Source organism: Pagrus major, chromosome 16, assembly GCF_040436345.1.
Source record: "Pagrus major chromosome 16, Pma_NU_1.0".
Taxonomy (NCBI): Eukaryota; Metazoa; Chordata; class Actinopteri; order Spariformes; family Sparidae; genus Pagrus; species Pagrus major.
The window spans coordinates 24,990,086-25,134,264 of record NC_133230.1 but is presented as its reverse complement, the minus strand read 5'-3'; the positions used below and the strand labels follow the sequence as shown (position 1 = coordinate 25,134,264).

The 144,179-nt window shown below is 40.9% G+C and overlaps 4 protein-coding genes and 5 non-coding genes across 10 annotated transcripts; 7 read left to right on the top strand and 2 right to left on the bottom strand.

Annotated features, from left to right (window-relative positions):
* The first annotated feature begins 8,727 nt into the window (after nucleotides 1–8,727).
* On the top strand, nucleotides 8,728–63,669 carry dlgap2a (discs, large (Drosophila) homolog-associated protein 2a). The gene is made up of 10 exons (XM_073483827.1): nucleotides 8,728–9,867; nucleotides 24,204–24,418; nucleotides 34,723–34,873; nucleotides 36,642–36,858; nucleotides 49,882–50,267; nucleotides 57,608–57,696; nucleotides 57,856–58,292; nucleotides 58,410–58,501; nucleotides 63,165–63,317; nucleotides 63,463–63,669. The coding sequence occupies exons 1-10, from the start codon at nucleotides 8,788–8,790 to the stop codon at nucleotides 63,667–63,669; spliced, it is 3,027 nt and encodes a 1,008-aa protein (XP_073339928.1). The 5' UTR covers nucleotides 8,728–8,787.
* An 8,102-nt stretch (nucleotides 63,670–71,771) lies between these two features.
* Nucleotides 71,772–76,125, top strand: cln8 (CLN8 transmembrane ER and ERGIC protein). 2 transcript variants are annotated; one of them, XM_073484452.1, is made up of 3 exons: nucleotides 71,772–71,856; nucleotides 72,303–72,912; nucleotides 73,323–76,125. In XM_073484452.1, the coding sequence occupies exons 2-3, from the start codon at nucleotides 72,373–72,375 to the stop codon at nucleotides 73,647–73,649; spliced, it is 867 nt and encodes a 288-aa protein (XP_073340553.1). In that variant the 5' UTR covers nucleotides 71,772–71,856; nucleotides 72,303–72,372; the 3' UTR covers nucleotides 73,650–76,125. The 2 variants fall into 2 exon arrangements, with proteins under 2 accessions (XP_073340553.1, XP_073340554.1); XM_073484453.1 differs by having other exon boundaries at nucleotides 71,819–71,856; nucleotides 72,300–72,912.
* Nucleotides 76,126–77,079: 954 nt separating this feature from the next.
* arhgef10 (Rho guanine nucleotide exchange factor (GEF) 10) lies at nucleotides 77,080–134,423 on the top strand. Its single transcript, XM_073484484.1, has 30 exons — nucleotides 77,080–77,167; nucleotides 85,710–85,820; nucleotides 90,627–91,028; nucleotides 94,057–94,401; nucleotides 95,448–95,484; nucleotides 95,757–95,845; nucleotides 96,165–96,221; nucleotides 96,685–96,872; nucleotides 97,981–98,097; nucleotides 99,665–99,776; nucleotides 99,968–100,080; nucleotides 100,194–100,271; nucleotides 100,352–100,531; nucleotides 101,952–102,068; nucleotides 102,469–102,561; nucleotides 103,364–103,534; nucleotides 104,628–104,773; nucleotides 105,415–105,599; nucleotides 110,947–111,062; nucleotides 113,370–113,497; nucleotides 114,913–115,013; nucleotides 115,274–115,395; nucleotides 117,152–117,238; nucleotides 118,193–118,419; nucleotides 119,072–119,229; nucleotides 123,539–123,681; nucleotides 125,862–126,036; nucleotides 132,377–132,499; nucleotides 132,964–133,482; nucleotides 133,571–134,423. The coding sequence occupies exons 2-29, from the start codon at nucleotides 85,784–85,786 to the stop codon at nucleotides 133,464–133,466; spliced, it is 4,350 nt and encodes a 1,449-aa protein (XP_073340585.1). The 5' UTR covers nucleotides 77,080–77,167; nucleotides 85,710–85,783; the 3' UTR covers nucleotides 133,467–133,482; nucleotides 133,571–134,423.
* Nucleotides 85,922–85,995, top strand: trnai-aau (transfer RNA isoleucine (anticodon AAU)). The gene has a single exon. It is a non-coding gene; the product is annotated as a tRNA-Ile (tRNA).
* On the bottom strand, nucleotides 87,880–87,952 carry trnaf-gaa (transfer RNA phenylalanine (anticodon GAA)). The gene has a single exon. It is a non-coding gene; the product is annotated as a tRNA-Phe (tRNA).
* trnaf-gaa (transfer RNA phenylalanine (anticodon GAA)) lies at nucleotides 89,010–89,082 on the bottom strand. The gene has a single exon. It is a non-coding gene; the product is annotated as a tRNA-Phe (tRNA).
* On the top strand, nucleotides 115,455–115,528 carry trnai-aau (transfer RNA isoleucine (anticodon AAU)). The gene has a single exon. It is a non-coding gene; the product is annotated as a tRNA-Ile (tRNA).
* trnai-aau (transfer RNA isoleucine (anticodon AAU)) lies at nucleotides 116,693–116,766 on the top strand. Its single transcript has one exon. It is a non-coding gene; the product is annotated as a tRNA-Ile (tRNA).
* A 1,910-nt stretch (nucleotides 134,424–136,333) lies between the features above and the next one.
* On the top strand, nucleotides 136,334–139,884 carry kbtbd11 (kelch repeat and BTB (POZ) domain containing 11). The gene is made up of 2 exons (XM_073483935.1): nucleotides 136,334–136,634; nucleotides 137,194–139,884. The coding sequence occupies exon 2, from the start codon at nucleotides 137,280–137,282 to the stop codon at nucleotides 139,188–139,190; it is 1,911 nt and encodes a 636-aa protein (XP_073340036.1). The 5' UTR covers nucleotides 136,334–136,634; nucleotides 137,194–137,279; the 3' UTR covers nucleotides 139,191–139,884.
* Nucleotides 139,885–144,179: the final 4,295 nt, after the last annotated feature.

Genomic DNA, 144,179 nt, shown 5'->3' with positions numbered 1-144,179 from the left:
GGATCATTTTACAGTCTCCTGTACCTGCTATCTCCCCAGACTCTCCCAAAACATACAGCCACACACAAGCTGTCTTCCCCTCATCATTACTGTTGTTTACAGAAGCTCGGTAGACAATAGCCACTTACCTCCGCCAGCTTCTCCTTGCTCTTATCCCTCCGTGCTCGCTGGCAAACCTCTGCCCTGCTGGGAGAAAGATAGCGGGGTGTAGGCTTTGATTGTTGGGGAGGGTGGAGAGAGGGGGGGCTTCTCTCGCTGCCATCGCTCACATTCAGACAGCACTCAGGTGTGTAAGCGTAACCACATGCAGCTTAGTGCAACCCGAGCTGATAGAGGCTACAGTGCACCAGGCGAGGCATGCAGTTAAACGTAAGCATGTGCATCACTGCTTGTTGGGGTTTTTGGTGATTTTGTGTGATTTTTAAGTGATTTCCTCCTGGGAATGTATCCATCTTCCACTCACCATGAACTAAGTTTGATTTTGATCACAGAACTGCAGATAATTATTATAAATTTGTGTATTTTCATTATTTTTTCATATTGGTTAGATTTAGTGGTTGCATTTGTATCCCTGTAAAAAGTACAGTATCTTTGAAGTTGAAAAAACACAAAGCCAACCATACAGAATTATTTGTTAGCCTCCATATCCAAGTGTATTAGAGCGGAGCCCAATTGGGCTATTTTTGAGCACCTATGGTAACATATAAGTGAAATATATAGTTTGCTACCTGAGAAATTTTAAATGGCACAGGTGGTGCCAAAATGTGCCAAAATTCTGCCTGAGTACTCTGTACTTAAAACCTCTTTTGTTCTGATTCAGTTAATGTTGAGATTTTTTACTATGGTTTGCTAAAGATTTGGAGCTGGAGTTGCAGCTGCATCATTCCTCAGTGATATTCATTCTAAAATTGTAATTTTTTAAAAAATCTTTCATTTATGCTGTATGCCAACTCAATTTACTCGGACCCAGTGAGATATATACTAATACTTACACATCTGATCAAATATTTAAAGTGTTCCCTTTATTATGATACCTTAATCATTCAAATAGACCTTGTAGTTGCAGAAATACACTCACGCATTTTTTTACAGGAAACACATAACTATGACAAAGCAAGTAGCGCTTGAAAATCTTTTTTGGAACAACTCTCTGATCCACCTATTGCAGAGGCCTGCCACTGCCACTTCAGTCACCTGCATACTTGTCATTTACATATGTTTCACTTTATGTTGTTCACGATTACTCCCAAAATGATCTTGTCGCACAGCTGAGCTCCTGATTTAGCATTTAAAAGCGACTGCAAGAAGTTGCCATCAATAAGGTTTGCAGAAGACATCCGTATTTCACATATAATTGCCTTAGTATGGACACACTAGAGCTGCAACTATTATTATTTTGATAATCGATTAATTATGTCAGTCATCTCTCAAGCACAAATGTCAAACATTTGCTGGTTCCAGTTTTTTCAATGTTACTGCTTTTCGTCGTTGAGTTTTGGACTGTTGACTGGACAAAAGAAGCAAATTCAAGACGTCACTTTGGGTTCTGGGGATTTGTGATTTTTTTGACATTCTGAAATGAATCAGGAGATTGATCTATAAGGGAAAGAATCTAAAAATCTGTGTTTTCTGCAGGTACTTTTCCCAGGAAATTGTTGTAGATTTTGGGCAGAAATCCCAGAAATCCCCAAGTATTTACTCCCTCTATTTAGTGTCTCATTTCCCCCTATGCAACCCTCGTGCATGTCATTGGACATGAACACACTTCTCGAAAAGCAGCAACTTGTCAGTGACTGACGTCTCTCCTTATGTAATGAGACGTTTAGTCAGATGTTTTCGAAGTAAAAGCAACATGAAGTACTGTCACAGTGACTGAGCAGATCCGGCTGTCAACTGTGATAAACAGTGATTGTTTTTATTGTGTAATATGTCATTCTATCAACACTGGTCACAAAGTTCCTGTTAGACTCCAAAGCAGTGTGTCACTTGGGATTTTATGAAAGCAAGTGTGTGGGTTCCTGTTTTGTTTTGTTTTTTCATTAATACATCGTTGTTATGGTATGGATTCAGTTCTCTTCTCTAAATCATGAATTCTCGTTTTGATTTATGGCCAGTTGTAAGTGCCAGTCCTCCACCATTGTGTACGTGTGTGAGCAACCATGCAAACATACATGTCCAATTGTAACACACGCAGTGCTGACTCAGAAGTAATGTAACAAACTCATTGTTTTTCATCTCATGTCTCAGCATTAAGCGTCAGAGCTGTGGACATGAAAGAAACCATTTTTGCTTTGTTTGTTTTTTTTAGGTGTCACACTCGGCCAGAGACAGATGGTCTATGAGGAAAAACCTCAGTGACAAGTAATTTTCTCCAAATTGCTACGGCAGTTTGAATCAGCTCCATACTCCACTTGTAATGTACAGTGTGTGTGAATCGTCCTGCGCTGTCACTTGGATGGACAAGTGAGCAGGATATCTGCCAAAGCCGTAAGCCGGAGCCTTATTTTTGATCGGAGCTGCTACGCTGGATATCATGAGGCTTGCAAAGCTGACAGATTTGCTACTTTGCCTCTTTGTCCATTGCCTCCTTCAGTAATCTAATAGCTCAGACCATTGCTGATTCGCCCTGAGGGCATAGGACACAATTCCCTCTCTTTGATTTTTTCAAGAAAGGCCAGAATTCTTGGAAGACTGCATTTAACCTTTGGGAGATGGATAATGGAGATGCTGCTGTATCGATTTGTTTTGCCCAGAAAATATGGGGTGTGACTTTCCTCTGGCCAATTGGAAGGGATGCTGCTGGAATAGCTTGACAGGGCCGTTTTTGGAAACACGTTCTAACCCAGTTTTGTTTCTGCTGCTACAGTGCCGCACAAAAGATGTCTTTACTGTCTTTGATGTTTGTTGCATATAGAATTTCACAAGTGTACAGATTATCGACAGGCAACAAAAAATACAATGTTAAAGGGACATATGCTCATTTTCAGGTTCAGAATTTTATTTTGGGTTAATGTTCAAAAAACACATCAGTTTTCTGCTGCAGCACTGAGTCCCCCTCTGTCTGAAACTCTGTCTCAGTTTTAGCTCCTGTCTCTTTAAGGCCCCTCTTCTGAAACCCAGTATGCTCTGATTGGTCAGCTCACACATGCCTGACTCAGCACCGCTAACAACAACACCAGAGCAACTGTGCTAAATTAATTCTTACGTGCCGAACTATGCATAAGTTGTGCACAAGCAGTGTGCTGTCACAAAGTCACAGAATTACTGAAGAGGTGTTTCAGGAGCAGTGTTTTCTGTGGGAGAGAGAAGCTCCCGTTGGTGCAGACTTTGGCCTTTTTAACTTTCGGGACATGCACAAGAACATATTAAAACACTGTAGGAAAAGAGGTCTCCTTCAAAAATACAATACTTTTAATGAATACTACTACTGCTTTAACTACTGCATATGTATAATTAATACACTGTGTGAAAGTGCTAGGGTAAAAAACTGTTAAAGGGTTATGACTGTGAACCAGTTTAAAAAAGCGTGTTGGATTTAGTAGTATCTAGCGGTGAGGCTGCAGATTGCAACTAACAGAACACTTGTCTCACCCTCCCCTACGGCAGCCGCAAAAAAATGTCCAAAACGCGAGCCAGTGTTTTGGCTTGTCCACCTGTTCCCTCTGTAGATATAAAAGGCTTATTTGGAGGAAAACGAAAACACAATGATTCTTAGTTTCTGGTGATTGCACGCTAATGAAAACATTATTATGAATATTATATTCCATTTGTACCCTTAAATCCTACACACTGGACCTTTAGCAGCAGACCAGTTGGATGGTGAAGCAACCAAAGTAAATTACTGAAACAGTTTGGGCTCTTTGATGCCAAACAACTTTGAGATGACACAAAACATTAAAGACTTTCATCAAGAGTCTCTCGTGTGTTGCCTCAAACACTAGGACTCGTCCTCGCAGTCGCCTTTATCTTAATCCTCTCTTAAATAGCGCTGCGGCTAGCCTCCATGCTAACCACTGCCAAGTCTGAAGGTCGCACGCCTTTGATCTCTCAGTCTGGTCCAGCGCTTTATTATCTTTTAACTTTGTTTTCAACTCCAGTTAGGGCTGAGCCAGTGGAAGAGTGGGAGCTGTCACTGATACTCAGTGCAGATATAATGCTATTTAAATGCTAATGTGTTAAGAGGAGCAAAACGACCTTTACTCACAAAACAGAAGCCCTTAATAAATGAGCCTCTTCCTCTGACTCTGCCTCTCTTCCCTCCAAACCTGGTGTCAGATACACGGTGTGTTTATCACCGTCGAGCTCAGAGGGCTTTGACAACATTATAGAGCTGGATATTGTTTAAGGTGTTTAGTCGGACATGATGGGATGATTACAGAATGTCCCAAGTGTTGAGTTTTTCTGCTTATCATGAAGGGACTTTTGTTGTGAAGTGGTCTGTGTCGACTGAATTGGGTTAGCCTCCACATAAAGAAGAATGCTGCACAGTATGAGGAAAATCTGCAGTGTGATAACATCAATCAATATTGCAATGACACTATGACTTTAAAGGGACATTATGTAACTTGTTTACCTTAAAATAACAGCTTCAAAATCATTTTGATGGTACAGCGTCTTGTAAAATGGTGAATGGTGTCTCTGTCTCAGCCACTCTGCCCCCCCATCACATGTTTCTGCACTGTGAGAGGGTAGCATCAATGCTGAAAATGAAAGAACAAGAAAGTAATGCAGATGTAGGCCTTTGTATTTCAACAAAGGAAAATAAGGGAAAAATGAAAATGTTCCTATTCTAAACAGACGTGGCTAATCGAGTATACATTTTTAGTTTACAAGGTGAATTTCAATGCACCATTTCATTTGAAGTAGGATTAGTATTTACTGCCTGGATGTAACTCCAGTTATGTGTGAGTGAATGTGTATATGTATAGATATATATATGTATTTGGCACTCAGACCCATTGGCGTGTGTAAAATGATTATTCTTGTGCATCACCTTTAAGGCAGTCTTCTGCAAAGTGTTTATTGCACATGTTCATATGGCAATGACGATTAATTTGCGATTTATCGGTCAGCACTTTAAAGAAGCATCACTGTCTTTTCTTTTCTAAAAAATATCCAATGTTCTTATTCTGTCCTCATCTGCATCATCGTTATTATCATCTCCCCATTAATGTTTTAAGGCATGATCGCCTGACAGTCAAAAAAAAATCCTGTCTTCCTGCTGTGTGCTGTGCTGAAATTTAATTGCCATCCAGTTTCTGAAATCACCCTCCATCCTAGCAGTCCATCTGAACAGTTGGCACCCTTGCCAGGAAGCTGATAATGTGATGGCAGGTGCTGGTATCAGTGTAAAAACAACAAGCCCTCTCCCTGTCAGAGATACTTGTCTCCCTGTTTGCAGAGCACTTGCCAGAAGGATGCACACTCACTGAGAGAGCAGCTTCCCCTCAATCCGCCTCGTGTTAATATTAAACAACCTTCAAAGTGTTTTGCAGGACTTTTTGAATCATATGTCTGCTTTTTTTTTTTTTTTATTCCTTTAGCAAAACTTTAAGTTCTGTATCAGCAGAGGACGAGGTGAAAAAGGCAAAAAGAGAGATGGAGGGTGGATGAGTCTGTCATCTGTCGTATAATCCCAGGAAATGCCATAACTCTGCCGGTAGATAATTTATTCAGTGCAGCTCGCTGAGATACCTCAAGGAATAGTCAGCCGTCAGAGAAAGGCCTTGGAGTAAAGACAGTGACATAACTTCAGACAGATATGTAGCATCACATCAATCAATAATGCACCGTCATCCTTCTGCTGAAAATACAAGCAGGCAGTGAACTGGAGTGACTCAGACCGAGCAACTTCACCAGATTTAGCTTGTTGATTTGTATTCTGTAGTAATATTTTCGATTATCTCTGTTACAAAAATCGTTCCTCCTGAGGGAAAGTGTCTCACCCTTTTTTTTTTCCTTGCATGCTTTGAGTAGCCTGGATTAATTTTACATCAGGCTGCCAACTAGACATCATCACGTAAGACTGGTAAACAAGGAGAATTTGTTTTCTCCTCGACAGATGGAGGACGACATTAACAGAACAGCGAGGCTGCACCTCTGGGCTCGAGATCTTAGACCTCATTAAAAATAAGTTTGAATGCAATAAATTTCATCCAGTGAAAGATGAAAAGGAAACATCCACCCATAGTCCACAATTCACTCACAGCAGAGTGAATCATTCTTATGATCTCGGAGAGGGTTCTCAGAGATATTGACAAAATAATCAAGAGGAAAATCCTCAATATATCCAGTGACAAACATCTTCTGGGGACAGTGACAGGACCCAGAGGAGTTTCAAAGAGGACACTGTGTGGTTTGTTACTTGTATACTAAAATGGAGCTGATACAGTTTTATTAGAATGTAAAAGCATCCCATAAATATTTTTGAGATAAAAATGACTTTAAAATTTAGAACTGAATAGTTGCTGGGTAGGTACAGAAAGGATTGAGAGATACAGTAGAGAGTGTGACACAATATTAATTTGATATTTTCAAATACGTGTGGTTGTATTCAGCGCTTGTGAGTAATGTAACCATGGCAATGTTAAATGATTTTTAATGTGATGAAGTAACTTGATTTATCAGGATCACACACAAAGATTTCTGTTGGATTATTTTATCCATTGATTTTTCTTTTTCTAGAAATGTAAAATATCATTACAAATATCAAAACTGTGAAGGATTGCATCCATAGCTCCTGGTTGCAGATAAATCTCTCGTGGACCATGAAAGACATGTTTTCCTTTCATTTATTTTGACCGAAGGCCGAAATCATTAACATTCCACACATCGTGGATTTACGTAAATTGAAATGGAGAGCCCTGGGAGTGACTGTTCACTGCAGGTCAGGTAAAAATGATTGACTTCACTTTCCTCTTTTCACGTGTATTTAAATATTTTTCATGGCACAATTCTTAAATGGGAACTCTGCCAATTTACATCATAGTGTGGGTTACAGTTAGAGTTAAGGTTCGGTGGGTTTACAGGTGTTGGTGAGTACTACTGCATATGTTTGTGGCTCCAGTGACATCACTTGTGACATCCCTTGAGGACTGTGGCATTGTGGGTAATATAGACGTATATAGAGTGCATAGAATAAAGAAGATTTCTGGGTCTACTGCATTGATTTTGATCCATCGTGTCCATAGTGTGCTATGAGACAATGATCGGAGAAAATATTTTATGACACAAAACAGAAAGAAGGAGTTGTTCAGTGCAAAGAGAATTTCTGGAAAAGACAGATGTTTGGTCCTCATTGGCAAAAATATAGACAAATGGCTTCCCTTATTGGTAATTTCAAAAGAAAAAGAAGAATGAATAAAGGATAAAGAAGAAGAATATGTATTACATACAATCATACCATGTACAAAGTAGTGACATGGTTCTCAGAATTTATTGGTTTGTTAACACATTGATGTACTTAAAAAGTGCTACTATTTGCCCCAAAAGTCTCCTCCTCTGTCTCCTACCACAGAAGCTCATAAAAACTCTCCTTCATTTTATGGGGAGACAGTGGGAGGGAAAGCGTATGTGTTATGGGGCATATCACTGGCAGGCAAGCGAGCTTAGACATCGTTGTTGTTTGTTTGTTTGTTTGTTTGTTTCCTACTTCACAGGACAGTGCACAGATAGGTTTGAAATATGACCTGGATGACATTTTTGACTACCATATGCAGCTTTTCATCGAGAGCCAAATGATGAGGAAAAACAGAGGGGAGGCAAAAAGGAATATCATTTTATGACAATAAAGATAATTGGAAATCCTTATGATTATTATGATTCTCCAGTTTTGCCTTTTTTGTTAAAGAGAATGAATTATTAGCTAGATAAAAACCCCATAAACCATAAAAAGCATTTATTTGATGGCCTTCAGATTGTTTTGTGGATCTATTCCATACTTTCATTGTTCCCGAAAGAAAGCCACATTAAGGTGGAGGATCAAGTTTATTATTTACGTGTCATTCATAACACATAGCAAGCTTATTGTCCCATGTGGAATTTTAACCTCCATCGTCTTGACATGATTCAAAGGGAAGACATGGTAATTACAGTGACCGCAGACGGTGGTGAGGCATAAAGATAAAGTAAACCTATCCTCCTCTGATTAAGTTAAATACATTGGAGTAGAGTGCTGGGACGTCTGCCCTTGGTGACCGATCACACAGAATTGGGTTTTAATCTAAGACTACATGGCCAACAGAAAGAAATGGAGGGAGGGTGCATTTGGTGATCGTCTCCCAAGGACGCCTATCTGGCCGTGCGCCTCACAGCACTCTCCTCTGGGCTTTGACGAATGATACCAGCACCACAGAGTGATAGGCTATTATTTCACTTTGCATCGGATAAATGGCAGTGCGGGCTCCTACCTGTCGCCTGCCTTTCTCCTTCTTTCATTCTCTCTTTTTTTCCTCGTCTCTCTTAGCAGCATGCCATCCCAGACCTGAATAGAAAGACTGATATTTTGTCTGGGCAATCTGTTGATTTCAGTTTCACATTTCAGATGTGCTACCTTTGAGTTTTTTGTGTCCTTTGTTGTTGGAGTGGATGTGGGAAGTGAGAAACCTGTTTGTGGCTGGCATGTCATTTGGTGCAAGGCTTTTTACCCCTCGTTACATCTGGAAACCATTTCTTGTTCAGATAAAACGTTTTTTGATATAACATTCTCTCTCTCTTTCAGACCAGCAGTATTCATGGTCGCCCTCGCAGTACTTCGATGAGGAAAGCTACTCCCCTCCACCCAGGAACATGAAGGGTCTCTCTGGCGGCCGCCCTGCCCAGCTCCAGCTCACCTCCCCCACCTCAGCCCACACCTGCGGCCTCGCTGAATGCGACCATTCCCTGGACCATCACCTCCACCATGGCAACTCACGGCCCCCCTCCTACCTCCTCAGCCCCACTGAGAGCTGCCCCCTTGAGAGTCACCATCGCTGTTCCCCGCGAAGCTCCATCCACTCCGAGTGCATGGTGATGCCGGTGTCCATGTCGGCCACCGACCACTCCATCTCTAGTAGCACTTTCCCCCGCATGCACTACGGAAGCGCTTCACGGGACAGCAGTGGCAACACTCCTGGCTGCAGGGAATCCCGAGACGATGGTGGCTCATCCTCGCATGGTGGCAGCGGCAAAATGAACCGAATCCCAGCAAATCTCCTGGACCAATTTGAGAAGCAGATGCCATTGCACCGTGATGGCTTCCACACGCTGCAATACCAACGCACCTCCACCACAACCACGACTACAGAGCAGCGCAATGAAAGCCCTGGGCGAATACGCCACTTAGTCCACTCTGTACAGAAGCTCTTCACAAAGTCGCACTCTTTAGAAGGTTCCTCCAAGATGAACGGTACCAAAAGCGACTCGCATCGGGACAGCTCACACCACCACCATCACCACCACCAAGGCCACCACAAACACAGCAAACGCAGCAAGAGCAAAGAACGGAAGTCTGATGGAAGCGGCAAGCAGCGCTCAGGAGGTTGGTGGAGTTCAGATGACAACCTGGATAGTGACAGCACGTACAGAACACCCAGCGTCATGTCACGGCATCCTGTGGACCACATCAGCCACTGCTACCCTGAGGCAATGCATGGCCACCTGGCTGGAGACCTGTCACTAAAGACCTCCAAGAGTAACAACGATGTAAAGTGCTCAGCCTGTGAGAGCATAAGCATGGCACCTGAGGGAAAATTCATGAAGAGGAGCTCCTGGTCAACGTTAACTGTCAGCCAAGCCAAGGAGGCCTACAGGAAGTCCTCACTCAACCTGGAGAAGCCCATGACGCCCACCGACCTCAAGCCCAACCTCAGGCCCTGTCACTATCTACAGGTGAGTTTGTCTTATATTGCTATATGTCTAGTCTGGCTCACTAGATGTAGACTGAAGGTATAAACCAGAAACTGGGTGACATTCTTCTCCCTTCTGCTATCTGCATAATAGCATTTTCAAAGTCCCCTTCTCTATGTGAAACAGCAACCTCTGGGCTAGCTGAAAATGTCGAGTCAGTCTCACCCTAGCCTGGTCGCTAATGGTATGAATGTAGACAAGCTAGCAGTTGTTACTTTTTCTTTAGTTTTCTCAAGTTACCCCGCGACTGTTTTGCAGGGGCACCGTCGCTGCGTCCTGGGCTCTGTGGCACCCAAGACGATTGTGATCCATTTAAAGAAATGCAGACGAGCCAGGGCATCCTTTCCCGTATAGCAGAATGATAATGGGTGTAACCAGGCCTTTCTCCAGCACTGGTATAGCGCTATTGAGTGACTTGTATGTGTCAATAAGGTTGTATCTCTTAAGCAGTGGTACCCATGGGTACACAATTTCTCTAGTCAAATACTATAGCGGCTAATGTCCCTGGTCATAAAAACCTGCATTTACATTACTTTCCCAGATAGCAAAATTGTTGCACCAGACACGTTTATCCGGCCCACATTGCATGGAATGATGGCACATGGGCAGCCAGCTCCTGTTTGCCAGATCTGAGTCACAAGCAGACCATACCATGGTGCCCAAGTGCCATCATTCCACGCAGTATGTGGGCCAGATGAGGGTTTCAGGTACACTTTTGCTCTCTGAGTTGGATTAATTTTGATTGTAGAAATTTGTAGACAAACAAGCTAATTTAGATCAGTTTAGTCAGAGCTCTTGATAGAAGGAATAACTGTTTGCAAGAATTAAGGCCAGACTCAGACTACAGGCCAATTTAATCCTAATTCCCCAGTTTGAGGAGAAATCTGGTCTGGGACCTCAGTCAGTACCACTGTTTGTTGCAGATAATCTGGTTATGTGAGGGGTTTATTGATCTTTAACCTCCTGAACACACGTTTCTAGATGTACTTGAAAGTCATATGTCTTCATTTGAATGTGAAAACATTAGAGAAAAAACAGGCAAATATTTGAGTTTTGGTGGGGTGAGATCAAAAAGAGGCAATTGCCCATCTAGAGGTCCTACAGTTCAAGAATATAGGTTGAAAGAAAGCTACATTGTGCCCATTTAAGTCTATGAATAGCATAAATAGATGACTTAGAAGGTTATATTAAAAAAGAAGATTGTGGTTTGGATGAAGCCACATGATAGTGACAAGCAATTGAAGTGATGATAAAACACACATTTTGTCGCTCAGTCACTACAATGGTGACGAAGAACTTGAGGTAACCTTTGCAGCACAAACAAAAAACATCAGTTCCAAAACTAAGGCCTGTATTGTACAACACAAAGCTCTCTATTTCTGTAGGCATCTGCGGTGAATAGACAAGGATGAAAAGTTGCTCATCTCAGCTGGATTTCTGATTGATCTAAAAGACAGTGTTTTGTTGGTCGGTGCCCTGGATATTACAATGTGAACATGTCCGATGGCTCAGCATGCGGCGGCAGCAAAAGGGACGGGCACAGCAGGACAAATCAATTGACTCCATAAATGATCTGTGCCAGAGGGGAAGAGATGGCAATATGAGAATAAAAGACCAGAGATGAATGTTGATTTTTTTGACTGTGTTGTTAGCTTCAATTTTACATAGCTTTCAGACCTGGAAAAGGTTAGCATTTAGCTCAGGCCTATGATCGGCTCAGCGGGACGCCCAAAAGCATCGCTGGGATCAATTCAGACTGAGTCAGCACTTTACACAGAAGTGTCTCATGAGTTTTATATGCATGCTGAAGGGTATATGGAAGAGAAAAATGAAAAGAAAGCATGCTTATAAATCCTAAATTGCAAAATCAGGGAAAAATAGATTCTGTAACGATGCTGCTCAATATACAACAATGTGATATCTGATAGCATCATGTAAGTACGGCCTGCGGGCGAAATAAAGTGAGCACTTCAGCACATTGGGAGAGAAGACTTAGAGACTCTGTGCTCTTAGTAGAGAGTGTGTTGCAGGATTAGGGACTGCTGTGAACGGAAAGCCAATACATTACTCAAATCAGCCAGCGGAGCCAAAGAAACCACTCAATCTAGGCTTACGTCAACAGAAAATGTTTCGGAGGACTAATTTTGACTAGCGTATTTTTAAATATAACTGATGATCAGTCTGAACTGGACAGACGGTGCACTCATCCACTCAAATGTTTCACAATCCCAGTAAGTGCAGTAATCTCTCAATGAGAGAGTCGCAGTGTTTAGTGTGCTCCACCACGACCCCTTCTTCTCTTCCGTTTGGTCATTCAGCTGAGGTAGTGTCCGAGTCGTGGCACCATAAACACTTCTAAAAATATCCTCCTCTCCTCCTTCCTGCCGCAGGGCTATATTTAGCCCGCCGTTATCAATCCAATCCGCGCGGGGTGACACATCTTCCCTCCCCGGGGGAGAATCAATGCCCTCTCCGAGAGCTGGAAGATGCTTTGAAGGAGAGAGCGGAGAGAAAGTTGAAGATGCATACCGCCGCGTTCTGTGCCTCTGTGGATGCATCGAGATACTCAAGGAAGCAGAGTAGAGGAAACAACAAAAGAGATGGCTGTGTTTGCTCCCCATGGCTAATGCTGTTGCTCCATCACCAGGAGCAGTCAGGCAAAGAGATGAAGCCAATAGTCAGGGATGATACTCACACCAAGGGGTCATGTTGAGGGGTTTTCACTTCCTGCTGCTGCTGAATTGGGATTACCCACAACTGTCTGCGCTGTTACAACATAAACTGTTTCCTGGGAGAGTGTGTGTGCTGTCTGTCCATGTATTAGTGAGAGCGTGTGACGGCGTGTGTTTTTTTTTCTGTTTATGGCACACCAGATGGTTTGAAGATGTGCTAGTCACCTTGTTTGCGTCCTTGGTCATTGACAGAAGGAATGAAAAACCTCTTAAGTGTTGTGCAAATATGAGACGGCAAAACGGAAAGATACGCAGGACTCGTCTTACTGACGTAATCAAATGCTAATCTGTTCCATGCAGCAGGTGTGTGTGAATCTTCAGAGTGGGTTAGCTCATGTGCATGTATGAGAGATCGATTAACCAGGCATCAGGTAAGACAGAGACAGATTACTATTGGCTGCTCTCTCTCTAAAATGACAGATGTTGGGGAATCAGACGTGGCATTAGCCATCGCTCTCTGTCTCTGGCTAAGTCATTTCACAAATTAGCCTCAATTAGCCCCCCCAAGCCACACACACACACACACACACACACAGTGTGTTTTCATGAGTTTGACTGTGAGTTTAATATTAATGAAAGGAGGTGATGGTGGCAAAACATCCGTCTCTGTTGGTGACAGGCTCACCTGGATGCATTTTGTGCACATACAGTAGGTGTTTGGGGCACCGTCTCTCTCTCTCTGACACACACTCTCCAAATTAAATATGTAAATACACCTGGACTGCAGTAACAGCTGTAACCTATGCCTCCTCCACCTTCCCTGCACCCAACTTCACAGCACAATAACTTTGTCTTACTGACAACTCTCAGCCCTGATTAAGGCAGAGGCTCCGGCAGACGCTACTCTATTCTCTCCCTGCATACAGTACTGGAGTACAAAGGGAGGATTAGTCTTTGATAGTTTTGCTGATAGGGCATTGCGGAGGGATTTAATAAGCCAATTAATTGCCATGTTGGCTTGCCAAAGGTGGAGCTTGAGACGCAGAAAGGCTGCTGATTAAATTACAAAAGGAGAGTGCAAAGCAGCAGAAACAAAACTGGCACTGTGACTGAAAGCTACAGTAACACCACCCACACACACACACACAGGGGTTCCCTAACTTTTTCGTAAAGGTGTTCCCAGATAACTATTAGGCCAAGAACCACTACTTAATAAGGTTTCATCCCAGGAATTCGGGGAGCAGACAGCAGTTTGTAGCTAAATGTTACTCATCACTGTTGCCTGAGGCGACAGCATGGCTTTGTGGTTAGCACCGTGTCGACAAGCATCTGCTCGTATTCCTGTTTTATTACCTCAAACCTCGAGTTTCCCTGGATTCTACAAGGAAGTTGTCAGTCTATAACCATTTAATTGGTCAATTGTTAAGCACATTTTCTCCCATATCCTTTTTGTGTGTGCTACTGCTTTCACAGGCCAAATCAATAATAATGGCCAGCGAAGGTAGCCGGTAAGGGTGCAATACCAACATTTGCTTCTTTAGTAGCATTTTCTTGACAATAATTCTTCACTGTATGAAAGTTTTAGAAGATCATGCCATTTGGTGCAGCCCAGAAAATACACTAGTGTCTCATGTGGGGCTTTTCCATACACATGTGTAGCTTAGGTTGGCTCAGTTTGACTCGGCACGTCAGCCCAACAAGGCAGGGATTTGCATTCCACTACAACAGGGCTACATGCTTGAAGGTTTGTCTTTAACTAATGAGGGTGCTTGTCTGAAATAGTGGTCAGGAGAGCGGCTGTAAATACTCTCAATATCATAGAAGAATAATTGCTAACAAACTTCCACTAATTAGGTGTTAAACACGTTTATTTTCCTAAATAATCTTCAGAATAAAATTATTTAGTCATTTAAAAACTTTATTATGAAGCAGCAATATTAGGAAATGTTGGGTTTTCACCAGCAGTAACTTAACATGACTCCCGAAACAGCTGAAAGTCAATATGATGAAACCGTAAAATACAGCAGATACCCAAAAGTACAAACAGAGACTCAAACCACAGAGATTCACGTGGAAGCTACAAAAGCTAACAAATCAGCGTGGCATGGTTTGACTCGGCATGGCCAAAAGTGCTTGTGAAAGAGCTCCAATGGTCTGAGTTTGGAGAACCTCCAGGCGTTAAAGAAAAGAGGGAACTTTGAGCATTATTATATTGACCTTGACTTGTTATTTCTTCTTTTTGATGTGCTTTCTTCCATATATGAGCAGTTTACCTCATTGTTAAATTTGAACAGCTCTCCTGTTGGCAAAGATCTCTCTGATATACCAATTGTATGAAATCTTCCCAGCACAGACAAAGCTGCAGCAGTTGGTGAAGAAAGTCAAAAATCTGGCAGGCTAAAAAGACAGATATTTGTTACCAGGAGCCCAGACAGAACCAAATGGAGAGTGAATATTGATGGCCAAAACCAGACAATAAATGCCAACTGTTCCATGTTTTCTGGATGTGAAAGTAGGCAATTATGTTCTAGTAAATCATTGGCTGTGTATCCATCAGCTTTTTAAAAATCCTTTCCTGCCTCCTAGTGGCCAAAAAAAGATGAGCGGAGAAATGCAGTTGGAGATCGGAGGTCTCGACATCGATGGCATTAAACCACGTCAAATTACTCATCGGTTAACACCACACATCTTGGGGCAGCAGATGATGTGGATTTCACTATAGGAATATTTCAAAATATTATAGTTAGCCCGACTGACCTTTTCCTCAGCCCTTTCCTCAGCTACTCCATGGGAGAATACAATAAGTACTGCCAGGCACATGCAGAAATCTGTTCCCATTGGATCTGCCCTGGGGTCTCCTTCCATCAGTTGTGGTTGTGATACTTCCAATGTAAGTCTAACCAAAGGTGTCTTTAATGTAGTAGGTACTTATTTTGTCTCTACAGTCTCAATACCCGATCCTCCTGGAGTCCTGAGCTTCTTATCATGTCCCAAACAGCCACTCCCTCTGTAGATATACAATGCTACTTTAAACATAATCATAAATATTGTATTCCATTTCTGCCAATAGATCTTCCTGAACCCCCATAAATTATACGCGCTGGACCTTAACACATGCATTTACAACACGTGTCTCCTTGTGTGTTAGTGAGTGAGCACTCTTTAACCTGTCCCCAGCCGATAAACATGGAGTGGAATAAAAATGTACAGGTGTGAGCACTTGGCCTGAAGTTGGCAACAAAAGGGGAGGCCGCCCACAGCATTCTATTGCGTAAAGTAGTTTATTGAACCACTTAGTTAACTGAAACATAATAATGAGGTGTGAAGGTGTAGGGCAGAAGTCAGACGTATTTGTAATGTGTGGATGGGTGGGTGGGTGAAAGTGTGGTGGAGTGAGTGAGTGAGTGAGTGAGGACATGAGAAAATCACATGCCCTCTTATGCTCTGTTTAGATTTTTCTGAAAATGTTTTTTCTGTTGTCTACTTGTTCGTTTGTTTTTTTCAGTCTTTTCTTGGCCTAACCCACCCCAGCTGAGGTGAATAGCTTGCAGTGTTGTGCTTGAATTGTTTATCCTGTCCTGTCCCTTTTTTGTAGTGTTTTGTTCAAACTTTTACTGGTCCAGTACACTACTGTTTAAAGGTCCAGTATTACGTTATCCTAAGAATTTTTTTGTTTTTGTTACCTTAAAAGTAGCCAGAGGGAGAGGGTCCTCTTCTATGGAGCGTTGCACCACAATGTTTCTACAGTGGCCCAGAACAGACAAGCCAAACTCTGACTCTAGAGACACTCTGGTATGTGAATTAGCTAATGTTACAATGCTAACCCAATGGTGAACATGGTAAATAATATACCTGCTAAATATCAACATGCTAGCATCGCCATGTGGAGCTATTGATATGCGCACTGAGCTCAAAGAACGACTTTCCTTCTGTAAGTACAGTATAGGCTCACAGAGCAGCTATGTAGGTAGACTCTTGCACACTGTGTACACCTGGTTTTAAAATGAGATCTGTATCTGGATACTGTATCAAGATAAGAAATGATCCGATCTTGCCTTTGCATTTACACCTGGTATTTTTAATGCATTCTCTTTATCCTCATTGAGAATGGATCTCTGTCCTCCAGAGCAAAACTTGCTTGAGTAATTTGAGGTGGTGGCAAACTAGACCCAGACTCCCTTTAAAAAAAGTGGAATTTTCTGAGTTTTCGCGTACGGGACAACTTTATAAACTTTGTACTTTTCTATGTATAAAATATTGTGTCAGTTGCAGTCTGTTGTAGGGTTGACGTGTAGACTACTCTTTGACTAGATAAATATACGCCTTATAATGAATGCAATGTGCACGGTTATTTCTCATTAATTTCCCACCCTTATTGCTCTCCTTTTTCACACAGTTTGTTGAATAATGCATCCTTTGGTGCTTTTGGAGGCTTGTCACTTTCAGCCTTCTCACTTGATCACACTCTCAATTTATGTAAGCTAAAAACAAATACCTGTATCATCGTTGTGTTTTGTACAGATGCCAGCATGCTGTATGGACTGCGTTTACACCTGCCTCAGATCTGAACACAATGCGAGCCGGACTATCTTTTGATGTGGTCGGCCATATCCGATCACATTCCAATCACAATTATCCAGATAACCTGTCGGGATGTACATCTCAAGTTAATGCCAGGTGCAAATGGGGTGTTAATCCTGTTATTAGTTGTTGGACACTGAGACTAGATATGTTGGATACTCGGATTCAGAGTTAGTCCCAGAAAAAGCATTAGCTTTTGCTGAGAGAAATACTATTAGAATAAAAAAAAACAAGATTATGTAAGTCGGACAGTGGCTCACATCATCAGATTCTTCACACCTTCCAGTGCATGACTGTTTCCTTTTCCTTTCATCGTCGTGTCTATTTACACTTCTGTACAAACATCTGATCGCATGAAGTGTCAGTAAATAAACAAGATGGAGACAAGATGAAAACACAATGCCTCGTGTGTGGGCGTTTAAGTGTGAATAGAGAAAGACGGGAGGAGAAGAGTCGGTGGTGGGCGTGCGGTGGGTGTTGAATCTGGTTGAGTAAGAAATTCATGTTCTCCCCTGCGAGGTGGGAAGAGGAGACAGGGAGGAAAAAAAGAAAAGAAAACAGCACCTGTTCCAACACACACAGCATACCCATGCAATCTTGTGGGAGGAAATGAGGGTCTGCAGGCTGGTGGGTGGGATTACCACTGATTGAACCTTAAAGAGCTCACTAACTCTCTCCCTTCCTCCCCCCCCTCTCTCTCAGCCGTCTCTCTGCACTACATCCTTTCTATCCTGTCTCTCTCTCTCTGTCTCACCGCCTAGCTCACTCCATTTCTTAACTTATTGGCAGCGACTTATATTTCTTAGTGAAAGAGGTCCTGCGTATAGATAGAGCTGCAGAGTTAATCAATGAAATGCACTGCTGCTCTGCAGGAGCGTTGGCTGAGGCCTGGCCAGCCTTACTACCCAACACACACACACATACTGTATATACTTCACACTCCCTGTAGGCTCCTTCAGTGTCAAAGATCAAAGCAGTGAAAGTAAAGGCAGGCACACACAGCTAATATGCCAATGTCTGCACAATCCTGCAATGAGATGCATGTGAGGCACGTCACTGATGTTATTTATTGGCAAAGTGCCGAAACAGCTCAGGCATACAGTGTGTGTGTAAGTGAGTGCCCACCTAGAAAAACCTTGGTCATATATAGAATGTAAAAATACCTTTTCCCTGAGTCATGTCTGAATCCAACCATTTAAGGCAAGACCAACTTCTGTCATTGTGAAAACTTTAAATATGAATCTTCACACTTGAGCTGTGAATTTTCACACTAACCTTGGCTCATAATCACAAAGGGTTTTGCCATAAAATGTGCTGCTGAACAGAACACTTTATTTAGGAACAACAGAATCATCAAAGCCTCCCTGAATGATTGCTCATGAAGTGGCGGAAAGTAACTGAGTACATTTACATTTACTTGGACAATTTTTCTTTATAATACCGCTCCACATTTCAATAGCGTACTTTCTGCTCCACTGCATTAGTCTGACAGCTTTGGTTATTATTTACTGTTAAGATAAAGATTTTACACTATGGATAATATAACAAACTTACAAAAATGTAGTTTTAAAGTCTAAACCAATGGTTTCCAAACTTTTTGGCCTCTGACATCTTACATATAGCAGTGTGTAGTGGGGGTCACACTTTAGATGTTTATTTGGTGGAGCCAAATGGTAATTTCCCTTTAAACTTCTAACTTGATTTAATTTCATTAAAGAGAAAACCCCTTCTAGCGTTTCCCCGTGGTATTACTGTTGGCGCAGCTGTCACAAAGACAGCATTAGCAACATGGCTACTGCTAACGGTCTGGGTACTGGCCACAATAATAAACAACCTTAAGAATCCCAATTTGACCTGGTGTTGAACCGTCCGGACTCCTGGTGATAAGTGGAAACACATATCTTCATGTGCATCAGACGGGAGCAAGTTAAAGCTCATCCGTTCACTCTTGTTTTACCTCGGTTTCTATCGTCCTTCCCCTTCACCTTCTTTGCCTCTTCCATCAGCGGGGTTCTTTTTTTTTTCAAGTGTAGATTTTCCACAGTCATTATAGTTGGTTCACTGTTATCAGGGAATAGCTACCATGGAAAACAATGCCTCCTTCTGTTTTGGTTGCGCAACAGTATTTGCGCTCCCTCTGTGCTGTAATTCGTCCTTCATTTTTCTGTGAAAAATCCAGCCGTGGCAGCATTTAAAGCAAGACTTATAGGGAACCAATCTATACTCAGTGGCTTCATTTTTCTACAGCCATTACATTGTGCATCAAAGATTCGAGAACAAATCCAAAAAATGAAAACAGATTTGTGCATCAGAACTTCTGTCCTCTCCTATAAATCATCTCAGCTATATCTGGTGTATCTTTATTTAAAAATGTATATAAAGTAGTTTGAACTAGCTCCACATCCAAAACCAATATGTTGCTGATATAATACTTGTATGTATATACTTTTACTTCAGTAGAACTTTTTATGCAGGACTTTTACTTGTAGTGGAATATTTTTACATTGCTTTGTCGATGCATTAACTTTAGTAAAGGGTCGGAATGCTTCTTCCACCACTGTGCACATGGCGTCGGGCTCGTTGAAGCATGCTCACCGGAATCCCACATCTTCCCTCTGTGAGATCTTTAGTTCAAGGTGCATGTCCATGTCGACAAGCGTCTGCGTTTCAGCTCCACTAAGCATGCTGGGAAGGTGCGTGTGTTTTCACAGCAGTCAATACAAGTGCGCTGCTGCCCAGCCTGTTTCTTTATCTTCACAGGGGAGACACCCTACAATCTATCCGGTTTATCAGCGAACCCAAATTAAACAAATCTCACCACAGCTTGCGCCTGTCCTCCGGCGTTCCGTTCATTAATTAGACGTCTAAAAATATCAAACCCCTCCAAGACTTAATTAACCCATCGACTCCATTTGGTAGCTGGTGCGTGCCTGTCTTTTGAGGGGAGATGAATGACTTTTATCAGTGTGTGTGTGTGTGTGTGTGAGTGTGTGTTCGTGTCCGTGCATGTTTTGGATGGAGGGTAAGCTTATGCATTCTTAAATCCAGCATGTCTGTGTCCTATTCTGCATGGGTTTGTTTTTGTGTGTGAGTACTGTTATGGAGGTGCATCTTTCTGTGCTTCTTTTTGTGTTAATCTGTCATTACCTTTTCTCATGATGTAACACCGCCGCTTCGCAGTGAAATTTCCTGCCGAGCTTTACAGACATAGAGGACACGCTGTAATCCCATCAATCATGCTAACGCCACAACACAGATGAAACGTAAGAGTCAGAGGCAGCTTTGACCCAGAATGCTCTGTGATTAACAAAGAGTGGGCTGTAATAAAGCCATAATTGTTCAATTATTCAAGACGTTTTGATGTGATGTGACACTTGTTAGAGCCGTAATCGCGGGTGGGCGTGCGTAGATGCCAGAGGTTAGTGGAATTAGTGTCACAGGGATGTCGTTTTTTTCAGGATGTAAAAGAACGGATACCTTCAGGGCTGTTGATGAATTTTATATCTCATAAAAGTGGCATGTCTGTATAGTTTGCAAATGCAAACATTTTCTGTTGGAAATTCTAGCTTTTCATGCTTTTCATATATCAGAATTGGAGGTTTTGTCAGGTTTATGCAGAAATGGACCCAAATGCAAGACAAACACATGGGCAGGTGAGCTTCAATGCTGATAACTAAAGTCCAAATTCCAAGTAACACAAGGGAAGGCAACAAAAACTGGCAACAAAAAGGCAGGCAAAGGAAAATGTAATACAAAAGCAAAGGGCAAACCAGAAAAACACAAGGATCAAATAAAGAACACAGGGAACACAGAAGACGCATGGACAAAAACAGATGATGCAACGTGTGAGCAAACAACACAGGCTTAAATACAACTAAACTAACAGGGGACCGAGGTGCAGGTGGAGAGACACTGGGAATAGGGCAGTGCTAACAAGGCTGATGTGAGACGTGTGGCGAGGGCATCAAACTGGGGAGAAGCACAGGGACACAGGAGGGAAACAGAACACTGGGTGAGAAGGAAGTAGAAAGTTAGAGAGGACATAAGTACAAAATAAAGCAGGACATAGCTCACCAAAAACCAAAACAATGACAGGTTTTATTTTCAGCAGTGCGTCGTTGGAAAGGATCATTTCTGTTTTTATTGCTTTCGGAACAATAATTGCATTTCAATTGTTATTTTCAAATGGATGACATTTGCATCACAAAATGATTAGAGTCATGCGTTTGACGCATTAGTGACATTTAGATGCAGCCTATCTCTTCCTGACATTTGCTACAGCCAGTCAGCTGCCACCCAGTTTATTGTGAACCTGTGAGCAGTGAGTTAGTCACTGGTTGGCAGAAGAAAGTTTGAAAAAAAGAAAAACAGAAGCGGTATTATCAGTATAATCACACATTTATGCTGTATTTCATCACTAAAGGTTGAGAGGCTATTGTAAAGCCCTTTCTGAGTGTAGTTCTGGTCCGGTGTTGCTGTAAAGTCAAAGAAATATGGACCCAAGTCTGATTTAACTTAATGAAATCTAGAGCCGGGGTGGATTGGCACCGCGCCGAGGCTGATCCGGCTGGCAGGATGTTAAAGTGACGGATGGATTCGGCATCAGAGAAGCCTTCAACTTCCACGCAGAATTTAATGATTACTGACAGTGTCATATTTTATGAGTGCAGATCATTGACCATGGAAATGCGTGTCCAGCTAAAGCTCCTGACCATCGCACACAGTCAGCAGAGTGCGACGAGATAAATCTACTAAGGAGAACAGAAAGCAGGGAAAGGGAGACAAGAGAGGTTTGTGCTTGTGGAGGGTCTCTGCATGTGTGCTGTTGTGTTGTGATATCTATGTTTGTTTGGAGGAGAGGGTGAGACCCTGACTCAACGGCGACTGTTGTTGTCACAATAATTGAACTCTGTTGTGCTGTTTAACTAAAGCGAGAAAACGAGGGAGCGTGTGAGTCAGACAGAGAAAATGAACGATTGGTATAGTGTGTAATGAGCTTGTGGAAAATCATCGTCAGTTCATAACATGAGTGGGTGAAGTTAGCCTGGCAGATTTTAATAAAGCACAGAAACCTATCAGGATCATTTAATTACATTTCTACATGTTGTTTAATGGCATGTACCATAATGGAAACCCATTTTCCTTCCACCACAATTCAGAAAATAATTTTGCGGTTCTCAAATTGTTGTGTTATTATCCCTATTATACCAGTAACTCTGCTCGAAATAGATTACAATAACACAATCGGCGTGTCTGAGCAAAGCACGACAGACGAATGTCAAAGTGCGTTAACCTGCCTGCAAGATGCTCCGTTTGCCTTCCTGCTCGCTCTACACGCTCAACATGCCACTTGCGGTATGAAATATTCCCTCCATATGTAGTACAGACAGGCAGCGAGTGCGACTACGAGACCCTTTTCTCACTCTGAATGGGATAATGGTGATGCTGACGTCTGGACGCTCAATTACCTGGTTTGACGAGTGGAAGACAATTTCTGCATGTAAAAACTGCCTGTTCTTGTTTTGATGGCAGGCTTCCACATGTGAAAGCTACGTCACCGTGAGCGAAGATGGCTCCCATTCTCTATTTTCAAGCTTTCTTTTGCCAGTAATTATGATAACAGGCCAGCCAAGATTATAGCAGCATTTCAGTCAAGGTTTTCAGCAGTTTGTAACCTGGCCAACCTACAGGAAAGCTGAAATACTAAGCAGCTGTGGAAGCTTTGTGAAGGTTTTAATGTGCGTTGACTCATTATGAAAATGGTCTTGTGTAACTCAATGGATGGAACTAACTGTGCATGAGGTAGGGGGTTTGATTCAAGTGCCTATCAAGTGGCACATTGCTTCATCACTGGGAAATGTTATAACAGTCCCTTTTTTATGGTTTTAATGCATCATTTAGATTTACGTGGTCCTCCAGAAGTTTAGATATATTGTAAGTATTTTTATAATATATTCAAGGACTCACGGTCTGTGTGCTCTTGCAATGCAGAGGCTGGAACATAATGCTATTTAGATATGTACCATTATGACCACAGTAATGTTGGTAGGAGGATAAAATCTTGCAATAAAATAAATCTATGACATTATTCAAAGAAACTTCCCTCTGAAATGCAGAGCTAATTTTCTGAAATTTTTTATATCAAAATGGATGAAAAAGCACAAGTGTCACTTGTCCTACACTTCCTCCTAGCTAATTGTTTCGGTGACAATCTGCACTTTTATTGTTTTTATGTGTTTGTTTTTTTAAAGTTGCCAGCTTTCCTTTATTGTTGGTTGAAAATGCAGTGAGCTGCTGACTTTTCAGTGTTTTCAAAGGACTTGTTCGAAAACAAAAATCTTACAGGAGTCTTAAACACACACTTGATGGCTATATACATGATATTGTGGTAAAACACCAAGGCTAAAAGTAACAGAAGCAAAGAGAACAAGATAACATTTGTCACATTTTCATATTCATGTTTTTACTTTTAATGTTCCAATAGAAAAGGCTTTCAGGATGAACACCTGGGCACACTGGGTAATGTTGGGGTTCCCAAAATGTAAACTTCCCCAAATCCGATAACAAAGCAGGACCAAATTGTAATGTTAGCATAAACTCTATTGGTTTTTTTTTTACCGCTCTCATGGCATAAAGCAGGCAGCTGTTTTTCATCAATAAATAAAAAAACACAATAAATAAATAATTAAATTAAATCAAAAATCAATAGTACAACACCTGCTTAGAAATAATCAGACAAAGTAAGCGACTAGCTGGTGAACATAGTGCAGCATTTAGGAGCTAAGGTAACAAATATTTCCCTCATGAGTTGGTGGAGCCTGCACAGCTAAATGGAGAGTGAAGATCGGGTTTTACATTCTTCAGGCAGCAAGCAACACAGCTCCAAATGAGTGCCAATGTTGCTTCCTGACTGCTGGATGCGTTAACAGGTAGCTGTTTGCTAACAAGTCATAACTTTATAATGCGATAACATGCCAATGTTGTGTTTACAGCTTCTTGTGCTGCCCCCAGGTGGCCACAAATTATATTATTTCTCTGACTGTTAATCCTCCCCATGTCACACAGGTGCCCCAGGATGACTGGGGGGGTTACCCCGGCGATGGAAAGGATGATGAGATCCCTTGTCGTCGGATGCGGAGCAGCAGCTACGTTAAAGCCATGGGGGATGAGGAGAGCGGAGAGTCGGACTCAAGCCCCAAGACATCGCCTCAGAAGATGGTGCGGCCTGATGCCCTGGTCAAGGCCATCATCAGACCCAGGGAGCTGCTGGACTCACAGAGGTATAGCAAATGCAAATTTAAGATTTCAATAGTTCATAGTGTTTGGGTCTTTTTTTCTCTTTTTCTTTTGTTTCATTTTATTCTCTTTTTGTTTTTTTAACTTTTATATCCCTGTACACCTTAACAATTCAAGTGTCATTGTGTGTCTTGAAATCTTAGAGAAAACATATGTTGTATATTTTTTTGATGATATCATCTGTCAGTCTTTGTTCCTTAATAATCTCAGTCAACGTTTGTGCAGTCTATGTATTGATGTAAGCCCACTGATCTTAGTGTGCTCCAGTTGGGATTCCCCTGGTACCCACTGAGATGTTTTATATTATCACTGTGAGAGCCAAAGATCTACGTACATATATTGGCATTAAGTAAATTAATCTCCCAGTGTGTTGTGATATAACTCTGTTGGCTTCTCATGTAGTAGAAAATGTACAGAAATATCACGTATTCAAAGAATAACAACGACAAGATTTGGTGGGATGGACTTAATTCAATGCACATTTTCTTATTATTTTCTAGACGTGTGTCTTTCTGTGTTCCTATTTTAAGATTACATTTTAATACACCTTACACCTTTCTCAGCTTAGTATCAATTCATGTTTTGAGCAACACCGTACTTGTTATTTATCTGCTTGCTTTATTACACTCCCTCTAGCAGTGTTCGCAGTGTTCTTACGCTCGTGCCCCACCACTACATCAGTGTCAAACACTCGATAGCTGAACCCTGTACTCATTAGAATCCCTTTATGGGTATTTATATCAGTGCCTTCAACTGTAAGAAAGTGTTCAGTGCGTTCTTCTGGGATGTGTCCCATTATATGGTGAGGAAATACAAGGCTTTTTGTTTTTTGTGACTCGGCGGCGGAAGAAGACGCTCGTAAGAGGATTACACAATGAGACAAGCTGAAGACAATGTCACAGTAAAATAGACACAAGAAAACTATGTTATGGAGAGATACAAGTAGAGTTATTATGATTACAGCATTAACAAATCCATTAGATTAGGATGAAATTAGATTATAGAGTTCTCGCACCAAATAAAGAGTAGCTTTATCCGTCGTTATGTTGTAACTGAGAGACCATTCAGAAACAGATTTTTCCCTCAAGGTATTTGCTGGGTTGTGTTATCATTAACATAAATATTAAGCTTATCTACCTTTCTTCATATTTATGTGCGCAGAGCCAATTATAATACAGCCATGATACAGTGTAGGGGTTACTGTAGGTCAGAAGTGAATTCCCTTTCCAGTGCTGCTGTTTATTGTATGATGTCTTGATAATTGTCTCTTTCATCGTTCTGCCTCACCTTCTGTTGCACCTCACATCATATTTCCACCTGCCATTTGTTGTTACTCACCAAGGTTGTTAAAAAGCCGTCTTTGTTCAATAGTTTTTGGATGTTCATTTTTCAATTATGTGAGTGAAAAGTGCAACTTTTCAAATATTACTTGTCTTATTTGCCTGCCTATTATTGTGGTTTCAAATTGTATTGTTATAGTGCTTGAGAAAACGGATTATTGTGTCGCACGTGGCATCTTTTCCACAGTCATTTTTTTTTAAGGTGGCATTACAAGAAAGCAAATCCACTGTTGTTCCTCCTTCAAAGGGAGCTGGTCCTCTTTGTTTGCAGCAGAAAGTGAAGACAGTAATTACGGCCCGAAATTCACAATCTTTTTATTTATCAATTTAACGAATATCCCAGGCTTGCTCCCTCAAAACACAATCTTTTCATCTGCCTTTGCTTCATGAGCCGTGCATATTGAGTGCACTTACCAGTCAAGGTTTGAGTTCAGTGAGGAAGTCCCCATCAAAGGCTTTATCCTACAGAAGACCTTGTTGTACTGTACGTTCTCATTTTCAGATAATCACATGCAGTCTTTCCCTTTATTTTTTATCTGTGCCAGAAACCTCAGCAAGGTTAGAGACAACTGATTACTGGTAATTCTATGACCAGAGCCAGGAAGGGGTCAAGTCTTGGTTAAAGAAGACACATTTCTTGTGGGCCCCGCTTCAGTGATGACGGATTAAATCACCTGTTTTGTGTCCAATCACTTAAAATCAGTGTGCTCCAGCACGATGACACTCGTCTGGTTCTGCCACAAAACCGTCACCAAAGACTGAAACTGATGTCATTATGTGGAAGGAGCCAAGCCCAGTGAAATATTAATAAGCCTGTTGGCACAAGTGACAATGGTGAAAGCCGACCCAATCACCTGAATAAATGATAGCCAAGTAGATTTCTGCAAAACCACAGATAAAATCGGGAAGTTACTTTATTTTGCAACTTTCCATTTGTTTAGGTTGAGTTTTCTATTTGTTCTTTATTCACAACGCTGAGCCTATGCTCTCTTTAGGTTTAGGCACAAAAACGGCTTGGTTAAGGTTAACAAAGCATCATGGTTTGGCTTAAAATACCTTGTCGCCACGCTCATGGATGGAGATGGTCCGACTTCCTGTGAAAAATAGCCGGTTTTGGTCGGCACAAAAATGGATGGAAATGTCTCGAGGTATCCTTAAAAATAGGAACAGAAAATCTAGCGGTGTGACTCGAACTCTGGTCACTCGTTTGACAGCCTTGTTGGCTTGTAATAACACCACCGCCTACCCCTTCAGCTCCTGCTGTGACAGGTGACTAATAAGCACATAATGTGAACGTGATATGCCACGTTTGGTACACATGTGAGCTTTGTCAGCCTCTGTGGTTTGCAGAAACTTTAACTGCTAACATAACATCCTGGCGACTGGGCTGTGAGAGCAGGTGGGGCTTAAACAACCTTGTCCTCCTTTAATTATGTTGATATTGAAAGTATCCAGGTAGTTCTGAAGTCATTGGAAAGTTAGTTTAAAGTAAAAAAAGATCCTCCTGAAAGTGGATAAAAACTTCAATAATCCATCAGCATCATACATTGAATTATCTCTGAATTAAATATTTAAGTAGGTATTTGGGCTACAGATGTGAAGAAATACATGGAATTGGGAAAATTGCTACAATATAATAACAGGTGCTGTAGGGGGTTGATTGCCAGAATAGTTTCAAGATGATATTCACACAGCTAAGTTTGAGGATGCTGTTGCTCCGTCTGTTGGCGCACAGTGTGAGTACATCCTATTACTTTTCTCCTACATGCAGTGTGTTTTACTCTGCGAGGTTTGATGGACTGTGTAGAAAAACTGTTCACGGGCCTGCTGCAACTTCTGCATAAATCACACTGCGTGTCGGTTCTGCTTCTGGTCTGCACAAGCCCAAAGGCAAATCATCTGACATAAACTGAAGACATTATGCAAAGACGACCTTGTGCCTGACCTCAGTGTAGAGTGTGGCCTGTGACAGACACATAACTGCAGTGTATAATGTCAGACAGTCACCGTAAGAGACAGTGATACACATGCTGACTAACAGGGATGATTCCCTCACTCTTATTGTCATATCCTCCTCTCACTCTTCACACCGCCGACCCCGCGCTCATTGCCATTCGGCAGAGGTTTTTAAATTGCTACTCTCTCGTACAGAACAGCTTTTTTCCCTGGAAGCTCAGAAACCGCAGCGGGCAACACCCACAGAATCCACTAATACGCGTTGCCACTGTTAAGCTGACCCTGATGAAAACACGTACGCGCATACATGCAAACAGAATTGAAAAGTGTTTCTGGCAGTGTTTGTGACGTCTCTCTGCAGGATGACAGGAGCAGGAGGAAGGGCAGCAGAGACATTCAGCTTTTACTGTCATGCTTACATAATAAGACAGATTTTCATCCCTGAGGATAGATAATGATGACTCCAATGCTATTGATTGTGATTAGGCAGGAACATAATGATATCTGTCATAGAGGATGCCATCATTGGCCTTTTTAACAGCTCTTTCAGGGTATGAAGTAATGTATGAGGCAGCCGATGTGAGGTATGCTCCTTTCTCCACATCTTGCAAAGATTCCCCTGACTATCCATTTTGAATAGCTGTAAACAGTGAATGATTTATGAGGATGCAACAGCAGGAAGGGCTATCAGTTGCAGTTATTGTACTCCAAGGCCCCTCTGAATAATGGCTCTCTCAGTGGTTAGACCGAGAGTCTGCAGGGCTCTGCTGAAAAGAATGTATTGACCACCGTGGATCAGGCTGTGTGGCCGGCTTCTGAGTCCATTGACTAATGCGGCACCATTGTTGATATTTAGGGAGTCCTGAACCCACTCTAAGAATGACATGATGTGGTACCTTTCCTCTCGGATTTAAATAGAGGTGCATCAGTTTTTTGTTCTGTATCTTAAATATCCTGTTGTTACTTATTGCATTAATGTGAGACTGCTTTGGTGCAGAAGTCGACCAATAAATCAGCCGGGTCGATACATCGCACAAATTTAAATTGATATTGCTGTATGTGTTGAGCAATGAATAACAATACACAGCAGTACAGAGTTGAAGGGGTAAAAGGTGTGTGTTAATTAAATTAGAAACAGTGTTTCCATTACATAGTGAGTACTCACAAGTTATTTTTTGAGCTGTATAATGCCCCACTTACTGGAATACACACATGTTGGTCACAGCTCTTTGTTAAAGCTAATTGAAGAGATAAGATCACATTTTGTCGATCCCCATATGGAAAATGTTGAATTACAGCAACATAAGAAGAACACTAGTGAGGTTGAGTTGAACAGGATACATAAAAGTAAAGAAAATTTCAGTAAGGTCAAAAAGTCTTTAATTGATTTTTATTACTTTTATTTTGTTTCAATTGTAATACAATTTTTTCATTACAAACGATAATATAAGCTGAACAGTTTAAATGAAAAGTTGGATCTACGAAAAATGTACATGAATTTCAGAATATCTTGGTAGTTATTTCCCTCCTTTGCTTTAATGACAGCATGCACTCGACCCGGCATGGACTCCACAAATTCGTACAAAACCCTATGATCATGTTATCTCAGCGTGATTGAATGAACAGTATTACATTGGAAACAAATTAAAGTATTTTGGTTAGTCGTCTCAGACTTTTTGACGCTACAGATAACAAAAATGTCAAGCCTAGTCCACCCATACGCGGGTATTTTTGGGAATGGGGTTTCAAAACAAAAACAAACTCCTTCCAGACGGGCGTGTTAGCACCCTTTTAGAAATAATTTCTGCCCATGCACTGGGTGTAAACAGGAAGCAGATTACATACTCTGTGGTTGGTTGCTTTGTTACAGAAAACACTATGTACTATTTTTACTTTTACTGACTCTTCAATGTTGCTTACTTTTACTTTTAATTTCTATTGTATCTATTATAAATGTTACAGGGGGCCTAAGTTAAAGCTTACCAACTGTACGTTAACCCTACCAGTGTTCGTACATGTATGTGCAAAGTTTGCAGTTTTCTGATAATCCAGATCAAAGTGGCATAGTGGATAGACTGATAGAGTGAATATTAATGTTTATATTTTGTGTTTTTGTAAATTAAAAAGTATTCTTCTAAGTGCAGTATCAATTGGTCTAAGGCTTAGCTGAAAACATGGGCAGCTTCGAATTGCAGCCAGAAGTGACAATTCTAACGCAGTCATGTTTGCAAACCAGGCTGCTCTGTGATCGTTTTATTACAAAGGATACCAAAGGGACAGGAAACCAACCGGAGGGGACTCCAGCTTTTGTGGAAAAATTGGAAACACTCAGTGTTGCTGACAACAATTGTTTTACACTCCAACATTTTAAATCCCCCATTTAGACAAAGATATTCTTGACTTTTGTATCGACCTGAAGAGGATTCAATTTGGACACCATTTAGATAAAAGTCCGGTCCAGTGCCACTTTTCATGGGTCTCTCATCCAATCAGATTTGTGCCTATTCTCATTGTTTTCATATTCTTGGCTCCATCCTGCTGTGATCCATATCTGTTTCTGTTTCAAGTCCGCACATGAGAGGCGCCACTGATGCGGAGTGCCACCTGACATGAGAGCTCTCATACTATTATGCTTCATTGGGCTTGTTGGGATGGAATTGGATTGGATTCAAGACAGGCATGCCATTGGTTGGGTATCCTCTACTCTTGTAGCAATCTGATGTCCCGCGGGGGCATTCAGATGGGCCAAACACAAATTTGACAGCAGCGGCTCCCTGAAGCAAATCATGTTAAAGTGCGAACAGGCTGTCAGGTTGTGTCACCTCCCTCCATCTTTCCCTCTTTCGCGCTCTCTGTCGCTCTCGTGGTTGACAGGATCGCCTCTTTGTTCATCTCACCAATAAAGAATACATCACAGTCATGGGCCCACTGAGCCAGAACAGCCTGTGCACTAGACAGAAAGTTAGATGTCAATGATTGTTTTAATTAATAATCATTTACACCCCCCCAGCCACCCTTCTAGTACAACTTCACCCTAGGGTCCTGCAAGTCCTGTATGCTCAAGAGCCGACAGCTATGATAAATTGAATATGAATCAGCTTTTTGTGCCATAGTAGGACCTGTCAAAGATGTTTAAAGAATGTATTAATGATGATGGGAACTGAATGACATGTTGCAGATTTGACTGTTATCCATTAGCATAATGAGTCACCGAATCAATCAGTAACGATATGTCACATATGATAGCAGGTTGCACACACATTCTCTGAAGAATACCAATTATTAAGCAGCTTACCGTCTTTTTAACTGACTGTGGCCTGGTGTCTAAACACCACAAGCCGATCAATCCCATCCATTTCTGGCAGTATATAAAATAATTCACATTTGTTTGCCCCTCATCCATGATTAGCTTTTTGAAGCACCATAATTAATCACCGTTAACACTGGCAGAGCATTCAATAGTTCCTGATTCAACATAATGTAATTACTCATTCAGATAGCATTGGGTGTATGAGCATTTTCCCTCAGATCTCAAGGTCAGAGCAGAATTCCAATGCATTGATCTGTGGCTGCGCAGGACGTGTCATGCATAGTTAGTCCACTTTTCTGTTGGTGAGACTTATTCTCAACAGTGTTTTGCCTCCACTGTGAATGGAACGCTTCATAATATGGCAAAGATTGGTCATTTTATTTTCCTGCTACTCATTGTCCCATTCAGAATCAACTGTTGTCTTTATCTTTTGGCATGTGGCTTGAACAGAACCTACAATATACTTGAATAGATAGAGTTACATGTATTTTACAAGACAGCAAGTGTACGGCATGGATACACCAGTTGTGAGGCGTATTAAACACTTGACTTTTCATATAATTTTGTCTTTAGGGTTCCTCTTATTATTTTCCACCCCATTGGGAACCACTGGGATGAAGTCACTATTCGTCATAGGCCTTTGCAGCGCATTTTGTGTGTCAAGAAGGCAACATTACCTGATTTCCACATTCTGGACTGGACACATCCCTTGAATAGGGATGAGTGATCTGGTCCAAAAAAATATTAGCACAGCCTATTAAATTGTAATCAGAATTCACAATGCAAATTGTGATCTTTTTCTCATTTCTCAAAACTAGAGGTCACCAACCAATGTGCACCGAATGACATCAGGTGTACTTACAAGTTCGTACAAAAGAATGGTGTAAGTAGTAGTACATTAAATAGGAGAGGTCCCATACCAGAGAGAGAGTCTCTCTGTCTGCAGCATCATGTGTGATTGACAGTAGATGAGAGGGGAATGCAAGGGCAAGTATAAAATGCTTTAAATGGGTTGCCAAATATACTTGGCCCCACACAAGTAGAGTAAATGTGTAGGAAACACTGTTATACATTTGATAGGTTACATGTATTAAGAGATAGTCTAGGTTTAATGTGCCCTGCGGGCGACTCATATGCTCTCAGCAGGCAACCAGGCGCCCTCGGGCACCCTGTTGGCAGCCCCTGCTCTAGACTATAGCCAGACCTGAAATAGCCTATGATACACAATACTGCATAAAGAACGTTTGTTTTTAGCACAAGTTCCACATCTGCCATTACCTTGCTAGGCTTCAAGCTATGGCCTTATGGCCGAACACACAGTGGTTGAACCAATCAGCATCCTATGAGGAACATCTGGCAGCTACGGGCGTAGTTTAGACGTGTTGACCAGCGACAGAATCGATGCTGCTATAGCATCAGTTACATCAGAACTGGGGAGACATTTAATCGCTTGATCGCTATGATTTGCCTTAAAAGTACATTGTGGATGCCTTCAATGCCGTCAGTGCGTTGTTGGTTTCAAATTTGTATTCTTGTGAGTTCATAATGTATATTAACCCTTCCTGAAAAGTCTTCTCCTGCAGCAATATCTTTTGATTCTTTAGTATTGTCCTTGTCCTTGTTCCTGTACGATTCAATCAAATGCCTCACTTTGAACCTTTCTTCTCAGAAATTAGCACACGACAGCTATTGTCAAGGCTGGAAAGAGTACTTTCGCTGTCAGAGTGAATGACAGGAAGTGTGAGATTCTCATCTTCCCTTGCCTTTATATTGGCCAACAATGGAAGTGCATTAGCACCAATCAGAGGCATTAAAGGGAAATTTGCTCTGGCATGATTTGATTAAGGGCCAACGCATTCTCAAAACAGCCTCCCTTCACTCAAGTGACGATAAAAGACATCTCTAAAGGCAGGGATGGATGAAGTATGCCTCGGTATTGCCTCAGCCACTGCACTTATATCTGATTTTGTCAGCTACAAAAGCTCCACTAAGTTTCATTGCTCAGGAAAGGATGTTAGGTGGGGTTTTTTTTATTCTCATTTGGTTCAATTAACCAAATCTAATTAGCCGCACAGGGAAAGAATGTGTGCTTTATGATGTAGTGTAATTGTTTTTTGTGTGCGGCATTTCATCGTCAAGTGCTTTGTTATAATTTTTCCTCAGTGCTGGTGGACAGTGCTTGTGTGTGTGTGCGTGTGTGTGTGCAACAAAACTCATAACACACTCCTCATTACATTGTTTCATTTATAAGTTATTGCCTTGACAAGGCAATCCTGTCTGCCAACTAAATGTAACTGTAACATTCTCCCACTTCTATCATCAACTCGGGGGCCATGCTGGTCATCTTGTATCACCCTAATGTTTGCAGCACTTTGGTGAAAACTCCCAAGCAAACATTCAGTTCACCATACTGTAAAAAATGCCATACAGAGCCATTTCTATTGGACCTGTGCCCTGTGACGTCACATCCATCCAACTCCCACTTGTGGGACTCAGTAACTCTGTTTTCTTTTCTACCCACAGCTCTTACCGCCTGGATAAAATCAACAGTGACATGCGTAACTACATCACCAATTTTGCTGCAGACTTGAGGTGAATACAGGCTCAGCTCCTCCCCCTCCCCTTACCTCTCTGTTGCTGCCATGTTGCAGCGGTCAGACGTCGGAGCCAGCTGGCTCGCTGCCCTGCTGACATACCCAATATGGACGCCTCACAGTGCATACACTCAAGACCAGTCAATGAGTGGTCACCTGGCGCAATCTGGCAAAGCATAAGGCACTGTTAACCACAATATAGATATGATTTGATTCACTGATTACACCAGGGCTGTGGTCTATTTATTTATTTTACAATATTGAAAATGAACTAGTTTGAGCCTTTGTCCCATTTCCAGCTTCTTTGCTTTTAAAACTTCATGCATACTTGATCGCTGGATGTGTCTGCAGTACGGTGTTTAGAAGGTTGACATTATTTTGCAAATACACACAGCTTTGCTACAGCATGACAAGATGGATTGGGCGACTTTTAATCACACTGGCATTTTCCTCGCTGCCAAACACCAGCGTTTATCTCTATAAAAAGCCCAGAAACTGCTTACTCATCCCTGGCTGTCATTAGAAATAGATCTGGCGGAAGGAGCATCATTTTGGTATTCCTAATGTGACTCACATAGTAGTCTTTAGTTTACTTCAAGCACCTTTCTTCTCCTGTGTTTTTCTCTCAGTCTCTCCAGCAGATTTCAAAGCAGACTTGGCTTTCTGAACGTCTCTCTCGCACTGCTGGGGAAGCACATTTAATTGACCTGGCTGACACCGGGGTGCTCTCTGAAGTGCTTGCTCACTAACTAGCTCCTGATTTGCATTTCCCTCATTTCCAAGCATTGATTGGATGTTTCAGCAGAACAGAAATCGAACCGCCTTTTTAAGGACGCTGGTAAACACATCGGCGTAGTGGAGGAGAGACACAATGTCATAACCAGTCTTCCTCTCCAGTTCAAGTTTCCCAGAGGAGGCCCACTGCTCTTAATGACACTTAATTGTTTTTGTCATCATGTCACACCTGTAGCCACTAGTCAAACTGCTTGTTTATTAGTTAAATTGCATTTAATTGACTTGCTTAAAAAATTATCACCATGGCTGTAGTCTCACTCCGTGCCTGCTTCTCTTTTTCTCTCTCTGTTCAGTCAGAGCTACCACTTGCAAGCCCACAGGGACATGCACCCAAGCATTGCCCTGGATCCCTCTGCCAACTACAACTCTCCCAAGTTTCGCTCCAGGAACCAGAGCTATATGCGGGCCGTCAGCACCCTGAGTCAGGCTAGCTGTGTTAGCCAAGTGAGCCAGGTGAGTCTGCACCCTTTCAGTCAGGAAGGATTTTCAAATTCTTACTTGTACTGTAGAGCAGTGGTTCTTACACTGGAGGGGTCCCTAGAATAATAGAATAATTTCATCACAGATTTCTTCATTTAAAACCAGTTAAATGACTGGCCTAGTCATAGTTTTCACTCTCACTATGACTCTTTTATCACATACCATTTAATGTTGTCTTTTCTGATTTCATTTTCCCTACACTTTTTATTTATTAACATTTATTTTGACGGGTAATCTTATTGGGTGACACTTTTTAATAACCATTATTGATAAATGGCACATTTTTAGCTAATTAAACTTTAGTTTAAGGTGCAATATGTAATAACTTTAGTTAAAAACATTAAAAATGTAAACAGAGTGTGAAGAAATACGTTTTGAAGGTATAAAATGACTGTATGTCTTAGTACTTTGTTGCAGAGATATCTACTGAAGTTAGCATGCTAACCAGCTCCCTCCATCCCGTTCCCCCCTCCCGTGCTAGCAGTGTAAACACCAACAACCCCCTGGTCACTGGGCTTCCAGTCCAGACCACTAGATGCTCGGCTAACTAAGCTAACGAGCTAACAGCAGCTCTAGATAGCAGCTGTTAATGGTAACTCTGTTGATTTGCTGCCCCTCTCTTTGTTTGGAGTATTAGTTCAACAGGTGACCAATTCTTACATATTGCACCTTTAATAGTTATTTTTACTGGAAACAAATAATGAAATGCTTTATAAACCATTTATTAAGCAACCATATAAATGTTTGTAAACATCAGTAGATAATTAACAACTGATGTTTATAATACTTTGTAAATGGTTAATGAATACTGTGTAGTTATCTAGTGATGTTTTTAATACTTTACAATTGCTTAATAAATGTTTCTTTAAGCATTTCATTGTTTGTTGACAGTAAAATATCTATTAGCCAAAGTTTAATCAACTATAAATTTACCATTAATTAATGATCTTTATTTTGAAGTGTTAAGCACAGGGTCTCATTTTCAAGGGAGACTTGGTCAGGACAACAACTACAAATGATTTTATATTATTTTTTGCTGACTGTCTGTCTGAAATAATTTTAAAGACTCCAACAGGGGCTGTTGAGATATCATCTCCATCTTAAAAGAGAGGCATATTGATTAGCTCAGAGTCTTAAAAGCTCAACTAAACTCCCACTAATTCCAAATCCCAATGAAACATAGGGGTGGGTGATAACCATCAAACAATTTCTACTTAGTAAACAACCATTCCTAACAAGTCAGTTTCAAAGATATTACAAGATACATCATACACATGTGTAACAGGAAACAGAAGTAGTTATTGTCAACATCAATGACCAGTCTTTTATATCAAACTGTTTGACACAGTGTGACCTTGATTTCATGAAAATGTACTTCATCATCATGTTTACTTCAAGTTGTTTTCACACAAAATGAAGAGCTACTGCCGCAAAAGGAACCAGCCCGCAGGCTATCTCCTAGTGTGGAAATATGACAGATCAATTTCCAGGCAACACTCAAAAAATACAAAAAACATTTTTGTGACATTATAAAAACACATTTTTCATTGATCTCTCTGCCTATTAAAACATGTACACTCATTTGATTGTAACAGCAGGCCTTAGTCTCATTTTAAGGGAAATTGACAGGGAATACAATTTCAGGCTTTACAACCGACTAATTTATTTCTCCAGATGAAAAAAGAAATAACCTCAAATGCTTAACAATGCTTATGACCTTTGTTTTTCACAGGTGAGTGAAACAGAAATAAATGGCCAGTTTGAATCAGTGTGTGAGTCGGTCTTCAGCGAGGTGGAATCACAGGCCATGGAGGCCTTGGACCTGCCTGGCTGCTTCCGAACCCGGAGTCACAGCTACCTGCGAGCCATCCAGGCTGGCTACTCCCAAGATGATGACTGCATCCCCCCTATGGCCTCTACTGTTACCTCCACCATCAGGTCGACCACAGGTAAGGGCAATTAATAAAATCAATTTGCACAATGCAATGTGTGACATCCTGGATGTTGATATTTTTGTTTGTACCTACAAATTGACACCAAAAGCTTAAATTTGGCATTAGAGTGTGTTAATGGATGGATATAGAACAGTTAGTGCAAACTGGTTGTGCTGTCAAACAGCTTCATATCTTTGCATGATTCACTCGTGTATGTTTCCATTGTTTTTGATGGACGTATGATTACTGTAGCGACCACTTGTGAGCTGTGTTAGTTCATCCCACTGTATTTTGGATACAGTGCTTCGTCTGCTCATCCATTGGATGCATCAGAGAGTAAAGCTATGAACCCTATTGAAAACCACAAATAGAAATTGTATGAAGTAAAAATCAGGTCAGAATAAGGACATGACTGCTTTTTCCGATACAATTTGGAAATGTGACGTTCTTTATGGTGCCAAATGGTGACACTTGTGACCGTACTCACAGCTTTAATGCGAATGGGGCAAAGGGATTGTGAAATTTCCATATGTAAAATATGCACTGTTTACTTGCAACCCCAGTTTCAACTTCACACACATATTGTCCACCTCACAGAAATAATTTTGTCACATTGCAAAGCTCATACACACGATGAGATCACATTACAGATCTGCACAGTAGATGTTGAGCCCTGGATAATCAATCCTGGTAACTGAACTGTCACACTGGTTAGTCACATATATCACATATGCAAAGTTTTTTACAATAAATCTAAACCCTACTCAGCTGACACGTGCATTTTTCTCTGATACTGAGCCTTGATTATAAATTGTAAGCTGCTGGTGGTTTGAACAATTCCCATGATTGCTGGATTCACAGAGGAAATGATACGTCCTTGTACAGATGAAGAATGTGGGAAGAAAAGAAGAAAAAGTGTCCAGAAGAGAAGTATGAGTGGATTCCACCTCTTCCCACAGTAGATTCATGAACTATCAATATCTGTTGGACTATAATAGGGAGAGTTAGAGGTGTGGCCATCTGGAGATGTGCTTATGATCATTCCTTCATACGTACAGTATAAATATCTGCTTACACTGCTTTCTCAGTAAACTAAAATCTCTTTGCATTTTTAGGATACAGAGTTTGGTATGTGATGGATTTTGCCACTATTTTGGACATGGGGCAATTGGTGCTTCAAAACAATCTGTCAAACTGGACCTCACATTTTCAATAGGGTTCATACTATACTTCCTGATTGATGGGAAATGGTTTGGAAGCTTTGCTCATCTTTGCCTCTTTTCATTGCACAAAGTACACATTTCTTTACCTCGACTGGAAGCAGAAAAGCATGCAAGGATTGTTCTTACACCTCATTTATTAGAAATTTTGTCCATTCTCTGCGATGTGTTCCAGGAGATAAGAGTTTCGGCTTTGTGCATTGAAAAGATGTCAAGAATGCATGCTACAAATTAAAGTTGAGAAGGCAGTGTAAGCCATTAAAGGAGATGAGTCAAAATGGGAGAACTTCCCCAGTGTTACACTGGTTTTCAACACTGTAATGTGTAAGCATATCAAGGATTATTAAAATTCTAGAATAAAAAATCCTCATTACACATAGATGGTATACAAAAGGGTGAATTTGGGCAAAAATCCTAGGGATGGCACTTGGTTGCTGTAGATTTCTCCTTTATCTTATTTTGACTCATGGCATTCAGTGCATGATTTGATGTTACTGCTTTGTAGCAATAAAAAGCGCATTCTCTCCAGCTGCTCACACCTGTGGCCATATTACAGATACATATTTACATTTGTCTTCCAGACAGAAATTATGTGCAGGAAGACTCTTGTTTACCCGACCAGGCCAGTGAACATGAGGATTTGGCAGACACAGTCCCTTTGGCTCATGATGATCTGGGCTGCCCCATCAGAAGAGACAGGCTATACCAAGATAACATGGGAGCTAAAGCCAAACCTCTGTCTGGACCTCCTGTTTCTCCAAGCCTCTTCAGATCCCCCAGATCTAGTGACCCAGAACGGCCATCACCAAAAGCCATCCAGGCCAGTATCAAAGAGTCAGCTACGTTGGCTGCAGCTATCAGCATGCAGTGGAAGGAAGAGGTCTCCGCCATGCGTCGAGAGCTTGCTGATCTACGGAGGGACCTCTGTAAAGAGCTTCGTGCTTTCAACAGTAATTTCAACACTTTCACGCAGCATTACAACACCTGGTCTCCCCAAGGTGGCAACATGGCTGCTGGAGGTGATGTAGGTTTAGGCAGAGGGACAGGGACAGGATCAAGGTCAGGGACAGGGGCAGGGGCAGGGGCAGGGGTAGGAGTAGGAGTAGGAGTAGGAGTAGGAGTAGGGGTAGGAGGACTTGGAAGCTCTACGACAGAAAGAGGCACAGGGGGAGCTAGGGAGAAGAAACCCCAGGTATCGAAAGTGTCTGTAGGGACCCAGGCCAGAAGCAAAGTCCTGGTCCGGCAAAGCACTGCAGATGCAGCTGTCAATTGTCCAGAAGAGAAGGAGGAAATGAAAGGCGCCCGCCGAAGTCTGCCAAAACAGCTGTCAATGGACCCAAGTATTCTCGCCTGTCCACAGTCAATGTATGTGGAGAGTGCCATACCACTTTCTTTGGATCCAATACTTCCAAGCTTTGTTAAAGCAGTCGAACAAGAGACATTTCACTTGACTGCTGTGCCCTCTACAACAGAACCAGATCCAGAACCAGAGCTACCAGACCATGCAATTGTGAGTTCTGCTGACATGGTTGTGATTCAATCAGTATCCACTCCTGGTGCAGTGCCAGTTTCTTCAGAAGTAGCCCTTGAGAGTCCTCAGGACTCAGTGACAGTGGAACAAGAAATGCTAATCACTCCACAGCTAATAAATATAGACCCAGCTAATGAGTCCCATTCAGATACTGAACCATTTCACCCTGATGACATGAAATCTCCAGACTCTCAATTAATTGAAAGAGATAAGATACAGCTACCATACCCAGTACCTGTAGTTACTGTGTCTCCACCAGAGGAACATGACTATGATGTCATGTCAGATTCAGAGTCTCCAGATCCTGTCACTGTGGACAAACCAGATCCAGTGTCTCAAGACCCTACTACTGTGTCCTTACCATGTTCTGTATTAGAAGATCTCGATCCTGCAGATCCAATGGAATTTGAGCCAAAACCATCAGACATGGTGCCCTCATCTGCCCCCACTGGTCAAGGCCAGGTCACAGTCTATGATGCACCCACACTAGATCTTGATACTGTTACACCATGTATTGTAGAGACTGACATCAGTTGTCCATCTATTGTGGTGTCAGAGTATCCTGACACAGAGTCTCCTGCAAGTCCAACTGACAGTGACACAAATCCAGAGCCCATCATCACCCTTCCAGATTATCCTTCCGACCCTTCCCCAGAGCAAATTACATCAGTCTCAACCTTTGGCTCCAGTTCAGGAGAAACCCAACTAATCACTGACCCAGAGTCCCAAGACTCAGAGTGGCCACCACTTCCTGAACCCCTTGATACCACCCCTATATATCATGCTGATCTGGTCCACTTCGACTTGGTCATGCTGACTTCTTTAGATCAAGATGATCTTGACTCAGTGTTCATGGACCCTGAACCAGAGCCATTTGACCTGAGTGTTGACTACCCATCTATTTCCGAGGATTTAGATCCACCTGCCTACCATTCAGATTGTCCAAGTTCACCCATGTCACCCATACCCACTGTTGACCCTGCGCTGTGCCCCTTGGATCCTTCACAATCAACGGAATCTGTCTGTTTGGATCCAGCTGTGGAGTATCGTTTAGCTCATATGCCTCAGGATGTAGCCTCAGAATTACATGAAGTCCTATTACCACAAATCACTGTCACAATATCACCTGCTAGTTCAGTATCTCCTGATACATCACTAGAAATGGATTTTGGACCTACAAGTCCAGTCCCAGATCCTGTTCCACCTGATACAGATGGACCCTCAAGTCCAGTCCCAGATCCTCTTCCATCTGACACAGATGGACCTTCAAGTCCAGTCCCAGATCCCCTTCCACCTGACACAGATGGACCTTCAAGTCCAGTCCCAGATCCTCGTCCATCTGACACAGATGAACCTTCAAGTCCAGTCCCACATCCTCTTCCACCTGATACAGATGACTCTTCAAGTCCGGTCCCAGATCCCCTTCCACCTGATACAGACACACCTTTAAGTACAGTCCCAGATCCTCTTCCACCTCATACAGATGGATCTTCAAGTCCAGTCCTAGATCCTCTTCCACCTCATACAGATCCATCACCACCAGATCCTGAAGATATACCCTTAGTGGACCTGCCACATATGGAGCCAGATGAAATAGAAACACTGGAGTGTATGACTGTATCCCAGGAGCATGGGGATCTTATGGAAGTAGAGACCCCAGGTAATCTGGAAAGGTCCCCAAGCGAGCAGGCCTTTCTGTGGAACAGGTGGCAGAGAAGGGAGAGACGAGAATCATTGCACAGGAGTGCCAGTGTGGAACTCTGGAGCGGGAGATACGAGTACAACAGTGCAGAAATCACATATGTATCACTCACTCTGTGAGCTCATACCTCATTCTCAGCAGACAAAATGTAGCTCAAAGTATATTTATAGTTCATGGTTTGTAGCTGCCAGTGCACTGTAGAGCAGCGTGCTGAAAGAAATGTCATGTGGTCATTGGCATTCAAAGCAAGGACTTCCTCATACACAATCCTTCAGTAATATTCCAGGAAAAAGACTGCATTGGTAGCAGCAAAAAAATTACTTCTAGGATTGCATCATACTGCAAGAACGTGATGAACCCCTAGTGGTGACAATGTGAACAATCATGCTTCAAAAACATTTACAATATGAACTTTTCTGAAGCTGTTGTCACCACTGATGTGAAGTATCTTCCAGAACAGTACTGCTTACTTCAGTGTTCATTGGATACACTAATGAATGTTCTTGTTCAGTCAGTGTATTTCATCAAAGTCCTTTGGAGCTCTGTTATAGACTACGGACAAGATGACCTAATCTATACAAGGTCACGACAATCCGAGCAGGGATGATGGGAACTTTCCTTTCCTTGGCTTATTTTGAGCTCTCTGTTAATTGTCACTCTAGAGTGGAGTGAAGTACATCTTGCCAGTTATCATATAACTATAAGGACATACTGTTTACTATGTGAGCTGTGGGATGGACACTGGAATACTGTACTGTTATTTAGTTGGGAAAATAACTGAAATCATTCACACTCACGTGCAATTATAATCACAAACCAGTACAGTTATGGTATGTAGCCTCATGTTACTCACATGCACACACACTGTCAAACATACAGCACATATACACATCATGCTGGACAAAGTATAAGGGTAGATTTATTTCACAAATATATAATAAATCATGATTCAATTTGTCTGACTGTAATATCAGGCCTTTGTTGAGAGGTCATATTGTATTTTTTACTGTAAGATATCATCTTAACGCTCAGGAATCAAAGACTGAGAATGTAATACAACTGGGAAATAAGTGTAATGAATATGCTGAATTGCGTTTCTTCCTGAAAAGAGGTGTACATCTTGTGGCTATTTTTTTAATGTGTGTGAAACTGAATGATGACAATTATGTTGTAATGGTGCATGACAGATGGCCTCAATATTTTGTGCATTTCATATACAGTGCCTCATTGTAAGTATTCAGTTCTATTCATAGTTTAATTTTTTGATATTCAGTGCCATGAATCTAGCCTACATACCACAAAAGACGCAGAATTCTGTTACCAGCAAAGAACAGCTAAAAAGCCAGGCAAATCACAAGATATATCTGTGCTATCTGTCCAATTAATGAGCTCCATATGAAATCGCCCACTGAAGTCTGTGCTCTAATAAAGTGCGCTGGAACAAAAAGACTCTCTCAGCTGAACATAAGTGAGCTGCCAGGAAAGATTTTCTTCTTCTTCTTTTTTTTTTCTCTGTGTGTTGTTTTGAATTGGATATATGCAGGACGCTGAAAGAAAGTTTGCTAAATTGACTGAATCTGAAATGTTTTCAAAGGGTCTGAAAGTTAATTAGGTTGTATTGTTGTATTCGTTTTGCTCATTTCACCGACATAAAACGCATCACCCGTTTCCTCCCTGGACGCCTTACATGTTTAACTTTTAATTAGCAAAATTATTATCTAAAAGTAGCACATAATTTAACCTGTTCTGCAGTAACATTATGTTTATTCATAAGATAAAATTGGCAAATAAATTGACTCAGGATTCAGTCATGCAATGAAAGCTATTGGCATATATTAACAGGCACTTTTTTCTCATGTGAAATTTGAAACGGAGGGAATGATGCTGGTGAGTAGTTATGAAATGTCTGCTTAATTGAAGGTAGACTTTGCAGAGAGAACTAGACCTGCTAGCTGACCTTGTGTTTAATAGAACACAAGATTTACTCTTGTATTCTTAAAAGGCTGTACAAGTAAGCCAGTAACCTCAATGGCATGCATGCAATAGCAGCAAACTGCTCCACGGCAGATTATGTAGTTGTTGAAATTGCTTTCTGTATGCGTCTATTTTCTTTTATTGTGAACACCATACAGCTCAAGGCAAGTTTAATAAGGTAGTAACCTTTGCAGAGACATTCTCCAATTACAAGGTTAAACAACGCCAGTGCCACATTTAGGATCATAATTTTTCACTTCATGAGCACTTGCTACAAACATTAGATGAGAAAAATAATCTAAATTAAACCCATGGTGACAAGTTGTATCTGCTGTTATCAGTGTTTAACAGAACCTTTCTTCTTGTAAATGGAGAGGGTTTATAATCGGAAAAATGTTTTTTTTAAAATCAGAAAATAAAGGGAGTTAGAGGTTGAGAAGGGGTGCAGTGTTTAATATGTTTTTTGAACGGTGTTTGAATACAAAACATTTCAAATAGAAAATAAAATGCACTCATACCCTATTATAAATCACAAATGCTAATATCTACAATAACATACCCTCAACATTTAATTTGATCTTAAATTTCAAGCAAAAATCTTCATTCATACCAGACTTGTAATATCAACATCTGCAACTGTCCTTCAGTACACATCACTGCTAAATTGAGGAGTTGCACTATACCTTGATGGGATTCAGCTTTCATTTCATCAAAATTGGTTGTTGTAATGACTTTCTGGAATCTCTTTTCTACAATTGGTCATGTAGACCAAAAGTGTAGCAGTTTCAGTTCAGTGGTAAAGACCATGATGGGAGCAAGGTCATGAAGCCAGGTCAGATGATGCACACGGGTCACTGCGTCTGTCTGAAAATGTTTTATAATAAACATCAGCGATGCATAATTCGAGTAAATATTCAAAGATGAAAAGAAAAACAGAGGACAACAAACAGCATCGGTAAATTAACAGTGTTTGTCTGAAAGCTGAGAGCACCCTGCTCACATTTGAAACTGAAACATGGACTTTCTAGTCAGTGTGCCACCCTAATGTGGCATTTTTAGGAAATGTTCTTTGTTTTGATTTTTCCAAAAGGACTGATTTGGTCATACATCCGACTGTGCAGGATGATCTTCAAAGTCTGCAGTTACGCCCTGGATCCACTCTGCGTATGCCTTTTGTATTGAAAATAGTTTGTACTATGTTTGGGCAGTTATGCCCACTTTTCTGAATATCCACCCCACTCCCTTGTTTTCAGGGATCCAGTTCTGCCTCCCCTCCACCTGCAGTATTGATCGGACTCCCCAGCAAACCCCAGGTAAACCTGCCACCTGGGGAATCCTTAATTTCTCCATTTCAATGTTAGGAATATTATTTTTAAGGGAACATGGGTTGTCCTGTGGCAAGTCGCTGTTAAGGGAAAAGTTCACCCAAAACTGAAAATTCAGTCATGATCTACTCACACCTATGTGGATGGAAAGTCGGGTGAAGTTTCATAGTCCACAAAACATTTCTGGAGCTTCACAGCAAAACAGCGTTGCAGCATTCTCCTGAACAACTGCAGTAGATGGGGAACTTAAAATAAACAACCAAACAATAACAGAAAATGGCTCCATACAGCTGGTATGGCATAATCCAAGTCTCTGAGATCCCGATTTGATTTGAAAATATGTCATTTACACCCTCAACGTGCAGTTGAGCTCATGCACCAACTTCAGATGGAGTGTACGCTAATCCTTTTAGCTTAGCAGCTACAGTGAAGATTTCGAGTTTAACTTATTTGTTTTGTTTTGTTAAATTTTAAAACAAGTCCCCATCTACTTTAGTTGTTTAGGAGTATGCTGTAACACTGTTTCGCTGTGAAGCTCCAGAAATGTTTTGTGGACTATGCAACTTCACCTGACTTTCCATCTGCATGGGGGTGAGTAGATCATGGCTGAATTTTCATTTTTTAGAAAACTTTGCTAAACTTTGCTAAAGAAAGCAAATGTGGACTTCATCAGAGGTCACTACATGAATACTGAACTACAAGTTAATATTTAATTTTATTGAAAAGAAATATAGCAATTAAAGTTGAAAGGTCCCCTATTTTAATCTCTGTATTTATTGTACATTTATACAGATTTACCAATGTTCACTGTCCTCCCCTTACGTTCTTTTACCACAATTATCTGTCCTTTTCTTCATGAAGCGTTTGACTCTGCAGCTGGATTGACTGGAGGATGCAGTTGCTCGGTTACACCTGCTCTGCACCCCTACTCTAAACCATCCTCCTTTGTTCAGCAGAGACTGTAGTCATGACAGAGCTCAATTGTTAAAAGTGCTTTCTACACTGCCACTTGACATATTTATGATAGCATTGTTTTCTGAAACCTGCCTTCCAACATCTCTCTCTCCGAAAGTCTGCAATATCACAGGAGCGCGCGCACACACACACACCACCCCTAGGATGTTTCTAATATTAGCCTCAGCTGTGCATTTTAGTGATCCGTCTAGTCGACAAGAGGCTGATTTGTTTTCGGGAAGGGTGAGGTTAAGACTACAGTGACATGCATCTAACTGGTGACATGCAGATGCTATTCAGTGTGCCGCCAGCAGCAACAGCAGGGGAGTGTCTCGATTAGTGACTGCAGCAGCAGTGAAAGATGGACTCGGCAGTGTGGCTTAACAGCAGCACAACATCTGAGGCATTATAGGCGAGCAATAGAACGTCCTTGATCCACAGATGAAGAGAAACTGGCCATCAAACGACTATATGCTGCAACAGGGATGTTTGTGTTTGTTTCAAACTGTGCTTTTCTTCTCAGTGATTTATCACAATGCTCAGGACATCTTTAAACTTTTGCATCCATCCATCCACGTTCGGTAAAATAAGTTTGATTACTGGCTCACCCAGGCTGGTTTTTCTTATCTATTTTTGGCTATTTTTATATTCACTTCTTTGTTGTTTCCGTCTGCAAACACTCGTGACAGTGCCAATAATGGAGTTAGCCATCCATCTTCCACTCTCTCCCTCCCTCCAGATCATTTACATATCCTTAAAAGCCTGCTGCAAAACAAACTGCTGCATTTCCTTTACAGTGATAAATCCAATCGGGAAGAAAGACTCTTAACGATGTGTCACTCAACTCCCCCCCACACCCCACCCCCATGTTAGCATACAAGCCAGCCCTGATAGATAGAGAGGTCCTAACAGAGATGGAGTGGTTGAATCACTGCCTTTGTGTCTCACGTTAATCAGCCTCACTGGCACAGTGGTAGTTGTTTGTACTCGTGTGTGTGTGTCTGTGTTTGAGAGAGTGAGAGACAGAGCGATAGATTAAAGGGAGTATTCACACTGAATGCGTTCAGCTGTCTTTAGGGATACCTCATTGACCTCTTTCAGGGCCCAGACACACCAAGCCGGCATCAAAGATCTAGCTGCGATGAAGACTGACCGTAGCGTTGCCTCACATCGACTGTGTCTTGGCCATAAAGCTACATTTGAACACACCGCAAGGACCACCACTAACAGCCAACTAGGTTGGAAACGGCACACTGCTGTCCCATACATGCACAAGGGGGTGGAGATGATATAATGATCTGAGTTTTACGAGCAGAAATTCCACTTCTTCAAAATCTTTGGAAAATCTGCGCAGCCGTCATCGCAATTCTGCAGCTGCAGAGTCTGTGTGGGCCTGCCCTACTGATATAAACTAAAACAAAATCTTGATTCAAACACGTGGCGAACACACAGTAAGCCTCGGAGTCTGGATAGCCTGGTTGTTCATCCAGTTAAATATGTCAGATTGATGAGCTTCATGCAGTCTTGAGTGAGTGAGTGAGTGAGTGAGTGAGTGAGTGAGTGAGTGAGTGAGTGAGTGAGTGAGTGAGTGAGTGAGTGAGCGAGCGAGCGAGCGCTGGCTGCATTCACCTCAGATGAAATCTAAATGCTGAGTAACACTGCCACTGCCAAGATGGGAGCAAGAATTATGACTCCCCTTTGCACGACTGGCTGGCTAATAATGGCTCTATTTTGGTCCTCCTGCTGAATCATGCCCCCTGAATGGGTCATCTCTTTTCTCCCTTGATCTCTCCTCGCTCCCTGATTTATCCTGCTCTCTATCACACACACACACACACACACACACATTCACACGAACCCCCACTCTCATCCTCTGTTTCTGCCTGCACAGATCCACTCCCCTCCTGTTCCCTCTTTTCCCTCTTTCTCTTGTCCCCATCTTCCTTGTTCCTCACTAATGCATCTCCTCATCCATGAGAAGTTCATTTTGTGAATGGACAGCAGCATGAGTCATTAAGCCCTCAGAGCAGAACGCTCTTCATAGGCCAGACGTCTCTTGCTATTTATAAACACAGCCAAAATGAGGGTGAGAAAGAGGCCAAAAGGTGTTTGAGCAGGCTTGAGGTGAAGTCATGAGTTCTATACTTGCCATGATGAATGATGCTTTTTCTTAAAATGGTCGTCTTTCCCTTGTTCCAGACAACAATGTTCTGCAATTTTGTTGTTCAGGCTGCAATGCAATTAGGATGAAATGCTATTAATTCTACGCCACAACTTTTGGGAGCCTGTGTGGGGGGTGCAGCTCATTAGAACTCAAAATAGATCAGATTTTGGTCTCATAAGGACTTCCTTAATTGCTTCGTGTGATGTAAGCATTTGTAAGACCGGAGCAGAAACACAGAGTTCAACACGGTGCGCCTCTTTGTCAAGTAAAACGATAACCCATAACTTAACCTGCAGCGTGACTCAGTGTTCTTCTCTCTTTCTTCTGCTCTTAGCGCTGAGGTACCTGGGACACTCTCCGCTTTGATCAAAACACACTAAACACAGCTTCAGATGTTTCAGACAGGCACTACACTGAGTGAGCTTTTCTGTCAAAGCCTCGCTCGAAAATAAAGACACGTCGAAGCCTAGAAGGCGCCCATGACCCGCTCCTCAGTCCATCTCTCTGTGGATTAAGTCCATATTCTCATTTGCACTTGAAAGAAAGTAATCCCCCCCTCTTTCTGTCATGAAATGGACAGAATAAGAAGATGAGAGCTGTCAGGCTGCACCTCCTCGCCAGGATCCTACACACAAGAGTTCTGTTGATTACTGCTCTGGTTTTTCCACCATCGTCCATGTCTGAGAACAGTCTTGTAACACAGAGGCTTTGATGTTCTCTGTTACTCTATCGACTTTTCCAGTATTTTAAAAAAAATATGTATTCATAACCTTTAAATGGTGCCTGCGCTTTCAAGCATTCTCTCCCTTATCGGAGCACTGAAAGTGAACAAAAGAGGAGGAAAAGGTTTCTGCACTGGTAAAGAGGCAAACACACCTCCCGGACAAAACATACTCACTCAGCCAGCAGTTTAGATCGATTAGATCAGCAACAATAGAAAAGTACAAACATAAAAAAAAAAACACCACACAAAGTTTGCCATGACTTTACATGTTTCGCAGCAGCTACTTTTTCTCAAGTTGTAAAACAAATGGTGTTGCTGCCTAATGTCCCATCATAATCACCATGATGTATTAACTCACCACCTCTGCTAATGAGGTCATTAAGTGATAAAAGAAAGGTAATTACGCGATTATATTAATTGCTAATACGTTAGATAAGACCTGCTGTAATCAGCTTGTTGTCATGTAATGAATATACGCTGAGATGTTGTGTCGAGAGGTCTACATTTATGCACATACTATGTACCATGTTGCAGTGGAATAAATATTTTGCATTTTAGACCAATCAAACACTAGACTGTTTGTGTTGTGCACTGTGATGTGTCATGTTCCTCTGTTACCATGGAAATAGGCACTGTAATTCATTTTGAGTTGATCGCACAAACACTATTCTGCTTTCAAAAATACTAACTATAGGCCCGAATGTGTATTAATCCACCACTGGAAATAGTCCCCCCCAATTCACAATTTACTCCTGTTTTAGTAAAGTATGCTAAAAACTAGAATGCACACCTGTTTAGGGAAATTATTCAAAAAAATAAAGACTAATACATTGTTTGTTTTGGCCTTCATTATTTACTATATATAGAATACGACCTGATCCTTTCAGGCATGCGTGTGGTGGGAGGCCGTTGGGATTGGGGTATGCTGTCAATGTTACTTTAACCTTTACATCATAGAATCTCTTAAGAATAATGTCAAACTTTTGACTGTATAAGTTATCGACGCTGCCTTAAACATGTGTTATTTCTGCTGGCCAGTAGGGGGCGACTCCACTGGTTTCAAAGAAAGGCTTATTCTATGTAAGCTTATTAGAAAATGACCCTACTTCTCACTTGATTTATTACCTCAGTAAATGGTTTGTTAATGAGTTTATGCTCTCAATTGCTGGTTTGAAGTCTTCTTCGGCGCAGCATGATGTTCATTTTGTAAATTATGTCTGCCGACATGGGACTTTCAGAGTTCTCGGTGAGAACTTTTTTACTACGTATTTCACTCTTCAGATCATGACAACTTGACAAAATTTTAATTATGTTGCGCTTTATTTTAAGATTTAAACACAAAAATGTAGATTTCTTATGCAAATTATACTTATAAAGCATCATAATGGTAATGCAGAATCAAATATTTGTATATAAGTAATTATGTCTTTTTCACCTTTTCCAGCCATCACCTACACACCCAACTACAAGAAGACCCCTCCACCAGTTCCACCCCGCACCACCTCCAAACCCCTCATCTCCATCACAGCCCAGAGCAGCACCGAGTCCACCCAGGATGCCTACCACGAGGGGAGGCACCCTCATGGTGGGATGTGGGCCCCTGACGGCCTCAGCCTGGGGCTGAGCCCAGGCAGGGCCCTCTATAACTCCACGGACAGCCTGGACAGCACCAAGGCTGTGACCATAGCCATGGAGGCGGCCGGAGTCATGTCTGGAAAAAGACACCCGTCCACAGACAGCCACAGCTCGGTGCTCACCTGCGACAAGGCCATCCTGGTGTCCAAGGCTGAGGAGTACTTGAAGACACCTCGATCCTCAATAGGGATACAGGTTAGTCTTGTCTCACGCAGAATCAAATGAGTCTAAAAAAATCTTACAACTCACACATTCAACACAGAAACAGTGCTCTCTTTTAAGCAGCTAAAAATAGCAAGAGTGAGTCATCTTACTGCACTCCATCAATTAAGATTCAACTCAGGCTGGAGCAGGTTTTAGTGAATGGTAGTTCACTCCACGGTTCATTCGTTCCCTCTCCACTTACTGTATCTATATCTCTTTCTCTCCAATCTCTTCACGTTCCCTCTCTCCTTTTCTCTCTTTCTCTCCCTTTTCCTCTCTTTTTCTTTTTGTCTCCACCTTAGACTCTCTGTGATCATATCTTGTATTTGTCTGCCTCAGTCTCTGACATTAGCCGACGTCCTGGTGTTGTTGATCTCAAGCTGCAGTCTAAAGGTTGCAGGTGTGCTGCAGAACAAAGAAAGAGGACTGTGTAAAAGCTCACACCATCACCTCCGATCCATTTATAGTATTTTATCAAAGCAGAAAATCAGACTCACTTTGTGGATTTGAGAGTTTGAAAGTTGGTATTTTCTCTTGCAATGTGCATTGGGAGTAGTCATTTTGCTTCCCTGTACTCTTTTCATTATCATAATTTCCGCTCATCCACATTTACTTTCTTCCATTAATCTGTCCCCTGTATACCTTTATGCCATTTACTCAATTTTTAGTCTCTTTCCCACACAGAAATCCATAAAATCACACTCTCGCTCTCTTGTCTGCTGACCGTTCAATTTGCTAAGTCCAGGGTAAAGTTGAACTTGAAAAACCTCTCAAATATTTGAAGAAAAAAGCAAAAAAAGCAGAACATTTCATTAATCTCATTCCGTTCTGGAGGTCGTTGGGTGATGTTAAAGTATTTTAAGTCAAGCATACCTTAAAGGGTAATTGCTGAGTTTTTTCAGGTGATATTAAGATAAACCTTTGGTTGGAGATTGACTATCAGATGTTGCTTCTGGGGAGTCAGCCAGTGAATGATGATGATCCCTTCAAGTTGACTTTGAGTTGAGTTGTATCACATCCAAACCTTCCCAGACATTACATGTCACTGTAATGTGTAAACAGGAGCAATTAAAAAGAGCCTCAAACACATTATTTCTAGCAGCCCATTAGCCTTCATGTGTTGTGTATACCTGGTGTGTCTGTGGAATAGAGAAATGTCTTTGTAAAGTCACTACAGGGAGCATTACTATTACCTTAGATATCTACATTTCATGTCTTACAGTGATATTTTAATGGCCCCCCTATAGAGTGCTGCAGGGATGACGTATTTTTGCATGCTAACCTGGAAGTTAGCACCCCATGGTTCCCTTGACAGAAAGGCTATGGGATTTTTCAATTTGATTTTGGATTATTGCAGAAAATAAACTCTTGACAAATGAACGCCACTTTTGTTTTATTTATTTAGGTGTAAATGTGATCGCCAGAAGTAAAAAGCAAACGTTAGGCTATGAATAAAGTACTTTGCAGTCACATGACTTCAACGTCACCTCCACTAAGCGTCTTACTACACTGTACCGTACACACTTTGCCATAAATTAAAAGTCTACAAGTTGACGTTAGAATTAGAGTTGTTTGCAACTGAACACCGCCTGTAAAGATGGACTCGTGAGTAGATGTGTCTCTGTGTTTGGTTAGCCACTTGTTAGCAACTGCATTTTTAAAGACATTTAAACACTTGAGAATGTAAATGTGGGGTAGTAACTGACATATTTTATTCCGTAGAACAAAACATGAAAATATCTTAAGCTTGTTTTAACCACATTGCAATACCCTATTTCAAGCATTTTAAAGAAAAATCCATATGACTTACTCATTTCAGGGCATTACTACGACACTCTATTAGTCAGCATATTCAAACTCTGATTAAATTGTATTTGCACTACACCCCTCCACCCCAAGCTGTAAAAGTGATTTGTTTGTTGGGTCATCACATGTTCTGCCTGTCCTCAGAAGAGATCTGATTAGCTGTACTTAAACCTACTTCAAGTCACGTTTACCTGGCTATGAAACAGTCTCCATTTGGTTTTGATACCTCTGTAACACCTACCCAAGTAAACGAGACCATCATCGAGAAGATTGGTTATCTCTATGTAGATATCCTTAATGCCTGTTACCGGGTCAGATTCCGACTTATACGGGTCAGACAAGTCTTAAAATTGGCTGAGTGCTACAAATAGATACATTACCTCATCATTATGCATCTTGCAGAATTAGCAAAATGAAAGTTCCTTGCAGCTGCTTTAAACTGAGCCCCGCTCTTATTAATTAAAATAATAAATAATAAAAGCAACATAAACAAGAATCCACATTACTTAAATCCAACGTGCAACTAAAATTTAAATGGAAACTAAAGCACGTTTAAATAAGTCTGTTGTCTTGGCTGCTTGTTCAGCGGAGCCTGTTGAAGTACAGCCTGTATCTGAGCCACCATCAATAATCACGAATACGTGTAATGCCAGCCTTGTTTCAAATGATGAATATGGGTTTGCAGAGAAATCATTTGAATGTAAATGCAGGTTTCAGAGTAATTTCCTGTCTCATGTAAACACAGTGATTTACCCTCTCATGTACAAAACACAGGAAATTAATGGAACCAGGTTACTGTGAAACCTATATTTACATTCATACAATTGCTGATGCTGTCTGCAAAGTGTTCACTCCCTGATGGCTTACACACACAGTACGTACAGTCTCTGTTTCCAGCAAGTCAGGGGTCAGAGCCAGTTATCCGGGGATGATCCGGGCCCCTAACCACACTGATGAGTGCTATAAGGCAGAGCTGCAACATGAAAATCTCATTCTCATGCCTCACCAAACTTCATGGTGGGCGACACTGAATCAGGGGTGCCATCTTTCCAGATCAACATGCATGTAGCTCGGATTTAGCTCGTTCATTACCGACAGTAGGGGAATACAGATCAAATCGAGTGTCGCCAGGGAACAAGGACATTTATTCAAATGTATGTGTGTGTTTGTGCCTGAGGGAGAGCGACAGAGAATTATAGCAGCTTTCAAATTGGCTGCAGTGATGTGTGTAAAGTCCATAAGCACCTTTGGCTATCAGTGCAGGTGCAGTAAAGGTCTGACTTGGCAACCAGAGATGGGAAGTAACGAAGTACAAATACTCAGTTATAGTAATTCAGGTATCTGTACTTCACTCGAATATTTACTTTTCTAACTTTTTACTTTTACTCCCTACATTTTAACACAAATATCTGTACTTTCTACTCCTTACATTTTCAAAACAGGCTTGTTACTTAAGTTTTAATGCATTTTTATTTTCAATTTATTATCGAGTATTTTCATTTTGCGTCATTGCATGCCGCCTTCCCTACATCGTTGCATATTACACACGGCAGGTTTAGCAAGACAAAACCACATAAAAGACGTAAAAAGATGGAAACAGACAGAAAGGCAGAGTCGAATGGGGAGAAAAGGCGTGTAGTGACAAAGGCTCAGGTTCAGTTAGCTTTGTCACAGACATGGCCGGTAGAAATGTTCTTCAGAGCGATTCTTTTTACTTTTATACTTTGAGTACATTTCAGAGCCTGCACTTACTTGCTTTTACTTGAGTAAGTAAGGTGAATCAGTTCTTCTACTTTTACCAGAGTCTTGTTTTACCAAAGTATCTGTACTTCTATTTGAGTAAAGAATGTGTGTACTTTTGCCACCTTTGTTGGCAACAAGGTTTTGTTAAAAACTCCCTAAAAATACAATCCAACCCTTCAGCATCAACCCACCACCATTTTGAATGCCAGAACACCATATTATTAGTTTGTACGTCACATGTTCACAATGAGGACAATGAGGTCTTGACTTTCTATGGGAGTTTGAGGGTATTTATCAGCCTGGTGGAGGGGGATTTATATTCCAGAGTTTAAAACTTAGATATGGTGGACTTTTTGTTTGGCAGAATCCAGAGATGTGTACATAATATATTCAACTTTGATTACAAATATAGATACATTTATAATTTAGTAATTCACAATTGGAATCAGAACCAAGTTTGTAGCCAACTTGGTTTTCACATACGAGGAATTTGCCTTGGTGATTTGGTGCATAACAATCATCAAGTCAGTAGAAAAAAGTATAAAAGAATATAAAACGCAAGTCCTGCTGGCCAGTAACAGCTGGCCAGTTCTTACATATTGCACCTTTAATTAACCGGGCTGAATTTCCGAGGATTTGATTTGGATTAGATATTAGTTAAGGGAGTTTGTAAGCAGTTGTTGATTTTCTGAGGAATTTCCTTGAGAGAACTGCTCTGGTTAAATACAACAAAACATGATTTTAAAGGCAATAAATAACATAAAAGATCCAAATAATTCAAAAATGTTTGAAATCCTGGCTCATACAGCCCTCGGGCAGTGTACATAAAAGTCACCTGGTGCATTTGTAGGCTCATGTATATAACTACAAGTCAAACTGTCACTAGCCGGTTACTTAATAGCCACCATTTGAGTTGAGTGCCTGCTGCAACTCATGACTGTCATGAGATGATGACAATAATGTCTTGGGGCTTTGCAAATATTGATTTATCAATATTGTAGACAGCTTCAGTTGCATGGACATCATATCACACGACCAATCAGTCTGCCTCACCTACTACTGGCAGTATAATCACCCTGCCTCTGTATTGATTTGCCATTTCCTTTTCCACCCCCCTATCTTCCAAGAGGTCAACATATCTTTAATCTTTGACCTTGTCCTGACTTCCTGCCGTCCTTAAGGGCGACTTTTACTGCTGCCTCAGATAACCTTTTGCTCCCTTAAAGCTGAGACATGTTTGTTTTCTAAAGTGCTGATTGATTTTTTTTACAAAACTAGATTTAATTGGAGCCATAATGAGGCTGCATAAAGTGGAAGTCAAAGCTTTTAACCTTAAACACAGTCAGTGGCTGCGAAAAGTCACCAGGTGGTGTTTGTGTGCTTTGGATGAAAGGCGCAGCGGTTCAACTTTTCGCTGATGCTCACAGTTTTCACACCTGCGCTGAAGTTGTGACGGTGATTGCCGACGTAGTGTGTGTATTTACACTGTGTGTGTGTGTGTGTGTGTGTGTGTGTGTGTGTGTGTGTGTGTGTGTGTGTGTGTGTGTGTGTGTGCACAGCAGCATATCTCTACATATGTACACCTAAACATCTCCCAGGTGGGTAAGCCTGTTGGACATAAATCTCCCAGCCTCCTGGATGTTTTGTCTTTCTTCTGTCCCCATCCATCACAGACATGAAACTCATTCTCTTTTCATGAGGTGGACTTTGCTCTGCTTCTAACACAAAGTAATGGAGGTCACCTCAGCAGGCTGCTCCACACTCACTCCCTCCTTGCTAACAGCTTCTCCCAAATGACCTGACAGGGTAGAAAATGGCTCTCCAAAAATGTCACTACCTGGCTTCAATACTGACCACTCCACACCAAAGGTAGGGTTGACATTTACTCACAGCAGAGGCACGCCTTATTTTGTACCCCTGCCTTCAACTAACCATCATAGTCATGATACTACATGGAGCTGAAGATTTATGAATGTCAGACACTCCAAAGGCTTCGTATGGACATTTCCGGACGGCTCATAGAATAATTTTTGATGGAAAAGGCAGGGATATTACTTCATCTTCGAGCAGCTCTTTGAAGCTGTAGGCACAGCAGTGTTACATACTCACAATGACAATGCCAACATGCTGATGTGAAGCAGGTGTTCACCATCTTAGTTTATTGTGTTTGCATTGCTAACATTTGCTAATTAGCAGCATTGGAATGTCATTAGTTTTGCAGGCATTTGGTCATAAAGCAAAGCGTTGCACAACAACCATAAGTCTCTCTCCATATCCGGCCACTCTATATCATCAAAGTTTTGATTTGCAGACCATTTCTAGTATAGTCCAAAAGAAAAAAGTCTCAGTGGGCACTAAAGAAGAAGCACTCAAATGACAAAAAAAAAAAGGACAAAGAAAGGCTTAAGACAGCAAAAGAAAGGAAAAGATTGTGACAGTAAGCCAGCAGGAAATTGTGAGCGCTAGACAAAGAGCGCAGCGAGAGCAAAGAAATTAAACAAGAAAGAGATGAGCAATTGGCGACATGAGGAATAAGTGACAGATAGAAGAGCGTGGCAAAAAATGGTGAGCACTGACAGGGTTTCCATAAAGACAGTAAAACATGGGGCTCCAGGGAGTGGTGCAGGCGACAATAAAGAGTCTCAGAGCCTGGGCGGCTGGATCAGGATCGCAGCCATGCAAGGGCAGACTGAATCATCATCTGTCATTCTTCCTTCACATCCCATAATTTCCACTAATGTTGTTAATCTGTCACTGTGTAACTATGGGCACACAGCTGTAAATATAGCCCTGACAAAGATCTATTCATAGTACCTAACTTTCAGGTTTTTAACATTTTTCTTGGGGATAAAATACGAATAAATATTTAAATAAAAATAGAATAATAAATATGTATTTATTTATTTTGGAGCCAATTCATCAAAGTCATGTTTATGGCCACCTGATGACGTCCAATATTCACTCTTCTTTTATCTTTTGTTTAGTCTCCACCAACTTCAGAGAAAATATCTGGCTGTTTAGCTGCTAAATGCTCCTACTATGAGCACCAGCTAGTTGCTAACTATGGCTGTCTCATGTTTGGTGCTGGGCAGGTTGAGTACAGTTGGTGTATAAGAGCTTTATAGAGTTGCGTGATGTAAAACCAAAACAATGAGCTGAAAGATGCTGAAATGCTCCATAAATCTGAGGGCAACTGCAGAGTTGCTAATTCTGTGTGGGTTTATTATTACAAGTGAGTATGAAATTAACCTGTGGCCAATTCTTACATATTATATATTATTATATTCTTTTATACCCATGTTAGGGTTACAACATATTATCGCAAAACATAATGTAGTAACTTCCTTTCTTTGCTTCATGTACTGTATATTTGATGTGATAGATCATATGATTTACAAATCCTGCTACTCAGGTGATACTTGAGGTTTTCAACACAGCACTTTAGCGGTTAAAAAGCCTATGAAATATTACAAATATTACATTTCAGTCAACCATGAATATTTATGGTTTAACACTAACTATATAGTGCACAATATAACATACAGAACATCTTCCTGCATTTTTTAGATTAATTTCCATAGAAACCAAAACTCCTCCACAGGAAACCTCTCCAGTCTTGTTGCCTTTGCTGCCTTCATAAATCTTACAATGTTTACTTTCTGACAGGCCATGTACCGTTAAGGTGCTCTGTCCAGTCCCAAACCAATAAACCCAGAAGCACTGGGGAATGGTAGCTCACATAATGAGAAGCACTTTTGGTTTGTATCATTTCTTCGCATTAGGTGGAAGCAGCCACGGACTCTGAATCTGAAAGCAAAGGCTCGCGGGAGTACCACTCTGTTGGGATCCAGGTGGAGGACAACAAGAAAGGGTGAGATAATGATTCTAGGATTTTTAGCTCATTTAAAAACCACTATCTTTGATGTTGGCTCTCACTTTAATGAACAATAGTCCCATTGTCTCTGCCCTTATCTACCATTTTGGCCTGTGTGTATAAATGTGTGCATTAATCTGCGTCTTTCTACCTCAGACAGGCCAGGTTCAAACGCTCAAACAGTGTGACTGCAGCTGTGCAGGCTGACATGGAGTTGGACTTCCCCATCATGGAGGACAAGGGCCTGCAGTTCGGTGGGGGCTTCCAGCGCCACTCAGAGCCCAGCACGCCCACCCAATACGGGGCGGTGCGGACCGTACGTACCCAGGGGCTCTTCAGCTACCGTGACGATTACCGTACCCCTGCTGAACCCCCCAGCCCCAGGGAGACCAACAGTGAGGCCACATGGCAGCTGGAACCCCCCTCCCCACGGGATAGCGCGGCCACGTCGGGCGAGTCGGGCAGGGCGTCCCCCTCCCTGAGGAGGGACGGGAGCTGGTTCATGCAGCTGCTGCACACAGAGACCAAGAGGATTGAGGGCTGGTGTAAGGAGATGGAGGCAGAAGCTGAAGAGAATGACCTGTCAGAGGAAAGTGAGTGTTCGGCTGAGAGCTTCATACATGACTGACCTGAGGTTGCTTTGAAAGATGGATTTTTTTAATGCACTGTACTGTATGTGTTGTACTTGATTTGCTGTCTGTGCGTTGCAGTTCTAGGCAAAATCCGAAGTGCAGTGGGAAGCGCTCAGCTGCTCATGTCTCAGAAATTCCAGCAATTCTACTGGCTGTGTCAGCAAAATCTGGTAAGAAACCTATCAGAGAGTGTGTGTGCGTGTGCGTGTGTGTGTGTGTGCGCGCGCGCGCGCACGTGTGTGTGTGTGTGTGTGTGTGTGTGTCGAGTAGTAGTGTGGTCAAAATGACTGTATTAAAACGGAAATCTAGGTCTTTTTTTTCTGACTGATATCCCTTTCACACTGGACAAAAACGTATTACCATACACTTACATGTAGCTCTTGTCTTCAGTGGGAAAGGGAACATTCGAGATTAATTTCCAGGACAGATGACTCTGTAGTTTCTGATGTTGCTGCATAAATATTTTTCAATGTGTCTCTGTGAAAGCAGAGCTTCAACATCGTTCTGTTGGCATTGAGTTTGAAAGAGAGACTCAAGTCAAAGATATAAAAAGTACTATAAAAGATATTGAAAGATCGTGAAAGTTAAAAAGTCGAAGTCCGCACCTACAGAAGCTCATCTCTCCCACAGAAAACACTGCTCCCGAAACACCTCGTCCGTAGTCTTGCTTTAATTCTGTGTCTTTGTGACATCACACTACATCACTGTGTCCGACATTTGCATAATTTGTGCCTAACAGCTAGTTTGGCACGTAAGAATTGATTTAGCACAGCTGCTTTGCTTCTGTTAGCGGTGCATGTGTGAGTTGACCAATCAGGGGAGACTTGGTATTAAGTAGCGGGGGGCCCTTAAAGAGGCTGGAGATAAAACAGAGTATTTCAGACAGAGAGGGAATACAGTGCTGCAGTACTGCACAGTATGAGAAAACTGATGTGCTTTTTGCGTACAAAAGCATGTAAACCTATTCTAGTAGTAACCCAAAATAAAATTATGAACCTGAAGATGAGCATAATATGTCACCTTTAAAAAACACTGTACACTCTCTTATTGTGGTGTAAAGAATATTGCTATATTATCCTCTACACATGTCAATAGCAACAAAAGAGACAGCCATCACATCTACATAATTACCCACAATCACTGATAATGAGGATCAGTAATTATTTGTGCAGCTATAATACAGCTATAATAAATGCAGATATAATAATAATTTGTCTATGATGACTCGAGTGGTGAAGTATACAACTAGATTTGTAGCCCATTTGTAAGCTCCAGACCAGAATTTAAATGTTGAGAGTTCCACTTTTTAACTGTGTGCATAAATCAGAAGATATAAGGAAGAAAAATGAGTATGATGCAGCTGCGTAAGAGTCCAAAAACACAGGCTGCGCTGTGAAATTAACTTTTACCATTAGAAACAGTTCCACAATCCTTATTTGAAATCCCTATATGTCCTCACAACCTTTGTTTTCCAACCTTCAGTACACATTTAATGCTTTAACCGGCACTAACAAACTGAATCAAAGCTCCCCGAATATCATTGATTGTTGAAAGCTACAACACTGAGAATCAATAGCCATCCAGCACATTTCTATGTGACCTGAACTTTTTGAAATGAGCGTGGATAAGAGTGGTTTGAATGATGCGGCTTTGTTCTGAGAAGAAAGAAGCCAAACTGGGGTTGAAACAGACTGAATATCCAGACATCAGCCGCTCTATTGCTCATCCAGAGCAGGAACACACACGGGGTCAGGGATTTCTTCCTCATATTTTTCTTGCACTGTTCACAACTCGTTTTATTGATCTGAGCCAAGTACCCAATATTTCAGATGAAGTTGGTGCGGAGTTATGAGAGATAGTGTTGTTGTTTTTGCAATGTGCTGCAGAAACTGCTCATTCAGGTGGAGTGGGAGTAGCACGGAGATTAGACACAGTGAACCAGCCTTTTAGACCAAGTCAAGAATAAGTTTGTCCCACTGAAGGATGCCATATTGTGCAAGTTTACTTCAAGATATAATATGTAGGAATTCTGTATTAAATTGCCTAAAGACAACTAGATCTTTTGTTGAGTTGTGTACCTACATTATCCCAAATGGTTCCAACAGTGTTGGAGTCCAAGTCCACAAGATCACTGCTGCAGTCAGGTTGATAAACAGGCGTGAAGATTAATCCACTTTTTAATCCGAAAAGTTTTAAAGTAACCTCTGAGCTCTCCTCCTGTCGGTAAACGGTTTCGGATCGGAGCAGAATTCAAAGTGATTCCAGGTGTTTATTCTCCAGAAGGTCCGGCTCTAATCCAGACTCTTTAGCTGGCTCTAAATCAGCTGAGCAGCAGCTCTTGCCAGAGATAGAGAGCCCCCTTGCAGACAAAGTTATATATTGTACATTTAACAACTTTTTCATCACAAAAAGATGAAGCCTTTCTTTGCATGTGGAACAATTTTCACCTCTTACAGCTTCATTTGGTGAATAAATGCACACATTAGAAGGTTAAATGATGTCTAATTGTCTAATCAGCCTGTTTCTCTCTACTTCACGGATCAACCATCATAGAGCTTGACTTAAAATTGCTCTAAAAGAGAGGCAAACAACGTGCATGGAGCTCTTCTCTGGGAGGAGCTCCAGGATTAAAAGCACACACTGACACAGCCAAAGCTTAAAACTCACTGACTCCTCCTAAATCTGCCAGCTCTGGATATTTGAAGCCTTAAGACTTCTGAGACAGTTTGCAGAACATCACAAGTTCAGGGGTCAGAATAAAGCTGATGGAATGCTGAGGCACTCCCTCGGTAATTACAGATAACAGACATGTGGTCTGTTCCTCGCTTACCTTACATGATTGGTTCTTGTGATATTTGAAGTGAGTAATTTAGGAAGATTCTTTTGCTGTACAAAAGAGAATTATACTAATCCCATAATACTATACAAATATCAAAGCAAAACTTAGACACCCCATTGGAATATTATGCAAATTTAGAGGATTTGAGTCATGCCAGATGAGATTTTAGCCATAAAGTAAAATAAAGTTACGGTAACTTTATTCTCTGTATCACTCACACAGTTTCATATACTGATGCAAGTTTGGCTAAAGCCATCTGACGATCTGAAGACTAAATAGTCTGCTTTTCATTCGCATTTTGAGCTTGTTTTTTAGTGATGCTGTAACATTTTGCTTTTGTAGGATTATGAATGTTTAACGTCAAAATGAAGCATCTCTTTGCCATATTTCTTGGTTAAAAGAGCGCAGTGTGGCAGGACATAATGCCCCTCTGCCGTCTCTGGGGTTTTTGAATTGACACTTCCCATCACAGACGTGTTGTTGACGTATTTCTTCTCAAATCAGGGATCTGATACGGTTTAGGTTGCTTATTCTGGTGGTGTGACAGACTGGAAGACAATGAAGACTAATCTGAAACAGTAGGTTGACTTAAACCTGCAGTGCAGAAATTAAGATCTGTGACACTCAAACCCTTTGCCACACTAGTTCACACAATGCTGATAAAGCCTATCACCACCAGATAAATCTCCCTTTTTGGCAGTATACAGAGAGTTGTTTCTTTAATCTCGATTCTGTGGTGACTTCGTTGTGCTGGGAGGAGGAACTGAGCGACTAGGAGCTTGCCAGAGTTTGTGGAGTCATAAGCTCATTGACAGCGTTTGTGTAATTACTCTCAGTGCCAGAGGGGGGAGATAAAAGTTCAGCACTGCAGGTTTAAACTCTGCAAAGAACTGGCTTGAGACAAACTGGAAGAAATTAAAGGAACAATCTGAAAAAGTAGGATGACTTAAACTCTACAAAGAATATATAACGTACACCCAATTTACTCACCAACACCCACAGCATCCATGCTGTTCGTAAACAACATGGGCCATAGCTGGATCCATAAATGTAATCGCAAAGTTCTGCAAGCCCTAAATGTGTATAATATTGAAGCAGTTGTTGCTAAGGAGCATTTAACACATTTTCACCCCGATGAGACCAGTCTGAAAGGTTCTTAAAATATTTATCTGGAACACATGAACTGCTCTATAATTAACAGTTTCCTTAGAACCTCTTTTTTAATTGTTGTGAATTTTCTTTTACTCATTCTTGTATTCAGCATCGCCTTTTTAAATTTATACCATAGTCCATACAGAAAGCAAACCCATAACCTTGATATTGTTTGCACCATATTGTATAAAAAGCTCCTTAATAAATTCTAAGTTGTAAGTGCAGTGTGTGAGGAGCTCCTTGTCTGATGAGACCATTGTTGTGTCATTGCTGTCTTTAACACCAGCATTATACCACAGATCAGTCAGAGATAGCAGCCTAACAGATAAAATCTGTAAACAACAAAGATTGAATAATAATGACATATTTAGTTCAAGATCATTACCACAAATCAACATGATTTTGTCATGTTGCCGCTGCACACAGAACTGACAGAAAGATTTGGGTCTTTACATTTGGCGTAACCTCCAAAACTCAATTATTAACATAAAGTATTTGCACAGAATCTCATGACTCATTAACCTGTAGCCACTGCAGGCCAGTTGCGGAGACAATGAGGCGCTGCTCAATCTGATGTTTCTTTCATGTTAGGAATTGAGTGATGAAAGAGAACCGAACCGACAAAAAATATTTCTGAGCTCATTCATGGAAATAAGACAGAATTGGTCTCATCACAAGTTGTTATCCCTCCTTTCAACCAAAAATGAAACTGGTGTTCGTGCTTTGAGTCTCATAAGGACATCTAGTGGATCCTACTAACCTATAACAGTATTTATTATCTGGCATACCACAGACATTAACATTAACTTTGCTGTAACTCCTCTTACCCGCGCCCCTCGTAGGATCCCAGTGCCATGCCACGGCCCACCTCTCAGGACCTGGCTGGGTTCTGGGACCTGCTGCAGCTCTCCATTGAAGACGTCACCATGAAGTTTGACCAGCTGCAGCAGATCAAGAACAACAACTGGAGGCCTGTAGACAGCCCAGAGAAGAAGGTAATGGATTATCTTGGTACTGATCCCAGACAGGCATCAGAAATAACTGCATTTTTATTTACTTTTGGATTTTGATAAAACCAAAACCAACCAACTGATCAAATGTGTACAAACACCCCTTAATTATTCTCTCTTCTTCCTAAAGCCACCAGCTCCCGTACCAAAGAAGACTGTTCGACAGAAGAGTATGATAACGAGGGAGAAATCCCTGGACCTCCCAGACAGGCACCGGCAGGAGGCCCGTAGGCGGCTCATGGCCGCCAAGCGGGCCGCCTCGTTCCGGCAGAACTCAGCCTCGGAGCGAGCAGACAGCATTGAGATCTATATTCCCGAGGCTCAGACTAGACTTTGAGAAGATAGGGTCCGGGGGCTGAAACGTCTCCCTGCTCCCACGTTCAAACAACTTTAAAAACTAGCCTTTTTTCTAGACTGCTACTCTCTCTACTCTTCCTTTATCCATCTGTTGTCTGATCTCGATAGCCATCCTCAGTGCCCATCGCCAACACCATTGGTCTGTAGGATGTGCCAAGCCTCTTCTCCCATTGCCAGAATAAGTGTTAGCAGAAATGTATGTATGACATGGGTCGGTCTGGTTTCTCCTTGGTTTGCTGGTGATCATGATAGCCAGCCTACGAGCTCCCTCATCCAACTTCCTGGATGGGTACGTCTGTAGTTTTTCAGCATTTGCAAAGTGCCATTTAAAAAGTGCAGCTTTGAAAACCTACCAGCAACCAGGCCTTTGAGCTAAAGGAGTAAATGAGAGAAATTATATTTATTTCAAGTTGTTCAAAAATGGTCAAAGTTAGTAACCCTTCAGTATTTTTCAATAATTTAAGGTTACATTATGATTATACTTTTTGTTTGTCTGGTCTTTTTTGGGGTAAATGTTAATTACAAGCTAAGTATCACAAAATTGTTGTAAGTTCAAAACTTTGAAAAGTGCCAATGCTTGAAATACCTCAACTATGTGCATGTGGCACTGATCATCCATCCAAGGTTATTCAGGCAGCCCTTATAAGCTCTGGACTGGTCAGTGTTGAAAAAAATGCAGCTTTCTACCCAATCTGGTTGTAGTCAAACATTTTTCTTGGTCTGGATTGGTGGAAGAATGACATCTGTCAGCTCATTTACATGCACATTTCAAACATCTTTCCTATATATCTCATGTTCCTGTTGCCAACTTTCAAATATTGACATTTACTTGAAGCAGAAAACATGCAAGTCTTGTGCCATCATTTCCATTATGTCAATGCAGTAGAAAAAAAAACTATGAAGGTTTGTGTAACTCCTTAGATCAAAATGTGTAGACAAATGCACTTATGCACTTATTACAATTCTCTCTATTTCCAAGGGAAATGTACATACCCAAGTTCACAATAGTACTGTTGTATTTTTGAATTGTGAGCGGGAAGAATATTCATCGTGTATATTTATTTTCCTTTCATGTCCACTGCTTGCCTGCCCTCTCTATTGCTTTCGGCAAATTTGTTGCAGACATACGCCGGCTTGATCACACATACAAAATCATTCTGCTGCATTTTCATCTGATACTTCTCTCAGGCCCTTTCAAGTAGCGCCCTCAGCTGTAGTTAATGAGGAGTGATAGAAAAACTGCCAAAACAAAAACAAAATATCTGCATGCTAGTTTCTTTAATCCAAGAAGTAGTTATCTTCATATTTCTTGAAAAGTTCTGTGTTGCTGAAAGTCTCCTGAAGCAGTATCATAACTGCATTCACTCCCTCAAGGAAAGGCTAGGAAGTAATGAAATAGAAATTGGGTCAAAGACATTCCAGGGGGATGCAAGCACCAAGTAACTAAAACTTTGCAAGTCTCCAGTTGAAAGGAAATACACGAGGAAGTGGGTTTTAACTGTCTGTGGCTATGAGGACCAGTTTGTGATATTTTGTCACAACATGATGTAGTTCGTGTAGCTCGATTTTATCATTCGCCTTTGATTCCCATGACAGTGTTGAGATGTGCCAATTGCACCAGCTCTTCATAACTTCAAATTTAGCTTTTAGGCTACTTATAACTTAAGTGTTTTATGATAAGTGGAGATTTCCACACCAACAAAGTAAAATAGGTTGACCACACAAACAAATTCATTAGATTAGTTGTTAAAAATGATGTACACTTACTTTTACCTAGCTGGCTGAGCCAAGTGATAGAGCAAACATTAGCTTGCTAATATATGATATACCTGACAACTGATTAAAATGTATTTTAGTAATGATGTAGGCTAACCTGTAAAGACTTTAAGTTGTATATTAGGAAAAAAAAACACAACACACCACAAAGTAGGCTGCACAGCTGTGGGCTAGGCTATGCTAATGACGTGCAGGCTAAATTACTACATGTGTACGCTAAATTAGGTTTAGCATAATCAGATATTTTCAACTCTTTCTAGACTACGCTATATGAATATGACTCAGAAACACATAAGGCTATTACTAATAAATGCTTACTAGCCAAGATATTACTAGTTAAACTGTATTTTGAAACAAGCTATTACCCTAAGAATTCAGGAAGAACTTTAGGCTAGCCTACACACAAACTTAATAGCTGGCCTAAGGGATTTACAAAGAGCTGGTGCAACCAAATCATGGTACTTCGCTACCCTGTGTGACGTGAAAGTGAAAAACGAAATATGGAACCTTGTTTGAAGGTTCAATATGTAAGAATTTTATCAGCAGAGTGTAAAGAAGTAACAATGTTGACATTATGTCTCAGATCACTATTGTGCTGCAGAGATATCTACTGAAATACCACAACATTCCTGTTGTGCTGGTGTGTACACCAACATTCCCTTCATCTCTGAGCTCCATGTCTAACCACTAGATGCACGGCTAATCAAGCTAACTGGCTAATGGCTGCTACAGTTAGCAGCGGTCAGCAGTTACTCTGGTGATATCCTGGGCCCTGTTTGAGTATGAATTCGACAGGTGACTAATTCTTACATTGCTCCTTTTAAGTTAAAGTAAATTCCCTATAAAGGTGAACTCATCTCGGAGAAAAGCTAAAATTCTGCTGCTCTATATAATCAAACTTCGGTGCCAGTAACATGAACATCATCCTCATTTAATTGCCAATGTAATAATCAAATCACTGACCCAAAGCCTGAAGCCTATTGGTAAAAACTTTGGATAATCAACCAACTAAATGGTGCTGTTTTTTATTTGATAAATACAGTACTAGACCAGCAATCAATGCAATGCGCTGTCAGCTGATCGATACATCACTTAAAAAAATCTATTTTTATGACTTAGAAATGTGCCAGTGTTCATTATGGGTAGGATCAGGGAGATTTAGCATATAGCACTCATGTACATTTCTCTGTATTTGAATAGTTTGTATGTGTATGTGTGTTTGTTGATATGTGTGCGTCGACCGTGTTTTTGTAGCGGCATGCTGACATACTCAGAGAAGAGAGGTTGAATCTGCGGTCAGTGTGGCTTTATTTCCCTCTTACTACCCAACTGTGGCCTGACCTGCGTCTCTCTCTCTCACACACACACTCCCACACGCACACACACGCACTCTGTTGAAACATATTTGAGATAGTATAGCATATAATTTACAATACAATCAAAAATGTTTACCCATTTGCATCTTTGTTAAGTTTAGGTTATTAACACGCCATGACTCCAAGTATAGAAAGATATAAAACACAAAATACACGAGACATAGTTTAGTTGTCATTCTTTTTTGTAGCAGAGCTCAGACAAGATTTTCACAGCGCTAAGAAGTAAACTCAGTCCAACAAATCACCAAATAACCAAAGTCTGTATTTCAAATTTGCAGTGTGATACTTCAGTTACAGGCTGGGCTTTCAATAGCCCTTGGGTGAGAGTTAGATGACATGTTCTTTTTTTTAAAACACAGCCATCTATAATTCTGCTGTTTTTTCATTGCAGAGGCAGGGACCTTTAAGAGTATGACAGTGGGTTTCTGGAAAGCGTCTGCTTGTGTGATGCCAGGCAGTTGGCAGAGCAGAGACGTTCCCCTGCTGTTGCCACAGTGGCAGGCAGACGAGAGAGAGACAGACTCGCCCTGACATATGCTGGCTTAGAGGAGACGAGAGCTCCGCACTGAGCCCCAAACTGCTGGTGTTGTATGCTGTTGTGTAGCTGGAAGGCTGTTCTGTGAGTATCGCGAGGCGCTGCGCTGGGTATTTTTCAGGCTGCCTTTGACTAAGCAAAGCAGCTTATGTAAGATTTCGGGTCCTTGGTGAGATCAAGCAAACAGCCTCCAAGGCCCTTCAAAGCCAGTGTTGATAAATGTATTGCTGAATAGTGGCCTGTACTGTAGAACTTAAGCATCAGAAATGCACGTATTTCTAACAGTCTGTGCTTGAGTTTCAAAGAAGGCCGTCACTGGAAACAACAGAAGAGTTTCTCCCTTATGCAAATTAAATTGAAAGTGAATCCACCACCTTGATTCAGTTTGAAGAATATCTCTTGTTCCTCCAAGAGGCCTTCACATAATTGCAATGAGATTTTTTTGGTTAAAGCTTGAACGAACCATTTCAAATAGGAAAGCGGAATCAATCTCAGAAGTCACGAGGGAGTGGGAAAGATGTGTGCAATAGAGATGCAGAATTTAGTAAATGAATAGCTACATTTAGAGGTGATAACTGGGCTTGCAGAATTCATACACTTTTGGAAAAAAATAAATTATCTTGATACTCCCAAGAGACACTCAGAGCCATTTTCTAAACTATGAACAAAATCTTTCTGCTGTAATGGCTGGGTCAAGTTTGTCTCCCAGTGAAAATCATTGTCCAGCCATTAAAGGATGTCTTTTTAAGACCCTTTTCACTCCTTTTTTTTGTTTAACACACTCTTAAGTGTTGTGAGGAGAGCGATCTTGTATTTCCTTGTTAAAACCTCTTTCAGTGGTAGCTTTATGTTGGATTGCTTTGGTTGACTTGTGTTGTGTGCATGTGATCCTGTGAGCATTAAATGATCCCTTGCTGTGGTGATTATTCAGTACAGAAAAATATTTTAACAGCTAGCCACTCACCAAAACCTTGTGCAAACCCCGAGGGCAGAAAATTGCACTGGTATCACATTAAATGTCGTGAGGGCAGCAATTAACTCCAAGTGCCATCTTTTTTGACTTATCCAGCATACTGTAAAATCATTACTCCACACAGCCACATGTCCTTCATCCACTTCATGTGAGCAAACCATTCTTACCATCGCAAACCTTTTCCCAGTCGCACATTCTATCATTTCAGCTCACGTCTCCACATCTGTGGCCTCACACCTGGTACGACTGTCTAACTGCTTTTAACTCTAGAAACCCACGATGTGAAATATTTCAAAGGGGGCTTTTTTTCGTAACCATGCCGTGGAAAGAGCGTCAGAATCACTATGAGATGGACTGATACAACACTTCCTTGAACTTGGAATGTGAAAACCACTCTATAATTACTAGATAAAATGAAAAAGGTAGTTGTTTAGCTAAAACTATTTTCATCTCTTGTATATCATATCTATAGTGAGGATGAATATAATGCCAAATATTCATTATTTGTAAAGAAATATATATAGATATATAAATATATAATATATGCTTCATTGAAACATGACTATTTTCTGCATTTGCTCATGTTCTGTTGCCATTTTTACTTTGTTATGGTTCTTTTATAAGCTGATATGATGGCATGCGAAATACTGATTCTGAATGTAGGCTTATTTATTTATTTATTTTGTTTAAAGTTATGACACTGTCCCACTGATATGTTATGTATTTATTTAAGTCGATCACATATGCATTTCTTAATGTGTGTTATTTCAGTGCAAGTTTCCGTATATATCATTAAGTTATTTTTGTATCATTTGAGTAGTTTGCAAAAACATATATGCATTTTTTCCGTCCTTCTTTCCTAGCCGAGCTATTGAAAGATTTTGCCTCTTTGAGTAGTTTGGTCATTGCTGAGGTCATCCAGTGTAAATAATTCTGCAATTAAATTTTTTGAGAAAAAGTTTGGAAATGTTTGTCTGTGTGGTGCTTGTTTACTCTGACAAATCAAACCATAAACTTAGTAATGCACTCTAAGTACTGTGCCATTATAGTACCATGTCATTTTTAGTCAAATTATATGAATTGATGTAAAAAGAAAAGATTTTTATTTCATATTTCAGACGCCAAACTACATTATACAGCCATCCAATGCTTGTCCTAAAAACAATATTCCTGCTGATAGTGTTTTAGCTCACAGGTGGAAATCGCAATGAATTTATCAAAGTGAACTTGACATTTCGTACATTTTATATCAGTATGCAGGCTGCTCACCAAAATAGCACTGAGATAAAGATCAAGGGTAGCACTGAATCATCTGTCAAGGAAAAGGGTGCATATAACATTTACTGTTCTTGGTTAAATGACCCCTGAAAACCAAACATAATATTTTAATTGCCACTTACGGTCATGCATGTTCAGATTAGATCCTCCAGATTAAAAACAATATTGTTCAAAGACGTTTCATCAAGAGGAGGATGCACTACAGTCTCAGAGGAATTCTTACAGAAGAAGAAGTGAAAATATGGCCTGAGTGGCAAAATGTTTGTGTTAGAGAGCGATATTTGTGATGACAAAAGACAGGTTAAGAATACATGCACTGTAATGTAAATCTCATCAAGGCCCACGACAAAACAACAGCAGGTTTCATGCACTGCAGCTTGTTGATTTTATTGGCAGCATTGCCATTTTCTTATTGTCATTAAATACCTGTTTTTAAGAATGATAACCACTAGTAGATACTTAATACTCACGTGTGCAGGTTGTGAGTTCTAAATCCCTTGTCTTAATGACCCTGTTTTTAATTACTCTGGCTGGTTAGACCTCTGTATAGGTTTTAGATGGGCAGAGCTCTGCTCAAAATTGTATGAGGTCATCAAACACCATGCACTAATAAGAATGATAAAGGGGCAATTTGTAGGAAAATGAGAGGCTGACTGCACACTGACATTTGCAAGCTCCCCAAAGTTTTTATCAATGCAACATTTTAACCTATGAGGTCTTTGTCAGGCAAATACAGTATAATTTGTCCCTCTCTACAAAATTCAGAGGAGTCAGGAAAATGCCAATCCTCTAAAAGTAGGTCGAAAAAAGTCTTACCTACCACTTATTCTTTTTCTTTTGATTAAACACCTGCTTGGTTGAAATGTTCTTGTAGTTAATATGTTATTCTTTCAGTCAGCAGCCCTTCATTAACTAGGCTGAGGTCATTTCTATTAAAAACTTTACAGAACTCAGCTTAAACCACCTCACCTCTTTCATAAAATCTCAGATATACAAGGCAAGATCACCCCCTGCTGGACAAAGTAAAAGAACTCATGGGTTGTTCAAGTAAAAGAGGTTTCAGTTGGATTTCACAGTATTTCAATAAATATTTAATCAGATGTATCGCCGTGACTTTTATGACACGATTTATCTCAAAGTAGTTCATCAATGGCAGCTGCATCTCTCTGCAACGTCTTTAGGACTTTTTACTGATCCTCCAAGTGGTTCCGTCAGCTCTGACTTGCGGGGAAGTCACCATCCCATCAGTGAGTGGTGTGTTCACTCTGATATGGTAGAGATTCAGCAATCATAACAACACTCCGGTAATTGGTGTTGTGCAAGGTGAAATGTTGTGACAGAGGTGCATACCTGCTTTTATAGGATGGTGTATGAAGTGGTTGTGCAGCTAAGACAGTGCATCAAGTTAAAACCCTGTCACATCACAGCAAGAAGAGCCTGAGTTCTACCTGACCTCCCTCCTTTGTGTGTGGAGTCTGCATGTCCTTGTGTCTCTGTGGGTTTCGTCAAACAGCTTTGTGGTTGTCTGTGGTTATCTTCCCAGGGTGCAACTTGCTTCCCGCCCAGTGCATGCAAGAGTAGGCTACACTGTCTCCTACAACTCACATAATGGTTGTGTTTTTGCACAAACTGTAAAAATGCTCTTACAATATTGTCACCATAATGTGACAGTAAAATCAAATGATGATACTTTTAAATTAGCATTCCCTCCATATCAATCGAAACGTGTCTTAATTTTCATTTTTCTTTTAACGTTGTATCATAGAAGCTATATATTTTTGAAATAGGTAGCTGAATACAACATTTACTATAGCCTATGTAAACCTTGTAACCAAATATTTCCTTATGCCCCCTTAAGGCAAAACAGCTACATTAACATGTATGATGCTACTAACCAGGCCAGGTTTTGCATTTGGATTGAATTTAAATGTGTTCTTTGTTTTGTATATGGTGTATGCTTTTATATGTATGTATGTATTGCTTTACGATGCAATAAAAATCACACTTTATGCGAAAAAAACAAACCATGTAGGAAGTAACCAATAGGAAGTGGCGCTACTGCAGCTCACAGTATCGTGGACCAATGGGATGTCCTAAAGTTTAAAGTGGGCGTAACTTCCTGTTTGGAAGTCATATGACCAAATTGAAGTCGTATGATGTGAATATTCCTGTCGTAGCCTGCTCTATCTGCACCGGGCACACCGTGTCCAGTGGAAACACTTCTGTACGGTATGTATGAAGAGGATGTTTGATAGTCTGTGCTGAGTAAAAACGCCGCTTTAGTCAGACTTGTTAGTGTTTTGATAGCCGGCCCCACCTTTTGTCGTCGTTGTTTGTTTTGGTGCTAACTTTGAGCTAAAACTTGACGCCGACTCAACCTGTTTTATTGACAAGGACTTCACCATGAAGTTCAGTTTAAATGGATAAAACGTTACTTTTCTATTGGTCTCGAAATGTTTTGCTTGTTTTTACCGAGTTTCTACTGAAAAAGTTAACAAATACCTATTTGAAGTCCAGACTCAATGTCCATAGCAGCTACATGTGTTGACAAAAGTCTATTTTGAGTTAACATGGAGTACTTACAGAGTTTGAAGTGTAACTTAATGCAGCCTTAGCATCCCTGTCGTTTGTTAGAGCCATAGTAATGTTGGTGCTGTCTGTCTTTTCTTAAGCAGCTTCCATACATCATGCATCTACCAGCCCCTGCTCCCAGTCCCATCTGCAGCTGATCCTCCCTCCAGCACCATGGATCCTGACCAGCAAGCCAGCCCTCTCCCCCAGCTCAGTGCAGAATACTTCTCATGGGACTACCGCCTCCAGCTTATCGGCCTGGGCTTTGCCTTCTATACAGCAGTATTCCTCCTCTCCCACCTCTTCTCTGTTGCTCTGTCTCACACCTACAACTCCCTGTTAGCTAAGGAGAAGGTTTTCTGGAACCTCGCAGCGACCCGGGCAGCATTTGGTGTCCAGAGCACCGTAGCCGGCCTCCGGGCCCTGACCGAGGACTCTGCGTTAGCCAGAGACAGAGTGAGGGGACAAGAAGACTGGTCTTGGTTCAATGTCCTCACAGCCACAGGTTTCTTTGTGTTTGAGAATGTGGCGCTTCACGCCTCCAGTGTGGTGTTTCGGTCATTTGACCTCCCACTGGCGACACACCATTTCTTCGCCCTGTCAGGATATGCAGGGGCGGTGGTGTGGGATACGCTGGGCCACTTCCTGCCGATGGTGACGCTGCTGCTGGAGATGAGCACGCCATTTACCTGTATATCCTGGATGTTACTGAAGGTACGGGGTATTTGTGTCGAGTTAAACTGCCTCTCATCACATCACAACCACACATGGTTTCTTTTTTTGATCACGTTTTAGCAGTACTTGTAATGACCAAATTATTCTCTGAATGTGCAAAGAGCTCAAAGACTTGTAGTTGCATCCTATGCAGCTGGTTGACCATAAACATCACTGCAAGTGTCACCAGGTTTCAGTTCCTTTTTGATCTTGTTGTCAACAGGAAAAGTTTGCATTCTTAGAAAGAGGAAGTTCTTTAAAAAAGATTGAGCTTGTACCTTAAGTTACTCTGTTCCTCCTACACACAGATGTTACGAGCATGCAAACATGGTGGAATTGTTAAAGAAAAAGCAATAAATTTGTGTTCCAATCCTCAGCATCATTTCCTCCATCTGTCTTCCTCCCTACAGGCTGGCTGGGCACACACCCTGTTTTGGAGAGCCAACCAGTGGGTGATGATCCACGCGTTCCACTGTCGCATGGTGCTCACCTACTACATGTGGTGGGTGACCTTGACCAACTGGGGAGAGCTCATTACACATGTGGCCCTGCCTCAACTTGTGCTCTTCTTCACTGGCCTGGCTCTGCTCACATTTATTATTAACCCCATCTGGACACACAAGAAGACCATGCAGCTGCTGAATCCTGTGGACTGGAACTTTGGCAACAAGTCTGCACCTGCAAACGGTGCAACACAGGGTCAGTCTGAGGTTTCTGTCAAACCTCACGCCAGCTGATCGGCACCAAGGAGGTCATTTATATCTGAATGGTACCATATGTTTTCCTCTTTTATTTTTTAATGGATGAGTGAAGTCACATTGAGAGTGATGGTGGTAAGATGGGTGTTTTAAAGACTTATTTTAACATTTTACTTTTTTACACATACTGTAAGTGAATTTTGCTATTCAGAAAGCCGTTACTGTCTGGTATGATTTTGATAAAAATGCCACATTGTCTTCCCTCAGGCTTTACTTTCAAGCAGTTTTCCTGTTGATTTGTTTTAGGGGAAGAATATTAAAGGATGAGTTCACCCAAAAATAAAAACTCAGTCCTTATCTATTCACCCCAATGCTGAAGGAAAGTTGGATGAAGTTTCCTAGTCCGTAAAACATTTCTGTTTCAAAAAATGCCCATAAAATTGCTCCAAGCAGCTTGTCCGGGGCTTCCAGAGACTTAGATAATGACGGACGTATGGAGTCATTTCATGTTTTTACACATTTGAAAACAAGTCCCCATCTACTTCAGTTGTTTAGGAGAATGTTGCTACGCTGTTTTGCTGTAAAGCTCCAGAAATGGTTTGTTGACTACTGAAATTCACCTTACTTTCCATCAGTATGGAGGTGAGAAGATAATGACTGAATTTTCATTTTTGGGTGAACTTAGCCTTTAATTTTCCATGCATAATATGCAGGTGTGGTTGTGTAGGGCATTGGAATGAGACCCTGCTTGTTTACATCACCTTCAGGTCACTGAGTTGTAAAATATCCACTTTATGAGTCATATGATTAGTTCTTTATTGACTATAGGAACAATATGTGAGACGGCACCTCTTAGGAGAGAAGGTCAAAGGCACAAACGTACGAAAGTCTTGTTTATCTGGAAAATCAAATCATGGAGTTAAAATTTAAATGAAACACAACAACATGTAAAACAACACTGTATATCAACAGTATTTAAAGCTTCACATGCCTTAATGCTTGAGGTAGTGTTGCACTATGCACATCTTTGTCTACCCACCGCTGCTTTTGGTCAGTTGCTACTAATAGTGTAGTTCAGCTATCCGGCAACATGTTGTGTGCTTGCGGATACGATATGAGGGAGACAGGAGCGCTTAGGCTCTTTCTCAGTAGTCATCAAACGGCCCAGTAGTCTATGTCATAAATGCTCTGTTGTTGTTTTTGCAACAGACATAGTTGTTCAGAACTGACTGGCAGTAAAATTGGTTTAAGTTTAAAGAATGAGGTTCTATAGGGTAGTTGTTGGAGCTATTAGATTACTAAGTTTACAAATAGATCAGTCTATTTATGAGTCATATTGGTGTTATCAGACTGTGAATGCTCTTTCAGTCAAGAGGGAAATATTTATCGTGGTCGTGAAAGAAAAGGCCTTCAACAGAATCTTCTGTGTTGGTGCACAATAGCTCAGGTCCACTCCACAAAGGCTCCTTTGTCTAAACATGGAAATGTAATGTGGCGTAACTAAAGCAGTGTTGTAGAAGAACAACCATTTAACATTTGATCATGAAGATGTTATACAACTTTAATGAGGTATTATTACTGGTAATATCACATCAAGATTTTTGTTTTGTGATTTTACACAATGGCTTCATTGTACTGGAAATCTTTGCTTTGTGTGTTTGGTTTGTCCCTTGTCATGTTAGTGGCATACGTTTTTGTATTCTTGTCACTCGGCTGCAAACTTTCACATCCTTTCAGATACAATTTCTCACTTTTCTCAGTGTGGCGGCAGTATCAGCATTGCTACTGTAGCTCATATGTAATGTCTATAATCTCTAGTATTTTTACAGTTAGTATTAATCTATGTTGAAGAAAATTTCTAACACCTTGAGTTGGGCTAGAAGGCTGGAGCAAAATTACTTAGCAAAGTCTAACTCAGTGGTCTTAGAAGCTTTTTTTTACATGTTCAATCTTACTGTCTGGTGTTTCTCACCACAGGCTAATTAAAAGCGTTTTGTGAGTAACTGCTGAGTTAAATCCAGAATCATCTCAAATCTGACAGGTGGGCCGGTGCAAGAAGAAATGTACTTTGTTTTACTTAACAATATTTCACACATAACTGTAATCTGCCTCACGTAACAGGCATCAGGATGACTAAGATGAAGCTTCACTGTGTACTTCTTTTGTGTACACCTACACAACCTTAATTTCTGAATCGACTTTAATACGTTTTAAAGAAATGTCTGTGTAACATTTGAAAGCATTTTCATCAGTTTTAATATATATACCAAAACATTTTTTTTTTCCTTTTAACTGTACTTCTGATGTTCTTATTTCTTTACTAAAAACATTATTAATATCAGGCCGTGTTTGATTTTCCCTTTTGCATTTAATTTGTCATGATGGCATTACAATAACAACATGGGCTGGAGGATTCCCTCGAAGTTCAACACTGTATGCCAGACTATTCAACAACCTATTTGTGTTGGGAAATGCTTTAATTTGAGTGACAAAATAAAATATTTTCTCACATACAGTACTGTGTCTCGTGGTTTTGCTTGTACTTAAAAGTTATTAGGACTGTGCAATAGAGTATCTGCCTGTAGGTGGCAGAATAAGAGTAATTATCTCTTCAGTATGTGTCCCTAGATTTTTTCCCCCATTTCACCAGACATCCATGATTTTGTTAGTCCAGTCCAAATCTGATTGTCCCTATTAGATTAACAGAGTGCGTTTGATGGGTTTATTTCACGAAACAGACAAATCCATTTAAAATGAAGAGCTGTTTGCTTCTCTAATTGTATTTTAAATTAAACCAAGTAGTGTGAAAACAGTTTTAAAAAAAATAAATCAATTTCCTATTTTAAAGATTACTTTTGTAAAACATTTGGAGTGTGTAAGTCCTAAAATCTATTAAAACTGCTATGAAGTCTGGAACTCAAGGCGTTTGTTTGAACTACATGTCTTTTTGCTAGAGTGTGACCTATTTTGCTCAAAAACAAACCAGCAGAAACAAAAGCAAAGACTTTTTAAAGCATCTATGCATGTTAACAGATCAATTGAGTACAGTAATTTGACTTAGGCTGTTCATTAATACACTCAATACAGTGTGACAGTGGGAAATCAACATTTCCCAGAACCACACTAGAGTTTTATGTCCAAGTTATAAATAATACTTAGTTAGACAAAACTTCATTCCAACATCAGCTCCAGACAGCTGTTTCCAGGGGAGCCACCTCACACGTCACGTGGGTCGTTTGGAGCTCCTCTGCGCGACCCGAGCCGATCCTACCGGAGAAGACGTGGGAAAGCCTGATTGACGTCGCCTACAGCTAATCGCAGCACTCCCAAGTCCACGCGTCGGCCAATCAGCTGCTCGGAGGAGGGGAAAGTCTTTTCATGGATGGAGTCGGCTCGCATCGAAGGGAGTTGAGTTAAAAGAAGGACACTGAGCGAAAACTGGATGTGTGTTGATGTGTTTAAAGTTGTGTCGAAGTCAGTAATGCTTCACGTTTAACATTGGCACGGCGTTACACTGAAGGGATACGGCTATTATTCTGGGGAAAAGTCATAAAATGGTGAGTTGAGGACATTTTTCTGAGTTTCTGACAAAGTTTCAAACATTACTTACATACTTGTTTTGCAAATGTGTAAGTCCAGGTGAGCAGTACGACACACTGGGCTCAATATTAGATTAAAAAAGGAAATGTAAAGTGTTTATTTTGTGTATTACAGTGACTCAAGGGTGTTTTTGCTGTTTTAAGACAGTGTACGGGGAGATGGCTATAACGTGGCGCCTCAGCTAACACTGTTGCCAACACTGTCAACTATCTGCTTTAAAAGGACAGTCACTGCTTTTACACGAGCATCTGTGTTAATGAATGCGTCGTAATCTCGAAATGTACTCTTATAAGAACTTGAAATGTCTCGGCTAAACTTTATTTTACCGCGTTTTTTTAAATATAACATTTCACTTGAACAGGATACTAACATTTCCTCAAGCTCTGACTGTGTCATGTACATTTTCTAATTGCTTTCTCAGTGTTGAGCAGCCTCATACTTTCCTGAACCCTCTGTCCCTCTTCAAGGATGCAATTGCAGGTGCAAGATAGCCATTTGCCTTAATAAAACAGAGGGAAAAAAGCATGTCAAGTTTTCCAACTTGATAATAACCATGACCCAATTGATGCAAAATGCAGACCTAGAAAGTTTGAGAATCCCTGGACTCCTAACACTCACCTAAAATGAATAATAAGTGTCCTCCTGAGCTGCAGCAGTCAGCCCAACTACAAATTCAAGTAGTCATGCATAGCATTCCTCAGTGAAAGCTCTGCACAGCTTCAGTCAACTGGAAGATCTGCCTAAACAGGTATTAAAACCATGATTTAATTAGACTGTTTTCCCTAGTAGTTGCCTTTCCGCACAGCGAACGACAAGTGCTTTCAGGAGTCTTTTAAGCTCGTAACTAAGCCTCCGAAAATTGGTTTAAATACAATGAGTGCTTTGATCTTCATCTGTATTGTCCGGTGTCATGCATGTCCAGTTCACTCAGCCAGTACATGGTGAGATGCAGCAGTGAGAGGGTCACACACACATGTATGTACACAAAAATCTCCTCTGGTAATTTGTTTAGCAAATACTCAGGGTGGCCTGGCTGCAAATACAGATGCTTAATACCTCCCCCCCGCTGTAAAAACACCTAGCGAAGGCTGCACAAGGAGCACAGGTCATTTTTTTCCTTGCTCAAATTCACTGCAGTTTCCGAATCTAGGTACTCATGTAAGTGATGTAGACACAGAGTCCTTCTTCGTCAAACGAAAGCTGCTTTGCCAGTGGATGTTTTCACCTTTGGGACAAAACTATTGGTGTTTTGAGGAAAGGGATGTAGGTAGTCAGTGCTAATGCTATTTGTTATGTACAGTAGATGCTTAGGTACTTAGGAGACAGTATTTTAGCATCTTATCAATCCGTTTGTCATCAGCATGAAAAGATGGAGCATAGCCAACTGCAATGTCCTCTTCTGTCACTGTTATAATCTGTGAACACAGATGCAGTTGTGTGGAGAAATGCCAGGAATTGCTAATTGCTAAAGCAATTGTGACGAAGCAGTTAACTCAACTTTTCCATTAGCGGCTCATGGAAATGCCTCCTGTTTACCATGACTAAGCTCGGGGTGTCTGAGTACGCAGTGGTTGAGCAGAGGAGCATACCATTCATTTTTTGGAAAGGCAGTTATGGATTCACTGTCCACCCACCAGCCCACCGAGGATCCACTGAAATAAGACATGGATTAGCAACATAGTTCAGCAACAGCTGGGACAGAAAGGCCACTGCTCCCCTGCAGGTGGATGTGTGAAATTGCTCACATACCACACACTTGTTAAGCAATTGGGAACATGTGTCAGAAAGATTTAGTGCATCATGGATATTTTAGTATGGACCTCACAATGGAATGTATACTGTTTTTAGAGCTCTTATTTGTCAGTAGACTTCATAGAGAGATAGTAAATGATGGGGGAGGGATAAAGTGGGTTTAGACGTGTCAGAGAAGTCCTCAGCCAGAATTGAACCATGGACATTGCAGTTTTATGGTACACGGTAGGCATGAAAGACCACTAAATAACCTATAGCTGCTTTTACACCAAACACGTTTGGATAATACCCTTGAATCCTGTACCTATTGAATATGTACCCAAACTCTACATTTATTTTGTGTTTCCACTGCAAACAATATTCTTAAATTTAGGCAGGGTTTTTAGCGGATGGGAATAGCCTGTCATTCATATAAGTAGTGTCACATCATATCTAATGAGTGTAGTAAACAAAGGAAATAGGGCTGTACAATTAATCACAACATTATCGAAATGGAAATATGGCCACGTGGAATGAAATGAAAACATGACTCCAGCAAGTGTCACACCATGTTCATGATTTGATTTTATTTTTGTCAGTGAAAAATCATCAAATAATTGCATTATGATTATTTTACCATATCGTGCAGCCCTTAAAGGAACACAAGAACACAATGGAGGACATCAATGTCTGTCGCTGTTTATTAGCGACGTTTTTAGAGTCTCAGTCGCAGTCAATGGAATATCTAAAAATGGTCAGTTTGTGTCCATTGTACCTGAAGTGACAATCCTGTTGAACAACAACAGACTGCACTTTTTCTAGCTCCATCTTTTAAGTACTGGGCTAAGTTAGTTTAGTGTGCTAGGTACATCAACAGTGGGCTGATGAAAAAAATGGGATGGACTGGTTCTATTGGTTGTCCACAACTTTTGCCAATGGAAATGCCAAATGAACCGTTCTACTGTAATGTGCAAAGAACTGAACTGAATTGCGGATGACGACACTGCATAGCAGTTCCAAGGATGAGTTAAGTCAGGGGTCAATGGCAATCTCTGTCTCAAAACGGGTCTCCACCCTTCGAAGTCAGTGCAATGACTGGTACTCTGATGATCAAGAGTTTTGTGGTTTTCCTGTGGCCATTTATTGTTATCAGACTGAGTATCGCTATTCATATTTAAATGAACTCAGAGCTTAAATCCAGCCAGTCAACAAAAGCTCTTTGAAGCAGCTGCTTATCCACTGCTCACCACACGCTGGATTGTGTTCTGCTGGTGACATGTAGGGCTCTCAAAGCTTTGGTGTGGCTAACTGGGAGGGTGGAGACCAGTTAGGAGTGACAGCCAAGACTGCGGTTGCCTCTGTTTTCAAATGGACACCACGGTTAAAATATTTTACAGCCCCAGTCTTTCATTTTGTCCGGTGTTTCCCAGCGATATTTTTTCTTTTTTACTGAAAGCACAATCTACCTCCAAGTTAAGACAAATGTAAAAAATAAGCCTCATGGTTGTAATGGAAAATAATTTCTGTAAAAATACTGCTTTTATGGTAGGGATCTCACAAGATTTTTATTGGGTTACTATAATGTTTTGTGATGCATCATGAAGGTTAGACTACATACCGTAATATTACGAACGACACCCTGCAGTAATGAGTCACTGCAGTAGTTTAGCATTGACCACATTCGGCTTGAAACATGGCTTTAGAATTGTTCCCCCTCACATGTCCAAACACAAGTACTACAGCCCTGCAGGCCTGATTATTGAATTGTATTCCCTATTATCCACACCCATAAGGGTGATTATGGGTGACTATGATTATATCTGATGAGTAATACCAGACTTAATTCTGGTCCTCTAGTTGTGTTGATTGTTCAGTGTGTTGAGGGTAGGTTATGTTGCCCTTAATGGGGGATTGAGTGGCGGCGTAAACACTTGACTCTACTACAGAAACAAAATGAGATTTAATTATGAGGAAGACTGCTTACTTAGCTGTGATTTATTTTGATATTTGTGTCTTAATATGTTTTCAATTTATCCATTGCTGATCTAATCAACAGTTTCAGGATTTCTCAGTTCTGTAAGTCAGCAATGCTGTGCCTGTTTGTAAGCTTCTCCGCCCCTTTTGAGGTCTTGGTGGGTGGTGAAGTGTGGTGTGCTGTGAAGGCTGGTTGGCCCAGATACCATGATACTGTGAAAGTTCTGGGATTGATCTTCACTGAGCCACAGAGCATTCAATTTGAGATTCAGGGACCAGGCTACCCTTATTTCTGGCACAACCTGTTGATATACATCATATACTGTAGTCACATTTGTTTTCACAATTTTAGGAAACAAGAGCAGTGGGTTTTTAATGTTGATATCTTAATTGTTTAGCCATTTATAATTATGTATTTGTTAAACTGTTCTTCTCTTATGACACATAAATTACACAACCCATCAGTACAAGGCATTTGTAGCAGTACTATTATTTTTTAGCAATATGTTTTTGGGTTATCCGTCCTTCCACCCCATTCTTGTGAATGTGTTTTCTCAAAAGCGCATTGAGGGAAAAATGCATTGAGGTCACTGTAACCTCACAAAACACATTTTTTATATGAATGATATCAGAAATGTCAAAGGTCATCATAATATCCTGCAAAAGATGTTCTGATCATTATTTAACACCATAGCTCAGGAACAGCAACTTGACTGGTGCACGGTGGCATACAGCTGCAAGGTGGTGATTGTAGTTAGTATGCTGCAGGCTGCTGTCCTATCCTCCCCTGAACTTGCCCACAAATACATCACAGTACTTCGTTAAATCCATCCGTCCACTCTTTGTAGGCCTGGGATGTGCTGTTTTTGGTCGAAGCCTGATTACTGTAATCCTGGCAGAGGGGGAAGATTGGGACATGCTGCTCAATAAAACATTCAGACAAAGAACTGCAAAGCCAAAGACAGACACTCACAGCAGACTCCAAGTCTCTTTCTCTCACACCAGCAACTCCTCCAGGCTTTTGTTTATGACTTTCTGCCGGTGTGTGGAATGCCACTTGTAATTAAGTGCACTCCAGAAAACTGCACAGGAGAATCAAAACCCCCTTACAAAACCAGGGTGTTTGACATAGACTACACAATTTTTGCCATAAGTGATTGGTAAGGGGTTTGGGGCAGGGAGGATCTGGAGAATTTGAAAAAGGTTATTGCTTCTTAAAATCCAGGTCGGAAAGTATGAGGAGGAAATCTATAATTAAAAGTTCGAAGGAAAGTCTTTTCTTTCCAGTTACCATATGAAGTGTCCGTCTTCAACTTCCATCATTCCTTGATCTATTAAGATGACGTGCGGTTTGTGCGTTATTATGAATTCATAGAAAGGTCAGCATGTGTGCCCGCTTGGCCCATCCTTAATTTTAAAAGCTTATATAGTATTGATGAAGTAACAAACTGAAGGGTTAATCTACTGTAGTCTCATTTTAATATAAAGGAATCTGCAACAACATGCATTTGACATTTAAAGTGCCATCCTATAGACAGCTGTAGAATTTTCTTTATGAGTGAACATCAGTGGCAATTTGTCCTTCACTCTATGGATTATGTTGACAATATGGTATGTACATATTGTCAACATATTGTCCTTGTCATTGTCTGTTCTTTAACATGGGTTATTATGAACACACAGGTGAGCAAATTGTCTGCATTACACCAGCAGGCCAGATGACTGTTTTCCTGTCTGCAGAACACGACTCTGCCTTCCGAGCGTGTAATGACATGCTTAGCTGAGTCTGTCATCAACTATATGGCTGGATTTACCTCCCTGGTGTCTTCCGCTCTGTCCTCAATCATTGCTCTCAGATTAGATGGAAATACAGTAGGTTTTAAATAGACACTAAGCAGATTAGCTGAGCGATTATAAAATAGTTATGATGAATAATTTCTTGTTCTCTTTGTAAAGGTTTTTAAGATGAACCTACTCACCGGCCTGTTTGTTGTACCATGTAACTGTTTACAATGCTGCAGTAAAGACAGGTTGCTGACAGATGCTTCAGATGTAGGGAGTGCTTTATTTGAGTAGGTCATCTTCATGGGATGAGCCAGGTGCTTGTATGTTGCATACCACATTTGAAGTCACTCACCACAGACCAGACCAGGAAGGATATCATTCGTGGAAAGCTGCATTTAGTTTTCTTCAAGAAGCAGGTGAAAAAAAGAGTAGGATTTGGGGAATTTGCAGACCGGTTTCAAAGCAGGAGTGAAAAAGGCTGTCTTTGCTTCTCGACTTCATGTGCGGCAAAGCAATCAAGAACAGTCATTGTGTTGTCTAAATGCATATTACAAATGAGAGAAAAACGTTTTCCCCCTCTGGTCATAAATGTATTTTTCTTCTTGTTCCTACAGTTGAATGTTTGAGCTTCACTGTGTAGACTGATGTATGTGCAGAGACACTAGAAAGCTGTTTTCACAATCATTGCTGAAAGTGTAAAAACAAATCTGATTTTAAGAGATGGGCCTACAAACATGATTTGTGACATCACAAATTGTTGGGAAGCCAATCCTGGTCCAATATTCAGCATACAAAAGTTATGCTGAATATTGACTATTCAAGTGAAACTTGAAGCCTCCAATATACAAACACTGGGAATGGACTTTATAGTAAAGTAGTTAAAACTTTTTAAATGACTATACTATATTGAGGGAGGAGTAGATGCAATTTAAATTATTTTAAGATTAGATAACTTTCTATGGAAATAAAACAATATCAGAAAACACATTATAAGTCAAAGTAAAGGGTTTTATATAGATCTTAAAACTTGTCTTATCTTAAAAAATTTTTAAAATATTCTTTTACTTTGATCATGTGATTTGTCTCTTCTGTGCCTCTGCGTCAAGAAGAGCACACCTGAATATTCTACTTCTCCACTCCCTTCCTTCCTTCCTTCCTTCCTTCCTTCCCCTACACCCCTCAAGGCTCCTGTCGGGGTTAGGCTGTGAGTTGTCTCTCCAAAATCTGCCAGTCACTATACAGCAATGCGTGTCATGTAACTACCTGTTTCATACATGGTGTTACTCCGACTGTGCAGTGTAACCTAGAGAAGGCCTCATCGTCAGTCGTACTGTATTGCATTGTGACCGCCGCTCTCCGTCTCTTTGGATTTTTCTCTATTGTGTAAGCTATTTCTCCTCAGGCTGTGCAAACTCTACCTGCCTGTTAGCGCTAGCATTATCTGTCAGCCGCACTGTATTCAGCAGACAGTGGCCCTTGTGTGTTCACATCTACTGTTCTGGCCTTGTGCCCGGTGGATAGGGTGGAGGACAAAGCAGCAGAGGATTTCACATTATTTGTAGACAAAACAAGCTTTGAGACTCAGAATGAGTTATCCTTTGCATCTTGTTTGCTGCAACACTGTGGTGCACGCTTGTATTAGTCAGAAGTAGACTAGTTGTGCACTTGTGTTGTGGCTTGTATTAAACTACAGAGATTGCGTGGATATAATATGGGGCATACATACCACAACAATGGCTGCTTTATGCCACAGCATGATGTCATGAATCTGTCATCTGTTCTTGTGGATACGAGCAAGCTGAAGAGGTCTGGCTGGAAATAGCACCAGTTTTCTTTTTTTTTTTCGAGAGGAGGTCTTTGACAGAAACTGTCACCTCTGGATACAAATTGTACATCTGCAAACAAAGGCTGTGCTGCTGAGGAATGCAACGTCTCTCCTGCCCATGCAGGTCCAAAGGTCTCTCCTGCCTCAGCATGCTAATGCCATTACCCTGGGCTAAAATGTGCGGTTGCTATTAAGTCGAAACGTCACATTGACCTCTGCACCCTAAGTGCATATACATACTGTAGTTGATTTTGTTTTAAGTCATGTCAAGAGTCAAGTCTATTAGTAGAGTATAACTACCTGGGGAAACCTATAGAGAGATGATAACATTCTTGGATTTTGGTTTAAGTAAAAATATCTTCCGCTGCCTGAGGCTTAATGTAACCTTTCTGAGAATCAAGCATGAGAATAGATTTTTCAGGGGCTTGAGTAAAAGTGCTTTTAAATGGCACAAGTAGTGGTTGCCTTCAGCTGTGTTATTTGATCTGCATTTGATTGTATTTGATCTCTTATCTTAAAGTGTGCAAAAGTATCTACTTGTGGAAATCCGGGTGATTTAAGTCTTATTTAAATTTGCTCATTTTGATAAGGCCACAGCTGAGTAAACTAATTGAGGGATGCATGTTTACTATTTACTCACTTAGAATTACCACAATAAACGAGAGTAAAACTGAACATGAACCTGATTTGAATAGCTTTGTTTTAGTTACAGAAACCCCAAACATCCTTCGTTTACAATGGTTACTCCACAGGGCATGGCCTATCGATTATAATGGTGGGCAAGCCTGTTTGTACCCTTGACATTACACACACCCACAATTAGCATATGAGAGTGTTGTGTACACTTCAACACGTGGTAGTGTCAACAGTCCCCAGGAGCACCATGAGAGCTTCTTTTGTTTTCATTCACCCATTCATTTGTCTGAATTAGCGTTGGTTCAGATTCTGATGTTGACACAAAACGTACCAGACCGTGACCACAACACAGCTTCTGCTGTGATTGAGTATCAGGGAACAACAAGTGTGGTTGGGCTTTTGGGGAGTGACTGGTTAACGTATGCCGAGCCATAAGTGCCTTACTTGTGATGTAAGGAAACATTCTTCTGTGCTAAACACATTTGGGAATACTGTTCTTATAAACCCGTCTATTTTGCCATTTCATGACGTTTGTCTTTTTCTCTCAGGAATGTGTGTCGGCGTAGTTGATCCCCCTTCATGCTGCTGACTGAAGAGCTTCTGCAGGAGAAGAGCAGCAAGCATGGACGTGGAAGACTTTCCTCCCCCACCTCCTGAATGTAATGTCAACAAAGCTTTGTCACTCACACATGCTATGCACTTTGCCCTTAACCACATAGAGCAATTTGGGAAATATGATATGACAAAAGTGTTATACATAGGCCGGTTAGCTCAGTTGGTTAGAGCGTGGTGCTAATAACGCCAAGGTCGCGGGTTCGATCCCCGTACGGGCCACAGCTTTTGAACTGAGATTTATGGAACAGAATAAGTTAAAGGTGGTTCCAGTACAGTTTCCAATTGAGTCTCAACATATCAACACAGGGCTGCTACCAGACTCCAGTCACATGTGTTTGGCAGTCTGCTTTTGAGAGAAAGATTACAGTGTGAGAACAGTAGTGTCACCTGCTAGCTTCTGTAGTTCATCTCGTGGCCAGATCACTTCCTGGAGGGCTGGTGGTGAAGCTGCACAGTCCGAGTAAACAACACAGATTCCTCTCCTCCACTGTGGAGTGTGTGGGCAGAGGAACGAGGGAGTAAGGAGGGTAAAATGTGCTGTGCCGCTGTGAATACCAGACAATGTGCCTCAGTATCAGGCTGAATGCTGCTGCAGCAGCACGCACGCACACACATACAGACACACACAAACACACAGCCTCCGGGGATAGACACAGGCCAGAGAAATGCTTCGTCTCCAGCTGGCCGGTCACTTGCTTTGTTGCCAGGGCGATGCTGGAGCGGATTGCAACTCGGTGACTCATTTGAGCAGATCATTATGTAGCAGAGTGGAGATGTGGCCCGCAGAACAGAATCCATATTGTAATTATGAATTGACAATGAACAGCTCAGCTACGTATGTGTGTCAGCGTGCACACACACTTGCATGTATACTTCTCAATGATCTGGTACTTTGCACAAGGGGAGGAAGATGAGAGAAGCCTCCAAAGTGAAGATAGTTTTTTATTTCCAGTTTAGGGTTAGGGTTTAAAAGGGGGGGTTGCTAGAGGAGGGGTCATCAACTACATTTGTCCAAGCGCCATTTTTTTCTAAGCAGACCACTCTGGGGGATGGATCCAAATAAAAAACAATATTTAGGTCTAATAAGCTTGTTATTGTTTAGTATTTGTCACGTTTTTACAAAACTGATGTTCTTTTTGTGAGCCTATAACAGTGTGAACAGACTCCTAAGAAACATGGGAAATCCATTATAATGATTGATACTTAGCTAGAAAATGCACTCAGACCTCTGCCAAAGAGGCAGTCAGAGCTCAATACCAAAACCCCAGCTCAACTACCAATGAATGAGTCCTTATCTTAACAAAAAAAACTCCTCTTTGGGATCTCAGGAAGTACAACAAAACACTCGGTTTGAAACTCAATTAAACAATGTACAACAGACCCTTCTTGTGTCTACTAGATAAGCTTAGTAATTCTCTGTCAACTATGGAGTTAGTTACTTCCTGACTTCCAGTGCCCTGTCAGCCAAAGGGAAGGGCCAGGTTTGATGGTTGGTCCACAGTGTAGAGAGGAAGGAGTTAGGGAATAATCTGATTCTGTAAAATGAGTGAATGAATTTGGGACTTTTTGGTTCGTTGCCAGGGTTAGAAAGCTAATCAAAGATCGCTGTCAAGACAGACTGGGCCTCTTGTACTAGTAAGTCAGACTGGTGCATTCATCATTCATACATTCATCAATATTCTGTCGGCCAGATGGGAAGCTTTGGTGGGCCTAATGTGGCCCATTGGCAACCAGTTGACGATCACCGGGCTAGAAGATCCTCACATGGCAATGTGCGTGTATGTGTGTACAGACGTGTGCTTGCACCGCAAAGTAAGGTCAGCATCGAGCACAATCTGTATAATTAAGCTGCAGGCATGCAGCCCCAGACAGCCAACTTTCATTGGTCTCATCTACACACGGTTGCAGATGTTTTATTGAATGGTCAGTTGTGACTTGTCATCTGGCCAAATTCAATCAGATCAGGTCCTGGTCTATTCTGGCACAGTCTAGTGTTTCACATTGGCACAACAGAGAGTGGATCTGAGTGCATGTAAGGGCAATTAATGCGAAATTATGGAGAATTTAAACAGTTTACGTTTATGTGGGATTATGAGGTCAAAATGCCGAAACCCGGGATCGAACCAGGGACCTTTAGATCTTCAGTCTAACGCTCTCCCAACTGAGCTATTTCGGCCTACTGATCAGTTTGTGCCAGAAGTTAAGTCGTGCAAACTTTGAATTCTCTGTTTTCTGGATTACCTCTGACTATTAGCTAGCTGTGCCTTATCTCTGTGTCCCACACCCTTCATTGTAGCACAGATGGAAAAAGACAGATAGCATCTCTGTTTCCAGGTTTGCTCTTTACACCTCTCTTCTCGTGAACTGAAGTCATGGGTGCAGATGGACATGGGGTCACAAAGGTGACCTGGAACATTAGTCACAGACCATTCCCTTACACACTGACTACAGGGTAGAACGACTACCTGTCAGTGCCTGAGGGAATCGTTCCGGTGATTTAGAGCTGTGTATATTGCTGTGAGGGACTTCAAAGTTAGTGGGTAGGCCACGGGGAGTTTCTTTTAGTTAAGATTTACTTGGTCACTATCAGTGGACTGCTGAAGCCTGAAGGCATAACACAGCATGTTGCAACAGTGACAGTGGTTGTTTTTATGGTATGTAAAGAATAACCTTTTCAGCTTAACATGAAATGGCCACATAAATGCTTAAAGGGGCACTATGTAGATTTGGAGAAGAAATTCAAACTCAGAATTTGAATATTTACAATATTAATGAGGTATAATACAAACTTAGAAATATTTATCTTTTGCCAAACTGAATAAAGAAGCTGTTCTCAGAGAAAAATAAGGTCCCCAGAACAATATTGGAAACCAGAAAGGTGGCAGGGTCTGCCCAATATAAACATAGAAAAAGCAGTATGAAATTTTGTTGTCCTTTAAGAGCAGTTTGTTTTTCAGTCTATTCAGTCATGAGCGTTTGTTTATTGTCATTTATTTAGGCTTAAAAAAAATGCGTCAATGAAAATTGTTCTTTTCTGATTAGAATATCCTCCCCAAAACTACATAGTGCATCTTTAAGTTGACTGAGTCCTGTGTGAAACCTGTTGGAAATAGATAAACATACAGATTTTGATAGGTAGGTGTTAAGACGAAAAGGTGTAGCTGAGGTGTTGCAGGATTTACAGATGTTTGTGCAGGACTAAGAGATGGCTAGGTGGGAGGGAGAGGTCAAAATGCCGAAACCCGGGATCGAACCAGGGACCTTTAGATCTTCAGTCTAACGCTCTCCCAACTGAGCTATTTCGGCGAGTGTCACAGAGGGGGCCATCTGATCCTGTTGTTCTGGAAATGAACTCGGAATAAACTTGGAATTTTCTGTTTTCTTTGGGAACACAGTCAGGATATGAGAGCAAGACTTTAGACTGTACGCTAATACAGTCATGATGTGTCTACTGATCACAGTGCTCACAAAGAATTTGTGGTATGCTTCCGAGTAAAACTTTGAAAAAGATAGAATATCATTCTGAGAAATTAAGGAGACCCGTCTATAGGAAAATCCGGGTTGATTGAAGGGAGTGGGAGTTCCTTCCATCCAGGCTCTGTGGTTTTTGCCTCAGTTTATCCTTCTGTGAACCCTGTTTAAAAGATTGCCTAGTATTTTCCACAACATTGAATTCAGTTTGAATTTTTTTGAATGTTTGTCTTTCACTGCTCAAGTGAATGAAACCTAATACTGTCTTCACATATTCAGCTCTAAGGGCCAAAACATGAAGTGAGCTGATGAAAGTTGAGCCCCTGCATTCCTAATCCTTTTACTCTCTCATGCTCTTAATTGAGCTTCAATGATTCAGGCCTACAGATCAGAAATAATGCAAAACTCAGGCTGTGCTAGTCACTGAAGGGAGTCACAGCTCTCCTTCCTGCTGGCCTAATTGCAGTGTGGAAACTGGAAAGACATTTGTTGTTCCCTTCCTGTCTGCTGCCAAGTGAGTGCTCTGAAGTGAACGTGACGCCTTTGAACACTAACTATAACGTGTAGCTCTTCCCTAGTTTGTTTTTGCTATAAAGTAGAGCAGCTTATGTGCTGTTTTGGTGCAGAACCTTGATGTAAAAATTTCTGTAAGAAAACATACTGCTTTAGTAGACCCCACCCTTAATTATAAGTCTGCATGTGGCTCAGTCTTTTAACTTTAGAAGCCCAAGGACTAAAACTGCCACCCACAGTGTATCTGTTAACGTTCTGTAAAGAAGTCTTTGAGTGACATGATGTGATTACTGAGTTAAAATCCTAAATAAATTTCACTTATGTTTTGCCAAATCCCCCAAAGCATACAGTGTGGTATGTTGACTGCCAGTCATCCCAGAGTCCAACTCCACTGTTGTAGACAATCTACGATATATTTAGACAATCAGACAAGTTTTTAGCAGAATTTTAAATATTAGTGAGACTCTATAAATTGCAATTGATAAACCCAGTTGTCTAACAGTCCCTGCCCATTGTTGAGTCTTTGAATCTTTGAATATATTTAATCTGTTCCGATTGGGTTGGGTAATCTAACTCGTCTCTCAGACTATAAATTGTGATAGCTGTGTATTGTTGGATATTGTACATTTTCTGGAAATTCAGGTGTGATACAGTTTATGGATGCAATAACAAGATGGTAATGTATGTTTTTCCAGTTAATTAAATACCTGACAAAATTCAATGTTGCCTCCAATGTCTAGGGAAAACTTCTTCAGCAAAAAGTCAAAAGTTGACAAATCTTTATCGTCTCATGGTATATATTATATATTTTATACATATTATATCACCCACCACTCTATCTCTCTGAGCCTTTTCTCTGTTTCCAGTATTGGCAGACAGCGTCCCCTTTGCAGATGAAGATGAGGGGGAGGCCTTTGACTTTGACGACAGTGGTGACGACATCCCTGAGGCTGATCGCCTACCCCCCGCACCTCCAGCTCCTCTAGCCTCCAGCAGCACAGATCAGTGCCAAGACAAGATGGTGGCCAGTCACCCTGAGGGCAATATCCCCAGCCCAAGCCCACCAGCACCTTCCAACACACCTGACACAGTTCCATCATCAGCAGACACAAAAGTTGCCACAAGCAGATCCTCCACAGCAGGTGGAGCGACAGCAGAAGGAGAGGGGACATCTGCTGTTGAGGGCACTGATGACAAGGAGACAGATTTACCACCACCTCCACCCCCTCCTGTTGACGATGACGCAGAGACAGATCCTGGAAGAACAGGTCTGCAACCAAAAAGTGTTTACATTTTATTGTTGGCTTCAGGGGACTGAGAGTCAAGGGCGTAGGTTTGGTCTCAGCTTTGGTAGTGACATTACCAGGGGTGGACTGGGACAAAAATTCAGCTCTGGCATTTTCTGTCCAGACCAGCCCACTATATTATCAGCGGACACCACGAAGAAGTCCACAAATCTCGTGGCGTCCTTTCTCACACATACTACAAAGGAGAGTCATATTCCTTGATAGCAGTTAACAAATAAAGCACGTAGCTATGAACTCAAGGACTAAAACTGACAGCTATAGCAATCAACCAATCAATCTTTGTTCATTATAGTGTCAAATCACAACAGAAGTTATGTTATGACCAGGGGTGGGACGAGACTAACGGGAAGAACCCAAAACCAGAGACGGGGTGGAGTTTTTCTCACATCATTACTTACATTTGCACAACAGTTGGTGCATTTCTCAAAACAATTAGTACAAACTGCAAAACCTTGTTGATAACCTGCAAAAGCATGTCACATGCTCAAAATAGAGGTCATTCCTCAAAACCAAGTATTCCTATCAATGAAAGTGTGTGTGTCATAAAAAAAAGTCCTGACACCATCATTTATGAACAAGGTAGTCAAATGGCTTTGTCGTGTTTTCATTAGGACACTTTACTAGTGTTTCCCAATGCAAAAAAGCCAGATCTTTGTGACCTGAAAATGCTCAAGACTATACACTAACACTATACACAGCCATTTGAAAACTACAGTAAAAGTAACACATTTACACACAAATTATACCTATTAGATAGTTATCACCTCAGTAAACAATAAATGAATTGAAAGATTACAATAAATTCAATGGTAAATATTGCAAATTAAATTTATTATTTGCTATAGGTTTACTTGTGTTTTGTATCTCTGTTTACAGCTCATCAGGCCACGTGAATGTTTACTGTTGCTATGGCAACAAGAGACCGCTGACGTTAGCATCTGTTAGCTAGCTTAGCTAAATCATCTGAACAATAATAACCCATAATATCACAATTCGGCGTATTTGAACAAAATCAACCACAACTACCAACAGTCACAGCCCTTTAACTCTGGGCTGATGTGCTGCCACATGTTAGATTGTCAAAGTTAGAAAATAACGACTTCAGTCCCTGAGGAGCTACGTTAGCATTAGCGGCAGCTACGTTAGCATTAGCGGCAGCTGCATTCATCAGTATGTTAGTGAGGTCGCATCACATTCAATGTAAAAACGTTTTTTTACTTTGTTTTGGACATGTCTCAAACATTTAGCCGAGCCAGCCCCAGGCTGACGTTACTGACCCTGTCTGCCTCCACTCGCTCATCATCGTCAGGTCCTCCTCCCTCGTCTCCCGGCGCAGCAGCACCTGTGGCTGCTGGCGGGTCGGTGTCACTGGTCCCGGCACCAAAAAGCTCCGTCAACTTCGCACATTTAGCAGCCTCCACCTCCAGAGACTTCAACTTTTTAATCGCTGTTTCTCAGCTGTTTCTTCCTCTTATCCATTTCAAGTAGCGGACACAGTTTGGAAGATGCTCACTACTACCACTCACTAACGTTACTACTGGCTCAGCAGCAGACAAATATTGGTAGTGACTATTTTGCAATCCTCTAACATTGGTTGTGACATGTCACGACCATCTATATAGAAACCTACGCCCATGCTGAGAGTATTTGAACCCTTTTTAGCCTGTCCTTGAGGCGGAAGCTTCTCTGCACTACAGCTGGAAATTAGTTGAGCACAAACAATGCAATGTCTATTTTCTAAGAGCAATCAAAAAGTCTCCACATTCTCTTGTCATATTTGTGTACATTATCTGGCTCTAATCCAGCCCCTTCAACTCAGGCTGAAGTGAAGCAGTAAAGTGGGGCAGTCTGTCTCTCTCATGACACCTTGTATCTCTGGCTGCCTGGTGCAGGAGGTTGTCTGGCTTTTATCACTGAAAACCATGACAGCAGCAGCAGGCAGGGCCAGGCTCTACTTATTCTCACTCACTCACTGATTATGTAGTACTGTAGAGAGGGACGTCAACACTGCCCTAATTTTTCAGTTGTTTCCCTAACACACATGCATTGTTTGAACAATTATGCACACCTTGTATTGTTACCATCATGAGAAACCTCACATTCAAAGCATATTCTGTGATTCTCGCCTCTCCAATTTACTGCTTTAGCAATAAAATGTCAACTTTTACCCTACTCTGTAACCTTAACTAAAATTGCTTGAATAGGCTCATTCTGAATCACCAAATGGTCTTTGGAAATGTGTCCTCACTCAGAGGCTCTAAAACTGAAATCAGCTGTTACAAATATATAGGCAAAGGGAATCTTCTCAATGCAGGGCTTTGCACCACCTGTGCAGATTAGTTTGTAGAACAAACAAACCACAGATGTGGGACAACATTGGTGGTTCCCACATGATCCATACAAGCAAGTGTTGTAGTGTGAACGCCTTTGACTGCTAATGTTTAATTGATGCGTAAAATTCTATAGGTATTAGAAATAACAAAATTGTGGCGAATCAGAACAAATTAAGTTAAACTTATGATAACTGACAGAACTGCTTGAATTTTTCTGTAAGTATGAAGAGATGTAATGCATATGTGCTCAATCTAATATCATTTTTTTGCAGTGTAAAGTGTAGAACTCCAGAGCTGTTTACCTAAGCTAGTGAGAGAAGTACTAATGATGCTAAAGTTGTAGTTTCAGACCCTGTCCTGTCAAAATGATTTATTTGGTGATATCTGAGTAATTTTCCAAACTAGAACTTAAATGGATGGAATAAAAACATTTTTGAAAGTGGTTCCTAATAGTAGTTCCAGAAGTTATTAAACTGCAGTGACTTTTACACCCAGCCTCTGTGGGTCTGTGTCCATAGTAAGTATAAGTAGAATAATAATCAAATAAAAAATTATTGTTTAATTACAAATAAGCCAATCACGAATTTTTCAATATCATATTGCTGGCACGGCATAGTTTTGATGCATCTTGTGATGAATCTTCCTTCCCTCACCAGGCAGGGAGGGCCAGGATGCATCCATCGACGACCCTCACCCTCCCCAGGCCGTCCCCAGGACCTCCTCCCAGGGTAAAGTCAACCCCTACTCTGTGATTGACATCAATCCTCTCCAGCTGCAGCAGCTTGAGCAGCAACATGGACCCTCCTCTTCGGCCTCCTCACCAATAGAGCCAAAGGAACGAGCAGGAGAATCCCAGGATACCAACACCAGCCCTGTTGGCATCACCTCAGGATATTCTGTCCCAGTGCCCTGTGGCTATGCAACCCCCTCCGGTGTACCACTCATCACACCAGCTTACACCACACCCGTCATCATTCGACACCTCTCCGTGGATGAGGATGGTAAAGTAGAGCCTGAAGCAGCGGGGAATTTGGAAATTACCTTTCTAAATAGTGACTCATTAGATAATTATGTGGTAGACCAGATATACACCAATGTTTATTTTGAGATATCTACAACAATTGAAAACTCCCTGCATATCAAGGCCGTGATTATTCTTTACTCTGAGTGAAATTCTTCTTCTCAGGCCTAGAGATACAAGGCCATGACACGTAACTGCTGTCTCAGCTTCTGCTATCCTGTCCTTTCTTCTTTCTCTTGTTTTTCCTAAAGCCTTGCCACAAGGAAGTAGGGACTAAATTTAGCCCAGCCCAAAGATCTGTGTGTTGGCTGTGAGGATTTTCCGGTTTCCCTAAAATCTAGCAGCAGCTGAGTTCAAGCCTGTGGCCTGGCATGCTGAGGAGTCTGATTACACTGTAATTATCTTGCAAAGGTTACACCAGATTGAAATACTTGTAGATGTTTTAGTAAAAGAGTTTGGAAAGTCATAGATGTGTGCGATGAAGTCAAGAAGTTCTGAACACTTTTTTGCTGTGTTGTCTTCATATGAGAGGTCTCTTTGCCATGATATACAATACATAACAAGGACATTTTGCTACAGTTATCACTTTTGCCAATGCATGTTCATGATAAAACATATCTTATAGTGGACTTTAAAACCAGGTACATGTGTCAAGGGAAATGTTTGGAGGCACATTTCTAAGAAATTGTCATCGTAACTAAATCATGGGTAATTAAGGAGATACGGAATCATCAGTGACACCTGGTGGCAAATAAAAAAAGTTGCAACAGAGGATCTAAGTTTTCGAATTGATTTATATTTTGTTTTTTGTTTTTTTTACAAATCTCTCAAAATATGTCAGCGTTTACCATTTTTGAGTCCATGCTTTTATCAGTACTCTACGAAAGTATACCTTGCTCAGATTTATATTAAAGCTTTTGTACATGAATCACGAGAACTGTGCGACCTAAAAACAGGGTTTCATGCAAGAAAATGTATAGTGCTGTAGAGTTTCTTTGTGTAATCTTTCCCTCTCTTCTCCTTCAGTCACTGTGGTTGGGACTGGCAGCACCTCTGTCGACAGGTATGTGGCACCTACACGGCTAGAGCATGTCTATACTGATCATTTGTTTGGAACATGTAGTGCTATATCATAAGAGAAGTATGCAAAGTATACTCCCCACTTACAGTATAGTTATAGTTATACTAAAAGATTGCCACTCTCATGTCTGTGGTAATACATAGAATAACATCACCTTATTAATGCGAAAAAATCTACAATTATTTTTTGACATGCATACAAAAAATATATTTGTTTGTAGGGTAATAATGTGTTTGTCTGCATGTTTACTCAAGTGTTTTCAGTGAAGAGTATCCACCTATTAGAGAAGAGGATGCTTTGGCTAAATGGGCGTCAGATCCTGCCAACACTGCATGGATGGAAAGTAAGGAATGATATCCACCACAGATGTGTGTCTAGTTGAGATCCATGTATAATTTCCATGGAAAGAGTACTGCTGTTGTTGGTTTGATTGTCTGTAATTGCCTCTGCACACACAGCGCATGCCTTCAGGGTGCTATTATGTTTTTTGGACACTGCTGAATTTCCAGACTCTTCCTTCCCCATTCTTTTGAGGAAGCAGCCCCTTGTGTGTGCGCTTTTCTTTTAGATCCCCCACACATTACATCCTGTTTGTTGTGTGAACAACGATAGCTATGTGATGTGAGAAATCATGCATTGATTATTTTCAACATTTGCCTCAGATCCAGATGAGGTGATTTACGATGATGTGCCCAGAGAGAACTCTGACTCCAACACAGGTTTGTGAAATGTATTTATTATTCCAGTGTTTTACAAATTCAGCATTTCCTTAAGCCTGTCCGTGCTGCTCACTTTCGCTTCCGAAGTCTTTTTTTATTTATTTTTATTTTTAACTTTCATTTTCAAATTCAAATTCATTTTGGCTGTTTCTTGAAAATATTATGCTGATCATTTGCAATTCAAGAAAATAGCCACTCTATTAATATAACCTTTTCTTACGCTGTGATTTGATTAAAAATAGTTTCATTTTTGCTGAGGGTTTTAACAGAGACCTTCTAATATAATGCCATGTTGTGCAACACCACAAAGCTATGGCATTGAAAATTAAATTGTAAAATAAGCACACTTCCTCTGGGCAAAAATGGTACGGTATAAGCTTTACCAAGAGTATTCATTTAAAGCCATTTGATTTGAGTGCAGCATATTGTTGTTGTGTTCATCGGCATATACTCTTCCATACAGATCCTGATGAGATGATCTATGATGACGTGGAGTTTGGTGAGGAGGGGGGCTGCAACAGCTCCCTTGACAATGGCTGGAGCTCGAGTGAGTTTGAAAGCTATGATGAGGCCAGTGACGGGGAGGGTCGGCCCGAGAACGGCCTGCCCCACGCTTTCATGAGAGGAAAGCCACCCCAGAGGAAAACCCATGTGTGTATAACAATCATCCTCCCATTTCTCTGTCAGCCAATAATCAAGTCTTTTGTCAGTATACTGTTAATCTGTAGGTGGATGGAGGACAGCAGTGAATGAAGTGCTCTTACTGTGATTTTACTTAACCTTTGGTCAGATTATTGACAGATCAAGATCTAATATTGTACAGTCCACTCATTTGCTTCTTCAGTCATGAGAGAGATCTTTCTGGCTTTCAGTCAGCTTGCTTCACTCTGAAATGTTTTGGCTTGTGGTTTTGAGAATTTAACTTCACTTTGGTTTCAGTGTGCCATGGTCAGAATTTAATGACTGCTTTAGGCACAAAAAAAAAGCCAGTTTCCCTCGAAAGACTGCTTCAGCAATTAGTCGATTAACCGATTACTCGATCGAAGGAAAGATAATTCCCAACTAGTTTGATAATCGATTAATTGTTCCAGTTATTTTTCAAGCAAGAATGTCAAACATTTGCTAGTTCCAGCTTCTTGAATGTGAGGATTGCTGCTTTTCTTTGTCATTAAAGATAGTAAATGAAAAGTTTTTGGGTTTTGGACTGTTGGTTGGACAAAAGAAGCAATTTGAAGACGGCCCTTTGGAAATTGAGATGAGCATTTTTCTCAATTGTATAGATTAAACAATTGATCAGTAATGCATATAATTGTTAATTGCACCCTACTTAGAAATAATTTGATGAAAACTACCCCCAATAATTGGAAAGCTATTTTATTTCTGTATTATATACTGTATTTTGTACATTTAATGTGTTAAGTTGTATGGATTTATAAGTGATAGTGTTGATTTTTTCAACACAAAGGAAGAAAATAGAAAAAAACATTAGATCTAAGTATGTTGTCAGAGAGTATTTTTCCATATTTCAGTGGCCCCCAAAAATGAAAAACAATGCCCATGAACATGGAGCAAGGAAAGCATACACCCTCGAAAAGGCAATTTCTTCCCCTGATGCACAGTTGAAATAGGTTAGGTAAAAAGAAATGGAGTCAGCAGTCAAGTAACACACCTATGTAGGTTGAAGTGACCTTGCTGTGGATTTAAGGTGCAAGTTCAGTCCAAAACCATAACCAGTAACACCTGCTTTGCTTTTGTTTAGCTCTCTCAAGATCTGACACGCTTGAAAGAACACTATGAGAAAAAGATGAAAGATCTAATGGCAAATACAGTGGGAACGGTAGAGCTGCAGCAGCTAAAACAGAAACACGAGCATAAGGTAAACTACCTGAGGCTCACCTCGCCTGTCTGTGCTAGACAAAGTAGTCCCAAACCTTCACTCTCAGTCTAGTTAACCACTCTGGGCGTCTCTCACTGACTCGGTACCCTCATCCTGCTCTGATGTGAATGACTTGTGGTGGTGATGGTACTGGTGATGGGTTTGCATTAAGTTCATTTAACTTCCTTGTCTGCTGCACTGACATGCTTCTTTATATGTTTATGCATTGGAGGCTGTGAAGCTGAGGATATATTCTTGAATACATTCAACAGTAAACTGAGACACCAGCAATTGGGTTTTGTTTTTGTTTTGTTTTTTCGACTAGTCAAGTGCCCGTTGAAAACATGCCTGTTGAGTACTGGCCAGATGCTTGGCCTCCAGCAATGCTGCTTGTAGCATTCTCAAGAACCGCTCATCCAAACAACTTCACACTCGACACTATACCTCCATAGGTCCTGAACACCTGCAATGACATAATTGCGTCCCCTAGCAGTGCTGTTTACCTATTTGGGACAAGGCTATTTGCAGGAATAAAATTGTGAATTGTGAAAGTTTCATCGCTTGAAATGCTTAAAATGTTTAAGTTTAGCGAGACAAAATGCCAAATGTGTTAAATGGTGGCGCCCAGAACACCATTAAGGATGGGCATTTCAAGCAAAAATAGTGTTCAACTTAATTGCAAATTTGAGATTGATTGGCTGCTGTCGTGGCCAACAGCAAGCTATTCTGGACCAGGCTATTTATAGAATCATAAAAGTTTAGTGAAATGAAATGGCAAACTTACAAGACCTTGCTGCAATGCAACATCTCTGGTCTTTTTCTTCATGTGTTATTGAATGTACTGTCTCAAGCGACAAACAGCACGCTGTACCCAGCATGCTGTTCTGAAGTGTAACAGTTGATCGGGGTCCAATCTCAACACATTACACAGTGTGTAACTTCTGTACGTCTAGTGGTAGTAATGCACTACCAAATATGTCCCATAGATCTCAAGAACTTGCTCTCGTCATTGCTCTCGTCGTTGCTTTTCCTTGCATTCTCATCAATATACCCGCCAAGTGTGATGTTGATCAGATGAACGGTTATCGAGAAAACTGAAGGACAGACAGACAGACAGACAGACAGACAGACAGACAGACAGACAGACAGACAGACAGACAGACAGAGACTCCTTTTATATAAGGCAGTTAATAGCTATTGATTTAAGATGCCTTTAAAGGAGCTGAAAGTTGTAGCATATCGTAACTAAAAACATTCATCGCATTTACATTAGTAAGTAAATCAGTCATTACGTTATTAAAGCACTACGTTACTTTTAGCTGATGTCCCAGTTACTGTGTCATTCTCTGGTCACCTTCCCTCTCCTGTATTACAGGATCTGCCGTTTGTCTTCATCCCTACACTAACACTGCTCCTGTCCTGCTTAGCTCAGTTCAGTAGCTTTTTAACCATAGGTTTAGACAAAGTAACCTAACTTCACCTTGGATTAAAATTCTCGACTGTGAAATAATAACGACTTTGTGGTACTTTTGTCAAACAGTTAATAGTGTATTTTGTCCCCTCAAAGATGCAAAAGCTGGTGAAGGCAGCCAAGGAAGGGACCAAAGATGGACTAGAGAAAACCAAAGCTGCAGTGAAGAAGGGACGCTCTTTCATCAAGACCAAGTCATTCTGTCAGGGTACGTAATCCTTAAGGGACAGTTTGCCTCCATAAACAGCTTTACATATCCCCCCTTACCTCTTCTGTTTATGTTAAGTCGGCATTAATGTGAAAGTTTCAGTAGAGGGCCAGCACAGCAATTCTAGCCCTTCAGCATGATTGTGTTGTGTTTTACAGTCCTTTTCTTGCTTTCTCTTCTTAATCTTTTAGAGAGGAAGTCAGCCTGTTTTGAGGATGAGGAGTCTGAGCTTTTCATTGAGGTGGACTGTTTCAATGTTGAGCCAGTGCTGTCTCTAGCACCAGAAGGTCTTTCACAGCAACAGGTAATGAACATTTTATCCCAATTTATGTAACTTTTTACTGCATTTTCTGTTTTCTGTTAAAGAGAACAGTGTAAAAAACCTGTAGACCAATTGTTTGTTGTATCCCTCTATAGCTGGTGAGAAGATGTATACTGGGATCTATACTGGAGAGTGAGAAGAACTATCTTGATGCACTAAAAAGGATATTAGAGGTATGCAAATACAACTGCAGTGATTGCCAAATCTTCTGTGAAGTGTTTGTTGTTACAGTTCACTTTGTGTGCTTTATCAGCAATATGAGAAGCCCCTGTCCCAGATTGAGCCAAGGCTGCTGAGTGACAGGAAACTGAAGATGACCTTCTATCGTGTGCGTGAGATTCTGCAGAGCCACTTCCTGTTCCAGATCGCCCTGGCAAGCCGAGTGGCTGAGTGGGACAGTCTGGAGATGATTGGGGATGTCTTTGTAGCATCGGTAAGCTGGGGCTGTAATTTTAAAGCCTTTTCACAAGAACTGCACCAATATATTGAACATAAATAGCCTATATTAGCTGCGGTAGCCCTAATTCACAGAATCCAGCTGTTTTGGAATTAGTTTGACATTTATGATTTCTTACCATCTGTCCACATGTCGAAGACACGCGCTACCGTACAGACACAAAAAGCTGCACTTTATCCTCTTACAGTATGTACTCCACTCTCCTCATCTACAGCTACTTGGCAACTCATTGGCAAGGACTGTCAAAACAAAGGAACTCATCTCCCAAAGTCTTGCTCACGACATCACTTCCTTGTTTTTGTCCAAAAATCAACCTCTGGCATGACATCAGAGGAGCAGTGTGACCCATATGAGACACATTTGAAGTCTGCTCACTGCCCTCTCTCACCTCACAATTCTCATCCGACCTTAAAACAACAGGTCTTGCATGCTAAGAGCTTATTTAGGAAACTGGATTTTCCCTATTCCGTGGTGTATGCATGTTTAATCTGTAAACAATATTTAAAGTTGTTTCTTTGTTATTGTTGTTAATATTTTATGGGTTTTTTTCATTTGTTTGTTTTTTACCCAAATTGTTCTTTCCAGCACAGTGCAGTCCTTTAGAAACTCAAAATTATTTCATATTTTTTCAACAAACAGTTGTTTAACTGAAACAAATTGTACATGGAACATTTAGAGTCTATGCTCCTGTGCATTAGGTTTGAAGAGCAGAAACTGGATCTTTAAAGATTAGTGGCAGTGATGTATATTTACCACTGTGTGATAGAGCAGGACCCAGAGCGAGCTTGATGTCATCTAAAGCAAGGACAAGAAGTATGGTGTGCGACTGAAAGCCCACTCCTACGCAGAGCTACCTCTTCGCCTGTACAAAACAGCTCTGCCCCAAGTGCCTTGTAACTGAACCAAATCCAGACAAAGCCATTTATTTACATAATAAACATATAGCTATTTGTACTTAGATGTCAGATATGATTAGAAAATTCCACTGAAAATGGAAGTCTGGAAAAGTATGGAATTTTGAAATGGAAAAGGTGTAGGAACCCAGTCTGCTACATGACAAGAATGCACAGAATGCAAAAAAAGGCAATTCAAAAAAAGATTAAAACCTTTGCACATTTAGGTGGTCGAACAACAACTCAAATTTGAAATCTCAAAATTTCTTGTGTGAGGAAATGTATCTATTATGATACTGCAGCTATGCTATTTTTAGGCCTTCTGAATAAAACAACAATATACTTTTCCTGTCTCAGCCCTCCACAAAAAGACAAATAAGAATTTTCTGATCTGACACGACTATCTGCAGAATGATATGTCTTCTAAAACTGTTAAAAATCATGTGATGCAGTATGTTTCTGCAAGTGATAAATGTGTTAAAAACATGCCTGTTTCGCAACAGTTTTCAAAGTCCATGGTGCTGGATGCCTACAGTGAGTATGTGAACAACTTCAGCACAGCAATGGCAGTAGTAAGGAAGACGTGCGCCGCCAAACCTGGCTTCCTGGAATTCCTCAAGGTATGAGAGAACTGCACTCTGCTGTGTCATGAGTATTGTTCTTACATGGGGATCATTGTTTTCATGAAAGACATACATATTTCTTCACAGTTGCATCATTTTTATTCTCCTGAATTTCAAGAGCAAGAGCTTATAGCTAATGGTTTTAAGCAGTTAAGTAAAATTCTTGCTGTTCAGCTGCTTGCTTGGTGGATTTCACATTAAATACAAGACATGCAAAATAATTTTCTTACAAAAATGCTAAATGAATATACTCAACAGTATATGAATTTGCATGGGAAATACAACTCTGTACCATGCCAGCAGAATCGTTGGTCCTACTCTTCTACCAATTGCACCATTTTAAAGTCTTTAGATTGGTTCCTCAGTACACAGCAGTAACCTATCTTCTCACCAACAGCATCGCCAGGAGACCAGCAGTGACCGAATGACTTTGTATGGCCTAATGATGAAACCTATCCAGAGATTCCCTCAGTTCATCCTGCTCCTTCAGGTATAATGAAAAACTATTTTAGCTCCTTTACAATAAATTGCAAAATACAGACAGCAGACAGTGTGGTATGTACATTCACCAGCAGAGGGAGTACCATACACGCATATTGAGACACTTTGTGCTTACCTCAGGGGGACTCCCGGAAACACTCCAAGGGGAAATGGTTTCCTCTGATCTTTTTTAATCCTGCCCTGGCATATTTGCTGTTTTCTGTGTCTCATGCAGAAAACCACAGACATAATATGGGACAGTACAAAAAACATGTATAACAGCAGTTTTATGCCAATCAAAATAGCTCCAGTGTTTATGATACCAGGAATTGTAAATCTTTTAATTCTGTTATTAAATTCTCACCATGTAATAGTAATGTAATTCATACCAAAGGCTGTAATGAAGTGCTGATCACTGGAAGTAGATTGGGAAGTAGAAAAAAATGCTGCAGACTCTGGCTTCATATGCATTTACTTTTTAATTTGATGAGATTCAGCCCCTTTGAAGAAGGCCCGAGGGCCAAAACGTCATCAAGTTCAAAAGAAAAATGAATGTAGAGCCAGACTTTCTATTAAATCCTCATCAGTCATAAGAATGTGTGTGACATAAATATAGAAAAATGGACGAGTAAGAGAGAGCATGCTTTCCCCAAATGGTAACCGATGCAGTTTTGCAGATTTGGGGATAGTTGTGCAGTTGCAGGATTTTTTTATTCCATAAATGAAATAATTTAAAAGCACTGGGAGATTGGTCCCCAGTGTGGCTAATTAACAAATGTTTAATGTGTGACTTGTCTGCGCATCCTCATCAGGACATGCTGAAGAACACACCAGTGGGTCACGCAGACCGTCTGCCCCTGCAGATGGCCCTGACCGAACTGGAGACGCTGGCAGAGAAGCTCAACGAAAAGAAGAGGGAAGCCGACCAGCGCTGTGAGATCCGTCACATTGCAAAGGCCATGAACGAACGCTACCTCAACAAGGTCTGTGCCCACCTTTCGGTGTGTGTGTGCTGACATGTATGTTTGTAGTTTGAATTGTGCAGTGTGATGCTGGAGCCATTGGTTGGTGGAGTCCAGTTTTGTCTGGTCAGTCATGTGTTTAATTACACCATGGAGCCTTTCTTAGAATGTCTTAATTCAATTTTATAATTATTGAATTTAAACTTGTGAGGTCTTAATTGCCACAAACATTGTATCCTATTTAATTTATCCATCGTTCTTTTTGTCCAAATGAGTCAAGCTCTTCATTGTCGAAATCCAAATTTTTGATGTGACAAATCTTTAAACCTACCAAGGAACCCAGTTCTGCCTTTTTTATATCTGCCTTATACTTGCACTTACCCGTTGGCAAAATGTAGATGAAGGCAACTCACTCTCATAATCATATTCCTACATAAAACCTATCTTTGCATGGGACCATATATACTACTTACCTTTATACTTACTTGTAATGCTCTACTAAGAAAAAGATGATTTGTCCAAAATTAAGCCTTAAATTTGGTTAAAAATTATATTAACAAGCATTCAATTGAAGTGTCTGACACCCTGTATATGCTGACTGAGAAAACAGTCAGACTTGATGATGTACTCATCGCTCATGGTGCAAATATTTGGCTGATGTTTGATTCTTTCAGCATATGCTGTGGCATTCTCTCTGTCCCAGTGTGGGCGGCCATCAGGCACTTGAGCCTCACATTTTCTCAAGTATTCTCTTGCCTGAATAGCATCTTTTTAGCGCATGTGCACAAACACCAGCTATCACCAAGTTGTAATTATTTGTCTATCTGCAGCCACCCACTCTGGCATCTGTGTAGAAACATGTGTTTACAAGATCCCCTACACGGGGCAGAGGATTTTTGTTCCTCAAAGCCTTTGTTGACAGCCATATATTATATGCTGTTACCCAAAGTGGATGGTTTAACAGTAGATAATGACAGGAAACAGCAGAATAGGAGTAAGAGTTAGTTAAGTGTTTGTTCTCTGAGCTTGGTATTGTTAGCTAAATACCTTAAATCAGAGATCCAAATTCCTGCTGTCTGCTCACATACTATCACTGTGACTTATCATCCATTAGCTTCTGAGTAATGGCAGCCGCTACCTGATCCGCTCAGACGACATGGTGGAGACGGTCTACAATGAGCGTGGTGAAATCATCAAAACCAAGGAGCGACGCCTCTTCCTGCTCAATGATGTTCTCATGTGTGCCACGCCCAATATCCGGTAGGAGCGACCACAAACCAGACCTGCTCTTAATCTCTCCTTTAATTTGTGCCTTCTCCTGTCTTTGGGTGCAATAACCTGTAATCTTTTAACCATTTTACAAATTTAGAAAGTAATTGTTCTGTGTATATTTTGTCTATCTATATCCTTGTTTGTATAATTCACTCTGCCTACTGTAAGGGGAATGCTAAATGCAACTAGGATTTCCCGCCAGTAAAAGTCCGTCTTAAAGTGAACTAAACTGAAATTAAACTTAAAGTGTAAAGAAAGATGGTAGGGACTGTATTTATCTGATATCCTTAGGGTGACTTTTGACCACGCTTAGCCTCTGGGTTTGAACCCATATGTGCCCACTGCGGCTTGCTATTGAGCCAAGAGTGATGGAGAGCCCCATTCCTGAGCTTCTTAGCTCTTATACTATAATTGTAACATGTTGGTCACCACGAACCGCCTCTGGGAAAAATGCACAGACTGAGTGACATTTACAAACATTCAGAGGCCTCCTCCACTGGCATTCCCTTCACCTTTTCTTGCACTCACCTATGTCTTCCTCACACAATTCCTCTACTCAAACAAGGTGCTAACAACATGAACCAGAGCCAATTTGTCACATAACCTTTATGTCGTCCTGCTGTGTCCAGATGTCCGGATGGCAGTGGTAGTGGCAGCGGCAATGCCCCACTCGACCAGAAGTTCCTTCTGAAGTGGAGCGTGCCTTTGAGCTTCGTGGAGGTGCTCGAGTTTGGGTCCAGCGAGGACATGGCCGACAACAGCCACTACCCAACGTCCCATTCTGGGGAGAAGGTGGTCATCAACGCTAAGCCAAGTATGAACCACAGTGTCATTTATTTACATTTACAGTGTCAGTTCTGGTATTCTGTCTGTCTATGAGGCTGATGAAGGTCTGGTAGAAAAGGTACAAGAGTTCTATTCGCTGAGTTGTTAAAGAATGCAAAATAGTTGAGGAGTAGTTGTAGTTAGGATCCAATGACCAACTGATTGCTTGTGTTTTATGACTGATTGTTAAATCTCTCAGTAGGGCTGCAACTAACAACTATTTTCATTGTTGAATAATCTATTGATTATTACTCGATTAATCGTTTAGTTGTTTTGTCTATTAAATACCAGAAAATGGTGAAATATGTCGATCAGCGACATCCTCAAAGGTCCTCAGTTTACTGTCATAGAGGACTAAATGAACCAGAAAAGATTCACCTTAAAGAAGCTAGAATAAGAGAATGTTTTTTTTCCTTAAAAAATTACTCAAACCAATTAAACGATTATTCAAATTGTTGATGATTAATTTAATAGTTGACAACTGATCGATTATTGTGATCTGATCAGATAAATCAGGTTGTAGTCTTCCACCACTTTAATAACTCAACAGAACTAGTTGTGTCCTGCATTACAAATACAAAGAATAACTAGATAGTTGTTTCTTGCTGGACATTTCCAGACATTTCTAAAATGGTGTGAGCCTTGCACAAACCATCCAGCCTCTGAGTGTGTATTTTTTTCCTTCTTCAATCCTCTGGTCTGCTGGCTGCCCAGTCCAATGATTTCAGTCTTTCCACTGGGTTCTCCCTGTCACACACAGCTGCTCAGCCACTTTAAAAGGCTGAGATCAGACAAACTAGAAGCGTACTGAGAGTGTATGTTTTTGTGGTCACAGCGTTGCAGTTTTTATTCTATGATCTCTTTTTGTCTGTATGTGTTTGTGCCGAGGTAATGGTAGTGCACATTGCTGGGCTGGTGAGTGCTTTGATTCACTATTATCTCTGGTCTGTCAAAGGTCGTATGTATTCAAGCTGAGGTCAGAGGCTCTCTCTTTCAGTTGCCACTGGTAGTGGGCTGGAATCACTGCCACTGAAATAGACACTGCACACTATAGCTCACTCTCTCTCTCTCTCTCTCTCTCAGCCTCGCTCTCTCAAATCTAATGTCTGTAATACAGTTTCATAATACTCAGTCTGCTGCAGCCAGGTGTCACAGTGTCACATTTATATTTTATAAATCCCTCATGTGTTGTAGTGTACAGTATACCTACCATGTTTAATTACAGGATACGTTTCAACCCCTGTGCGCATGGTATAAGAATAACAACTGCCAATGAAATTAAGTAGGACAATCCTGTTGTTATTGTATTAGTCCCCCTGCTGTTTGAGGTTGTTATGCAGATGACAGCATGTGAAGTAGATAATACATATGGACGGTTTGCATACAACCTCCTGCTGCCTCACCTCAATTCTTTACTGAAAAAATCAAAGGATGCGTTTCACTTTAATCCTTTTTTTTAATCCACCTTTCTTTTATACCTCCTTCCCTTCACCTCTACCTTTGCCACATTAGCTGCCGTCTCCATAGACTATATTTAAATGGCGGCCAGTTGTACAAACAGAGGGTATCTGACAATCATTATCATTTCACCGCCTCCCAATTGATTTGCAACTGAAAAGACAATCGATACATCAGCTGCCTTAAACACATTATGCTCACTGGAACACATATTTCTGTACATTGCAAGCTTGATTGCATGCACTGCACATGCATGCGAGAGAATCACACCAGTCCTAACATTTGTCAACATGTTGACATTCCGACCCATGACTGTTCAGTAGTCTTTACTACATTATTACATAAGTACTCAGTACTCATGGGTCTGACCACACCCCTATTCAAACTCAGCCTTTATTTTGATCTCAGCTACAAACCTGTGAAGTTTCGTTACTGCAGGGCCAGGACCGTAAAGTGTGAGGGGGCCACCGTCCTATTTTTGGCCTCCGTGATTGGACCATGCCCATCTTCAAACTCTGCACACCTGTAAAGTTTTATGACTGTATCTTCTGCACGATTGTGATGATATCACACTGACAAAATTTGTCCACAGATGGACAAACAGGCATATAAACGCTTGGCAGAATACTAAAAACTACTTAAAATATGGCCTGATGTCCCATCTGATTTTCATTGTCCATTGTCTTTTTAGTTGCTGATCAATCAGGGACCAGTAAAATGATAACTGTTTGTTAGATTCCCTACCTTTGTACGACTTACAACCTGGAACACGGTATGAAATTATCCTTTTGATAACAGCATTTGAGCTTCCCACCCTGAGCCGAGCATCAGGGAAAAATTGCTGCCTGATTTTGGGCCATTGCACCCATCTCCTGCCAGGCCACCTGTCTCCCTCTGACACTTCACTGAGCTATGTGAAAGGTCCAGCAATTGAGTGTACATAACAGACGGCACAGACAGACCTGAGTCACATCTGCTGTGACTGTGGGGGTTTTCTTGGGATGCAACTGACAGACAGGTTCACAGCCTCAGCTTAACCTGATGTGATGATACAAGTGTTTGTGCACTCTCCTTAAAGGCCTGAGGAAGGCCATATGGGTCTCATTGTATTGTTTTGTTCTTACACAGAGCTGTTTTTTTAATTAGGTGGTATGGAGGTTGATTTTAAGATTATATGATTTGACCACAATACAGTGCTTTTATATTCCTGATCATTCCCTTAACATAACTGAATTACTGTATTAGTCAAATTAGTCAACTTGCTGGCTTCAACTTCAGCTCAGTGTGTGCACGTACAAATGTGTGCATGTGTCCAGGAACTTTAACAAGTGGAAACAATTGTTTCTCGGTCCACTGTGTTCAGCCAAAAGCCACTCGATGACCAGCCTGCTAGAAGGCAATGAAAAGACTCTCCAGAGTATGATGTCACCTCTTTGCGCGTCTCTCTGCTTTGTTCATCTCTTCTCTACCCTGCATAGCAATCAGACCACGATGCATATTTTTAAAGTTGCATTTTCCTGGCGCTTACATTCAGTTATGTTATTTGTCGATATATTGTTTATTTTTAGGGCGTGTGTAATTGCTGGGATGATTGCTGGGATTCCTGTGATGTTTCCAGGCCTGTTTTTGTTAGAAAACATTTGGCACTCTCACAAAGAGCCATTCAGAAAGTTGGACCTGGGCTGAAATGGGTTACACAGTGCCCGTTCTGTCTGTGGGAACGATCAATTCACTGATGGTAGAATTCTATTCTTCCTCTCAGATTATATACTGCAAAGGATGGTATAGATTCTTGATTTATAGATATATTTGATGACTTTTCAGCTTTCTTCTTATGCACATTTATTTAAGAAGGAGGAAATATGCTGCAAGGCTAGCGCAGATCACACACAGATCACACACAGATCACAGGGTTTGTTATTAACAGACAGAAATAAAAGATTTAGACTCAAACTGCATGCTTGTTTGATTTGAGCTGAAATCATGGACAGAGATATTGCAAAAATGTAGTTTATTGACCTTTTTGTTATTAACCAATGATGCCAGTATTAAGTATAGTCTTAACATAGCACTCTATTATATAATACTGGTTAGAAATGAAACGTTGTCGTTGCACTTTCTCCTTGCACGACACACCACAGAGGAAGCATGAGTGATTTATTCAGCATTTCTGCCCTGACCTCAATTCAACCCCCTGTGTATCAGCCAGACAGATGAGCCATGAAAACTGCATACAGTTCCATTACAGAAGGCAGATTTCTGAACAAAAACACTAACAAAAATGCACGAACAATCAATTTCTCATTTGGTGGTTTAACTCAATAATTATAACCTTTAGATGTACTGTAGGGTGGCTACAATTTGATCCAGTGACATGAATAAAATCCAATAGCAGGTCACTGACCATGAAAACATTGATGAAATCCAAAACCCATGTAGATGACTGTAGGCCTGCTGTGTTCTGTGTGTAGGGCAGCTCATGCGTGCGTACGGACGACAAAGAATTTCTCAGTATGCGAGCAGCCTCCTGTTTACAAACTCAGAGGGAGACATTTCAGAGTAATCCTCCCGGAGACCACCTACAAATGTGAATTTTGGCAATGCACGAACAGGGGTAAAGTTTCCCCCGAATGCTCAGTCAGCTGACCTTCAGGAGAGGACTGGACCAGGTTGCCATGGAGCTGGAGCACCAGACAAACTCTGTGACTATTGTAGAAGAGGAGGAGGAGGAGGAGGAGGAGGAGGAGGAGGAGGAGGAGGAGGAGGAGAGAGGGAGGGCAGGGGGAAGAGAAAGTAGAATGGCAGAAGCAAACAAAGTCATTTTGGTGCCAGAGACTCTGGTTCAGTTTAACTCTTTGTTCACATATATGCGCTCTTAACGGCTAAAGTAGTGTGTGCTAAAATGTTTTCAGTTAGGTTTTAATTGGAGGCCTGCGTACCACTGCTAACTGAACCATTTGATTGAATGACCTCGATAACTTTCAGTTGACAAATTTGGTCAACGAACACTTATTCCTCCTCTGATCTGTACAAGCTATTCTTCATGATTATCTTTATGATTTTGTGACTGTGTGTGTGTGTGTGTGTGTGTGTGTGTGTGTGAGAGAGAGAGAGAGAGAGAGATGGAGCGGGAAAAGCCTGCCAGACCTTTGATGAGCTGTGTGCACACAAAGCAAGCTGTTGTTTCATTATGATACTGAACAGCAACACAGTAACCGCTCTCATCACATCATATGGGATCATCAGGGTTTGATATTTTGAGCTCAAGTGCAAAAAAAGAAAGGCAAATACCTAACAGCACAGCTATTGCAGCACACATGCAGTAGGTACAAGTGTAAAGAACAGATATGTATGATATGTGCTGACACGCAAGCACAAAAAACCCAATATGTGTGTGTCCTCTGAAAGCTAACCCTGAGTACTTGTGAACAAGCAAGCCCACTGGTGAGAATGGCTGCCAAGTTTGCAGAGCTGTCACCGCTCCCTGTGGGAAACTGACTGATTGGCCTTTATTGATCTTTGTCTTTTTTTGTCCAGTTTAACTGCTTCTCTCATCACAGTGGCCTCACTCATTCCAGCTATCCAACTAGTGTATCAGCCTTTAAGGTCTCAGCTCAATTTCCTTGCTACCTGTTTTGCATATTTTATTCTTTCCAGCTCACATGAGGACACTGATTTTTAAACGGGATTGTACTCGTGCTATCTATTAGTTGAAAGTAGAGCTATAACTCACCCTTTAATAAGAATTAGTCTCATTTTTTTGTTTTTGAGCAGTAAGCTTGGCTTCATATCCAAGTTATTTGGGGTTTAAAAGTTGTTTATTTAAATTAAAAAATGTGCCATTATTAAAATGTTTGCTTTTGTGTGTGTCCATGCAGACAAGCTGTACATGGGCCCTGGTCAGTTGTACCAAGATCTGCAGAACCTGATCCATGACCTTAGCCTGGTCAACCAGATTTCCGGCATGATCAGCAGCCTCAAAGGCAACTACCAGGTACCATATGATTGCATTAAATACAAGCACTGAGTTAAAGTCACATTAGCTGAACTCAGTACATTTCTAGTCTTCATTATCCTTTGGGAGGAAGTTTGATCAAATGCATAGTATGTCATTTCTACGTCTGTCTTCATTGTTAAAAAAAAACAAAACACTGTTGCTGATTAATATCTATCTGACATGACTCTGGCAGAAATGCTCACAGATTAGGTAATGTTTTTAAAAATGTTATGCACATTATGTGTAGTCACTTTTCTCTGTCTTCCTTCCTCGTGCTCTGATGTATCATCTGGTCTTACCCCACAAGTTATAGCAATAAACGATCAAATGAAACATACCGTTACCTTGAATCAAATTACAGATGTCTCCAGGTTTAAACATTGTAATTCCGAAATGTTACATATTATATCATTACAGTGCATTTAAAAATAACATTTGATCATATTTATTCCAGGTAATCACCTTTTAATCATGTCTGAGAGAGAATCAATATCAAAAAAAGTCGAGGCAAAACACTTTTAGGTTATCACAAAGGTAAAGAAGGAATACAAGTCATCAATCTAACTTGTTTTTCGTGTTATTTTGACTTAATATGAGATCTTTGTATAGTTATACTGTCTAGTGATATTCTTGGAAGCTTGACAGAAGTTGACATAGACAAATGTTCCTCCACTCTACCTCAGGACTCACATTCATTACGTTTCCCCTCAGATGTCCATAAGGGCTGGGCTGTTATATAGACATATAATGTTTGAGCTGTGGAATGTGCCAGCGTGGGCAATTTGTCTCTTGGAGACTAGGAGTCTCTTAAGTCTTGATTTGCACCATTCAAGCCTGCCGTATTATGTGGCCACACACACACACACACACACAAGCCTGTCTGTGCTACTGGGATGGAGGTTTAGTTTGCAGAGCGCAGCATGAGTGTGTGAGGCTGTGTTTGTGCTGTGCTGGTAGGTCTGTCAGAAGCAGAGTGGGAGGCAGAGTAACAGAGAAGCTCTCAGAGAGACATGTGTCCCAGAGATGGAGGGAGGGATGGAGAGATTGTTAGAGAAGGAAAGAAAAACGCATAAACACTGCCAAGCATTTTCCTCAACACTACATTTCATCGAATAAATGATCCTGACAGGATTCTACTTATTCCTACATTTTGGAACCATGTATTCAAATGTCAAGATATCCTTGTCAAAAAATGACACTTACATTTGAAGTCTGTAAGAGCACGTCAGTTAAATATATAAAAAAATGCAATGTAACCTGATCAAGATGTTCAGTTTGATTAGAGACTACTGCTATACTACTACTTGTCGCTGCAGCAGCATTTTATTGTATTAGGAGTAGAGGTGGGACAAAATATCAATACAGCAATATATCATATCGCTTCTTCTTGCTATATTATTATCAATACACTGGTGCCAAATATTGATATTTCTATTAAAAAACATGCAGTCATTCTAAATGAATATCCCCTGACAATTTGACTTACCAGACTCACTACTTCACGACTCCTTGGGGTGTAATGTTTAATTGAAAAGATCTGAGTGAGCCATTGTTGTATCCTTTCCTTAAACATTTGAACTCAAGGACTGTTCTGCTTTCGTCAGCTTGTGGCTATTTCACATAATAATTGATGTCACACATGGACATGGACAAGTTGCAGTCAGTGTGTGTGATAAAGAGGCACTAAGCTAAGACTATGCACTTTTTTGTACACTGTGTCATCTCAGTTCATGTCAAATATTGTGAAACTGAGACCACAATGTAGTGAATAAATACGTAATTCCTTCACTTTGCCTTTTTAGGGATATTTTTATGTTCCTTAGTTAGTCAGATTTCTTGATATTTTGTTAGATGATTGTCTTGCAATGTATCAATTATCGCAGAATCGCTGTATTGTGATACTCTTATCGTGAATCGTATCATATCATAATCGTTACTCTGATTCCCAACCCTAATTAGGAGCAAAAATACTATAAACCACATTCAATCCAATACAAAAGAGTTTAATACAAAAACACAATCTGCAGCTTTTACTTATGAAGTAAATGTTGATTGCAAAATGTCATAGCTATAGAATAATGACACCATTAGCGTTAGATTGCTTTTACCATGCAGTTTTGGATGCACTCAGCAAAGTAATTCATGTTCATTTTCACAGCTGACTAGCATTCCTAAATAAAAAGTGATTTATGTTTAAATGATCTCTTTCTCTCTTTCTCACTTATTTTCTCCCTTAATTTTTCCTCCATTTCTTTTTCCTTTATTTTTTCCCTCTGCCTGTCCTTCCATTATCCTTGCGTACAGAATGTAAACCCCACAGTGGCCCAGGACTGGGTATCAGGTCTCCAGAGGCTGATACTGAAGAAGGAGGAGGAGATCAGGGCTGCTGACCGGTGTAGGATCCAACTCCAACTGCCTGGCAAACATGACAAGTTAGTGTTTTACACACATATATGCACTCCTCTGTAGCTTTGATCGGTCTTGCATACAGACAGCAACATTTTAACATTTATCTCCAGTCCTTTCACCCCACCCTTATCCTGTTTATCCTCGGGTTGTCTTTATCCTTTTTCACCCTGCTTTTTCCATCTATCTTCCCAGCCACCCTGTATAGCTTTAGGAGAGAGTAATATTTGTATAAACAAGTTTCTCCACCAGCTCTAATCTGAGGCATGAATCTCAGGGGAGGAAATGTGCATCAGTGTTTGCAACCAAGGGCTACTCATTACTGCAGCTGTTGCAGAGTCCAAATGCTCATGTCACACATTTACACACACTATTATAGTCTGCACGTGGTCTCCCATGGGTGCACTTTGTTTGGGCTTTTTCACATTCTCTCTCTCTGGAACCACAACTGTCTGTTGCTTCTCTCTCTGTCTCTCGCTTCCTCGCTCCATCCCTCGTCCCTGCTGCACTGAGCTGGTGCGATAATCCACGGGTATGTTTGGAAACACAGCTGTGCCTCTCTCATTCCTCCCCTGATCCCTCAATCGCAAAACACACAAAACACAACACTTCTCACCAGCAGCCAGTGACAGGAGATATGCATTTCAGACACACACATAACAAAAATACACACATAATGTCTACACGAGCAGCCGGTAGAAGCAATAATTGACATTGATTTCTATTGAATTTCCGTCATAGGCTGTCTAGTTAGTCAGCGTTGAATAGGCAGACCGATGCGCCCCCTCAGCTGAGATTCAACCCAGATAGAGTTTTCATTTGACCTGATTGAGTATTTTAGTGTAAAAAATGCTTATCAGTGAGCTGGTGTGTATGTAAGAATATTTAGACATTAAGATGACAGCTTGGAAAAAAGGTTGATGCAAATTCAGGACTTATGACTGCCAAAGTGTTGACACATCTTGAAGTGCATTAATCATTCAGTGCATTCTTGTGAAAGCATCTCTGATGTCTGGCTCACAAAACCGTCTGGTTCTGTCTTTGAGAACATTTTTTAAAGCTGTATGTAATTTTTTTGAACAGTAAAATATTAACTTTTAACTATTCTCAACTTCAAGATGCCGATTTTAATCTATAGAACACGTTCTTTAAATTGTAGCCTCATAAAGATGCTAAGATTTTTTTGTAATGAACAAAAATGATAAAAACAGAATAGGTACACGAAAAAAGGTAACGCCTGCACACTTACTCCATGTCACAAAAGTTTACTGAGTGAAAGAAAATTAAATATGTAAAGTAAATTTAAGAAGACATTGAGAAAAAGCACAGGCGCTAAAATAACGTCAAGTTCAACTGTTTGTCACAAAGTATCTCCTGCAATATACATATAACAGTTTTAAAGGTTTTAATTGTCTTGTAACTTTCTTCTTTATAATTGCAGGTCTGGTAAACCCACTTACTTCAGTGCAGTGTTCAACACTCTCAGCCCAGCCATCAAACAGTCATGGATCAGTAACTTGCAGATGGCGAAGCTGGCTCTAGGTACAGCACACTGCCTGGCTATACACTTTGATTGTTTTTATTGCTTTTCAATCTATTTCTTACGGATGTCCAAATTACTGTCAGCAGGCTAGTAGTTGTTAGGTTAACTATATATTCTGTCCAAAACGTATGAAATTAAAGCTGCACCAAAGTATGTTTCCCAGATGATTATTTTATGCTGACAACCTCTGGTTTTCAAAACAACTCCTGCATACTGTACATTATTGTATTAAGTGCTATTTGTATGTGTTTCACATCAGAGGAGGACAACCTGCAGGGCTGGTTCTTTGCAGAGGATGATGGGAATCAGATCAAAAAGCAGAAGCACCCTCTCTTGCTTCGACAAATGCCTGTGGTCATGTCAAAACTACAGGAATTCAAGGTGAGACAGTTTCCTTTGATTTAACTTTCTGAACTGACAGCAATTTGCAGTTAGGCCATGGCCGGTTAGCTCAGTTGGTTAGAGCGTGGTGCTAATAACGCCAAGGTCGCGGGTTCGATCCCCGTACGGGCCATACATTTTCTTGAGAGAGGTTGTGTACAGATAAGGGCATATGGCAAGTTGAACAGGTGAAGGCTTAAGAAATTCTATTTCTGCAAATGATTTGTGCTGATGTAATAGGCCAAGACCGAGAAATCAGCAGTGACCAAACATAAAACAGTATAAATATTATCTTTATCAACTGTCTGATAGTCTCTATTTCTCTGTGTATGTGTGTGTGTGTGTCTGTGTGTGTCACACTATGTCACACTCTTCCCTGTATGTAACATGACACTTACTGTGGTATTAGTCCACCAGCATTGACTCACCAACTCCAGCATTGATTGCCCCACGTGGCTGGTTAGCTCAGTTGGCGAACTGGGTTAAAAATGCCCTAAAATGTGTATGTGTGGCCTTAGGTCAGTTGATCAGAGTGTGGTACTAATAACGCCAAGGTTGAGTATCCCCGTCCATTACATATATTATTGCACTGACATCTTGCCAGTGGCCATGTGTCATTTGTTGTAGCAAGCCTTCACAGTCTCAGGGCACAGACAAACCAAACCCACATCAAAGAACTCATGGCTACAAAGGTCACCTGTTACTTCACTTGTGTCTCAAAAAAGCTGCTTTTGAACACGCCACAAACACTACAGACGGCAGCCAACTAGTTTGTATGTTCTGCGCATGCATGAGACAAAATAACTCTCCATACCAACAGGTGGCCGAAGTCTGTATTCGTCATCCAAAAAGGGAATGTAAGCATGTGACATCTCTCAGTGAAAAAAAAAATTCACTATATAATATAATCAGTCTTGTTTGTTTTAGTTAGGTTGTGTGTGACTGTCAGGCTTTAAGTCAGGATGTTATCACAACAGAAAAATGCATATCCCAGTATGTTCTGTATTTAAATGTTTTCTTTGGCTGGAAATGACTAAATAATGTTAACATAGGGAATGGGGTGTTTGAATTTGTTTCAGACTGGGTTTGGCCATGTGGCCATGTCTATGTGGTCTTTTAGTTGACAGGGTGTCTGAGTTTGGATGAGGCAGCCATACACTAACAGCCAACTGGCCTTCACTGCAGGGTTATCAGTATACATTTTATCATAAATCAACTGTCTGAGTGTCCTTATCTTATTCTGTCCTATGTGTCACATTCTTCAATGTATCACTTTAGATTGCTTATGGTGTAAGTAGGCCGGTTAGCTCAGTTGGTTAGAGCGTGGTGCTAATAACGCCAAGGTCGTGGGTTCGATCCCCGTACGGGCCACGAGATTTTGAATAGGGTACTGAAGACCCTTTCCCACATACACTGCGTCATGAAGATTGTCCTGATGTAAGTCGGAAGACCTCTATGGGTGAGCACAACTCGTTCTCACTGTCCCAAATATGTCAGCAGTTACTCTATACTTCTCAGCACTGACCGGCAAAGTACAAATGAATGGTGTCAGAGGACACTGGTGCATTTTATCTCACTTCAAGAGAGTCAACCCCATTTTAGGTTCTGATCTTGAAATTAATTAACACTTACTGGACACTAGACACACCTGTCGAATTTACTCTGTGAATTCCAACATGAAAACGTAATGCAAGTACTCTTCTGCCCGATTCCTTTCTTTCTTAACCCTCTCTTATTTTTTCCTCTTCTGTGGCAGGTTGAATGTGCTGTTCATAACCCAGAGCCCCACATCAACATAGAGAGCACGGCAGACACGCCCGTTGTGGGCCATGGCTGCGTCTGGGTGAGACATTTCTCTTTAATTGTTCAGTGAAAAAGCAGTGTGTTTTCTTACATTTCAACAATTACACAAAATAAGAGTTTATTCTGAAGATTTTAGTTGCTACTGCTAGTCTACAATGATGCAGGCCTCCTTCGCCCAGAGCAGGTGTAAGAACACATTAACAGGCCTTAATTCTGAAATCAGATTCTTGGACTAAAGGTTTTAGTTAAGTGTGTTAAATGGCTTAAACAAGTGTTTATTGGCAAATAGTCTCACAGCCCTCTTATTTTAAGCAGCTAACACTATTTAAGCTAAACCACTTCTCTGTCAGCGGGTCTGACTCTTAGTTTTGGCAGGGAGCTGCCGTTTTTTACTGTAATGTGTCAGCAGAGCAGATGGTAAATTATTGCTGTGTTTTCATTAAAATGTCTAATGCCCCCTTGAGAAAGACGATCAGGGTTTGAAAATGATTGCCTCAGTACTTAAGTTTTTCTGAAAATAAACAATAACTGTTCTAAGCATGGTAATCGCTGCAGATGCAGTGTTTTCAACCATCAGGGTCTGTTAAAGATATAAACATCGCTCTAGCTGGTTATTTTTGCGGTGAGGTAATATATAAACTGTTGGTAAAAGATGTTAAACTGAAATATGAAAAATATAAAATTGGCAGATGTTGGTTGATGTTAACATAATTGAATCTGTGTGGAGCTTAGAGTTGTTCTCATAAGTCTTTGCCTTTAAATTGGCCTTTAATAACATAAATTTGATTGAATTTGATAAATGTATATAATTAAACATTGCACTGTTGGGGGACTTATTTGTTTACTCCTAAGTTTGGACTATTTAGTGCTGTTTTTCCTTTCTTTGACTTATATTGTGCTTTCTCAGCTAGGTATCTTTGTAAGTATTGATAGCAATACATCTAAATAATATTTAAGTATCCCTAATACAAAAGGTTTCTTTATCTTTGTCCAGGTTGCAAGTTGCACAAACCAGATGGGCCAGATATCCATCGTGGCCATGCAGAACTCTAGCCCTAAGGTGACTGAGTGTTTCAATGTAGAGTCCCGTATCCTCTGCATGGCCTACGTCCCTGCAGAGCAACTCCAGGAGAATGGCGAGAAGGTCCCCATAAACAGCCATGTTCCTGCAGCGAAGGCTAGTGATACCCCCAGTGTCTGTCTGGGCATGGAGGAGGGCAGGTACAGCTGGTCTTTAATATCTTAAAATGTCTAAACAATAAACATTGGTGATGTAACCCCTCCATAAAAGATGTTGTCTTTTAAATTGGAGACAGGGGTTTTTCTCAACTTTTAATTTTTGTAGTAGAGAGAGATTAAACATAGTGGCTAATCTATTTATGGTGCTTGTCCACCTGCACTCATGTCAGTGGACCGTAATGCAACATTCAAAAGTATTATTGCTGTGTCCATATGTATTCAATGCATGTGAGAGGTCAGGGTGTAGAATTGTAGTAATTTGAGGTCACCTGATAATTTGGCTAATATCTATTGTATTAAATATATATTTATATTCAATAAATGCATCACAAGACATCCCAAAATTAATTTTGAATATGTTTGAGTTTCTTCATGCACTGTAATTTTACAGATAGAAGTCAGCCATCATACATTTTAGGAGGTATAATTACATTTATTTGAGGGAAGTGTCATAGATGTGAATTTAAAATTTTCGCAGACACCATAAAATGTCTTACAAACACATAATCTCTCTCATAATCTCTTTAATTGTATCTACTTCCAAAATCTTTTTGATAACTTGCAGATCGAGGTGTATATCAAAGAGGCACACTTGATAAAATTCGGTTCTAATTTTAACTCCTGTCCTGTTTAGCATCATTGTATACAAGAGCAGCCAGCGGTCTAAGAAAGTACGTCTGCAGCATTTCTTCACCCCAGACAAGTCCACCGTCACCAGTCTGGTCTATATGAAACACTGTCTGTACGCTGGCCTCGTCAGTGGCTCTGTGGCAATTTACTCCAGATCACAAGGTGAGTGTTTCAGGAGGGGAGGGACTTGTGGATTTCTGTATCTCTTCTGTTATAGTCTCAGAATTCTGCCTTTGTAATGTTTGTTGATACTCTTAAATAGCTATAATTAAGACCAGTCAATCGCTTTTATTGTGGAAAACAGAAATGCATTCATGGAGTTAATTAGATTTGGTGTTAAAACTGTGTGGACTGACAGTGTTTATTTAAATATTTAGTCTGCACTGACTTTTCTAGCCTCAACCATAATTGGTGGTGTGCATGAATAACAGCTCTGTTGCTAACTTGGTAATTTTGTTGTTAGATTTAGCAACTTTTAACACGCTTTTGCTGACACAATTTACCAAAAGCGACTAGCACCATGTCTGAGGTTTCCAGTTGGGCAGAAAATGTAATGTGCTACAATTCTGAAGAGTTTGGTGCTAAATTGGCACAGCTAAACATTTGGCAGCACTGAATGAAAGGGATTACTCGAGGTAGGACATACGCTGAGATGTTGTTTTGTGGTCCATCGCTCCAACTGCTATTTTCTCTCTGAGTCACAGTGTAGCCATTAGTGTGTAAGTCAGAGGCTCACTGTGTAGCCCAGGGTTAGGGGGTCTCCCTCTGCTCTGCGTCGAGGTTTCCGTTGGCTCGGTTGTCTTGGAGAAGCCAATCTGTTAGTGGTGACCTATTTAATGTCTTCCCTCTCAGATGAGCACAGACACATCAGAGGAAAGGATCTGGGTTACACTCTTCCCACAGTCTTTCACAGTTTTCCGTGTTTTGTTCTATCTCATATTGGCTTTCCTAGCAGTGCAGAACAGAGGGTCTCTGAGCTTCCTCCTCTCTGTGCCTCTGTGTTTTTCTCTGTCTTTTCTCTGCTTTCTCTCTGCGTCACATAATGTGAGTAAAGATAAGTACATATTTCAAAACACAGGGAAACTGTATCCTTGTAATTCTTGGCTGTCAAATATAAGTATTGGTATCATTATCCTGTGATGCTACCATTGCTAGAGGCATATTTTATTAACCTCATTCACATATATTCTTTCCTTATTGTTTTAAAAATATAATATGTTGCATTCCTGCATTAAAATGTCTAAAAACAACTAGACCTTTGTGGTATATATTTTTGGGTTGTGTACTTGAATTATCCTAAACGTTTCCAACAATGTCCAAACACAGAGAAATCTGTAATTTTAGTCAAGGTAAGATGCATTTCATTTCTGGGAGAGAGTCGGAGATTGAGAAAGGAAGTCATCGAACGTGACTAAAAAAAACATGAACAAAACTTTAAATCATTACCTTGTCCATGAACACTTCTACCTGAGTCACAAAGGTGGATTTTCATCAGCATTAGGGTACTGCAGGAATGATTCTTAAAACCCAGAAAAAATTTAGCATGTTTGCACTTCCAATTCTCTGATGTGTTTGAAATAAGTCTGTTGTTAACACATTGTTAAGTCATTTTCTTGTTATGTTCTGCGACATAAAATACATCAGGGAATACCCCATGTGTGAATTTTAGAGGGTTTATGTGTCTTTAAAAAGGCAGTCAAACAGACACTCATCTACTCAGTGGTCCGTCTTTACAGGCGTACTTTGGTTGCAAATAAAATGGTGACATGCAACCATTGTGTCATTCATTTATAGTATATTGTTGGCTTTTCACTTCTGACCATCACTTCAAAAATCATAAAAGTGATGTTCATTTGTGAAGAATATCTTCCTGAACAAAATATGTATCATAAACTTTATTTTCTGGAATATTACAAAATCCAATTGAAAAATCACATAGGCTTTTTGTCGAGGGAACTGGAGCGATGTTCACTTCGTGGTTAGCCCACAAAAATACGTCATCCCTGCCGCTCTCTATGATGGTTGTTTAACAATGAAGACAACAACTTCCATGATCCCACTCTACTAACTGTTTTGTTTTGATTTAGAGAACCCTAGCAATAGAAATGACTTGCTGTGCGTTTAAATAAATGTAGTAGAAATTCAAAGTAATTGTATTTAAAATTATTTTCATTAAAAACACATCTGGATTATGTTACATTTAAAACCAAATATATATAAAAATATTAACGTGGGGAGATTAATTTTTATATGATGCCCAAATTACATTTTATAAAACCATTCTGTGTGCATTCATTAATAATGAGACTGATCCATATTAAAGTGTCCCTGCTAAATTTCCAGCTTTGTCATTCTATTAAGTCAGTCTGTTAGGCTTATGTGTGCTACAGATAGAAACAGAAAGAAAAAATATGGATGATAGCCCGAGGACAGACACACAGGAGGCAAACTATTCTCGCTCATTCCACAGCTGAGCTTACAGTTTGCCCAGAGGAAACATGCTGTATGTATGCAACCGCTCAGGAATGTTTATTAAACTACTCATTATCTCCATGTTTTGATGCACATGCCACCCCTTTTTTCTTCACACACCAATTACGAGACACTGAATGTTCCAACAGCTTCAGTTGCTTCTTTTCATCACCACTGGTGTGTCAAATGAATTCACAGAAGGAAACCATGTCCCCAGATCCTCTGAGTCTGACTTGACTGATTTCTTCCCATCAACAGCTCTGTCGCTGTCACTGGAACATGATGCCTAAAACTAAAATGATGACTCATCCAGCATGGTTTTGTAGGGAAACTGTTCCTCGCATCCCCGTTGTAATGCTGCTCAAGTACTTTGTCACAGTGAAAGGCTCTGCCTGTACTCTATTAGCATTTAAAGTAGACCCGTTGCAGAGAAGAAAGCACGCAGAACTAGGAGAAATGATCAGCTTATGTTCTTTGATGTTAAACTGACAGTTGCTCAAAGGGGACCCTCACAGTGAATAGTGACAAGACGTCAAAAACAACTAAACAGACGGGAATATTGCATGAATGCTGCATGGGAACGCCATCCCGCTTTAGATGCAGTGAGTCTGAAGCTGGCCAGTCAGCCTCATTCTGCCATGCTTGCTATTTCCTTTGTGACTGAGTATGTGAGAGACGGGGAAAGAGGGAGGCAATGATTCGGCAAAGGTCGCACGTCATAGCCAGACAGTCAGAACATAAACTCTGTTCTCCTTTAGTCGGTCATCCTGTGTCATCCACTCTTTCCTCTTGAGAGCGATGTGCATTATTTTCTTGACAAAAGAAGAAAAATTATTGGCTTGTTTGATCAGTGTTTACTGTCTGGTTTGTGTGCTACTGTTTGTGCACACACACTGTGTTTATTGCAGCTGACACTGACGTGAAGGAATGCTACAGCTAAAGCAGTAAGAGATGTGGGCAGACTTACATAAGACTGCAAGTTGGCACTCCTGTCATGTTTTTCTTCTCCCTTGCTCCTGTTCTCTTTCTTTTTCTCTTTTTTTTACCATGTGCATTCACCTACACAGTATGATTATTACAATAATATACACAGGGTATTGCTGGAATGCTAATCCTACCTTTAGTGGGAGATTACACTCACTTCCCCAGTCATTACTGTACCTCTGGAAGAACATCTCTCCCTGCGTGGCACCTCTGCCTTCAATAGCTGCCTTTGTGCCTTCTCTTAATAAACACTGTTGGTGAGGCCTCATTCACTTCCTGTCCTAGATTAGCTCAGGGAATGTGGTATCTGGAGGAAATGAAGTTTGTATTCAACACAGGGCCCTTTTAGCTAAAAGTACATACCATTTTTACTGATGTACATTCCTGTTTTTATCAAAATCAAATACGGAATCTTTTTCTGTCCAACAAACCTACATTTCCTCTCATTTAATGATTGAAATCTAAACTGGTGAATAAAATGGTAGCAGAAATGTAATGTGTTACTGCAAGGGGTGTTTCATTGCAGCAGAGCTGGCACTGTAGGTGCCCCGGCACATGTAGAACAGAGTGTGTAGGAGGTGTGTGTGGGATAGAGCTGGGCTCTGACTAATGCCTCGCAGCCCATCTATATTCATAGTGAAGGCTGTGAAAACCATCAATGGCCACTCCAGCAACATTAGCAGACTTTTAAATGCAGATGGCCTTTTCAGTAGACATTTATAAAGACGGAGTGACTATAACCATGTCTTCCATCTAAAGTGTAAACCATCCCACTTTAACTACATTACGTGGAGAAAAAAAAGCAAAGGAGAATGCAATTTTTCAAATAGAAGAGATGAACAATGCTGTAGTATGTGGTTTGTTGTGGCTTATTTTTCATCACACTGAACCTTTATTAGTTTTATAACTGAAGTTATACATTTTCTTTGCTTGCATATAAAGTGAAATTGTTCATACGGTAAATGTTCTCACTTATTTGAATATTAAGATTTCAATGCTGTGTTTGTTGTTACAGATGGTTTGTGGAGCAATGAAAAGCCCAAGGTGCTGAAGCTAGGAGTCCTCCCCGTCAAGGCCATGCTGGCTGTGGAGGAGCACCTCTGGGCTTCGTCTGGTGGACAAGTCTTCATCATCAGCACCCACACACACTGTATAGAGGTACGTAACCTGGCTCTGATGCTCTTGACTCATACGTGTCTACAGTACATCATATTTTGAATGAGGATTAAGATATTTTTTCGAGATATTTCCAAAGAAGTAACTGTACATTAAAGTATGAAAAAGTCTAGGAGATAATGGTGCCTCTTTTCACTTCCTGGGGTTTCTTCTTTCCATATCCTGAAATATGGATGGTATTCTCCTATGTGTGTGTTCTGGCCTGGTTTAGGGAATCGAAGCACCTGCCTTGGGTCCAGGAATAGTAACCTTCCTCTAACATGCACTCACTCATAATCTGTTTAGCCTCATTAAGCTCATTATGTCGGACCACCTGCCTGTCTCGCTCTCTTTTCCTCACTGAAGACTTAGAGTCAGTCCAGAGTGGTGCCTATAACAGAAGCAGTTGCGAGAGGCTGAGGGCAGAGAGGAAGAAATTTGATATTAAAATAAGTGGGTAATAAATACTTAATCAGAGGTAGATCAAATATTAATTACAGTGGTTAAAATGTGTGAAAAACAGAAATGCAGCATTACATGTACATTTTATGCTCCTTCATCACCACGTTTTATCAGAACCCTGTACTGTCTGACACAGTTGTGAATGGACTCTCCTTAACCAAATATAACTCCACCTACATGTAGAGCAATGTGTGCAGAGATTATGTAACCAGTGGTGATGGAAAAAAGCCCAGTTTATTGGTCTCCATGCACAGAGAATTCAAATTTACACTCTGCACATTTGAAACTATTCCTGTTCACACTAATGAAAGAGAGGAAGAGTTAAAGAAAATGATTTATAAAGTTGACTTTTTTTTTATTTGGTAAATGTGCTTCCTTTTTTGACTTCACCTTACAGTCACATTATGTTCTGAGATATTGACATCACCACAGAATAAACATCTTTGGTGAGTTTGGCCACAAAAAACCCATTGTTTTATATTCTGTGTTGTCTATTTTAGAAATCTGATTCTTTTGCTTCCATTTGGATGCTAAAGCATAATAACAGACCCAGTCCCAGACCTAACAACCACTGACAATGCATGGGCTGATGTAGTCTAAACAGACTGACACAGACTCTCTGTGGGATGATTGGTGTCATAAGCTTTTCAGATTTTTTTTAGTTTGTAGTCACGCACGTCCAACAAAGGAGAGTCAAAAATTCACCCCATAGAGGGGTCAAGTTTAGCCTCGGTTTGAAGTGTCACTAACAACAATATTGAGTGCTGTTTGTGCAACAAAAAGCCTGTTGATATTTTTGTTTTTGCATCATATTCAGGTTTGGATCTCAACACACCAAACTAAATTCATAAACATACTGACTGTTATATGTCACATAGCTTGTAACAGTTTCTATGGGTCAAAGCTTTTCAAAATGTTTAAATTGTTAAATTTATACATGTATATCAACTCAATGCTCCTGAAGTAAATTTAAATAATTTTGATGTGTTCAGCTTTATTTGTCCAGCAGAAATTAAATTGCATAATCTGTCATGTGTCCTACTTTGAGAAAACCCACATAAATTGATGGGAAAATTTTACATTTTTTTGATATTATCATGGTGTCCCTTATCTTTGCTCTAATGGAATATTCGTCTTCGTAAATGAAAAACAGCAGCCATTCACATCACTTGATTTTAAACCATATCTGCATAGAGTTGCGCTCATTAAGATTTCCTGCTAAAGTCTCCTCCTTATCTAACTTGCAAACATGAACACACATCTTGCTGACTCATCCACCAAACAAACATTCACCAGGGAAAAGTGCTCTGCTAACATCTATTTGCATGCTAGATGGCTAATTACTAGCTGTAATCAGGTGCTAATCAGCTGCAGAACATTGTTAGTTATTATTATTATCATTATTATTATTATTATTATTATGCTCATTTAACTGACTTGCAAATATGACTTTATTATTTTTTTGATTCAGGTTGTTCTCAAAGGTCTTATATTCACTCATACTTGTACACTTGCTTTTCTGTTTTAATCCACCTACACTGAAAGAAGTCCTCAGAAGTCTTCAATTTCACTTGGTGATATTTTGAATACACTCACTCTTAATAAGGGTTGTTGTTACTATGGCAATAGACATCCTCCCTCAGGCTGGATTTATTACAAATGCATAATAACCAGTTGATAATGCTTAAGCCCTGTCACTCTGTCCTGTCTCCTCCATCCAGAGGCAGATGGAGGCCCACCAGGAAGAGGGCATGGTGGTGTCCCACATGGTGGTGGCTGGGGTGGGCATCTGGATTGCCTTCAGCTCTGGTTCCACTCTGCGCCTTTTCCACACAGAGACCCTGGAGCACCTGCAGGACATTAACATTGCCACACCTGTCCACAATACACTACCTGGTAAGACAAATGTTACTTTGAACAGTAAGGATGCAGTCATGGAGTTTTAAAATGTCAAATGAAAAACATCAAACACATACACAAACAAAAAAAACATTTAATCTCTTATGGTTTATTGTGGACAGCAACTAATAATAAAACATAATGAACTGTAGTATTCAGATGTTTTTCTTGTGTTGGAGAAGACCTTCAGCATTGTGATTTAACATTCAGTCATGGTGATTCTGTGCTTTTACCACCTTTACTGCATCAACAGCCACCGCCACATTCAGTTCTCTTCGCCTGCCCTTGAGACTCTATCAGTAATGTGATCAGACTGTACTAGTCTGAAACCTTCCAGAGAGTGTCAAACCGTCTGACGAAGAGCAGCACAGCATATTTGTTCTCTCTTTTGATATCTGATCTTGTGATCACACAATCAAATAAACGTATTGAAATACAGCCCTGTGTATGTGGACTGTGATGTACGTCCCATGACCTCATGCTTTTAAAGTGCTTTCTTACTTGGTGCCTTGTCTGTAATTAGCTGACATCAGTGTAGGTGCTCATCCAGACAGATGGTGTTATGGCAGGTCCTCTTTCAAAGTCTCCTTTAGTCTAAACAGTGAATCAGGAACCTCTCATTTTATCTCTCGTCATAGTGTTGCAAGGACACTTTTGACCCCGTCAAGCCATTTTTAAGGCAGCTTAGTCTGGGAAAGGAAGATCCAGCCAAAATTTAAACACTTGTTAAAACAAATAATGGGACATCCTTTTGATAACTTGACAACATGAATTATGACATCTCATTGAAATATATAACATATCTGCAGCAGAGCTTGTACAGTCCGGAATAAAATAACATTTCTCAGCTATCTGAAACATTAACGGTACCAGAGATCAAGAGCTCTGGTGAAAAGTAGAAATAACACTTTCTCCACTGATAAGTAAGCTTAATTGATCAGAGCGTTATGCTAGCACAAAATATTAGCTGTGATGACATGACCTGCACGAATAGCAAAGCTCTAGGGAAGTGAGAAATCTTTTCTTTGTAATGTGGGGTAACTGAACCTGAAATGTGTTGAACAATACAGATTAAACATAAGCAACAATCTAGGAGTATCTCAAGGTTATTTCTTCCCTTCAACAGATCTCATATAGCTGCAGTAATTCTCATGAGAACAGTGGTTTGTCCCTGCTTTGAAGAGCAATTTACTTTACTTACATCATTCCACTTTAATTTCTCACCTTTGATCTCTGCAAGGCGCTGCATATGTAAACAGATATAAACCTGTCATTTACAGGTTGTAATCTCTGCAGAACAGTGTCAGAGGCGAGACAGGCAAGTTCATATCAGATGAGTTTAAATGTACGGAGCAAATATTTGTTTTAGAGGCTCCGAATGGCTTGATAACTTATACTAATAGCAGAATGACTTACCATGTTCGTAGTGTGCAGCGTGCCTCCAAAATCAAGGAGTGTATTGCATTCTACCATAGCACTGTTTAGAGCTCTTGGTTCTTGAGCACTGACGTTAGTTTTGTTACTATGGAAATTATTGTCATCACAGTACATGATTTTATATTTAGTGTGTGGCAGTTGGTTGTGAAACAGTTTCCTGCCATGTGCGTTTAAGCTGAACGTTGTCGCCGAGGATGTTCAGGTCAAATGAAATGTACTGTCAGTGACAGTCGTCCAAAAGTCATCAGAGCGGCCTGCTGCCTCGGATCTTGTAATCTGCCACATTACATCAGCTTGACCCAAAAACCAACCGCCTAAAATAATTTTTTTTTTTTTCTTTTCTGAGGAGAGATTGCTTCTGTAGATTCGAAGTGAGGATTTGTTCGGTCCAATAGCCATTGCTTTTTGTCTCTTTCTCCTTCATGCTGAGCAATGCAGACGGCCGTGGTCTGGCGTGCGTTTCCTGAAGGATTCTCTGTAACATCATCTTGAACTTTTACATAAACTTGAAACATGTTTTGATACTTAAATGAGGTTTCGGTCTGTGTTGTGCTTTGTGACGACATCTGTGGTTTAATGCGTGTCCTGGTCTGCAGTTAACGACTAGCCTGCAGTTGCTCTGTGCTATCTCATCTTCAGCATCATTAGCAGTGCTGATATTAAGCCCAGCTCTGCCAAGACTGTGTGCAAATGTAGTCTTCAGAGGGACTTCTCTATTACTGCCACAAGGTAGTTATAACATTCAGAAAAGGCATCAGAAGTATTTAGCTACAAAGTGACAATGTGTTCAGAAATCAGCGTTTTTTTAATCAGCAGAATGCCAGATTTCATGTAATTAGCTTTTAGGAGCTGGTTTTAAATGTCACTTAGCTGTTGAAGCAGCTATGAGGCTTACAAACAAGCTGCAACCGAGAGCCATCCACTCGAAGCTTTTCATACAAGTAATTCAATGTGGCAATGCAGAGAAATATGAAACCGTTGAAAAGCTACATTTACAAACCCAAGTTTTGCATGTACAAATGTAAGAAATGACCGGCTGCTCGCTTCAAACTGTGGGAGAATCTCACTCTGATACCCATTGTTTAGAGTAACAAGAGGAAGGCCTCTTTGTCAGACAGATGTGAATGATAAAAGCAGCCTGCTTCGGGACCTCACTGCCCATATTGGCTAATAGGATCCATGCAACCGCAGAGGAAGCTGGTTCTGGGACAGACCACCACAGAATGGAAGCTTTCATCCTCTGGGCCTCGCCATTAAGAGCTCACTTCCTCTGATAACAGTATAGGGTGCCTGGACTGCCAGGCCGCATGGAAATCATAAGTTTTTCATACTGTGTGGTTGATATTTGGGTATTTTGATGAAACAGTTGCGTGAGGTCCACCTGTCTGCCGCTCTTTCTGTGCTCTGTTGTGATCTGTGCTTTTTCCAGAAGGCTCCACAGCGGTGTTTATCACTGGTGGCTGCTGCTGTGGAGCAGAGTGAGACCAAAAAATGTGCTGTTCCTGCACAAACTCTGATGTAATTGGAACTGCCAGCCAAACTGTTTGGACAGGAGGGGACTGCATGCAATCGATGCATTACAGGCAAATACTGACAGGTCTTTGATCTGCAATGCTTTGCTCCCATTGATGGATATTAACTGGGACACAAGCTACAATAATATCAGCTTATCAGAAAATGACAAGAAGTAACACTATTCTGATTTCTGCATTTCCTCCTTTTACAGGAATTCATTATCATTATGGAGGGATATTACATTACACATCCTAATGCAGTTGCCTCTTGTCCGCAGAACAGACAATCACGTTCACAATGAGAGACGTGGGGCGTTGTCTTCAGTCTGAATGCCTTTACAAATGGTGCAGTGTTGAAATGCAGGAGGTGCTCTAGGTGGGGTTATCCTTCTCATGTTCATGCATGTTGGAGCAATTCTGCTAAGTCCCGTCATTACAGACAGAAGTTCCTTACCCAAGCGTTAAACAGACAGCGGGCTAATAAGCTGTAATAGCAGTAATTTTCACTCATTGGTATTGTTTATTAAAGGATCCTATGCAGCTCATGTTTTAGAGTAATTTAGGGGTATTAGTCGTTGAACTTTTTCTCATGGTATTCCCAAGTCTTAATCGCAATATATACTGTGTATCTAAATATTCCTCTGAGTTAGACATCTTAAGAAATAGAGATACACACTGGATCTCTTGGACTATGGATTTGTTTATTTAAACCTTTGAATCTCTTTTTGGAAGTAAAGTAAGACAAGGAATCCACATTACTTGGGGGGGAAATTAAAGAAAAGGTAATAAAATACTGCAGTTAAAGAAAAGTTTAGGCAAATCATTATTTTAAGTGCAAATAATGTTAAAAAATATATATATATCTATGAAGGAGAGGATGATAAAAAAAGTTCTCAAGAAGGACTTCAGAAATCACCAGTCCTCCATCAAAGCAGGCTGGCCCGTGATGATGTCTCAGAGGATGGTGGCTAGCTGGCTGGCTGCTGTGCCGAGGGTTAGTCTGCCTTTGTCTGCCACTCCGTGACCTAAATAGGCAGCCATGCATGGCCTGATGGGAGACAAACATCAGGGGGGTCGGTAAATAACACCTCCAGCTCTTCTTTGTTTGTACGCCACCATTGTTGATCACATCCCAACATGGAATATACACTTATGACTGAGTGAGACACAAGGAATGAGTAGACAGGATAGGACTGGATCACATACTGTAGCTGCAGTGTGAAGTAACTCCAGTTAAAACTTGTCTAAACGTCTCCTTGGAAACGTGCTAGATTGACAGGGAAATAAAGTAATGATTCATCTTGATCAGTGAGGTGTACAGTGTACGATCATTTCAAGATGTGTGTGATACTTTCAGTGTGTGAGATTAACTTTCTGGCTCACCTACTAAAAGCTAATCATGTTTAGCTTTTTTAATGGTATTCTATAGATGGCAATGTTGTCCACCACTTTGGTCCAGACAATAACTATTTGATAGATTTCTTTGGAATTTTATTCAGACTTGGGCTCCCACTAACATTATTTTAATTGTCGATTCATTATTTTAATTTCTCGATTAATCAATTAGTTGTTTGGTCTAAACAATGTCAGAAAATGCTGAAAATGTCAATCAAGATGAGGTCCTCAAAATTCCTGTTTTGTCCACAACCCAAAGATATTCAGTTTACTGTCATAGAGGAGTAAGAAAGTATTCACATTCACAGTAAGCAGCTGGAATCAGACTCTTTTTCTTAAAAAATTACTCAAAACGATTAATTGGCAATTATTTTAATACTTGGGAACTCATCAATTAATCGTTGCAGCTCTAACACAGACATTCATCATACCCAAAGGATGAACCCACTGATTTTGCTGATCCCTGAAATTTGCTCTAGCCCCTAATATGTATTCAGGAAATGTTAAACATTATACCTAAACATCAGCATGCTAACTTTCTCATGTTGCCATACTAGCATTAGCATTAACATCAAAGCCCTTCTACACATTACATCATCACAGAGTCACTAGCATGGCTCTTAGTCTAGTTCTTTCTTTGCTAAAATGTTTTGTATGTATAATTGAGTCCACAAAATTTAAAGCAAAAGCGCGCTCACTCACATTGTGCTGATCCGACTTATTTCTAGGCCGATGTAGTGTATTATTGTAATGTTTGGGATTTGCGCCTCCCTCCTGCTGTTGGTTGTCAGGACTAAGTGCAGATCAAAGTGGAGCTCTGGTGTAGGATCAGGGCCAGAGCTGGGCCGTGTTGACGTTCACTCTGGGTTTATTTTAGTTCACCCTCTGGGTGGGGAACTCCAAATATTATGAAAGGAGGAAGTTGAGCAAGGCCCCCAACCAGCAGTATGTGTGTTTCTGCTGACTCTGGGCCCTCATTAGAAGCACATGTGGGCAGGACTCAGGGCCCAGTCTTCAACTGTACCTGCCTGCCTATCTGGCATGATTCCTGGAAGTGTGGCAGTATGGCGTGTGTGTGCCCCATGCAAAGGGTCAGCTCTAGTGAGGGGGGTCAGGCTGGGAGACTGGCAGTAATTTTTCCTAAAGCCCAAGAGGATTACTTGGAGGGAGGAAATTCAAGTCAAGCTGTTACAGCAGTAATGACTCATGACAGTCTCGCCTCCCACATAGCAGCACTCAAAAGCCTGTTTTTTTCAAAAACCCAGATTCTTATTACCATCATAAAAAATGATGATAAAAATGTCTGACTGGCTTGTTGCACATCTTATTCCTGACAAAGCTCCCGTGTGGGGATGGTCTGCAACGAGTGCCAAATTCCACATAATAAGTCACCTAACACAGCTAGCCTGACTTTATTGCATCCTTACTGAAAGGTGCTGTTAACTTAACAATCAGGGCTTTCACAGTGCAAAGAGGCATCGCAGTGATTCTTCTGACCGGGACGGAAGGGAAAAGGTCAGATCAGATTGTCCCGTTGTAACTGCCTCAGAGGCAGAGCTCCTTGCTTAATTACAGCATTACGCTTCACTCATTCAGTTACATAACACTTTTGTGTTTGTTTGTTTGAGTCAAAGTGGACCATAATGGGGCATTTTTCCGTGTTCAGACACTTGAAAAGAGCTGCTTTTATCCAGGCTCCTCTTTTCCGTTGCCCTGGAGACAAATAACCGTTGTTGCTGCAGAAATGCCCCCACTCATGAAAAAGAATACATCACCGCCCCCTCCCTCCGATGCACTTTTCTGATTTTACAGGATGTACAAGTGTGCATGAGCGCAGTGCATCTGTGTGAGCTCTAACAGGTCATGCTTGACACTGTGAATCACTCACGGTGGAAGAATATGTTTGCCAAGAAGCATTTATCTGCTGTTTCTCTCAGTATTTCAAACCAGATTAAACCAGTGTTATGCTTTTGTGTGTTTTTATTCCATAGGTAACCAGAGGGTGTCAGTGAGCAGTCTGCTGGTCTGTCACGGTCTGCTGCTGGTAGGGACCAACCTGGGGGTGACTGTGGCCCTCTCAGTCCCCAGACTCCAGGGGATCCCCAAGGTCACAGGTAACACTGAGACATTACTGTATCACTATTTAAATGAAAAGGTAAAAGAAACAAATACAAATATAAATAGTAGTTGAGTAAAAGTCTTCAAGTATCAGATATTAAATGTACTTAAGTATCACAAATCAATTTCTGGCAATAAATGTACCTAAGTATTGAAAGTAAAAGTAAATTCATATATTTACATATATTATACGTATTACGTATATATTTATTTATGTATGCAAACTGGAGAATTATTATTATATGTTTGGCAACAAAAGGGGCAAATGAAACATTTATAAGTGTCATATAAATATATACATATATATATATATATATATATATATATATATGTATATATATATATATATATATATATATATATATATATATATATATATATATATATATATATCCTCAGATGTACAATTAAGTGTGTAAAACGTCTTGATGATTATTAAAGTGTCTGTTCCTGTTCTCAGGTCGGGGTATGGTGTCCTTACACGCTCATAACGGACCAGTCAAGTTCCTTACCGTGGCTGCTGCAGTCTGTAACCGGCCCACTGGCCTGCCATCCTCCACCCCTCCCACCTCAGTCCAGTCAACAGAGACAGATGACGGGGAGAACCCCCAGCCCCCCTCAGATTCAGCCCTGACTCCCCCTCAGGGTCGGGGTGTGTGGTTGGGAGAGGCGGGCTGCACCACCATGGCTCTCCAGGACTCCCTGTCATCATCCTGCGGCTCCTTAGCTCCATCCCAGGGCTCCTTGGAGCACGGGCCAGAGGACGGGGCCCTTTATGACATGCTCCACGACCCAGCACATCACCAGAAGGGCCGGCGGACCAGCAAGGTGGATGTCAGCTCTTTGTTGGTGGTGTCTGGCGGTCTGGGCCACCGCAGGGTGAACAAAAAGACCAAACAGTCTCGCCATGAGGACACCACCTCTACCATCATGATCTGGCAGATACCTTTACTCAACATGTGACAACAATAGCACCTTGGTAGGGAGAACATTCAGACAAATACAAGTAGAAAATGTAATGTCTTACTTGTAAAAGGATTTTACCGTTATTCTCTGTCTCTTTTCAGGTTAAAACAAAAGAGGGAAATCTGGTGTTACACTTCAGTCAAACCAACGACACGTCTTACTGAAGCCAGAAGTGCATTAAGGATAATCCACAATGTTGCAATGATGTTTCTAATGATCTCTCCTCCCATTAAAAACCAGAGAAAGGATCAATATAACCACTCAATCATGATGCTTAGCGACGCAAACAGCACCCTCAAGACTAGTCAAAGGATATACTGTGCCTGTAAAGGATATACTTGTTTGAAAACACTGAAAGGTCTCTAATTGTACCCTCTGATGAAGTTGGTTGTTCTGTAACGTGGCTAATACTTTAGTCTCCAGTGTTTGTGCCATACCAGTTGGCTGTATAGGACTGCAGTATTTAAACAGTATTGAAAAAGAAAATGAGAAGATAGGAAAAGATGGGGGCTTTGAATCTGTTACATGAAAGTTTTATTTAGATTGGCTGGACCTTAGGTCAGCTGTCAAGGCCAGAGTTGTAAATATGGAGTAAGACAACTCAGGATTACATGTGTGTGAGTTTTATGGTCAGAGAAAGTTTCTGTGTTTATATGGAATCCTTTTACTATTGGACCAGCTTGTCCGGTGCTACTACCATTCTATAGAGGAAATGGATTAAAAAGGTGAAATATTGATGACTGAATTAGTTTGGGAAGGCCTTGATGAGAATCCCTGGCTGGCCAGGTTTCTGTTCATAAAGGGATGAACGAGTTGTTATGAAGAGGAGAGTTTTTCCCCCCGACCACATCTTTCACATAAGAATATTTAAAAAAAAAAGACAAACAGCTTTATACTTTTGTGTCATTTTGTATGTACTTCTGTTATATGTATTAACATTCATAAACTTTTTCATTGAGCAACCCTGTGTTCTTCATTTCAACTTCATTTTCAAAGAAGCATGCATTTGCAAATGTATCCCGCAGTACTTTTAAAAGTCTCTCTCCCTTCCTGGGAGATGCAACTTTTCCGCCTAAAGCTAACAGATTTGACGCATACTTAAGACATGCAAGAGGAAAAAAAGTGTCAGTGTGCCTATTTTTCATGACTCAAGCAAACCTTGTACTCCACTCTGCCTGCCATCAGTTCATGCTGGGACTAGCAATGTGCCTGAGGGGCCACAGGAACTGATCCTGATACAGCTCTTCCGGGATTTCAATGCTCATTTCTCCTACTGCCGAACAGAGAGGGTCAAGACTTTCTCTCTCTTGTAACGCCCACGTCCACTGTTGCACAACCATTACCGGTTCTAACAAAAATAGACAGGATGATTTCAGGTTGTTCCCATGCTACAATCCACAGCGCCACAGGCTTATCCCAAATATTACCCGATCTGATGCTGACTTGAAAGATAATATTTAACTTCTCCAACTGAATACTGGCTTGTGTTATTAACTAAACATGGCAACGCCTCATTCTCTCTGTTTCAGCCGAGTAACCCAGTTATCAGTTTGTCTTGCTGGGTGTTGCCACTGGTCGCGTATCAAGACAGCTCTGCAACTGGAAGTCATTTGTTTTCCCTCTGACCCTGAGGTATCCATGGAGACGGCTCATTTTGTGTATCAGTCCTGAGCGAGTCTTTGTTCTCAGAATATCTGACATTAAAACCTCCCAGCTGAATGCCCCCTAATCTCACGGGGCTGATAGTTGTGCGATGCCCTTGCGTTGGCTCCCCTCTATTTTTGTATGTGAAGGCCAGTTGTTAAAGACACGCGTTCTCCTCGGTGGAGAAGTTATGGACCCTGGATAAGAATGTCTGCTACTGCTTCTGTTGCTGCTGTTACCCTGTGAGGCTGTGCTATTTCTTATCAGGCCTTCTGAGCTTATATGCCTCTGTGCCTCTTTTATCACTGTAGTAACACTTCCAATTCCAAGGTTACAAATCACAAGGGCGCTGCATGTTGCTCACAAATATGCAACATGCTGGATCTAGATTGGTTCAGGCTCTAACTCTCAGAGGAGTTATTTAGAGAAGGTTTCCAAAAGGAAAGTGTGACTCATATTTCCAGAGCATTGTTAAGCCTCACTATCAATTTATTTTAGAGAGCGATCGTGTCACTTCTGCAGATATTGTGATAAACTGCCTCATGCACAAACAAGTGAACTAATGGAACATTTATAGATTTTTGGATAGTGTTCTGTAGTATTAAATCTCTGTGGGGGCTCAGGCTAGCTATTTAATTTGACTTTAAAGGTGCACTATGTAGTTTTGGCTGAGTCAGTGGAAAGATTTACTAACTGTAGGATCTGCAAATGTAAACAAATCCTCTAATGAATCAGAGTCATGCTCCTTTAGTATGCACCTGTAATATTCTAATAGAAACTGTATCTTAAAGAGTTCATTTATATACATGTTTCTGATCAACATGAGTTAAAATGAGGGGGATTTCCTATATATTCAACCCCCTGACCCTCCCACCCACCGTGGTACCCAGGACAGGGATGATGCGTGAAGGAATGTCGCATCTCTGGGATGCGTCCGGCGCGCGCACAACAGATGGAGCCTCGTGCTCCTGCTGTGGAGTGTAGGGTTAACACCGCCTGGAGGAGGCGTGGTTTCGATCAATGATGACCGCCTCACTGTAGTCAACTGTAAAAAAAAAAACGAAAACAAAAATCACAGTCCAGGCAGGTCCGAGCGTATCCTCCTCTGTCTGCCCTGCTGTCCACGCGGGACAGTCCCGCTCTCCTGGACGAGAACGTTGAAAGACGCGGATCGTGCGCAGCAGCAACAGCAGCAGCAGCAGCAGCAGCTCTCCCCTCCACCTCCACCTCCACAGGAGGAAATTACTTTGCGAGGGCTGATCTTGAAGGAGGCGCGACCTGAGATGACTGAGCGATCGTGCCTCCGCTGTGACTGAGACTGAGAGAAACAACAGTTGAGTGGGGCCGATGGGGAAAAGGTGAACGGATGGGGGTAAAGACGCGTCTGGAATTGTCGGTGAAGTGAAATCATCCAGGGCTGCTTCAGCAGGATTGCGACTGTCTTACGTAACTGAGCTTTGTGGAGGGACGGGCAGGGGAACTGCGGGTGCCGAGCTGTTTAATCACAGCTAGGGAACACAGGTAGGTCACTTTACACTGCCACTGGACACAGATCTGCATGTGTGCTTTCTAATTTGATTGAAATGAGGCGTGCGTAAAATCCTTCCATTCCTTCTTGATTTGACTGACCAACGCTGTTTTCTAAGCGTTTGCCCGGCGTTATGCGTCAGTCAGACTTTTGATTACATTACATACGCCCTTTTCCAGTCTATTAGAGATTAATTCCTCCATCAGCGCAACACCATTTGCGCATGCGCTCTGAATGTGGCCAGATTAACACAAATAATGGACAGGCAGGGTGATTATTGTAGTAGGTCAGGCAGTTTACAGCCACAAGAAGCTGCATGTTGGACTAAGCTGTAGATGTTGCACATAAGAAGTCAGTGCCGCTGCGGCTGATGACACGTTTATAGCCTACAGGAGTGTATTACACAGAGTGGTTGGCAATGGCACCTCAGAGTAATTCTTTCCTCTAAATTTCACAGTTTCCAAGCTGTTTGTTATTAGAGAAAGGGCGCCCCTTAGAGAACATAGAAGTCTTTGCAGCTCCGAGGCTCATTTTTCCCTCTTCTCCTTGTAGGTGAAAGGAGAGCAGCACAAAGTTTGTCCATCCACTAAGCATGGTCGCTGAAGACGCCCTCTCCCATCCCCAGTGAGAGCATCAAGATGAATGAGGGCCACAGGCAGGGAGGAGGGACCATCACCGTGGAGGCTGATGTCATCCTCCACGCCGTGAACCCTGACCTCGTCACGCCTTCTGACAAAGACGGGAGCTTATGTCCAGGTTTCGTCCAAGGATTCCTGCAGGACGAGCAGGATTTCAGCCCCTCTCCGGTGTTTGAGAAGGAGTACCTGTTGGATGGAAGACTGATGGAGAACAATCATATCGATCACCAGAAAGGTAACGGCTCGTGCATTCCAAGAACTGATAAGTTTCACCTCTCCAATGATAAAGGAGCTCCAGATCTTCCTCCTCACGCTGACCGCGCTGTGTCCAATCACACTTCCGGCATGCAACAAAATTCTGCAAGCAGTGAGTTCCACAATGGCGCCAGAGCTAAAATGTCTTACAGTGCAGATTCCTCTAGCCAAGCCAAACAGGAAACTGATTGGTCAGTCCTGAAATCGAACCTCGAGCGCAGGGACAGCCGCCAGGAAGCTGAAAATGCACAGTCTGAAAAAGAGCCGGATTTAGTCATCGAAGTTGGCGGGCAGACGATTAAAGCTCACAAGTCTGTCCTGGCAGAGAAGAGTGACTACTTCAAAGCACGTCTGTCACGAGACATCCTCAAAGTGAAGGGCATGAGTTACAAGACTTTGTCTACATTGGTAGACTATGTTTACACCTCTCGAATGAATGTTTGCAAGGACAATGTCGTAGATGTCATCACGGGGGCAAAAATCCTCCAGATCCCCTGTGCCGTCCAGGCGGCCATGGACTCCATGTCTGCACAAATCACTGCAGAGAACTGCTACGAGATTCTCACCATCGCCAAAAAGCAGCGGCTGAGTGAACTGAAGGAGACCGCCTACGGATTCATGAGCGACAACTTCCTCCAGGTCCTCAAAGACCCCTCTGTGTACGGTCGCCTGACCGGATCTGAGAGGGATCTGATCCTGAAGAAGAGAATGGACGGGAGGAAGACTCTGATGGTGGCAGAGACAAACGATGTGTTCGATCGCGTTGGGAGTCGGCCGCCGAGCCGCTGCGGCAGCCGACCACAGAGCCCTCTGTCGGTTGGATCTTTGGAGGAGAATCATATGATATACTGCTTTAATGAAACAGCAAATGACTGGAGACCTTTGACTTCAATTCCCGAAGACTTGAACACTAAAGGGTGCGGGATCTGCACCATGTATAACTACCTGTTCGTGGCAGGGGGGATAAAGGGCTACGGGGACAAGGGCAAGGTTTCAGACAAGGTCTTCTGTTACAACCCCATAACCAACAGCTGGGCTGAGGTGCGACCTCTGATCCAAGCTCGTGCCCAGCTAAAGCTTGTTTCTATGGATGGCCACTTGTATGCCATCGGAGGAGAATGTTTGTTTACAGTGGAAAAATACGACCCTCGCATGGACCGCTGGACCACGATTGCCCCCTTGCCCAAGGGAGCCTTCGCGGTGGCCCACGAAGCCACAACCTGCAGTGGAGAACTTTATGTTTCGGGAGGCTCTCTCTTCTACCGCCTCCTGAAGTACGATCCCAAGAGGGACGAGTGGCAGGAGTGCCCCTACAACAACAGCAGGAAGAAGTCCACCGACATGGTGGCACTGAAAAGCTTCATCTACCGCTTTGACGTCAACCGCGAGCAGGGGATCACCGTCTTCAAGTACAACACCATCGTGAAAATGTGGCACGATTGCGCATCACAGAGGCTTGGAAGTCATTTACCCTTCAGGTGTGCCGTTATCGGGAACTGCATCTTCTGTGTCAACAAAAGCCAGACTCTTCAGTTCATAGTGGAGGAGGAGAACGCCTACTTTGTCGAGGAGCCGCTGAGGGCACCTCTGGAGGCGAAAGGCATCCTTTTCCCTTTTGTTCTCACTTTGCCTGAAAAGCCTGAAAAAGTTACATAGTGTGTGTGTGATCCAGAGTAACGCAATAAATGTGTCATAGCAAAACTGGAAATAGCAGAAGACCTTATATACACTCTTCAGCGTCAGCTTTCTATCTCAGTGTCTCATTGCCTGCTTGCGATGGAATGTGTGTATTTGCATGGCAAATCAATGTGTCTGCAGGGTGAAGCCTTAAAAGGAAAACTTCTTTTTTTTAGTGTGGAATGAATGAATGCAACAGTGTCGGTACCCAAAGTAGATAATGACATGATGACAGTGACTGTAGGTTATTTTTGTGTGTTTCCTGTGTTCAGTTTGGTTTGGTGCACTTTTGTAGTTAGAATAGATATAATATTATAGAACATATTAACTAGTAGACTGGTGACTTTGGTAACAAATACAAGTTTTCTGTTGAAAGTTGTATAAAAAAAAGAAAGGAAGAAGTTGTTGTGCGCTCTATGGAGGATGAAACACAGGTTCTATGCAAATGAGACAGAATATACAGGTGCGTCTGCTGTAATGCTGTGCTATTTAACAGTCACCATAATGGGAATCTTACTTTGGAGGAATACAGTGTCAAACTAGGGATGCAACTCGACTACTTTTCAGTATCATTGTGATTAGTCAATAAATTTGGTCAAGAAAATGTCAGATAATTGTGAAAAAAACAGCCCAAAACACAAAGAAACATAATGTACTATTATATATTATAAAGGAAAGCCTCAAATTATTATATTTGAGAGACAGGAAAAAGCAAATGTTTGGCTTTTTTTGCTGGAAAAATTCTTAAAAAGATGTGTTATGATTGTTTTCTGTCAATCAACTAATCAATTAATCGACTAATGGTTGCAGCTCGACTCGAACTCTGATCAGCCCTGCCTTTGAATGAAATTTATGAATCGCAGTGAAATTACAGACCATAAAAACAGTCTTATAACACAGAAATATTCCCTTTGCAAAGCACTTAACAGCATATTGCACCCACTATGATTCAGGGGACATTTTCAGTCAAAGCAATTCCATTCACATTTCAACTCAGCGTCTCCAAGAAGCTTAAATCTGTCATGTCAGACAGAGGCTTCAGGTTGTTGAAGCAAAACTGAAAACTGAACTTATTTAGGTTTAAAGGTGCAATATGTAAGACCTCTAGTGAAAAACATTCACAAACTAAAGTTATCAACATAATGTGAGGAACAAACAGTTCTGACATTATGGTGTTTGTGTATATCTACTGACGTTAGCATGCTAACAGCTAGCCCCAGTCCTTTCCGGTCCAAAGCTCCTGTGTTACGGCGTTAACACCAACACTTCCCTAGTGCTCAGCACTCCCAGTCCAGACCGCTAGCTGCACAGATAACTGAGCTAACTAGCTAATGGCAGCTACAATTAGCAGCAGTTAGCGGTTAGTCTGTTGATATGCTGCCCCCTATTTGTTTCGTGTATTTGTCTTACATATTGCACCTTTAAAAGTAAATAAATAACTTTTATTTTTAGATGCAGAATGTGCTATTATGCTTATAGTGCATACTCACTGGTGTCAGTTCCTATGTTAAGCACTTTTGCCAAAGATAAATAACATTTCAGTCGGGCTAAAATACATCTATCAAACTAACAAAGACTTGCACGTGTCTTGTGGATTTAAGGTGCAATATGTAAGAATTTCAAAAACATACAAAAATCAATTAAATTGTCAACATAATGTGAAGGAATTTAAGGTTTGACTTAATGACGCCTGTGTGTTGTGTTGCAGAGATATCTTCTGATGTTAGCATGCTAACCAGCTAGCCCTGGCACTTCCTGGTCCAAAGCTCCTGTGTCAGTGGTGTTAACCCCAACACTCCCCAGGTCCTCTGAGCTCCTAGTCTGGACCAATAGCTGCACGGCTGACCGAGCTAACTAGCAACAGTTAGCAGCAGTTAGCGGTAGCCCTGGTGATTTGCTGCCCCCTTTTGGTTTTGAATATGAATTAGACAGGTTGCCAATTCTTGCATAATGCACCTTTACTGTAAGTTCTTTATAAAATGCGTTCCTCTGACCATACCACAGTCAACTTAAAAGCAATAGTTTTTTTTGTTCGAGGAAGGCCATCATGTTTGCTGCTAACAGGCACTTTCTGGAAAGCAAGCCATTCACAATAACACAAAGATACATCTTTTTTTCTTATCATTCTTTTCTTGTATGTTTTCAAGGACAAAGCAACAGGTTCAACTGCTATCAGGTTTCTTCACTAACCTGATGACCCGTCCTTTAGGTCAAAGGTTAAATCAGATACTACAGTGCTGCAGCATGATGAGGCCAAACAAGATACCTGCTGTCATGACACTAACAAACCCATTTTCTTCTTGCATCAGTGCACATTGATACCAGTTTTGCTCTAAAAGTCCTTCCTTTAGACATTTCACAGTATTTGTTTGCTGCTGCAATAACAGTGGGAGTTTTGTATGGAAGCTAATGCTGATATATTCTTGGAACAAATTGCTTTTGATAACGTTTGTACGAGTGTCTCCAAGCGATCAATGTGACTAGAACAAAATGGATGTGGTTTTGATATTTCGCTGGCTGGCATCTGTATTTTTGTGAAGTTTTGTATGGATTTGGTGGTTTTGGATCTGCTGCTGTGATGGACAGTAAAGTGATGCAATGCTAGGCAATAGCTTCCTGTTCAAGGTATATGGAGTAGGCTAACAAATTGGCTGTTGGATAATGTATATCAGTCAGAACTAAGTGCTTCAAATAAAATATTTTGTGTCTGAAAATGATCTGTTTTTTTAATATGTCTCTAGCATGGTGGGGAAAGTGCCGCAGTCTCTTGGCTAATCTGCATAGAGTAGAGCTGCCATCAGGTGGATATTGACTGTAACTGCAATCTGACATGAGTTCATGCCCAGCAAGACATGTTAAGAGTGTCCGATGCCAACATGATTATTATTACAAGCAAATCACCTGCATCATCAAACAATAAAGGGTCAGGTATCCTACTTAGTATGCGAGGTTACAAAATGCTGATGGAAGCCCATTTCCACCACCTTCATTTTTTTATTTCATCATAGTCGTTTGTTTTTTTTTAATTATCATAACTTATTATCTTATGATTTTGTTTTTATTTTATAATTGTAGGCAGAGAGGTGGACTCAAGTCTTTGTGACAAGTCACAGTTTTGATGACTTGAGACTCGACTTGGACTTAAAAGTTAAACTTGTGACTTGAAACGTGATAACTTGACTGACTTGTCTGTGTTCATTTCATATTTCCAGTTCTTTTTTTAGTTTTTTTTTTTCAGTTTTGCTGTCAGTATATCACTGATTAAAAGTGATGGGAGGGCATATTTTTTTGAATGAGAAGAGTTCAGAAATAAATAAGCTTTCATAATGTTTTTGTTTTTGTTTGATTGCATTTATTTAATTGTGTATTAATAATACAATAATAATACAATTTTATTTTTTTACAGGTTAGATAAATTGGCCAATAATATCATGATCAGACAGGTACTTCTACCTTTGAGTATCAGTCTCAACTTAACTTGACTTGACTTGGGACTTGGACCAATTTGCTTGAGTCACATGTCTGATTACAAGGTATTGCACCTAATAATTATAAATACAGGATATTATGTTGTGATAATGTCTTAGTATCATAATTATAAGACTCTTTCTCACAGGTTCCTCAGAATGATGAGATGATTATGATATAAATCATATTTATGTAAAACCTTCTCATTAAACACGTTATAATGACAGAACGTCTCACTGCATGATAAAAGTTTGTAAAAATAAAAAGGATGCCTTAAGTCAGAACAAAATGTTTATTTGTTTGTATATTTAGCTATAGCTCCAAGTATGTGTAAAATGCAAATAATTCTGCCATACTAATTTAAAGAGTTCAACTGCTACCTTGATGCAATACAAACTTACATCACTTGAGGGTGGTGTTTCCCTCATATATATCAGCTGCAGAGAATTTTAAATAGTTCAGAATAGCATCATATTAATGTGAAAATGAAAGTCCATCTTCACTTTACAGACAGTCAAAGGTCAGTATCCGGTAGCAATGTTGTCCGGATAGCAGGTGAATACTGATAACATCAGAAAATAAAATAATGGAACATTATAATAGACATGACATCAGCACAATTAGCTCTATATAGCTGTGTTAAAGGTCCAGTGTCTTAGGGGGCATTTACGGGATTGAAAAATTGATATAATACTGTCAGAAATGCAATATGATATTCATTATTGTGTTTTCATTAGCATATAACCACCTGAAACTAAGAATATTTGTGTTTTCGTTACCTCAGAATGAGCCTTTTATCTCGACAGAGACAGCAGGTCCTCTTCCACAGAGTCCGCCATGTTGCCTCGCCATGTTTCTACAGTGGCCCAGAACAAACACTGGCTCTAGAGAGGGCCTTTTGTGTTTTTTGCAGCCACTATAGGGGATGGTCAGACAAGGGGTATTCAGTTGGTTGCAATCTGCAACTTCACAGCTATATTATACAAAATTCTACACACTGGACCTTTAATAACTGCATTTATAGGCCTTTATTATGTCGGTAACAACAGAATGAAACAGGCAGATATGTTGATCAAAGTTGTGTGTTTTTATTCCAAAACAGTAGATGGTTTTGTCGTTAGAATGAGACATACTGGGAATTTTCTGCATTCATGAAAGGGTTAAATAAGAGAGCTGAAATTAAAGGCCAGACATCGTAACTTGTGGTCAAAGGTGGCAACTCTAGGATAACGGCCTTCATTTCTCAATCATCATGAGGTGACCTGGCTGAGAGCAGTCCCTTGTCTCATATCCAGTCATTCCTCTCCTCAGGAAGAGACATGAGGAAAGAGGAGTCGAGGCAACAGGTATCTTTACAAAAATGAGGCATCCGTGAGGAGAGGAGGAGGCAAAAAAACAGAGAAATGAGAAGAGCCCCAAGCAGAACGGGACCTCAAGCAAGAAACAACAAACATTTCTCCATGGTGAGTAATTCTTGTTCTACTTTTGTGCAAAATATAT

Excerpts from the sequence above, each read along its gene's own strand:
- dlgap2a (XM_073483827.1), top strand. The coding sequence starts at position 8,788 with ATGAAGGGTCTCTCTGGCGGCCGCCCTGCCCAGCTCCAGCTCACCTCC. Across the intron at positions 24,419-34,722 it reads GAGCTGCTGGACTCACAGAG|TCAGAGCTACCACTTGCAAG; the intron begins GTATAGCAAATG and ends CTCTCTGTTCAG. Across the intron at positions 57,697-57,855 it reads GTGGAGGACAACAAGAAAGG|ACAGGCCAGGTTCAAACGCT; the intron begins GTGAGATAATGA and ends TTTCTACCTCAG.
- kbtbd11 (XM_073483935.1), top strand. The coding sequence starts at position 137,280 with ATGAATGAGGGCCACAGGCAGGGAGGAGGGACCATCACCGTGGAGGCT.
- arhgef10 (XM_073484484.1), top strand. The coding sequence starts at position 85,784 with ATGGACGTGGAAGACTTTCCTCCCCCACCTCCTGAAT. Across the intron at positions 115,014-115,273 it reads GATGGCGAAGCTGGCTCTAG|AGGAGGACAACCTGCAGGGC; the intron begins GTACAGCACACT and ends GTTTCACATCAG. Across the intron at positions 123,682-125,861 it reads CCCACACACACTGTATAGAG|AGGCAGATGGAGGCCCACCA; the intron begins GTACGTAACCTG and ends TCCTCCATCCAG.
- cln8 (XM_073484452.1), top strand. The coding sequence starts at position 72,373 with ATGGATCCTGACCAGCAAGCCAGCCCTCTCCCCCAGCTCAGTGCAGAA. Across the intron at positions 72,913-73,322 it reads TATCCTGGATGTTACTGAAG|GCTGGCTGGGCACACACCCT; the intron begins GTACGGGGTATT and ends TCCTCCCTACAG.